The 144,179-nt window shown below is 46.3% G+C and overlaps 1 protein-coding gene across 1 annotated transcript; it reads right to left on the bottom strand.

Moving 5' to 3' along the window:
* Positions 1–28,590: 28,590 nt before the first annotated feature.
* TOX3 (TOX high mobility group box family member 3) lies at positions 28,591–131,829 on the bottom strand. Its single transcript, XM_036346906.1, has 7 exons — positions 131,459–131,829; positions 61,696–61,761; positions 56,379–56,630; positions 42,145–42,414; positions 37,574–37,801; positions 34,975–35,055; positions 28,591–30,551 (listed from the first exon to the last, which is right to left on the bottom strand). The coding sequence occupies exons 1-7, from the start codon at positions 131,543–131,545 to the stop codon at positions 29,817–29,819; spliced, it is 1,719 nt and encodes a 572-aa protein (XP_036202799.1). The 5' UTR covers positions 131,546–131,829; the 3' UTR covers positions 28,591–29,816.
* Positions 131,830–144,179: the final 12,350 nt, after the last annotated feature.

The following is a 144,179-nucleotide window of genomic DNA, read 5'->3' as shown; positions in this document are numbered from 1 at the left end:
TTATTAGATAGGATATTTATTTCTTTATTTATTATTTCAGAGAGGAAGGAGAGGGAGAGAGAGATAGAAATATCAGTGATAAGAGAGAACCATTGATTGGCTGCCTCCTGCACGCCCCCTACTGGGGTTCGAGCCACCACCCAGGCATGGGCCCTTGACCAGAATCAAACCCAGAACCCTTCAGTCCACAGGCAGGCACTCTATCCACTGAGCCAAACCGCCCAGGGCCATAGCACCTTTCAAAAAAAAAAAAAAAACAGCTGAGCAGGAGAACTCTCCTAGTCACCAGCTAAATGCAGCCATCACAGCCATGCCTCTCAGTCAGAAGGCTCAGGCAGGCAGTGTGACCACTGCGATTCTTTCTTCTTTATCAAACCAACTTATTGCTTCCTTTAAGTCTCTGTTGCGAGAGGTTAATGGGAAATCCTTCCTCGGTCTTTGTTGCACTGAAACTCAGAATGCAGAGCACACACAGGGGCGACCCCTTGATCCCAGCCCACCATGTTTTCTACTAATAACCTTTGTCTGTTTTTCTGAGTCTTTCAGAGCCACACGGTTACATGTTCTTGTGCCATGACAGGCCTACAAAAGCTGTGCAGCGCCTGAGAATGCCTTCCTTCTAGTCAGACCACGGGCATCTACCCTCCGAGGCATGGCCATCCCCTGAGGTTGCCGGCCCCAAGCAATGCTTGGGTCAAACACCTTGGTATGTCCACAGGTCTTGCCTCTTGTTCAAAACCGGGGGAATCTCCACTTCTCTCCTCCTATGTCCCCATAGCTTTCGACTTCATTCCTAAACGCCTCTTCCTTTCGTCCTTTTCATGATAGACTTTGTTAGTCTATTAAACCTAAAGACCAAAACATTCAAAACACAAAATTGTATTGCCCTGTTCCTGAGGGCGGGGAGGGGTTGAGGGGTGGGGATGTAATCTTTACATGCCACCCCAAACTCTGAGAAATTAGGGAATACAGTATGATCAAGATGAAAAGGCTAGGGGGTGGCTGACGTGAAATGGGGAGGATGCAAATACATTTTTTTAAAAAAGGATAAATGCCAAGTGGAAAATAATGAGTTCATCCTGGGCATGTTGACTTGGAAATCCTTGGGGGAGATCCAGGTGGAGACTTGCAGTAAACATTGGACATATGGGTCCAGGAAACACACGGGCATAAAGCTAGGAAAATAGGTCCAGTCTGGAACCAGGGACTCAGCAGCCCTGATGGGTGAGAGCCCTCCTCCTCACCCCAACCCCCAAGTGGGTAGACTATTGACTGGCTATTTCCTATTCACTTTTACGTCCATTCTCTCCCCTTTCTCTGCTGGTTATAGTTCATTTCCCAGGTGTCACGGACCCCTGGCTTCACCCAGGGGCAGACCCTGGAAGAGACAGGAAGGCAGGGGAGGCGGAAGTCAAGCTATGTTTTGCCCCTACCCATGCTTACGGTCACTTCCCCCACAGTAGTCGCAGTTCCCTTGGTGGCCCCAGCTTCCACGGGCAGCCCTGGCTGGGGCTTTGGAACTGCCTCCTGCTCCCTAGGGGTGATACCGCTTTTTCTGTTATTGTTACTCTCTGCATCGCCTCAGCTGCCCCCGTTGAGCTCTGCAGGGCTCCCAACCCCTGAATACAGAGCCGTCCTTATGAACTCCTTCTGTTGGGAGGAGGGAGTCAATGACACCTGGAACGTGAACTACAACCAGCAGGTCAAGGGTAGAGAATGGACCTACGAGTGAACAGGAACTAGCCAGCCAATGGCCTACCCATGCGGGGGGCGCTCACCCACTCACCCCTGTGGGCAGCTGAGTCTGGTTCCAGACTGGACCTCTTCTCTGAGCTGACGTCCACAGGTGCACTGGGCCCATTTGCCCGATGTCTGCTGGGCGTCTCCACTTGGACCTCCCCCAGGATGCCCAGGTCCACATGCCCACGATGAGCTCATTCCTTTCCACTGGGCAGTTCTTCTTTCGTGTCTTTCTATCCTCCCATTCCGGCATTGGTTCTATTTCCTGAGTGGAGCTTTTGAGGGTCCACTTCTCACTGCTGAGCAAGAGGGGAAGAATTAAGGATGCCAATTGGGGAGCCCCAAGATTCCAGGGGGAGCCAGAACAGGGATACGGGAAGGAAGTGGAAAATGAACCACCTGTGATTCTTCCTCTTCCCCCCATAATAAATGTAGACTTGCGCTGGTGTCGCCAAGAAACATCATGTTGAGAGCAAAACGGGTACAGGGCGGGGCAAGAGCCTGGGGAGGGTTCTCAAAGTCCCTCCGGGGAACGCTCCCGTGTGCCAGCACTCGGGGCACTGGCTGTCACTTGCAAAAGGGACCCTCAGCCAGATGTAATATTCAACTCAGCGGCTGGGCTGGGCAGTGTTTATCGTCTTAATAACACACCAGCTTAATCAAGTCAGCCCTGCCACCTCGGCTATCATTTCATTGCCTGTGGTTTATATCTTGCATATTCAGTGGTGCTGTGATTGAAAACTTAATGATTGAGCCACTTAAACGAGAAAAAAAAAAAGATAAATATTAACACGCATTGCATGAGAAACTCAGATTAAATAATTTTACTCATTTCATCAGACTTTTTTTTTTTTCTAAACTATGGAATAAAGCTTGAGACACACGCCAGGGGAGAAATCTCTGCAGTCTGAGCTTAACTGTGCATTTCCCCCCCATGGATAGAGCTGCATTGCAGTGTTTATAAGATCACCCAACTAAACGTGCCTCGGTACCCTATAGCTCCCTGTGTGGAGTACCTGTGGGCCCCCCGATGTTTCTGGAAGTGATTGTCTCTTTCTAGGTGAGTCTCAAAGAACCCTGGCCTGAGGAGACTTTAATGGTCACATGTCCAAAGGATTTTAAGTTCCGGTTCCTCTTCCCTGACCACTCATCCTGGCCATTTTCCTTGTTCCTGTGGGAGCTTTGAATCACCCTTTCTTTGCCCCAAGCAGCCGCTGTGGCCTATCAGGGAACACTGACCTCCCGGAGCTTCCCGTCGAAGTGGGATGGTGGCCTCAATGGCAGACGACACTCACGGCAGTCAGGGCGTGAGGAAGAATGCATAGTGCTCTCAGGAGCTGTGCCATGTGGTCCCTGAAGGATGGGGCGCAGGCCCCATAGATGTCAGAGCCCATGGGACCCCCACCGGCTCCGGTCACAGCTGCCCACACTCCCTGGGCAGCACCCACAGCTGGTTTCGCAGGTGCCCATGAGTTAGGGGCCCACTCTGCTGTCCTGCTCCCAGCCCTGGGCCCATAGCAAGTGCTCAATCATTCCACATGTAAGAACGATGACTGCGTGTGTGACGTAGCTTCTCTGAGACTCAGTTTTCTCGTCTGTGAAATGGGGATAACGGTGATAGGTACGCTATAGGGTTGTTGCAGGAGTTAAGTGATATAATACGTGTTATCTACTAAGAAAAGTGGCCAGCCCTCAGTATATGCTATGGTATTTCCCTGGACTTGCTAAGATTAGGAAATAACATACTCTTTAGAACTCGAGGGGAATACAATGGGTTAAATAAATGATGAGAAAAGCGTATCTCAAACAAAAGGAACTGCACATGCAAAGACTTTGGGCAAAGCGCAAATATGAAGCATACCTGAATCAACCATTCTTGGCATTTAATTTCTCCCTTTTTTAGGTCCTGTGGTAGGTCGCCAAGGAGGATGCAAAGACTCTGCTCCCTTGGGTGGTACCCTACTAGATGGGCTCTGGACCAGGCCATGTGACTTGCTTTAGCCAATGGGATGATTACAAATGTTTACGCAAGCAGAGACTCTTACGAATGTTGTACACCAGCGCTTTCTTTCTCTTGCTGCTCTTAGAACCCTGGGGCCAGCGTGTGAACACGCTCAGGCAAGCCTGCTGGAGGCTGACAGACCACATGGAGAGAGAACAGCTGTCCCAGCTCACCATCCGTCCTGCCAACCTCCAGGCAGGTGGGGGACGGGAGGGGGAGCATCCTAGACCATCCAGCTGCAAGCCACAGCGCCCGCTGACCTCGGATACCACGAGAGAGCCAAACAGGGGCCAGGCAAGTCCACCGAGACCAGAAAAACGACCCAGGCAACTCAGAATCCTGAGCTAAATGAAATGGTTACTGTTTGAGGCCACCGCGTGTTGGAGTAATTGTCAGGCAACAAGATCTAACTGATGCCGGGTGGCTGGCTGCCGTGTTTGGTCTTAGAGGCAGCACCTTCAGAAATGCCTTTGCGTGTACGGCTTGGGGCATCCGGGACACAGCGTGTCTCTAATAAACGGTACCATGGTTATGGTTAAGATACCTGGAAAGTTGCACAGATGAGGAAACTGAGATGCAGCTAAATTACGCTGAAATACCACACTCACCCGGGGGCGAGGAGATATTTGGGATGAGCAGCCAGGTCTTCACATCTCAATGCGGCATTCATTCCGATGCACCACGGTCTGATCATGCTAGTGGAGAAAGATCAATACATTTTTAAAGCCAAAAATCAACAAAAGTTCAAATCCCATTTGCTGGGTTACAACCCACCTACATTTTTTTTTAAAAAAAACCTGTCCCTTTCATCCTGACAGCAAACTTGAGCTTGTCAGGCCATTAGGAGGAGGGTTGCAACAAGAAAGACCCGGGAAGGTTGGCTCCAATTTCAATAGAGAAACACGGTGTCTCCTGGGAAGGTAACAGTGGACAGGCATTTTCTTTGGCCTGATGGGTCCAAGGGTTAAACAAAGACCAGGAACTCTCTTCAGGGGGGGATGGCCAAGTTTGTTTGTATTTTTGTTGTTGTTTTTTGTTTGTTCGTTTTTTGGTTGTTTTTTTTGTTTTTGTTTTTGCCCCGTCTAGAGAATTACAAAATATTATTTTCTTGGAACTTGGAAGGAGAATTCAGCAGACAATATGAATTTCAGGAAAATATTTTTGCCATTAATTATGTCATAAGCAAAAGAGTAAAGTAAACTGTTTATTATCACATATAAAGTGCTTTTGATCAGTCAACTGAAAAACTAATTTCATTTTCTCATTACACTGCCTCGGGCATCCTTTAACGTCAATTTTTATTATAGCCAAAGCAAGGAAATTAAAATGATCAGTTATGGCACAGAGAGAAACATTTGCTTCAGAATTTTTAAAAGTAAAAATAATAAAGCACAGAACCCCTTTATCATTCGTAATGATCACAAGCCCTCAGGTGAAGGAGACATACTGTTCCCCGGGTCTAAAGTACCATCCCACCACCAGGCTCCTTGAGGCCTGGGGGACCCCAGGGTCGGGGGACCTCAGCGTCGGTCAGTGGGGCCAGAGATGCGAGGGGTCCCGTTCTTGTGTCTATAGGAGATTGGGTTGAATTTTCCAGCCCAACTGGCTCCAAGTTGCATGATGGGACGGGGTGTGCGGCGCTCTATTTCTACGCAGAGAAGCTAAAGAAGAAAGCGAGTCAGAGAGACTAAGCAAGTCCCGAATGGACCCGGCCCTCCGGGAGTCAAAACTTGGACATGAAATAACCTCAGGAACAAACAGAAAACTCGCGTGTGTGTGTGAGTGTGTGTGTGTGTGTGAGTGTGTGTGTGTGTGAGTGTGTGTGTGTGAGTGTGTGTGTGTGTGTGTGAGTGTGTGTGTGTGTGTGAGTGTGTGTGTGAGTGAGTGTGTGTGTGTGTGTGAGTGTGTGTGTGAGTGAGTGTGTGTGTGTGTGTGAGTGTGTGTGTGAGTGTGTGTGTGTGTGTGAGTGTGTGTGTGTGTGAGTGTGTGTGTGTGTGAGTGTGTGTGTGTGTGTGAGTGTGTGTGTGTGTGAGTGAGTGTGTGTGTGTGTGTGTGTGAGTGTGTGTGTGTGAGTGTGTGTGTGTGTGTGAGTGTGTGTGTGTGTGAGTGAGTGAGTGTGTGTGTGTGTGTGTGAGTGTGTGTGTGTGTGAGTGTGTGTGTGAGTGTGTGTGTGTGTGTGAGTGTGTGTGTGTGAGTGTGTGTGTGTGAGTGTGTGTGTGTGTTGTGAGTGTGTGTGTGAGTGAGTGTGTGTGTGAGTGTGAGTGTGTGTGTGTGTGTGTGAGTGTGTGTGTGTGTGTGTGTGTGTTTCCAATTTTAAAAGGTGGACAGTGTGTGGGGGAAGAGCAGGAGAGGGCTGTCTTTTCAGAGGTTTAGCTCAAAGAAGGACAAAGCACGCTCTCGCTAGTACACAAGCCCTTGGTGTTGATCACAGCCTCCTTTATTGTACTTCTGTCCCATGCGCCTCCGAGAAAGGAATGTTGGCCGGACAAGCACCCTGAACGCCAAGGAAGGACTTGCCGACGGGCCCACATGCGCTGCTGCCACAGCAGGTCCTGGCATCCCAACTCTGCTTCCCTGGACACGGCACCCGCTTCATTCTCAGGCGACCTGGTGTCCCCGTCTCCCCAGTGATTGGCAACCAGGCGTCCCCATCTCCCCCAGTGATTGGGGACCAGGCATCCCCATCTCCCCAGTGATGGGGACCAGGTGTCCCCGTCTCCCCAGTGATTGGGGACCAGGCGTCCCTGTCTCCCCAATGATTGGCAACCAGGCGTTCCCATCTCCCCAGTGATTGGGGACCATGGGTTCCCATCTTGCATGCTTCTAGCACCCAGAGAAAGCGGCTTCTTTTCTCTGGCAATTCCAATGCCAGCTCTAGCGCGCAGTCTCATTGGCCCTGGATGGCCAGGCGTGGCCACAGGACCTGCGGCTGAGAGAGGTGGGTTCTCAGGAAGATCCACACGCCTTTCCTGCACAGCCGGCGGCCCCGAGGCCCAGACCAGCAGATGGCTCCCTGAGTTCCAGCACCCGGGCGTCGCCTCTTCCAGGATTTCATCGGGGTGTGATTTGGAAGGAGGGGGGCGACCGGAGGGCAGATCCAGGTGTCTTCATGCCCGTAGCATTCGACGGGCACACGCAGGTCCAGGGCGAGTCCAGGCCAACCCCGTGTGCCTCCCCCGAGATCGCCCCGCCCGATGAAAAGCACGATTAATCCGGTCGCCTCGCAGGACACTGCCAGCCCATTTGGTCACCATCTGCACCCCCGCCCCCGCTCCGCAGGGCAGCCCCGATGAAAGAGGCCTGTGTTTGTTTTTTTGGAAAATGTTATGATTTAGCAAGTAAACAGTAGAAACTTTATAAAGCCATGAGACTTAATGCAACTGCCAACGCGTCTGGACTTGATCACACGGGTGGGTGCCGGTTTCAGTGCGTGCTCCGTCCTCCCCATTTTCATTACCATAAACAACAGTTTTTATTTATTTACATGGGGCCCGGAGTGTCTCTTTATGTTTCTCCCTTATGATTGTGTTTGATCCCCACCACGTCCATGTGTGGAACAAAAGTACGTGCTATCCTCAGGCCTGCGTTAGGGATGGGGACGCGGGCACCCTCGGGGATTAAGGGTTTCCAGAACACAACGCGGTGCCAGAACTGTGGGGCTGGGAGCCCGGCTCCTAGCTGAAAACCGTGTTCATTCCGGTGAGGCCTGTGGCGCCTCGATTCTGCTTACAAACGGAGCACCACTCGCCTGCCCTCCAGCCTCATTCATCCTAGAGCCAATATTTAAAAGAAGGAATACGTGAAAGCAGCATTTTTGCCCATTACTCACCCTTGGGAGCTGTGCCATTGCCGACCTGGATTATATTATATCCCATTATCATCACCCAGCAGACTCATGGCTTCTGTAGAAAACAACGCCGTCCCGAATTAGATGAACATGGAATATCCCTCATCCTCAGCAAGGTTGGGTCTAGCTGTGGACAACGTGGAGAAATAACTTACTAGTATAGCTGCTTTAGGAAATTTTATGAACATTTAGATCCATCAGTAGAGAGATGTCAGATTGAGAAGCTTGAGCAAAAAATACATGGAAGACTGGCCCTATGCGACCTGTGACAAAATTCCACACAAATTGTACAGAGGACAAGTGGAGACAGGGTTCAGAGGAAAGATGTAGTGCCAGGCCAGTGTGGCTCAGTGGTTGAGCATCGACCTATGAACCAGGAGGCCACGGTTCAATTCCCGGTCGGGACACAGGCCCAGGTTGTGGGCTCCATACCTAGTGTGGGGCATGCAGGAGGCAGCTGGTCAATGATTCTCTCTCATCATTGATGTTTCTCTCTCTCTCTCTCTCTCTCTCTCTCTCTCTCTCTCTCTCTCTCTCTCTCTCTCCCTCCCTCCCTCCCTCCCTCTTTCTTCATCCCTAAATTCAATAAAAATGGTAGAAATATAAAAAGGGTGAGATGAGTAGGTTGGTTGACTTGAAGCTTCCTCTACATCAAGCACGTCAAACTCATGGCCCACAGGCTGCATGCCTCATTTATTTGGCCCATGTCCGCCTTGGAGTTTGACATGCTTGCTGTACACCCTTATGATAGAGGACCTTCAGTAGACCTTAGTACAGGGGTGGGCAAACTTTTTGACTCGAGGGCCACAATGGGTTCTTAAACTGGACCGGAGGGCCGGAACAAAAGCATGGAGTATTTGTGTGAACTAATATAAATTCAAAGTAAACATCATTACATAAAAGGGTACGGTCTTTTTTTTTTTAGTTTTATTCATTTCAAACGGGCCGGATCCGGCCCGCGGGCCGTAGTTTGCCCACGGCTGCCTTAGTAGCACCTAGTTGACCCTCAGCCACCTTTCCTTCATGGTCATTTGAACCAAGAAGGGACCCCTTTCCCACGGATGGACAATTCAAAACAGAACTGAACCCCAAGAACTGTTGGAAGATGCAGCTGAATGGATATTAGCCTACAGGATAAAGAAGATAATTAGAATCTTCTTATTGAATGCAAGCTCCCCAAACTTTAGCTTTTCCTCCTCCTCTACCCTGTTAAAGGCGTCCACTTGAGCTTGTAGGATCTGTGCTAAAACTGCCTTCATAAATTATTTCTGTTCCGAGCAATGCGTGGATCCAGTCTGGTGTTGGTGCATCTGTTATAACACATCACAGCCCCCCATAATGACTCTTTTATTTAATTCCACGCACCCTGATGGGCTGTGTGGGCTCCCAGCGAGCACTAGAAGTGCGGTAAGTGCCCTTCATTCAAAAGGAGTTCTTCAGAACAGTGTGAAGTGAAATTAGAGTAATTATTAAGTCATAGAAACGAAATGCAATTTCACATTCGGCAGAAGGGCTGGCGAATCGCTAGCACGCCACAGGAAGATGTGTTCGGAGTGCCTTTCCGAAATAGTTCCTCGTATCTGGTTCTTGGTGATGAGAGTAAAGAGGCAAGAACACAGAGCCGAGGACTATTTCAAGATTTAAAATCAACAAAATGAATTGACCTACAAAATAAGACCTGAAGCAGGGAGGCCTGGAACATATTGACATACCTCGATGTGGGATTTGGGGGGATGAGAAGAGATAAACCAAACATCTTATAAACTTACTAGAGGCCCGATGCATGAAATTCGTGTAAGAGTAGACCTTCCTTCCCCCGACTGCCGGCACCGGCTTCCCTCTGGCACCGGGGACCCGGGCTTCCCTTGTAGCCCCGGCTTCGTCCGGGAGATCATCCAGTCTAATTAGCATATTATGCTTTTATTACTATAGATATGCATAGCCCATGGGCACGGGCAATAGAGTGATGAAGACCTGGGTGAGGGTGTGGGTAAGGGCTGGGAGGAGGGAGGGAAATGGGAAATATCTGTAATACTATCAACAATAAAAATATATTAAAGAAATAAAAGCAGCCTTCTCCCAAACCCCATGGAAGCTAGAGAAGCAGGCGTCTCTCCGAGCAGAGGTGATGTGCGTGAGGCTGTGGCTGGAGAGATAGCCGTCCCTGGCTCGTCTCTTTAGCTCTCATGAATGTTCCGTGGGCTGAGGAGCTTTTAGTAGAGAAGAGACAATTAAATTCAAGCGTTTCCCCATCGACGCTCTTGCACGGGAGTGAGTGATAGGGCAGAGGGCAATAGACTGAAATTAGATTGTAGCGGAACATGTGTACTGACCTTTTCCAAGAGCAGATCTATTTACTCTAAGCGGCCGTTCCACTTGTAGGCATGGATGTACTCCTCGCTGGAGGAAAGGTTAAGAAATGTGTGCATCTTAATTCATCTGGGTTTCAGCTCCGCTCTGGCCTTCCGCTTCCTGTAAAGACCCAGAGGGATGGGCATCAACAAAACCGAGAAGGCGGGATGGTTTTGAAGTTGCTGATACAAGGGGCCGGCTACCACGGCGGGCCGTGATTCTCCAAGTAGGCGACCGTGTTGGTGTTGCCTGGGCTCTGGTTGGAAATACGCGTTTTGAGGATCTATGCCAAACCTGCTGGCTCAGAAATAAGCACTGCTGGTGATTCTCCTACACAGGAGTGTTTGAGAACCGTGTATGTGACTGTGTGTGTAAGAGTATGTGTGAGTGTGTGTATGTGAGTGCGTGTGTTAGTCTGTGTATGTCTAAGAGTGTGTGTGTGTGTGTGTGAGTGCATGTGAGTGTGTGTATGTGAGTGTGTGTGAGTGTGTGTATGTATAAGAGTATGTGTGAGTGTGTGTATGAGAGTGTGTGTGTGTTAGTCTGTGTATGTCTAAGAGTATGTGTGTGTGAGTGCATGTGAGACTGTGTGTATGTGTGTGTGTGTATGTATAAGAGTATGTGTGAGTGCGTGTAAGTATGTGTGTGAGAATACGAGTGTGTGTGCATATGTGTGAGTGTGTCTGGGTATTTGTTTTGTTTTTTTAAAATATTTTATTGATTTTTTACAGAGAGGAAGGGAAAGGGATAGAGAGTTAGAAACATCAATGAGAGAGAAACATCAATCAGCTGCCTCCTGCACACCTCCTACTGGGGATGTACCAGCAACCAAGGTACATGCCCTTGACCGGAATGGAACCTGGGACCCTTCAGTCCGCAGGCTGATGCCCTATCCACTGAGCCAAACCGGTTAGGGCGTGTCTGGGTGTTCTTAATGCACAACCACTCCTGCACTTCATTGTTTCCTAAAAGGTAGAATGCAGCAGAGACCATGTATCCCGTGGGAGGTAAGTCACTTTGGGTGGTCTAGAGGCTGTGATTTTAAATGGCACTGGGCTACAATTTTAAATAATATTGAAATCCCTAGCCAGAAAGTTAATCCTTTTCAACTCAAGAAGAATTCAGTTTAGAACTAATAGGCCCTCTGACATCTCTCTAACAGCCGATAATCTCCCTTTTAAATAAGGACAGATGAGGACCGGGCTCAGAACCCTCCGTATCAAGATAGGGTGTGATTCACATCATTCCACTTGATTTGGGTTATCCTTATAGGTTGCTACTTATCTCACACGATAGGACAAGTTTTCATTATATGATAGTGATATAGATTTTTCTTTCCATTCGCTTCTTCTGAAAAGGGAAGAGACCAATTTAAAAAAGGAAATACTAAGTAAGTTGTTTAAACATTAGAGCACACGTGACTCTCAGGGACTCCCTCACGGGACAGGGAGGAAAGGCAAGCGCCAGGGTAGCCGTTCCTCTGTACAGATTAAGCCTAATTTCCAACACCAGCTCAGCCTGTCGGATTCTACACGAACTGAAGAAACAAAGAAGAAAAGAAACAAGCCCAAAACACCACTCGTATTAAGTTCATAGAGACCAAGGTGGGAGACCCACCGGGAACGGCAGTCACGTGAGTTTACTCATCCTCATGCCCACGTGGGGAAGAGTTAAGTGTCTAGCCCTACCCGGTTTGGCTCAGTGGATAGAGCGTCAGCCTTCGGACTCAAGGGTCCCAGGTTCAATTCCGGTCAAGGGCAGGTACCTTGGTGGCGGGCACATCCCCAGTGGGCGGTGTGCAGGAGGCAGCTGATCGATGTTTCTCTCTCATCGATGTTTCTAGCTCTCTATCCCTCTCCCTTCCTCTCTGTAAAATATCAACAAAATATATCTTAAAAAAAAGAGTTAAGTGTCTAGTCTTATCAGCACTGGACAAGCTTCCCCACAGGGGAAGGAGAAGCAGAGAAATTAAGCTCCCTGTGGACAGGGATAAATTCAGACCAGAGCCTACTATACCCTGTAATTCCCCTCATATTTACAGTCAGTGGGGCCCTCCCCCGCCCCCCAGGCATGGGTGAAGAGGGGAAGACCAGAGTGCCACATCGGAGGAGTGCCCTCCACCTTGAAGGGAACAGCAGGGACAGGGAGGAAACGGTCCCGTCCCTCATTAGGTCTCCTAGCCACTTACCTCAGTCACCCAAGGGGCACATGACGGACGGCTGGTCCTCCATGCTCTCCCCCTTCCATTCCCAGGGACGGAAAAGATTTGGTGGACGCGGGCTGAGGCGAGAGGCAGACCCAGTGTGACTGTATATGGAAATGTCCTCTTCTTCCATTATTTCAGCCCCGGCTCTTTCTCCTTCAGAGTTGGCTTTCTAAGTCTCCTTTTCTCCGTGTTTCTGGGACGAGGCTGAAGTGGAATTTTACGCTCCAAGAAGACCGTGGATGACTCACGGGAAGCATAATTGACAACGAATTGGCACGTGTTTCACTATTTTTTTTTTCCGCATCAACTGAGTAAGATGAGTGTCTTACATGGATTAGTTTTTCAATAATAGGGAAGGCTCTGTTGGCAACAAAAACTGCAAAACAGCAACATCCTAAGCCGGCCTCACCACCCAGTGGAAGAGACGTTCAACTTGAAAACACCCTGGGCCCAGCAAACCAAGGACCTGAGTAACAATTACTACGGAAACCCTTAAGCACTCACTCTCTTTCCCTCCTACCGAGAACCTGGAGCCTCTGGGACCCTTAGGGGGAGAAGCAGAACCAGGAGGGGAAGACCTGACCCAAGAGCCTTTCTGTACAGCGTGGACGGCGCAGACGATTCTGTGAGACAGTCGAGTCACATGTCATTAATCAGAAGTGACAGTCTTTATTCACATGGATTTGACTGAAGCTGCATAATTTTAGACTCCACTAGGTCTAGATAAATGACCGTAAGTATTGTACTTTTTCAAATTGACAGTGATGGATGATGGAGGAAAAACCCGAATGCTGGAAAGGGACCCTGAAGTAAACTGAAAATCAGCCACGATGCTTTAGGGGAGAAAAAAACAATTGGGGGATTTTTTTTTTCAAGACTTTTCTTTTTAGCATGCCTCTCTCCCCCCTTTACCCTCTCCTACCTCCACCTCCCCCCTTTCCCTTTGGTAATCACCGTACTGTTGTCTGTGTCTATGAGGGTTTTTTTTTTAAATGCCTTCATCTTTTTCACCCAGCCCCCTACCCCTTCCCCTCCGACAGCTGTCAGTCTGTTCTCTGTACCTATGAGTCTGTTTCTATTTTGTTAGTTTATTTTGTTCATTAGCTTCCACATATGAGTGAGATCATATGGTGCTTGTCTTTCTCTGACTGGCTCATTTCACTCAGCATGGCCCTCTCCAGGTCCCTCCCTTGCTATCAGGAAAAGTAAGATTTCCGTCTTTTGTACAGCCATGTCGTATTCCATTGTGTCAATGATCTGCAGAGCTTTCGGTTTAATCCTTTGGGCATCGCCAAAATCTCCATATTACAACTCAAATTTCCGCGGAAAACTGAGACCAACTTACCTTATGTTTGTTCAAATTGTCACAAAGGCCTCAATTTTACCAAATGCGTATCAATAGTGGAGAGTGGGAGAATTCATGAAGTCTATATCAAATGTAATGTGCATTTTTTGTTTGTTTGTTTTTGCTTGATAATTGCTGGGAGCTACTTCTGACGAATCCTCCCTGGGGAATACCTTGCTGGCTGACCCGGAAGAAGGCCCTGATGGGCAGGTGCTATCACACAGCTGTGCACTCATTCACTCACTCGACAATGGACTGAGTGGCCACCATGGTTGTAAATACTTGGGAAACAACAGTAAACAAAACCACAAGGATCCCTCTCCTTAGGGAGCTTAGACTCCAGGGAGGCATGTCCCTGGGTCCTAATAACACCAGTTACTTCCCCATGAAAGCTTTCCACCGTGCTTTTGGTCCTCCCTTGTTACCATGTCTTGGGGGGCGGGGGAGATATATGTGCTAAATATCCCATTCATCACCATCATCATCATCATCATCATGAAAGTTTTATGAACCACAAGTAAATTAAGATAAAACACGATACCCCAAATCCTTACCTGGTAAAAGCCGAATAGAATACATAGCAAGAATGATCTGTCAATTTCCCCACATCAATTATAAATTAACATTTTTAAAAGCACAGATTATGGTCAAAAGCACTAGAAGAAAAGCTGCAAAACATGAATAACAGAGAGGACCGGTCCTCTAGGAGCTTACAAAGCAACCAAGGTTTGGGAAGAAAGAACCAAAGCTGAGAAGTAAAAGATCAAGGTCTCAAGTAGTTTTTCTGTATCCGGTCTCATAAGTTTTACGTACGTGCAGCGTAGTATTTAGCTATAGACTCAAGGGAACCCCTATGCAAAGTTTGGGAGCTTTCTCTAAGCAGACTCCGTCTTCTCCTGTATTCTGCCCAACAGATTCCAGCTAAGTAGGCCTCCCCAATCTCCACTCTCTTTCTCCTCAACTCTGTGAGGGTACTTTGCTTTCACTGGCTGCCTCGCTGTGTGCTGTAAACCATAAAAGACCCGAGGCAGGAAGTTTGGTTGTCTCACTTCCTTTGTCTCCCCTCTCGCAGAGATCTTGTGCTCTCTGTGATCCAATACCTGGGACCACGGTGAAGGGGAAGTTAGGTGGCAATTACTGTCGTGGTCAGAAGTGGAAGTCAGCACCGTTGATAGGAGAGAATGGTTTGGAACACGAGGCAGATACGTTTTGACAGAGGAAAAGAAGAGTGCATAAGAGGTTCTCTCATGGGAAGCAGCGTACGCTTCTGGTTGGGAAAACGATCTTTGACGTCTGATAGATCTTGGTTCAAACGCTAGATCTGCATTGTAATGGCCTTGGAGGGAATTATTTATTATTAATCTTCCCTCCTTAATGAGGTTAAAGCAAAGATGAAATGTGATCATACATGCTAAGCCCATGGTATAACACTAGCATAGGAACAGGACTCAGTGAACGTTTGTGAAAAATAATCATGCAAATAATAACCAGGTAATAACCGGGTCATGTGAGATGTTTCCAAGAGTGAGAAAATAAAGAAGCCTGCGTGCACACAAAAGAAGAGACTGATATAGCACTCGGTGAGGGAGGGCATTACAAATTTGAAAACTCCATCAGCTTTCCCATTGTTACCTCTGACTCTTTTACTGGTACCAGTTAGATATTACTCACATGCTATTTCAATGACAGGAAATTAAGGAAACAACTCGCTAAAGAACAAATAACTGGGGAGCAGGAACCGTATCTGGCTCATTTGGCACAACATCTTCCTCTAGAATGGGGATCCTGTAAATCACACAGACTGGAAGAAGTGCACATCAAAAACTACCATGCATTCATCCACTCAATACATGTTTAATGAGCATTACTTTTGCTCACACTACAGGTTGCCTTTCAACAGGCATCATCAACGCCCTTAGCCATTCCCTTGGCAGATGCTACAAATGATCCCTCTCCTCCCAGGTTCCCTAGAGTTGGGCATGGTCCTATGATCCAGATCTGATGTGAGACACATTGATTTTTTTCCTCTTTCCTTGGATTTTCTCCCGTGAGGATTTGATATTTAGGGTATAACACTCATCTTGAGAATCTGAGGTGACAAGTCTGAAAACCAAGAAACTGTAGTTGGTGGGATGGGTGAAGAGAAAGAGCTAGAGGTGTTGTTAAGCCACTAAGCTAACCATGGAACCACTGGCCTCCAGTCCTCTTACTATGTGAGAGAAGTCAACGTCTTCATTTTTTAAATCCAGGAAGAGTACAATTTTCTCTGCATTTCAGGCAGGAAGAATCCAAGACACTGAGCCTCACAGTCACAAAACCAACATCTGGGACATCACTTATGCTATGGAGGGCCAACCCCTCTCCCCAATGCTCAGGCTTATACCTTGACGTGTCTCCAAATTGGAACCCTCTAGGTAAAGCATCAAGTCCATGTCCAAGCTGGGGGAAACCCTGGCACCTCGCTCTCCGCTGGATTTGGAGGGTCGTCTCCTGCTCTCCCCCACAGAGGCCCTATAATGACTGATTTTGCCAAATGATGGCAGCTCTACAGTCTTCTTTGTCCACAAGGTCTGAGTCACAGTGAAATTCAATGGATGGTTTCGCTGCAGGCATACTTCCCAATGCCAGAAAAGCATCTGACAGCGTTGGCTGTTTGGAAGGCCTTTGTTAGGAAGATTAAGTGCTGTCCCATAGTCAATCATTTATTCAACAGCCACACAGGGAACCTAAAAAGAGGGGGCAAGTGAGGTCTGTGTGTTTGGGTGGGTGTCGTAGGGAAGAATTTCTCTTTCTGTTATATACATCAAACCAAGGGCAGGCAATCGGAACAATAGGCAGGTCACCTGGCTTTGCTTGGAGGGACAGACATGGAGTTGACTATAGGCAATGCCCTTGCTTAAAAGGCAAGCAGAGAGCAAGAGAGAACACATTCCCAAAGCCACAAAACGAATGATGCTGGCACACATCAAAGGCAAGTTTGCCCTTTTCCAGACTCCTGCGAGATGCTTTATAGCAGCCAACTGTTTGAAAGTTTCCTTTGCAGAAAGTATTTTACGTGCACTGCTAATGCCACCCAGCTTCCACTCGCTCTTCTTCTGGCAATGGTACCCGGTTTTCCACGAGGGAACCATATCTCCCCACTCTTGGTCCATGTACTTCTAGTGGAGATGGATCCATCCTCTCCAGGTGATTGGAGCCTAGCCAATCCGAGCAGGACACTGCGCTGCTCCACAGTGATTGGCTTATGCTTGCTCACAAGACTCCATCAGAACCAACTTAACACAGTGAGATTTTCTGGGGTGGGGAGAGGAGTACATTCTTTTTTTCTCTGCTGGGAAGGCCAGCAGTAAACGTAGTTTGAGCTGGTAGTTCCAAGAGTCAGTGAGTAGAACCTGTGGATGCACATAACACAGTAGAGGGTAGAGCAAAGACAGAGAAAATGAGCCTTGATGACTTGTTTGTGCTCTTGGCAGCAGCTGTGCTGGAAGGCAGTCCTGTCCCTGGACTTTTCAGTTGCATGAGCAAATAAATTCCCTTATCTTCCCTAAGCCAATTTGATTTGGGTTTTTATCTCCTGCAACTGAGAGTTCTAATTAAAACAGAAATCAACAGAACAATGCATTTGGTTAATTCTATTTCTTTATGAACTATTTTTTTGAGCACCTGCTGTGGGCTTCTACCGAAGCAGAAGGCACGGTCCTTCCACCAAGCGTCACTTAGTCATGAAAGGAGGCGACAAGACGGCGTTCATACATGTACATGGCACAGAATCATGTCTACTTAAAGCAATAAAATGCTTGAGTTTTGCCTATTAAATGATATCCAAAAGGGTTGAGGTGATGTAAAGAGAAAACTCAAAGTGGAAGGCAGAGGTAGGGCTTTCTTGGAGGTGAGGCCAGCTGGGTCAGTGTTAGAGCTGGCATGCCTCCCCCTTAGCATGACGGGCCTGGGCCAGAGGGTTGAAGCTTAAAAGAGCACTAAAGATCTTGGCCAACTTGGAGATCCCCTTCGGTGCCCTGAGAAATCGAACCAATCCCAGCTTCCCTTCTCATGGGCTCTTTGGTGAGTTGGATTTGGGGGGCTCTCCCAGTGCTCTGGGGGTCAGATCAGCTGGGCACATGGCCAGCCTCCTGCAATAATTTAGAAAATGCACTTACACTCCATGTCTTGTCAATTTCACATGAAAATGACCTAGAAAGCCGTCAACCAACATCTTTAAGCATCCTAGAACTTGAATGTTCACGTATAAAGTGTGGACCCTGTATTTCATGAGCTTTAAAATCCACAGCGACTTACACAACAAATTAGATAATCCCTCAGTACTCCTTTGTGTATCAACTACAGTGCAATAGGGGCTGGAAGAAGAGCGGGTGGTCAGAATGGAAGGCCATGCTAAAGACAAGGTTTGCATTTTGGCCAGTTTGTTCCCACCAAGTCCCATCCAGCCCCTTACGGAGAGGCACACGCAATGTATAGTAGTGGATTAGACACGGCTTACTGAAGCAAGTGTCTGGGAGTGATACTTGGAAGATATAGGCCAGGACGATGGGGGGTGTTCTGCTTCTACTTGTAAGATCCCACCGAATGGGACAACATGCCAGCCGTGTCATTGAAAAATGGGTTCGATAGGTTTGGGGGGACTTGCAAACCCTGGTGGACATTCACAAGTGGGTGGGAGACGGCTTAAGGGATGCAAAGTTTCTGCATGTTGGGCCCTGAATGCATTGCTTCTCTGTAACCTTCTTGGCTTGCCCTGCTCATGAAAAATCAGAAATCAGATTGGACAAGTGACTGCAATGTAATTGTTCCAGGTAAAGGAAGTCAACAGTCTTAAAGGGCAAGTGACTTTCTCTTGCTGTGGGATTTATACTGGGTCATCCTACTCTCTCACATTCTATCTTCCGTCTAAGACTTCAAACAGCATTACCTTCCACAGTCCACCATCGTCACACGTTGTGAGATGTCCCTCTGCCCAGAGTGAGACTATATATGCTCAGTCTACTTTTCTATGTGCCCCACAGTCTGTCACAGACCTCACCGAACTGTTTGTCATTACCTTTGTCTACAATGCTTGGATCTCCTTGTTTCTGCCCTAGAGTTTATTCTCAACCCAGAAACCAGAATGATGTGTTTCAAATAGAAGTCTGATTGTGTCATCCTCTGCCCAACATTCTTACTCCCTCTCTCACTCAAAGCAAAAACCCAAATCCTAGTAAGGGCCTAGAAGACCCTATCCAGTGGTCGGCAAACTCATGAGTCAACAGAGCCAAATATCAACAGCACTTCTTCAAGATAGACTCGCCCAGGCCGAAAACCGACTTCTGCGCATGGGCCACGAAGTTTCAATAGCACTGTACCTGCGCGCCCGCATGTGGTATTTTGTGGAAGAGCCACACTCAAGGGGCCAAAGAGCCGCACGTGGCTCACGAGCCGCAGTTTGCCGACCACGGCCCTATATCAATGGCTCTCACATGAAGAGGAAATCAACACAATCTAGGGAGGCTTAAAACAAACAGGAAACAGTGTCTCTGCTACACCCCAAACCACAGCCCAATCGCTGGAACTGTTCTTTATTTTTTAAAGGTTCCCCAGGTGGTTCTTTTAATAACACATTGACCTCCGTGTACCCATAACCCACCCCCCACATCTCTCAACCCACGGCCAGCACTGCTCCCTCCGCAGCCCCATCCACTGTCCGCATCATGCACTGCTATGCAGCAAATCCCCAACAGCATCTCATTCCAGCCACAGATAGTTCAGTATGTAGCTGGAAAAGTTAAGGAATTTAAAAAAAGAAACATAACCACAATAGTATCAACCTAAGGAAAGAAATTAACAGCTATTGTGATCCACTGTGATGATGAAGAACCACCACCCGACACAGCCTGCCTCCCTACTTTCCACTTGGACCTCACCTGCTCTTTCCCACGCTCGTTCCCCCAACAGTCACACTGGCTTCCCACAGTGTCCCCAGCACACTGGCTTCCTGGAGCCTTTGCACACACCGTTCTCTCCGGCTGGCTGCTCCCATGGACACACAGCTCCTTTTCTCGCCCACTGTCATCCCCAGTGACGTCTTCTTGGCTACTGTGCTCAAACCTGTAGCTCAACACTGTCCCTACCCCCCTTTCCTGCTTCTTTTTATCCAATTCACTTAAGTAGGTGCCCAGATACTCACTGAGCGAATAAAACCATATCCCCATCAGAATATAACTCTATGAAAGAGAAGGTGCCACATAAATATTTGCTGAATGAATGCATAAGTGATTGACTCAACATGATTATTATTAATATTATCCCTACATGTGAGCCAGTGAGATAAGATAAAGCATAGGAGGTCAAATAGATACTCTATTTCATAAAGCTCAGAGAAAAATCAAAAAATTTATAAACATAAAAAAGTGGGAATGATTAATAAGTAATACATTCACAGTGAGCTCTTAATAAAAGCTAGGGTGTAGGAAATAAAACCCTAAGCTCTTCCCAGCAGAAAGAACAACTGTTCTCTTTTACTAACAGTTCCTTGGGTTGCTTGTACCATAGCATAAGCCAGGTTGGTCAAAAGGGGTATCATCATTCATTCTTAAAGAAAGAGGTGTGTCCAGCTGGTGTGGTTCAGTGGTTGAGCATCAACATATGAACCACAAGGTCATGGTTTGATTCCCAGTCAGGGCACATGCCCAGGGTTGTGGGCTTGATCCCCAGTGTGGGGTGTGCAGGAGGCAGCCGATCGATGATTCTCTCTCATGTATGATGTTTCTATTTCTCTCTCCCTCTCCCTTCCTCTCTCTGAAATCCATAAAAAACATATATATATTTTTAAAAGAAACAGTTGCAATATACTGGTCAAAGTGTGTGTATACATTTTTTGGGAAACCCTCTATAATGATAGATGTCTATAGATTGACTCATCCCACCCAAAAACATTAAATTAAAATAAGCATTGTTTCCATGTGCCAATTGCCACAAGTTGACCCAACAGAACTTTCCTTTGCTGGCTTGGAGAAAGTTGAAAAAAAGTGGGTCCTCTCCCTCTCTCTTAGATTAACTGCTAAAACATTGTTATCCATGTCCAGCTGCTCATTTGCATGGCTTTGTGCCGTTGGCTCTTGAAACCTGCTGGGTGAGTAGAAGGTGTGCTTGCCAGTGGAGCCAAGCAAGGACAACTGGTCTACCTAAGCATGCAAGAAGCAGAACCTGGCCTTGTATGCTTGCAACATCGCCAAAACCTCCAGTAAGTTTGTAAACACCATAAACCATGTTACGATGTTCGCAGCATATGTCTCTTATTGTTGAGAACTCTTGTGCGAGTAGGAGTGGAGTCTACTCCTTCAAATATTTTTTTATACAATAGTTATGGCATCCAATTACACAATAGTAATTATGAATAATTATACCAAACCCCATTCTGTTTTATGACGACTTCGCACGCTGAGCTCATAGACTCTATATAAACACCATCTGCATCAGACATAAAACTCTGGGTTGTTCTCAGAACATAGGCTCTGACAGAATGGAGCCTATTTGTTCTGGGGCCGAGCTGTTTCATGGCTGATGCTGGGCCCCCAAACGGCACGATCCAGGGATCTCCTCCTTCACAGGCTGCGTTCTGGCTTCTTGGACCTGAGGCCTAGCCGCCTGTGGGCTCAGGAGCATTGCAGGAATCAGGGACCATGTGCCCAGACCTCGGAAACGCTTCTGCAGAGATTTGGTTTAGGGCTGAGCAGGTGCAATGGCCCTGCCTCATTCTGTTCATTTGCTCCATGTGCAGCGATGACTTCAGCACCTGAACTTGGCCAAGAGTGGAGCTTCCTGAATTTCCTTTGGCCAGGATGCATGCCTGGGTTGCAGGCTTGATCCCCAGTAGGGGGCGTGCAGGGGGCAGTCGATCAATGATTCTTTCTCATCATTGATGTTTCTATGTCTCTCTCTCTCTCTCTCTCTCTCTCTCCCTTTTTCTCTGAAATCAATAAAAACATTTTTTTTTAAAAAAAGAGAAGAACAACTTAAAAAAAGATCACCTATCTCTGAAGTTTAGAGTTCAAGAATTTAAACCTCTATACACAATTATCTAAACTATTCAAGAATCTGACCTTCCCGATATGAACACAGTACATATTTTGTCCCCAACAGACAAATAAATTGTTCTTCGGCAAGAAACACACTTGCCTCTACAAATAAATAGTAATTTCCTCAGAGGAATGAAGCCAACCCAAGAAAGAGAATCGGTGTCCATTCTAAAAGGGCATCCGTTTTGACTGGTTGCTTGTGTCTAGCAGCTGGTTGAGCCCAAGAAGCACATTTTGGGGATTTTGAAGATCTAGAGGCACTTATTATAGCCACCTTTTCAGTATATTTAAATCTTGAAGATTTCCCCTGACAATAGCCCCGATCTCCTGGCTAACCAAGATTTTAAGATATAAACTATGAGAACACACTCTTTTTTTTTTTGGTAAGAAATCCCTACCTCCAAATAACATAGGCAACGATGAGTTGTTTTCTACATGCAAAAGGATTATGCATCTCCTCCATGGAATTATATTCTACTTCCCAAAGAACTATAGCTGGACTCGCATTTGTTGGGCCAAAGTATTCTAATCATTATAAAGTCACACACTAGGAATGCCAGCATTTGGGCACAATTTATAAAAATGTTTTTATGGAGAAAATGGTGCCATTCTTCCCAGGTAACTGTCCAAACAGCCAAATGGATGTCTTAATTTGGCATCCCGAAAAAGCCCACCAGAGGCCAGACTCTATGGAGGTCATTTCCTCCCATGCTATTATTTGTCCCCTGGGAGTCCACATACTCAATACCAATGATAGAGGAGAGGACTGCGCATGGGCAGAAAGGGCGAGGGTGGACCAGCAGGCCCGAATGATCCGGACTAAGATCTTGCATCAACTTCGCAAATGACCGATGAAGACAGGTTTCGAACAAGGCATCACTTTCCCTCATTGTGTCAAACTGAAAATTCAGGCCCTCTCTACATGTCACAGGGATGACATATGAGGAGGAATGGTACCAAAAGAATCCTAATTGGTAATATATCCTTGGATGCAAGGCAAACTGGCCAGAAACCAAAAGTAGGCCCCACGAGTCTGAAAATAAACCTGAGACCTGGATCGCAAAATGACCACGACTCTGTTGACTCTGGATAAGTCACTCAAGCACCTTGTCAAGGAAAACTTCCTCTGAGGATTCGTTCACTAGAATGCTCATGCCTGGTGCGCCGGGTGAATATGGTAGAATTGCTATTCCTTTCTATTCAGTCTTAGCAAGTGACTCTTTGCAAGGGAGCTTCAGTGGTCTGTTCATTTAACGTCAAGACAGCCCGACCGGCATGGCTCAGTGGTTGAGTTTCAACCTATGAACCAGGAGGTCATGGTTTGATTCCCGGTCAGGGCACGTGCCCAGGTTGTGGGCTTGACCCCCAGTGGGGGGCATGCAGGAGGCAGCTAATCAATGATTCTCTCTCATCATTGATGTTTCTGTCTCCCTCTTCCTTCCTCCCTCTGAAATTAATAAAAATATATTCTAAAAATAATAATAAAGTCAAGACAATAATAAAATCTTGTGGACAGAAGAGGAAGGATTAGAGGTCCTCACCGCTGTATTTCTGTTGACAAGTGGCGGCCTGTGGAAGCACACAGCCCCCTTAGCAAGGAGTGTGGCCTTGGAGATGGAGTGGGACCTCGGGAAGCAGTACCAGGGTGACTCCTGCGTCATCACTCAGGGCAGTGGTCGGCAAACTCGTTAGTCCACAGAGCCAAATATCAACACTACAACGATTGAAATTTCCTTTGAGAGCCACATTTTTTAAACTTAAACTCTATAGGTAGGTGCATTGTTAATTTAATTAGGGTCCTCCTAAGGCTTAGGAAGAGCCACACTCAAGGGGCCAAAGAGCCACATGTGGCTCGCGAGCCGCAGTTTGCCGACCACGGGACTAGGGAGACGCATCCCCCGTCCTGTCATTGAGCCCCCGTCCTGTCATTGAGCCCCCGCCCCCCATGTGGATTCACCGGACTCCTTAAATCATGCAAAGGAGACGCACCTGGCGCTCACCCATCTCGATCTCCCTGCAAACCTGCTTTTTCTTAAAAACAAACAAACAAACAAACAAACAAACATGTGAGCACTATTACACGTTGGCACGTTTGCGGCACCTCCCGTCCCACGCGTTGAACACAAGTCAAAGCTGTTCGCCCGAATACAACATCATTACAGAGAGGCCGTGTCGGAGGAGCCACAGCTGGAGGTGCTCACGCCGACAGGAAGCGCCATGTGGATTCCGCCCACTGACGGCGCGGCGAGGGGCCTGCGCGGGGTTCAGCGCCTGGCCGGCCACGAGGACAACGTGGATTAACGACGGTCTTCGCCATTGCGATGGACTGCTGCCATCTACGCCTGTGTGTCACCCACTTCTCTCACACACGTATTGATTGATCCATCCTATATGCGAACACAGGACAGATGTCACGCTTTCAAATGTATAGGGATGTCATACATGTGCCAATTTGAGGTCCATGACATCCCAGGAGACCTAGAATGGGAAGACTTCCCTTCCAGTTCCGACGGCGCCTCTCCTCCACGGAGAGATGCTGGAACCAGTCCCCACTGGCTCCCTGTGCCTCAGTTTCCCCATGTGTCACAGGAGGTGATCTCCTGCCCGCTCTCGCGCGGGAACCGAGTGAGGTTATCGGCAGAAAACGGCTTGGGAAGAGGACAGAGCGCCGCACAGACGCGAGGGATAACGAGGCGTTTTACAAAAGAGCATTATTCCTTTGCTAAGACGAGTGCATCGCGCCCACCTTCCTGCCTGTGAAGGTTCTGCTTTGAAATTAAATTGAGACCATAGCCGACACCCACCCAGGGCCACCTGAGGTTCACTCCGCAGCAAAGCCAGGGCTGCTTTTCATCATCCATCGCATCGAGCTCAATCACCCAGAGGTACCTTTCACCAGCGGTGAGCAGAGCTGCCCTCGCAGCGCGGAAACACAGAACACCATCTCCCTCGCCATGCTAATGGAGGATGAGGCTGGCTCTACAGTTGGCACCCAAAAGGGCCTTGATCTGGCTTTGTCGGTGGCCTGTTCTTGCACCAGGACAATGGGAGCGGTGAGAGAGAGAGAGAGAGAGAGAGAGAGAGAGAGAGAGAGAGAGAGAGAGAGAGAGAGAGAGAGAGAATGAGAAGCCAAAGCTTTAGTTATGCCTGTGAATCATGAAAATCAGTATTTTCTTTTTTTTTCTTAACCTTAAAAAAAAATAATCTTCACCTGAGGATTTTTTCCCTATGATTTTTAGAGAGAGAATAGAAAGGAGAGAGACAGAGAAAAAGAGAGAGAGAGACATCGATGGGTTCCCTTTGAGTCTGCAACCCAGGCGCATGCCCTTGACCGGAGTCAAATCCCGGACCCTTCCGTCCGCAGTCTGAGGCTCTTTCCCCTGAGCCAAACCAGTGAGGGCAAAAAGGTCCATTTTCAAATGAGAATCCTGTTCCATTTTTTCTTTCAGCCTGTAGTGCCCAGGGGAGCCTCCCTTGTTGGAAGTAAGTTAAAATCCTCTCTGCATTCGCTCACCCCTGGTCCATTCGCTATGTTCTCTACGGTGGTGGGATGGTGCCCCTACTTTCAACGTGAATATTTTCTCTCCTGCTCTGCTCTGTCTGGAGTTAGTTCCTAGCTCTACCGAGACAGGACCTCCTCTCCTACTGAAATCCCACCCACCCCTCCGGGCACAGCTTAAAGGCCAGGAATCCCATGCAACTTCCCCCAACACTCCTACCCAACTGCAGTCTCTTCCCTTTCCAAATACATTTCAATTTTCTCAAATTATATTACACACACACACACACACACACACACACACACACACAAAACACAACCACCCCCCATTTGTTTTCCGTCTTTTGTTGGCACATGAATCATTTTGTCTGGTGGGTACATGTCTCCATTGCAATAAAGAAAAATCAAGGCTCCTTAAGGTCACTGAGCAACACACACACAAACACCTGTAGGACCACGATCAACAAGAGTCGAACCCATTCACCAGCTTCGAGATTCAGGGCTAGCATCTGTCCTCGGGGCTACCACTTCAGCTAGTCGGCAACACTCGCTACAGTTCAAGGAATGAGGAGAAAAAGGCAGCGTTACTATTTTCTAAGAAGACTCTAATCTGGTGTGTGTATGTGTGTGGTGTCCCCAGTAAGGCACGTTTCTTATAAATGTGCATTATTGGATGGATAAACTCTACAAAGATGAGGCTACATCTCAGAATTCGTTTTTCTTTACCTTCTATTATTAGCTGATACGAATATCATGGAGATGTCCTTACCTTCCTAACACCTCAGCCTTAGACTCTTAAAGTCTATCATCTTAGACTTTTTAAAATGTATTTTTTATTGACTCGATTGGGGTGACACTGGTTAATAAACTTGACTTGGGGTGGTGAATGCACAATACAACATACAGATGATGTAGTATCGAATGACGCCCCTGAAACATACATCATTTTATATTAGTCACTGCCTACTTAGCCTAGTAACTTTCGCTATTGTGTGTGTGTGTGTGTCTACTTTGGAGAGAAATGAAATCCTTAAAGCAAACCAGGAATTCTAGAGTGAGAGACTGCACGCCCAAGCTGCGTCATATCCAATTAACTCAGATTGCCTGGGTTATTCGGTTAGCGCATGGAAGATCAATAAATATGGGGGAAACCACCCCACTCTCCCATCCGACGCTGGTGGGTCTGCGGCGGATCAGGCTCCTGTGATGTGTGAGCCGAGGCCCAGGCAGGCAGGTGGTGCACAGACACCATTCAAACTTGGCCTATTCAATCCCAAGCCCTCTAACTCCCCATTCATGCATAGCAAAACACCATCTGGTCCTATTTTGCCTCCAGCAATCACAGCTGACCAAAAAAACGATAATAACAGCTGTTGCAAAACAAAAGCCAAACAAAGGCTGTGGGGGCGGGGAGAGGGGGGGGGGGGGCGGGGAGGGAAGGTTAGATTGAAGTCCAGTGCTGAGAAGAAGAAGAAGAAAAAAAGAGCTCCATGAAGTGAGAAAGGGGAGAGAGACCTGAAGCCCACTGAATGCACATGGCAGAGGACTTCTGCTCACCCTTGAGCTAGGAATCCATTTGTCTCGAAGGCCTTCCACCTCCCGTCAGGTGGGAGCCTACCGCAGAAATTATGCCGCAACAAAGGCATTTAAGCTTTTGTTCTTGGGAGCCAGGAACTAATGACCCCGTGTCAGCTACAAAGGAAATCTCCGTAGGTTATTTCATCCTACGGCATCGAGGTTAATGCAAGAGAGAGAACATGTTTAGCCAGAGTAATAAAATTATGTGCCCACGGCAGGGGGGGACAGAGGTGTGTGATGGAGGTGGAAGGGGCGGGAGGGCCTTGTTCATGATTGTGGACACTTAAGCGGGGAGGCTTGAAGGCCACTGAGGCGCCCCACTAATCAGCTTCCACATTTCTTAGGCCTACTTCTCAGCACCCCGATTTCTTTCCGACCTGTAACAACAACAAACAGTCCACCGCCTTCTTACTTTCAAAGCACCAGAAACACATGTACAGATAGAAATCCAAGTTGATGCACCATATTCCTAGTGAGTCCTGAGAAGAAGAATTCGGTCCCAAGTCTGGGGAAATTCTTTTCATGATTCAAGCCTTTGGGTGTTTTATAACATTTAGTTTTGCCTGATGGTTAATTTTTGAAACTGGAGGGGACGGAACTATGTTTTCCCTCCTTGACATGGGCCATCAGTGGCTTTGCAGCATTTAATCAAATGTGATAAAACCCAAGATTTAGAAAGTCATTTAATAGATGTTACAGCACCTGCTTCTAACTGCAAACAGTCGAACACAGACTTCACTTGCAATTAAGCCTTATCACTAGTGACATTTTTTCCCCCCCAGCAATACTTCATGGGTTTTCAAAATGACAATTACAGAACTAATACACAATTACTGTCACATGGAGTCCGCCAATTAATTCTGAAGACATTTGTCTAAAGGTTTCACAACAGAATATAAAATGGCTCTTATTGTTCAGTAACGTTCGTCTCGATCCTCAGAGAACCTTCCACCCGTCGGTTCTGCTTCTGATGGATCTGACTCGAGCAGATCCCTTCTGTGTGGGGTGCACTGCCCCCTCCTAGTTGGGATGAGGCGTCGTCCGAAACCCGCACACTGATACCTGTCGACTCATGCATCTTAGGAAAAGCTTCCATTTAGACATACATTTCTCTACAGCAAGAAATCTATAAATTTATAATTAGAATCGCTTGCTGTTCAATATTTGTACATTCTACAGAGGAGAGGATTATGAAATATTAAAAGCCGGATTCATTATTCATTGCCCACAACATACAGTAAATATTCTTTGAGAGGCAACAACTTGAAGGCATCCAGAGTCCATTATTTTCTGAGTGCTTCGCACCCGGTAACTATGGACCCGGCTCCTCACACCCTCGTTTGTGTGTGTGTTTGGTTTTTTTTCCCTCCAGATGAGGGTCTGGTCAGGCTTGACACTTGCTGTTTTTTAATTTTCATTTTATCATAAGCAGTGGAAGACTGTTGCCAGCGGTAATTTGCAATTTTTATCAAGACCTCTTCATTATAGCTTCTGACACGACAGATGCTGTAATTAATCATGCAAGACAACTGGGGATCGTGGTCACAGTGTTCTCCAAGAGGAGCCATCAGGAGCGAGGCGAGGGGGGACGACGTGGGCACTGAAATCATTATTTTGGCTGAAGAATTAGCATGGGTTTTAAGAGCAATCACCACACCCGGCCAGCCCGCTCTCGCCCCCTCAGAGAAGACGCGTGCTTTTTCCTCTCTACTTACCTTCCACCCTTGCCCCTGAACAAAAACATCGTCACAAAACCATTTCCAAAGTATGTTTTGTTGCTTTGTGTGTTTTTTTCAAGGGCCCTCGTTTGGGGCCAGGCCATCCACACCCTTTGCTCTGATATCCCATTTCCGGTTGAACATGGGAGCCGATCTTGAGCTCCAATAGAAGCTGGTCCGTGGCCTGCTTCCCCCGGAGACACGTATTCAAGGAACCAAAAGGGAAACGTGACAGATCATTTTATTTGAAAAGTGAACAGTTTCCGGGTTGTTGCATCAAAATACAGCCCACGGTCTTTACTGAAATGTGTTTATTCTATAGCAAGATAAAAGCATTTTTTTTTTTGTTTTAGTTAAGCAAAATACAAACAACTCAATTGCTGCTATCGTAACTCATAAAAAAGTATAAAACAGCGTAAAAACACAATAAGCAACGTAGCAATGAATGGTTTGTGTCACCAGTGTTTACGTTAAAGCCTCATTTATGAAAACTTTACAACACATGATAGGAAAACGTACAACTTGGAAAGAAAATATTTACACTGATTATTCAGATGCGGTGCGCCTGTTAAATATTCTACCGGTATTACATCATAATAAAAACTCTCGCTTTTTTTTTTTTAAATCTTAACTTTTGTAATAACTGCTTTCATTTAAGTTCATTTCCCTTTTAAAAATACAGTGTTTTTATTTTTCGAAACTTGTCACTCAAAACACAGAATATAATATTCACATTCTTTCCCTCTAATTGGAATGGATACAATGGGCTAACAGTGGTCATAGATATTGTTCGATTTGGAGAAGTCGTGGGTAAAAAGTGGAAACGAGTCAATACTTGAATCTAATCACTTGCTTTTTTTTCTTTTTCTGGAGATATTTAGGAAAAAAAATAAGACCTTTGGCAAAAGTCTGTGATTTACATTATTACTTTTTTTATGACAAAAAAAATGCCATCGACGATTCATGTCATACCAATGTTTGTATGACACGGGAATATCTTCCTATTCAGGTAGTTACAACTGTGCTTTTAATTTTTGGGGGGAGGGTTTCATGAGTTCCCGTCGCCTGGAAGTGCGGTCCAGTCACTTAAATGGAGACATAAGGCCATGTCCTGTGACTCAGAGAGGCCCCTGTGTTGTCCTTGGTAGGTCCCAGGATTCATGAAACGGTTTGATTCACATATCGTAGGTACAGCCTGAATAAATTAAAAAAAGGCATCACATAACAGAGCACAGCTTTTCTTGTGAAAACCCAAGTGGCTTTTCGAGTCAGCTAGAGGAGGATGCTCAGCTACGCTGTAGTTTTATTGCCTATCTAATAGACACTTCAGAGGACCATGGGATCTGCGATGCGCGTCTGCAGGGCCGACACCGCCTGCCCAGTCTCCGCCGCGGACAGCGGACCCTCCGCCGGCCTCCGCGCGCCCGTCCGTCCGCCTGCCGCTGCCTGCCTGCGCGTCTTCAGAAAATACTGACCTGCGGGAGCGCCGGAGTCTGTGTCTGGGACTGTATCTGCGACTGGTGCTGCGGCTGGGAGGCCGGCTGGGGGCTCCCGATGGCGGGGACGGGGGAGGTCATCTGCGGGGCGCCGCCGGGCGAGTGCTGGCGCGGCGAGGGCTGCGACGGGTGCTGCATGTGCTGCAGCTGCTGCAGCTGGAGCTGCTGCTGGAGCTGCTGCTGGAGCTGCTGCTGGCTGAGCTGCTGCTGGAGCTGCTGCTGGCTGAGCTGCTGCTGCAGGTGCTGCTGGAAGTGCTGCTGCTGCATCTGCTGCTGGAGCTGCTGGTGCATCTGCTGCAGCTGCAGCTGCTGCTGCTGGGTCTGCTGCTGCTGGAGCTGCTGCAGCTGCTGCTGCTGCTGCGGGGTCTGCACGGACGGGCTCACCTGCGTGGCGGACGCCGAGCCCACCAGGCTCGCGCCCAGGGAGCTGATCAGCGGCGCCCCAAGGTTCGACGGCATGCTGGCCGCAATGGTGACCGACGTGACGATCTGGTTCATGGGCAGTCTCATGGGTAAGGGCTTGGGAGCGATGGAGCGGGGGAGCGACTGTTGCTGCAGGGTCTGGGGCGCGGCCGCCGCCGACACCGCCCCGTGCGGAGGCAGCGGAGGGTTGAGGAGGAGGGAGGATGTCAGATTGGTGGACGCCAGGGTCTGCTGAACGGAACGAATGGTCTGGGCTTCCGCCGACTCAGCGGCCGCCTGCATTCCGGGAGGGAAAAGTCCCAAGTATGAAAATGCACGCAGAGTTAAGCATTCTTTTCAGGATGGCCACCACGATGCATGCTCCCCCGTCCCTAAGCCCTTTGCATGTGGCTTTTTAGCTCGTCCCAGGGATGGAATCACATTTCCCCCCTCTTGCCTGGGGCCGGCCTTGTGCCTCTGCTCTGCTGGACGGAATGTGGTGGAAGAGAGGTCTCAAGGGGCCTTGTACCCGTCCACACACACTACCTCTCAGAACTACCACTGCCAAGTGCAATGACACGAGCATGGCCCAGTAAGTTACCCCACTCAAGAGCCCGCCAACTGCCTGCCACCTATGGGAATGAGTCCCTTCCCCCCTCACCCTGACCCTGCACCTCCACAGGCATTGGCAAGAGATGAGCAGAGCTAGCTGATGCTGCCCACCATGCCCTCAATCTGAAGAACCAACCAGCTAACTGGCACTCTCTGAGATCAACCCTTATCTTCTGAAGTCCCTGGCTTTGTAGCTGCTTGTTACGCAGCTATGCTGTAGGGATAGATGACTGATACACAGATTGAAGAGCAACGATTCTTCAGCATGTAAGTCGGCACTAACCTCTCCACCAAATACTGACACGGAGTACAGACTGCCCGAGTACCAATCTACCTCTATGACTTCAGATCTCTGCGATTTGGGGCAAATTAATTCATCCAGCTGTTCCTCCGTGTCCTTGTCTATAAAATGGTATCTGCCTTGTGTAGAGGTCGTGAGAATGAAATCATATGCGTGAGGCATTTTTTGAACAGTGCCTGGCCCACGGGAAGCGTTGAGTAAATGTTAGCAGCTTTTATTAACAACCACAGCTACCAGAAAACACCAAAGCCATGTGTGTGTGTGATTATTGTAGAACAGGGCTCACTTGGATATAAGACCAACATAACTGAATTCCTTGGAGGTACTCCATTGAAGTACTTTACAGTGTGAGAAGTGGTTTAGTTTACCAAGTATTTGCAAAGAGCTCCGGAATTTACCAAAGCAGCCACGGGTGCGGGAAGGGTGTTTGAAACTCCTGTGACTGAGTAACCTGTTATAAACGACCCAGCTGGGGCTCAGCCTAGAGAGAAACTACCGATTATATTTGCACCGAAAACACAGAATTACCGCCTCAAAAATATATATTTTACTGATGCAACAGGGATTGCAGTGATTCCTCTTAAAGACTGTATTTCCTCCTTATCCTTCACAGAACTAGCAGATTTGGGAGACAGGGTAGTGGCGTCACCATGGAGCCATTGAGCTGATACCCACTCTCTTTAAATGATTTTGAATGTTTACGTCGGCATTTTTATCGCTCGGATTTATAAAATCTACTCTTAGAAGGAACCTGACAAGTGACCTTAGAGGTACAGACTAGCGATTTCCAACCTTTTTCATCTCCTGGCACACAAAAACTATTACTAAAAGTCGCAGCACACCAAAAACTATAGTTTTTGCTGATCTGAAAAAAAAAAAGGTATAATTTTGATTCATTCACACTGGATGGCTATTGTGTTGGCTATCATTTTTTTTCTTTTTCTTTTTTTTGTTAATCCTCACCTGAGGATATTTTTTCCAAGGATTTTTCTTTCTTTCTTTCTTTCTTTTTTTTTTTTTTAGAAAGAGTGGAAGGGAGGCGGAGGGACAAAGAGAGAGAAACATCGATGTGAGAGAGACACATCGATAGGTTGCCTCTTGCACATGCCCCTGCTGGGGCCGGGGATTGAGCCTGCAACTGAGGTACGTGCTCTTAACCAGAATCGAATCTACGACCCTTCAGTCTGCAGGCTGATGCTCTAACCACTTAGCAACCCAACTAGGGCTGTTGTCATTTTTTTTTTATTTGACAGTCTAAGAGAAAAGAGGTTGGTGCCCCTGAATAAAAGCCAAGTAGTGCGTGTTTTAACAATTCTTGCGGCACCCCGGTGTGCCACGGCACACTGGTTGGAAATTGCTGGTACAGACAGTCACTCAGTGTAGGAAAAGCCATCGCTGAGGCTTCTGTTTGAATGCGTGGTATCACTGAACAGTAAGCCTCCATTAACGTCCTGGCTGCTATGGAAACTGAAAGTGACAGCAGTCACATCATAAGAGAGTGAGTCCTGGGCTCCGAAGGCGGAGACACAAGTTACACGCACATATGGCGCCACCCTCCTTGTCGTGGCTCACGGGGAGGCTGAACGCATGCTCCCCAGAACCTCACTCCTTGGACGAGCTCTGTGTCAGACTCAGAGGTGAAACTCCGGCCTCCGTCACATGACGGCCTTCACATCTGAAGACTACCATCATCTGCTTCCCTGTGTCTTTCGATGACTTGGTTTTCAGTCCTCATCATCAACGTTTGAGGCCACCCTCTGGGGGGGCCTTCAACTGATCGCCATTCCTCTTTAAATTGTGGGGTCCCCAAAACAGAACCAGTTCTTCAGGGGCGGGCTGATCACTACGCTGTACAATGAGATGCTGCTCCCTACTATGTGAGATCAGCATGTTAGCCCCTGTTTCACACGTGCTGCCCAGGTTGAAGTTATTCTGAACTTACACCTCGAGGACTATGGTAGCCGCCCGCCAGGTCTCTGAAAGTAAATTTAGGAACCCCTTAAACCGCACCAACAAACAATATTCTAGATTGATTCTTTTAACATCCCATCTGATTGACTGTTCAGAGTCACTGAGTCCCGTTAAATATGTATTTCTGAAGCTAGTTTCTAGCATCCAATGTGTCACATTGAACGCTTCCCTTCTAAGCCAGCCGCAGAGTTGATGAGTGCAAGCATGGCCGCGATTTCCTCAGTGCCTTCCAGTGAGTCACTGGCTCTGGGCTGATAGCCACCTGCGGTCAGTGACTCACGCTCTGAAGCACAAAGATCACCTCTCCCTGCTTCGGGGTGAGTGCGTGCACAAATGCCCCCTTGAGCAAGTGGGTGCACATCCTTACTCACTTCCCTCCCCCTAATGGCCGTGGACCGCACTCAATTCTGAATAGCGACGGCCCACGTTCAGTTGTTTTCGGCAAATGACAAATCTGAGGCCAGAACAGGTACCCTAGCTTTCTTTCTTTTTTAAATAATGATTTATTGTTAAAAGTATTACATATGTCCCCTTTTCCCCCCATTGATCTCCTCCAGCCCGCCCCCACCCCCCACCCCAGGCCTTCACCACCCTATTGTCTGTGTCCATGGGTGATGCATAGATGCATATAAGGTCTTTGGTTGCTCTCTTCCCACTCCCCCACCCTCTACCGCCTTCCCTACGAAATTCTGCACTCTGTTCCATGCTTCTGTGTCTCTGGATCCACTCCGTTCATCAGTGCATTTTGTTGCTTAGATTCCGCACAGGAGTGAGATCACGTGGGTGTCCTATCTTTTAATGTGTATCTTCCAGGAAAAAAGGTTTGGCTATTGACCTAGACTGCTTTTCCTCCTTCTAACGAAGTGGCAAGTATCCCACCAGCTGTCCCAGGCAGGAGGACCGCTCTTGCTCTGATTCTGAGCAGCTGAGCATGGTAGATTTTAACATAAAAGGAGAGACAACTCGAAGAGAAAAAACAGGGTACACCCTTTCAAACAGCCTTGCAACCTACCACGCCCTGAGGCCCCGAGTGGGACTGTAGGCAAAACCAGTGACAAGAAGTGGAATCCCTGCTTGCCAGGGGACATACATCAAGATAAAAACCCTTAGTTCAATTTAATCTCCCCAAAGCCTCTCTAAATTCTAGGGAGGCTGAAGACAAAGTTAATTAAATGTTAAAATCATATAATGTAATAGCTCAGGCTCCTTTTGGATCAAGGTAATAATAATCTAGAGTGACATTTGCTTTGGGATGTTGGGGGACTTTATAATACATCAGGGTCCATTGTATACTCGGCGTATAATACATACACATGTCTTTATTTTTCAGTGCCGGGAGCGTAGTTTTACTTTAAATAACCATGAGGTTTATTTATTTATATGATATGGAACAGTTTGGTCAAAAAATGCAACCTCCCCTCTTGCAATAATGAAATCACTGGCGGACTTATGACATGATGTCCAACAATGCAAGACAGACGAGCCTCCCAGCTTAAACAGAGGACAATGACACACAGCCCCGTCTCTGACTTCAACGAAAGAATAAGAGGCCATTTTAAATTTGTCTAAACGGCTTCGCCACACATCTAGAGACCAGTGAATCCTTTGGCAACAATTTTGATTCAGCAGCTGAAATTACTTGAATTTACCGTATTTTTCATGCCACCATGCCAGGACTCCTTAATGGAAACAAATAAATGCGTGAGTTGTTCAAGAGGCCTTTTCGGTCAGATCTGAGGCGAGTTGTATTTATGTGTTCAATGCTGGCGGGGGGGGTGGGGGGTGCTGTTTTCAACCTTGTACCTCTCAGAGACCGGCCCCCCGGCACAGGCTTACCTTAGACACGAGGCTGGCCCTGTATGCGGCCAGGGCCTTCAGGTACTCCTTTTTGGCAGCTTCCGTCTTCCTTTTATACACCTGCCGAAAGGCCACAATTAGCACCACCCGTTCTGAACCACGAAATAACTGTTGTGCAATGTAGGTCACAATGTGACCTAATCACATTAACTCACATAAAAAGCTGGTCTCCCTGGCTTTGATCAGTGCAAACACACACACACACACACACACACACACACACACACACCTCAACACAAAAGCCAGCCACCCTCATGGAACACAATTTTGATGTTTACTGTGGCAAATGAGAAAAAGATTTCAGGGTGTAGCGTAGACTCTTTGAGAGTAACAGAGGAGGGTCTCATGCGAAGGCAGTAACTAAGGAAGTAAGAATAACATTTGCTGCAAATGGTTGAAATTATAAAAAGTAACATGTTTTCCCAGCCAGTGTGGCTCAGTGGTTGATAGTTGACCTATGAACCAGTAGGTCACGGTTCGATTCCTGGTCACATGCCCAGGTTGTGGGGTTTGATCCCCAGTAGGGGGCATGCAGGAGACAGCCAATCAATGATTCTTTCTCATCATTGATGTTTCTATCTCTCTCCTTCTACCTTCCTCTCTGAAATCAATCAATATATACATTTTTTTTTAAAGTAACAAGTTTCTCCATCACTGTCTTCTTTCCCTCACACACATTTATAAATCCGAGAATTAAAACAACAATAACCGGCCCTGGCTGGTTTGGCTCAGTGGATAGAGCATTGGCCTGTGGACTGCAGGGTCCTGGTTCGATTCCGGTCAAGGGCACATGCCTGGGTTGCAGGCTCATTCCCCAGTAGTGGGTGTGCAGGAGGCAGCCGATCAATGATTCTCTCTCATCATTAATGTTTCTATTTCTCTCTCCCTCTCCTTTCCTCTCTGAAATCAATAAAAGTATATTTAAAAAAAACCAAAAACACAAAACACCAACAATAGGTAGCGTGTGTGAAGACAGAAAGGATAGAGACCTTTGGACCTTGGTTTTCTTTTGCAGAGAAGAAAAGCCGTACATAGTAAAAGTTGGGAGATTTCCATTAGTGAGATGCATGAGTTGCATAAACACTTCCCAGCATATTCCATATGATTTGGACTTCTTTTCCTAACAATGACCTGATGGCTACGTATTAGACCAAAGCCTATCTTTCTCCCCAGAGTTGAAAAGTTGGGTGAAGCCATTAGCCAGACCCTTCAGGTTACATGTCTGGGGTAGAAAATCAGACTGCTACACACTGCAAATGCACAGGCAACTTCTGCAGTCGCACCCTCCCAACAAAACCAGCTGGTAAAAATGATATCATGATTTGTCAAGAAAGGAAAAAATCAAGGCTTTCCCACTCTCCAACCCTGAAACAATTATTCTATGTTTTTACGAATAGGGGTCTATTCTCCCAGTTAACTCCTATTAATGGTCACTGGAGTTTCATCGCAAGGAGCCAGGGGAGGACTGACCCCCAGGGAAGCCTTTCTTTTCTGGGCTGGGTGGAGGAGTTGCAGGGAGAAGGAGGAGGGACCAGGCCCAAAGGAAGTAGCTCCCACCAGCCTGGCTAATCTCCCAATACCTCTCCCACTGCCAAGCTTTCAAATGAACCTGGCATAAAATTTCAAATGCCTGGGGAAAATAATGAGACACGCAGGGACGGCTTCAAAGTTAGGAAACCCACTAGGATAGCATGTGAGTTCAGAAAGATGATCACAGAACAGGCAAGTGGGCTGGACCTTGTGGCTTTGTGGTACCCTTTTTGAACAAAGGGGGAAAACAGTCCACATTATTTAAAATGAAGAGATTAAAATCAAAAGTGTATGCTTGGAGGGTACTGCCTAGATTTCCTCCAACTCTCCTCTGAATGGGTTCAGATCACACATTCTTACTTAGAGGAACTGAGAAATCCATATAACTGGAGCATGGGTTGTGTTCATATATTCATATATATGTGTGTGTGTGTGTGTGTGTTTTCCATTCCATAGTTTAGAAAGGATTTTGTGGGAAGTGATCAGATTAAATGAACATATTCACTTAGAAAAGATACTGCCCTGGGGGTGCAGCTCAGTTGGTTGGAGCATCATCGTCCGATGCACCAAAAGGTCCCTGGTTTGATTCCCGGTCAGGCCACATGCAAAGGTTACGGGCTTGGTCTCTGGTAGGGGGCGTGCAGGAGGCAGGCAGTTGATGTTATGCAATCACAACAATGTTTCTCTCTCTCCCACTCCCTTCCTCTTTCTCTAAAAAATCCATAAAAAGTATTATTTAAAAAAAAAAAGATGTAAGGAGCCCTGGCTAGGTGGCTCAGTTGGTTGGAGCATCGTCCTGTACGCCAATAGGTTGCAGGTTTGATTCCCTCAGGGCACATACCCAGGTTGCGGGTTCGATCTCTGCTCAGGGCATGTACAGGAGGCAACTAGTTGATGTTTGCTCTCTCTCTCTCACCCGCCCTCTCTAAAATCAATAAAAATTAAAAATAAAAACATCCTCAGGTGAGGATTTTTCTTTAAAATTAAAGATGTAAGGAACACCCCGGCCAGATTTTGGCCCTGTGGCCACCACGGAGCTCTGGCTTACCTGCTTTTGTTCCTCTCCAAGGCTGTCCCACATGGATGCCACGATTTTTGAGACCTCTCCAAAGGTGGCGTTGGGGTTCTGGCCTTTGATGGCAGCCTGTGTGTCCCTGAAAAACAGGGCATATGCGGACACTGGCTTCTGGGGCTCGTTGGGATCTTTCTTTTTCTTTTTCTTTGGAGTCTTGGGCTTCTTGCCAGAATCCGGAGCCGCTCTTTTCTCCCCGATGGCCTGCAAAGCACGAAGAAAATTCACTGCCTGGCATGTCTTTGCAGCAAGACCTACTACTCGGGTCCGCAGTTGTTCTTTTAAGGTGTTGGGAAGCGTCGCCCACAGATGAGCCACCAGGCAGAGCGGGGGAGGGGCAGATTTGCTTAGCGTTCACTGGACAGCAGGGATTAGCATTTAGAACTTTGATTAATGAGATCCAGAGGTATCTCCAATCTAGTTACAACATATGCTCTAAATAGCAGTTATGAGTAATGAAAAATAACCCTCCATACCAGGCAATGCGCGCACTCTCTCTCTCCCTCCCTCCCTCCCTGTGCGCGCGCGCGCGCACACACACACACACACACACACACACACACACACTAAGGCTACACATATATACATAAACAAAATATCTCACTTTTTCAGGGGTTTTAAAAGTAAACCTAAGTAACATTCAGGATGTCAATCCTATTCAGATATTTTACATGAGGTCCCTTGCCATAGTCACATGCCATATGTAGGATGGGTCTGAATTGATTTTTTTTTTTTTTGGAGGCTGATTTTTTATTTTGTCAGAGTGTTACTTTATTAACAGGTCTCTGGAAACTCAACTAGAAATTAGCTACAACCCCTAAGATTGTACAATAAGGATAAGGTCATCTTTATTTTCTAAAACATTAACTTTCTAAAGAAGAGGAGAATGAGAAATGCATGTCAAAACTCCTTTAATGGGAGATAGAAAGGAAACTGATACCCTTCTCAGAATTAAAAAACTGTGATAGAGCAATAGTGGATCTTAAACTGACCAAGGCTAAAAAGAAGATCAAGAAGATTTTTATTATATACTAGAGGCCCAGTGCATGGATTCGTGCACCAGTGGGGTCCTTCGGCCTGGCTTGCACCCTCTCGCAATCCGGGACCCCTCGGGGGATGTCAGATAGCCAGTTTCAGCCCCATCCCCACAGGCCCCATCCAGACAGGAGAGAGCCCGATCCTATGCACTGAGCGTCTGTCCCCTGGTGGTCAGTGCACGTCATAGCAACTGGTCAACCGGTCATTCGGTTGCTTAGGCTTTTATATATATAGATGGTAAATAAGCTTGCCCAGAATAATACTGCCACACAGGTGCTCACACAGATTCCCAATATGAGCTCCTAGAAATGAAATGGATACAGCCCGGCAACCATATAAACCACGGACTTCCAGATTCCTCTGCTACCACCACCTGATTCCAAATATTCTATACTCATCAGAGAAGCAGGCGAAATGATGGATCAACCTTGTTTCATCCCTTTAGATTATCATGTGACTACACTGGGAATCATTTTGCAGCTACTTCATCAAGAATGTGGACATGGTTGACCAAAAGCTGTCTTAAAAGCCAGCCTGGGGCAAGATCAGCAGAGATAGGTTCAAGCTACAAACAGGTTGGCTTTTCATGGCCTTGGGTCTTAAACCTTCATTCAGATTTTCCAAGAGTATCATTACTTTCTGGATGAGGGGCATTTGGAACTTAACCCAACTACTAAAATTCTTCGGGAGGAAACGGGGTGCGTAGCGTGTCTGTGAGAGCGTGGAATCCCCAAACTGTTGGGAAATCGCTAGTCTACTTCCAGGTGAACTTACTGTTGGCACTATTTGAGAGGTAACAACGTCCACCCTTTACGCAAGCACCGCACATACTTCAGATGGCGGTAAGCCATATTTCACCTTTCCCCCAAAAGGCCAGCTTGGATAACTCACACAATTAACCCAGCAAAAGTTTATAGGCCATACAGTCTTTTTTTTTTTTAAATTCTCAGAGTAAGTGAGAATTGTTTAGCTCTAGTTAATGAATCTGAACTTGCAGAGGAGTCAGATGCCTTTTAGACAGAACTTCAATTAAAGCCAAGTTTTCCTTCAATGAGAAAATATTACTTTAGTGTATATATATATATATATATATATATATATATATTTCTAATTGAGTCAGGCTTCTGTATTCTTTTCCTAGGGAGGAGGAGGGAGCATGTAGCACTGTTTGTGCCAACAATAATACTCTGACCAATGGCAAGATTTAATTAATTTCCAGGGCAGCTTTTTCCAAATAAGAGGCATCCAATTTCATTCTTTGAAAAACAACATTCAAATGTTGACAATTTTTAGCATCTTTCTTGGATAAACTTGACTTGCCCTGATCGCCAATCCCTTTTAAGAACAAACGAGAAATGAAGAATCTCACCCATTTAAATAAAAGCTCAGAAATGAACTCTCCTAAAGAAACTTTTCTGAAGTTGATCAAAAGGGTTGGGAAAGGTGAAGAAATAGCTTTACCCCAAAGGCATAATCAATGATAAAATTAATCTTCCTTTCCCAGTTAAATTGCTTAAAATGGAAACTGGATTTTTTCCTGGTCTTTACATAAAACACAGACGGTCGCTTAAAATGGAGCAAGCTTAGGAGTCACAGAAAAACTTCCCTGTAGACAAGACAATTTCAGCCTGGCACGGAGGTAAGTGTTAACATCAGCAGAGACAGGAGTGAAGTGAAAGGTGTCCATTGGGCTTGTGTAATGACCATCTATCACTGAGCTGTACCTTGACACCCCTTGGTTTCTTTCATCGCTATTTCTGACTTCACCTCACTGAAGTCCTTGTGTGAGCAGAGACTGTTAGAGCATTTGCCTGCCCTGTGTCCAATGGGCGCTAACAGGATGCCATCGACCAAACCCTCCTTCTTGAAATCCCTACAATAGGACTCTCCCTGCACCTTGTTCTCATCCTCTCCGTCTTCTCTAACTTCTCTTCTTCCATTTGCTACTTAAAAATAAATGAGGCTCTGGGTTCTGGCCTTGACTTGCTCCTTGGACACTTGTAGGAATTCTTGATTACTCCCATGTCTTCAAGTTTATGTGCTGAGGGTCCCAAGTCTGTAGCTGCACTTCCAATGAGCTGAGTTCTAGACTCAACGATACGCGTCTCAAGTTCAACCCATCACATGCCAAACTTTCACCTTCCCCATCAGGCGGGAAAAAAATAACACGCCTGAGTTTCTGGGGTGACCCTCCCATTTACTGACATGCATGGTGGCTCTTAAACTAAAACCCATTTTTCTCCTTCTTCCTTCAAACTCCTGTGGGTCACCAAACCCGATGACTCTCCCTCTGCAGGGTCTCACTGGTCTGGCACCTCCAGTCCACTCCTTCCTGTGCTAACATGACACACTGCATAGAAAGCGTCTTCTCATTGGTTTCCTTTTCTCAAGTCCCGCCCTCTGTGACGCATTCTATAGATAGCCAGAGTTATCTTTCCAAAGCCTAGATTTGCTTTTACCATCCCACTATGCAAATAATTAATCAGCCCTCAAATACCCACAAGAGAAAGGCTACCACATTTGAACCGTGTCTTTCTCCAACTCCTATCTTTCCTCCTTCATATCACACTGTTCATGATGGCCATAAATTCCAATGTGCTTCCATTACTCCGTCTACCGGGGGCTGGCCTCTCTCCTCTGCCTCACCAACTTTTATGTATCCTCTTAGACCTAATTCAAATATCAGCTCCCCAATAAAGTGATCCTCAGGCCAAGCAGAATGGATTACAATGTCAGGGCACCAGGTACATCCATTACAACGCTAATCACATTGCAGCTCCTTTTCAACGTGGCTCTTCCTCCCCAGTGGGGAGTCCCGTGGGCAGTAGCTCTTACAGATCTTTATCTCACCAGAACCAGGTAAAATGCCAAGCACACAGTAGGTGTACAACCTCTAACTCATGAATAAGGGAGGAGTAATTGTGGGCCTAGAATAAGTCAATTTAAGGAAACGGAACACTCTTCTAGGCATTCAGAAAAACCACGCCTGCAACTAAGCTTTTACTTCAAACTATGTATATTTAAATAATACATACGTCCCAGGAGAAACGCAAAGGTGTAAGACAATTAGAACGTCATGAATGATAAACACCACCCAAGGTGTAAGGTTATCAGATGGGGTGGCAGCTCAGCCAACTAACTGGATGAAACTCCCCCACGTGAACATTACATTAGAACCAAAGCATGTTTAGCATACAAGTGGACTGCGAGCCCTCCCTTTAGCATACGCAGAACCTCAGGCCTACCAGAGTTAAATGAACCTGCTCAATGCCCAGCCACTAGTAGGAGAAGCCAGAGCTCCCAACTTCTGGTCGAATACATGTTACACAGGAAATAAGTGAAAGAGTGAAAAAGTAATCATCATTCATTTAAATGCCAACACGAATCCATGAAGAGAAAGAAGGTGACACCATGAATGAAGTTGAAAGACATGAGGAAGCGGGGGGGGGGGGTGTGGGGGGGGGAGTCTCAAATTCCCTGGGTGGTCCTGTACTTAGCAGTGAACTTACCCGGCTGGAGTCATCCCCGTCCTCTTCATTGATGGAGCTGGAAGGGGAGGGGGTGGCCGATTTGCTCGCTGGAGGTGAAGGAGACGTGTGGGGCAAACTGGCTCCTCCCAAGTTCAACCCCAACTGGGCACTGAGCTGAGACTGGTTGATGGTGGTGAGTTGGGCGGGAGGCATGATCCCAGAGCGGGCGGCATCCGTCATGTGGACGATGGACCTCATGATCAAGGTTGGATCCTGGCGGTACTGGGACACCTGGGTGTGGCTCTGGTCCTGAAAAGGCAACAGCAACGGAGGAAACTCTTTTAGTTTCCCCAAATGTCAGTGCACTTCTGGGGAGCAGAAGGTGGGCGAACTGGGTGAAGGGGGGCAAAGGGTACCGATTCCAGTAATAAAGCAAGTAAGGCATCAGGATGGGATGAACAGCATGTGGGGATTCTAGTTAATAATACTGCATTGCACCTAATGACATATGTCAATTATACCTTGAATGTGTAATGTGTGCAATTCCCTAGACAGATTTAACCAGTTGTAATTTTGATGGGTCTGACTTATCCCAGGATGATGGTCTCTATTAATATATTAACTATAAGGACTCATGCTAAAAAAGTTGAAAAGTCAAAAGCACAAAGCCCAAATTATCTAGCCGAATCTATGTCACTATAGAGGTGTCACTGGATGACTTAAAAGAATAATTTAAAATAGACTATTAGCACAGGAGTAATAAACTTCCAACTCGTGCTTCTTTTTTTATGTACACTTTTTATTGTTGATAGTATACAGGTATCTCCAATTTACCCTCATTGACCCCCTACCCACCCACCCCCCAGGTCTTCACCACCCTATTGCCCGTGTCCGTGGGCTGTGCACGTCAGTATATAAGTTCTTTGGTTTATCTCTTCTCGTCCCCCCGACCCCACATGGAGGTATGTCAGTCTGCTCCATGCCTCCCTGCTTCGGGTCTTCTTTTGTGGGTCAATTCATTTTGTTCATTAGATTCCACAAATCAGTGAGATCATGGGAAAATTGTCTTTCTCAGATTGGCTTAGACCTCTTGCTTCTTGCTGAGGAAACGGATGACACGGAAAGGGGTGAAGCCGAGGTCCCCCCACTTCGGCTCACCAGTGGGCTGGCCACCCTCCTCACACACGTGGCTCTGGTTCCATTGCACGTGACCCAGTTCCGAGAGGAGAATTCCTTCTCTGTCCAGTCCTCCCAGGAACGCAGCAGGCATGTGGAGAGCGCGGGCTGGACAAGCACCCAGCGAACATCTGTTTGCCTGAGGGCACCCGTTCTGCAAAAACCCCTGTGGTTGGCCAGAGGGTCACTCCCACTTGGCGTTACAATGCCCCCGGCATCTGGGAGTCATTCCACGCCTTCCGGATTGGATATCCCTTTTTCTTTTCTTTCTTCAACCTGCTTTGTTTTCTCTTGTTCCACCCGCCATGATTTCATGTACTAACGGGTGTTTAGAAGCATGTATAACAAGGAGGCACAGATCTTCAGAGTCCGCTTCTCAGAAAGTCACTGCAGTCCCTTCACAGCCAGCCTTCTGTGTTCGGCAGCCATACGGGAGGCTGTAAGAGTGGTTGCTTTCTTTCTTTTTTTCTTTTTTTTTTAATTCCAAAGAGTCAAAAAACGAAGACATGCTTTTCAAATGACTTACTTGAAAACCTGCCATTTAAAGTGGGCCTGTGATTTTATTGAAACCGAATTCTCTAGAGGCACAGTGACCAGAATCTAATTGTACACCCCAGCCTGGGAATGCTGAGCTGTGCCTCTTTGGAATCGTTTCTGCAGAAGGCTAGCTTTGTGCTCTATACAGAAACAGATGATTGTAAATAACTAAACGGGAACACTGGGTTTTGGAATATTAAGTCTATGAAAGGCCACTAAATAAGAAGCCATAGCTATCAACAAGAAACTAGTAGAAGAAATGAGATTTGCATGTATAGGCCTGGAGCAGAGCTCCTCAATCTTGACCCTTAACATGTTGGACCAGAGACGTCTTTGTTGAGGGGGCTGTCTTTTGCATTATCGGATGTTTATAGCCACGCTGGCCTCTACCTCCCTGATGCCAGCAGCAACCTCCCTCCCTCTCCCCACCAGTCATGACAGTCAAAAACGTCTCTAGCCCGGCCATTGCTCAGTGGTTCAGCATCGACCTATGAACCGGGAGGTCACAGTTTGATTCCCTGGGCACATGCCCAGGTTCTGGGCTCGATCCCCAGTGTGGGGCATGCAGGAGGCAGCCGATCCATGATTCTGTCTCATCATTGATGTTTCTCTCTCTCTCCCTCTTCCTTCCTCTCTGAAATCAATTAAAAAAAACCCCACACAGATATTTTTAAATGTCTCTAAATAGTGCCCACCCAGTGTGGAGCAAAACTGCTCTTAGTCAAAACCACTGACCTAGACTGGTGTCTCAGAGATAGCCAGTGAAAAAGCAAGTTGCAAAATAATTATAGAGGACAGACCCCTTTTTTGTTTAAAAAGGGGGGAAAAGTGTACATCCAAACGTTTAACAATGGTTACATTACAAGGACTAGGACCGGGGGAAGGAGGGGAGCAGTTTAACCTTTTCCATTTACAAAAACACGAAACAAAATAAATAAACTAAAATACTTTAGTGTGAAAGATCTGAAACAAACCAAAAAAAAAGAAATAGAAGCTCTACAAGTAGTTAAAATAGTCTGTAGCTCATTGCTAAGGTTGAATAGTAAAATATACAATTTTTCCTTTTCTTAATAATTTGAGTTATCAAGTTCCTGTGGAATCCCAGAGAAATGAGTCATACGTATCAGGACAACCCCACGCTCCTCGGCCTCACTGACGATATTCCCTCCCCCTGCTCTTAAAATGCTGCCTCCTATTGGCGTGCGCCCCTCTGCAGACTGTCTCACAGAGTGATTCCACATCACCAATTTGTCCTCATTTTTTCTTAGCATTCTCCTACACATCGAGCTATTTCTCTTGGAAATCATGAGCTGTCTGTCCACTCTTCCACATTCTGTTAAAGTTCTACCTTTGCTTGCTTACGCCACTTCCGTGCCCCAACTGCTGGGAATGAAGGTATCTCATTCTTAATTTTACTCTCCATGTTCACCTCTTAGAACGCTTTTGAAAAGTCCTTTCCGACGGATTGCCATCTAAATGTTTTCAGATACCTACAAACAATGTCCAGAGTACATTTACGCTAAGTAATTCAATTCTGATGGTATAATAATAAAGTAGTTTAACAGGCCTGGCATTAAACTGGACAGTATGATGTGCACGCTCTCTCATTAAGAGAGGAGTTATTCTGCTCTCTAACCCCAATGCCTATGAAAATCAGCACGTACTGATACCTGATGGACTCATCCCACACCTAGAGCACTTCGGATGGATCTCAAGGCCAAACAGAAGGCCAAGCAGTCAGCTTTCTGGGCTTCCCCAGCCAGCACTCCCTGAGGTTCACCTGCTACGTATGCCTTTCCTGTGGGCCTGACTGCTTGGCAGCTGCTGTTGACCCATGGCCAGGGTGCACTGAACCAAAAAGGTGCACTGACTGGATGTTACGATGTGCCAGGGTTTGTGCCAAGCCTCACATGCATGCTCCGAGTCAAGCCTCTAAAAAGCCTCCAGAATTAGGCGCTATTATACCCATTCTTAGATCATTGTGATTCTCCGGGCAACACAGCTCCCCACGGACACCCACGGAGAAACTGCTCCAAGCAGTATGGTGCCTCGATGGTGGAGGCAAAGAGAGATGAATGGATCTGTGGGCTCTCCATGGCCACAACCTCCCTTTAACAAAAGGAACTCCATTGTCATTTGTTTTATACATTGAGATTGTCATAACATTTCACTACAAAAAAATGGGGTTCCTCTACAGCGGAGACAGAGTGAAAAATCACCCCTGAAAAATACTGGTGATGAGGCCAAGGCCTTGCGAAAACATAGAGATATCCATGTAGCTTTCAAATGCAAAAGAACAAAAAACAGAAACAAACAAAAATATACGCTGGCCCTATCTTTCTTATTGCCCACAGGACATCTAAAATATTTCCTAGTAACCTCTCAACCACATAATCGATGCATCACAATCTGCTAGTGTTTCGCATGGCCCACCATTATCGGATAATAACTTCCCATGTGTGAAGATTACAGTCTAAGACAGTGGTTCTCAACCTTCCTAATGCCACGACCCTTTAATACAGTTCCTCATGTGGTGGTGACCCCCAATTTCATTGTTACAAATTGAACATCATTAAAGCATAGTGATTCATCACAAAAACAATATGTAATTAAGTATGTGTTTTCCGATGGTCTTAGGCGAACCCTGTGAAAGGGTCGTTGGACCCCTAAAGGGGTCGCAACCCACAGGTTGAGAACCGCTGGTCTAAGAAGATTCATGGTGAAAATGCCTCTTCAGAGACCCAAGTTCCTTTAGGGCCACGGATTATTAACAGCAGCCTTGGGGAACTTGGCAATCCTTCAGAGCGCCAATCGTTTTCCTTAAAAAAGTAACCTTGGAGAGACGTTCCCTTTGATGTTAGGACTTCCAGTTAAAACGAGAAAGATGTCAGCTCGGTTTAAAGATATTTATTAAGCACCTACTATGCGCCAGGCCACAGAACCCAATATATCAATCCTCCTGTCTTTGAAAATGACCTTGTCATTCGTTTCAACATGACTCTAATTAAACGTCATTTAGAACGGACTAATAAATTTACTATGACAATGTGTAGACAAGAATAATTCATTCATACTCCTTCAAAATAGCTCACCATTTTTCCTACTAGTAATGACACGATAAGGACATGGATAACCATGGATACACATTTCTTACTCATTCTTAGGATAAAACCTAAGACACGTAATGCCTTTTTGTAAATCATTACCTCTCAGTTATTAAAATTCAACCCTGAAAAAAATGACCAATGATCACGGAAAGGCAAAGCAAGTAGTGAATTATAAGAGGACACCCCTCTCCTACCCAACAACAAGGGTTGAACCCTCACAGCCTTTTTCTACTCCTTTTCACAATTAGATTTTATATGCCAGGTTCATCGCATCGTTTTCTAAATTGTTCATCATTTGGGAAAACCTCATTCTCTCTTCATGGTCTCACTCCATCCTCTGTCCCGTGATCCTATATAATAAAAGGGTAATATGCAAATTGACCCTAATGGCATTATGACTGAAACGACTGATCGCTATGATGCACACTGACCACCAAGGGGCAGACGCTCAACGCAGGAGCTGCCCCTGGTGGCCAATGCACTCCCACAGGGGAAGCTCTGCTCAGCCACAAGCCAGACTGACTGCTCCTCAGCAGCACTAAGGATGCCCGACTGATGGCTTAGGCCCGCTCCCCACAGAAAGTGGGCCTAAGCCATCAGTCGGACATCCCCCGAGGGCTCCTGGGCTGCCAGAGGGAGGTCTGACTGCCAGGTTAGGCCTGATCCCCCGGGGAGCAGGCCTAAGCTGACAGGTGGACATCCCCTGAGGAGTCCCGGACTGCAAGAGGGTGCAGGCCAGGCTGAGGGACCCCCCGAGTGCACAAATAATCATGCACCAGGCCTCTAGTATTAGGTAAGAGTCTCTCAAGCGCCACAATATTTTGACATTTTCATGTTGTCCATTGTCATTCTTTGGGAAGCGGCTTTGTTAGTACTTCTCCCCTCCCCCACCAGGCTGTGACAAAAACAAACTGTCCAGACATTTGGCAAATGTCTCCTGGGGGGTAAACTCCCCCTGGTTTGCAAACAACTTTCCTAGACAAAGGCAAGATATAAGCTTTCAGTTTGATTTTTAAACATTTAAATATTCCCCATTATTATTCTATTCTTTTTTTTTTACTCATTACAATGGTGCTTACTTCCATCTGGGTTGATTTTATCATTAAAAATGTGTAAAATCTAATAGACAACTGTGTTTAATGTACGTTCCATCTCCTTTTACAAATAATGATCCAATGATAGGTTTTCATAATGGAAGATAATATCTAATTAAGAAGCAAATAACCCAAACATATTAGAGAGTGTGACTAAATACATGTTCACTGTGCTAGATTTTTAATCAATACTTGGTGAAAAATGAAGTAATTAAACAATGATCAGTAAAAAAACCATAAACAAACCTTGCATTATATTAACTAATACCAGAGAACTACAAATATGAAATTCAGGCTAGTAATTTTGTGCTCAATTACTTAGTTCTGTCTGACAGCAATTGTTAAAACTTTATTTCCAAATTAACAATCAATAGTTATGCAAAAATACTGTATTTTCTAACCCAAATAGACCTTGGGACAAATACAGTTATGCCAAAAGCACACCAATGATAATTACAGACCCTACATACCACAGAGTGTAACTTCGTCAAAATCTCTGCTCCGAAATAGATAATTTTTACTTAATAACTACTCCCAGGGTTATAATCAAACATACTGACACAGTCTTCCTAAAAGTTAATTAATAGTTTCTTAGCAAAATGGAGATTTCAAGAGTTTATCATAAAACACTTAGTGGTATTTTGCTCCTATACTCCTGTAACTCCTTTGTTTTACCAAGAAGTCAGCTCCTAAATTATTTTATTCAGTCCTAAATTAAAATTTTAAAGAGGATTTCCATTATTACAGCTGTTTCTACCTGAAACCCCTGCCCCTCCAGTTTAATTTAGTAGTCAAGGTAGGCTCCTGAAACAAATGAAATATTCTCTCATCACCCCTTCACTCATTCATATATTCAACAAATAGAATATTTATTGTGAGCCCGACAATAGTGTATTCCGACTCAGGCAATCTTCCAGGCCTGAGGATGGACAGCAGCAAATGAGACAGGTAAGGGACGGGACAGGCAAGAGAGACCATTTCAAAGGGTGGCAAGTGCTGTGAACAAAAGAAAATGGGGCAAAGGTATGGAAAATAACCCTCATCCCTGAAGAACTGTCGGAGCCACCAGGCCAGGTTCACTCGGGAATCTGCGTGACGGAAAGCAGTGCGTCTACTGTCCCTGAACCAGCAGGGAGTACTGGCGATATTATAGTACTAGAGGCCCCGTGCACGAACTTCATGCATGGATAGGTCCCTAGGCCTGGTCAGCAATCAGGGCCGATCAGGTTCCCTGCCTTCCCGCCTCCCCTTCTCCCTGTCTCCTCCTTCCCTCGCCACCAGTCTGCTGCCACTGGATGGTTCACAGTTCCCCTCGCCTCCCCACCTCCTTCTTCCCTCGCTCCCTCAGCACCCCGCCGCTGCTGGTCACCATGTTCTGTGCTACCCCCTGGTGGTCAGCGCACATCATAGCAAGCAATCAAACTCCTGTTCTCCTGGTTGAATTCCTGAGGGGACACTTTGCGTATTATATTAGCCTTTTATATAGACAGAGAGTAGATAACTATAGATTATCTATGTTACGAACAAGGTCCAGGGAAATGAATCACTTCCCAATAACACTTTTCCTTGCATGTTATACACCGAGCACAAATAATCACACTTCACAGCATCTAATTGGGTTTAGAAGTTCAGAGCACACTCCTCTTTTAATAGATGGACCTAATGTAACTCAACTTAAAGACAACACTTGTATGTTCAGGGTCAGTAAGTATTTATAGGCTGAGAATACAGAATATCATATTTCTCCATGTATAGATGCTATTTTTTTCTAAAATCATTAGACTGAACATTGAGGGGCCTCTTATACACAGAAATCAGCCAAGGAGGGAGCGTAGCTACCCATACCTGGTCAAACAGGCTTCCTCCAATCACAAGCCTTATTGTTACTGATGTCAGCTGATGCCATAATTGGAGGTGGAGAGAGCACAGATGCAACAGAGATCGTAGCATTTTGAGCCCATAAAGATGTCAAAAAGTAAAAAGATAAATACTGGTAAGCGATGGTCTTACTCTGCAAAATTCAAACTGAATGCAATCAGCTCTGCAAAAGAGCATCCACGTAGAGCTGTAGAGAGACCATTTGGACCTCCTCCCACTGAGTGTATGAGCAGACCGTGGAGAAAACAGGAAGAACAACTCCTTAAGGGGCCAAAAAAGAAGAAGGCCTTCAGAGGACAACCAGCAAAATAAAAAAAAAGAGGAAAACCAGCAAAATGCTTAAAATATTGATTTCTTAATTTTGGATTAGAAAAGTGGGGGGCGTCTTATACATGGGGCGTCTTATACACGGAAAAAACACGGTATTTCTTTTAAGCTATGTGTGGTAGGAGGTTATTTGCTCTACAAAGAAAGGAGAAAGGCCCTGGTCGGTGTGGCTCAGTTGGTTGAGTATTGTCCTGTACACCGAAAGGTCTGTGCTCCAAAAGGTCTCGAGTTGGATTCCCGGTCGGGACACATATCCAGGTTGCGGGTTCAGTCCCCAATAGGGGTGCGTATGGGAGGCAACCGATGGGTGTTTCTTTCTTTTTTTTAAATTTTTTTCTTTTTATTTTTTATATTTTATTGATTTATTACAGAGAGGAAGGGAGAGAGATAGAGAGTTAGAAACATCGATGAGAGAGAAACATCGATCAGCTGCCTCCTGCACACCCCCTACTGGGGATGTGCCCGCAACCCAGGTACATGCCCTTGACCGGAATCGAACCTGGGACCTTTCAGTCCGCAGGCCGACGCTCTATCCACTGAGCCAAACCGGTTTCGGCGGATGTTTCTTTCTTACATCGATGTTTCTCTCTCTCTTTCCCTCGCCCTTCCTCTCTCTCTAAAATCAATAAAAACATACTTTTTTTAAAAAAAATAAAAAGGAAGAACAAAGGTAGCTTGTAAAAATGTCTGTGGCCTTGTCAAGGTACAGTAACAGTTGCATTCAAGTTGACTTTTGATGATAAGCATCTTTAAATCAGGAAACAGACTGTGAATTTTTGTAGTACATGGAAGAGACACTGGTGGGTGATCAAGGAAACAATTTTTTTAAAATTTATTTTATTCATTTTTTACAGAGAGGAAGGGAGAAAGAGAGAGAGTTAGAAACATCAATGAGAGAGAAACATCGATCAGCTGACTCCTGCACACCTCCCACTGGGGATGTGCCCGCAACCAAGGTACATGCCCTTGACTGGAGTCGAACCTGGGACCTTTCAGTCCGCAGGCCGACGCTCTATCCACTGAGCCAAACCAGTTAGGGCAAGGAAACACTTTTATAAATGGTATAATCAGTCTCCAATTATTACAAACAATGGATAGCACTTAGTAGGTGCTCAGAAAATATTTTCTGGAAGTTGATACAGTTTTTCAATTTTATAATTTAGACTTTGAACAGATGGGTCCTAGTCCATTCAAACTGTGTTGCTTACGTAACTCATGCGTTTGCTACTGGTAACTTACAGTAAAAATATTTCGACCATGACTTGACCAAAAATAAACATTACTGAAATGATCATTCCATTTGTTTGAGAAATTGTTGGTCGTCCCCCCACACCCCCATGGCTCAGTAATCACCCTGTGGAATTTTGTTCTGCAGACTCTATTGACGATGGCAACGCACATGTTCATAACAATCATCAGGGCTTGTTTTAATAGAACGTTCCACGCATTAAACACATTAATGACCCATGAAATAACTGTGTTATCTGTAACACATTAAGCAACATTGCTAAAACAAGGTATTAATTGAAAGTCTGCTACTTCTCTTCAAGGGAGAGTTTTCAGAGTCTAGAAATGGCACGCCAGAAATGAAACAAAAAATAATTCGACCTCAAAATCAGAGCCTTATACCAAACGACTGTCTGAAACGTAAAAATATCTAACATAAGCCTGATCATTTCAGATGTCTTACTTTGGTGTATTTCCATTTTCTTCTGGTCGTCAAAACTGACATCTGTTTAGATTATGACTTAAGTGTCTTATGAATATTTTAAAAGCTTATCATTTTCTTCTCTGCATGCTCATCTCCTACAGGACTTTTCTCTCTCTTTCTTTCCTTAACAGACACAAAGCGACCATACTCAAATATACCCCCCCTTCACTTCCATCTTTTTCAATTTTCTAATACTATGTTTGATATTACAAGGGCACCCGCGTGGCATTTTTCTATAAACATGTGCTACCACAATTAAATCCAGGGCCCATGCCCAGCAGAAAATGTCAGTCCTCCGAACAGGAACTATAATGCATGAAGAAAACGCCCGGGAATTATCAGTGTGTTTTATAAATTCTCTTTGGGGGCGGGGCCTACAAAACATCAGACAAGAGACAATTATTTTACTGTCTGTTCCTTGGCTATCAAAGGGAATTTTGAAATTCATCAAAGCTAACCTTCTGTTATGTACAACAGGCTAAGCTGAAAAGAATGTTAACAAGTTCAATTTTCATTCAATCAGCACTCCTGCTCTCTGAAATGTTTCATTGCAGGAAAGAAATAAAAATAATCTATATGGTAATTATGAGGATGAATCCCCCAGTAACTTTCAGCTACATGAAAGGTCAGTTCTATTCAAGATATTTTATCAGTTCCCTGCACATACTCCTGTCCTGTCATTTTAAATCTGAACAGCATTTTATTTTCCCATTTACAGCTACCTGCAGAATTAAGTACTTAAGCCAAATAAGGGAAAGGGGAGAAAAAAAAAGAATGTTGAATGCTGGCAAAGGCTATAATAGCATAGAGATAAATCGTTCGGCGGCTCTCTCTCAAGCCTCTAGGGCTGTAGATTTTTCTTCTCCTGGTGCACTGTGGGTATTCAAAACTTGTTCAACATGATTTCATTTCATTTCAGGCACTGCCTGAGAAAACTAAATTACAGAATCAATCATACAGAAGGTCAGAGTGAGACTTCATTACAAGTATTGCATGCTTGCATGAATATCTTTCATTTATGACTGACCCAATATGTCACAATAGCTGTCTAGTAAAAATAATCCACTTTCTGAAATTGATGTACTACTGATGTCGATGCTACTCGGCAGGCCGGCAGATTATAGAGAGGTGTTAAAAAAAAAACCCACAAAAGCCCTTTGGCGTGCTGCTTGTAGATTTTGCAGATTGCAATCTTTTGCAGATTAAAATAATTTCCAGATGATCATCTGAACTGGCAATAATGCATAGAGGTAAGGAATTTTTTTTTTTTTTAACCAAAATGTACTGTTGATTTCTACTCGTCAACTGCACGCTGCTTTGGAATACACGTATCCACCACAAGCAAATTGAGGTTTTTCTTTGAAGTCACACATGCACCGACTTTCCATTTTTTCCACAATTTGCTTTAGAATACCGGAGCATCATTTGCATATTCCGAAATGCGAATGCTGATTATTAGACTCATGGTTTGTTTGTTTTTAAGTTTTGTCCTTTTTTATTTATTTTGAATTTGTATTGAATTTATTGGGGTGACATTGGTGAATATAATTACATAGGTTTCAGGTGACAATTCTATAATGCATCCTCTGCAAATTGTACTGTGTGTTCATCACCCCAAGTCAAGTCTCCTGCCATGACCATTTATCCCCCCTGTACCTCTTCTACCTCCTTCGCCCCCCCCACCCCCGTCCCTGCTGGTAATCCCCAAACTGTTGTCTGGTCTATGAGTTTTGTTGTGTATGTTGTGTTTGATTTTTGTGGGGTCTTGTTTTTTTTGCTTAATGCCCTCACCTTTTCCACCCAGCCTCCAAGCCCTCTCCTCTCTGCCAGCTGTCCGCCTGTCCTCTGTATCTCTGAGTCTGCTTCCTTGGAGTCATTCTCCTCGCCCCCTCTTGCTCCTGCTCTCTGATTGAAAATGTAACGGCAGACATTCCAGGAAGACAAACCTGTTGTGTTTGTTGCCAACAAAAGCACAGCCGATCAGTCATGTGACAAAACGTCACTCTCTTGAAAGGAAAACCAATGGTTTCCTGAAGGAAAGCTGGTGCCATGCAACGTCAAGAAGCGGGCTTTGCCTCCTGCAGGGTGGTCTTCCCTCACCCGCCATCCTCAACAGACAGCCCCTTCATGGGGATACTGACACGTCTGCGTGCACCACGTATGAACTATCCATGCACCCAGGGACGCCGCATGCGTGATGGAGACGGTATGACGTGCCATTTTCCCGGTGACCTTCCGGGGGGAAATCTCGCAGGAGCTGCCGCAGACCATGATGGTGTCACCGGCCCACTGGGTGCCTGGAGGGAGACGGGCGAACCTTGACACAACCTATTCTTCGCCATGCCTCCGGCGATTCCAGACCCGAGTTTATAGGTGAGCACGCCAAGTCATACATAGCACAAAGCCAACGACACCTTGTATTCATCATCATTTTGTCTGGGTACATTTTTTTTCCACCACCACCACCCCCTCCCCCAAGATTTGTGATTTAAAACGCCATGACATTTCTTCAAGGTGAAATTCTACTCGACTTTTCAACAAGATGAGTTTGTTTCCAGCCCAAATAAACATCACCGGGCTGCAGCAAAAACTTCAGGCAGGCGCCGGCGAACGGGATGAGGTCCGTGTGAACGCCACGACAGCAGCCCGCCCTCAGCTAATGTACCTATCCTTTTCAAAATCAATGGCATAATTCAGCTGCGTCAGTGATTAGCAATACATCACGAAAGCAGCATTAAAAATTGAGTCCCCTCTCCTGACGCCAGCCCGCGAAAGCACCGCACTCGAAGTGGATGCGAGTATCATAATTATTTCATGATTCCATCTTTAGTTCTTCCCCATACGGTAAATGCGATTGACCATGAAATGAAATTTCATAGTCAAAATGCCTCCTTTACACTTTTTTTAATAGCAGCAATAACAGCCTTGTGGCTTTAAGGGAAGGTAATTCATCAGATGTTTCACGTAAAGGCAGATTCTTCGATTATTAACAATCAATATTTACCAATTTCATAGAGTACACATGGTAGCACGCACCGTAGGGTCTTTTAACTATTTCCGGGGTTTGACTGAGCCTCGCTGAGCATCTGTGAATAATGGGGAGCCCTGGCTAACTCCCTTGGGGACCTAACACCCTCTTTATTACTTCCCAGGCTCAGCATGGCAAGCCTGACTGTGGAGGAAGAGATGTCCGGGACCCTCTTCCTGGGTCAAAGGGCCAGAAATGTCAGGAAGTCCACAGGAAACAATTCTTTGCGATGGCGGGGAACACTTATGAATAGTTAATGACCCTTTCCAGACTGTTGGCTACGTTCTTTTCCAACAACAACAAAAAAAAGTAAAAATTAAAAAAAAAAAAAACACACCCTGATGTTCAGCTCCAGCACAAAAGATCACAGGCAAAGAAAATTATTCGGCAGCAATGCTATTTGGGAAAGTAATCTTATATTTCCGAGAGCACGCTGATTCTCCGCACCCTAATCCACTCCGTATTTTGCAATTGTCTGTTGTTATCTGGGGAATTAACCAGGAACCCGGTAAACATCACCGGCCAGGGTCCTGGCGTGCAGAGAAATATGTCAACAGGCACGAGGATCTGTGTCTTTGTTATACCAACACATCTGTTTCATTTTATCAGGGTTTTTAAAAAGGCCTTCTAAACGATTCATCTTGTTTGAAAACGCCTGCTTAGTACCTCACCTAGACAGACACAAATGCTTTATGTCCTATGGTGAAGAAAAAAAAAAAAAATTTAAATCCCAGCAGAAGTGTTTAAAATACTTAAGGAGATTTTCCTCTGGCGATTGCCGACTATAATTGCTCACTAAGAAAAATAGAACCAAAGCGATTGCATTAGCAATCTCGGCTCTCTGGAGTGCCTTATGCCATGTTTATGACAATAAATAACACAATTAGGTATATTTCCCGCAATAACCGAATCTATAATTTCCTCTGCTGGTTAGAAGCGATGATTCTTTTCCCCTTTCTCTGTATCTTGGTTGGATATTTCGTTTGAGGTAGGAGCAGATCGTGTATCATAAACGTGGTGTGATAAACCCACCGAACGCAAAAGACCTGGGCACTTGGTAAGGGCGACCATTTCTCAACTCTCGCCTGGGCAACCTTGCAACTCAAGTCCATCTCTCTGCTAAACCCAAGGCCGGGGAAGATGGCCTGCTTCCAAATCCATGAACCTGACTTTTAAAACATCCTTTCAAATCAGAAAGATCTTGCGGGAACGCCCGCTTTCCTCTGTGATGATCAACCAACCCCGAGCCCTCTTGCCAATACCAGAGATTGATCTGGTTTCGGTGTTCACACGGCCGAAGGAGAAACAATCGACGCGTCCCCCCAGAAGACAGAACATGGACCTCAGAGCTTCGCCAGGAGGAGCACCACAGAGGATTAAAAAAAAAACGTCCAAGCAATCAGCTTGCTGCCTACCATGTGCGACCCACTGCTGTGGAGCACGCCGTCTTGTTCCACGAGATTTCTTGAGATGGTGATGGACGGAAGATCCAGGCTCTGAGGGGGGAACTGGGGTGTGAATTCGCTGCCCTGGGAGGGCAAGGCGTCGCTGAGGCCTTGAAAGGGCAGGAGCACATCGGGGATGCCCAGGGCGGGGTCCGACTCCGGGGGAGGCGTGATTGGGGGGATCTCAAACTCCTCATCCCCGAGACTTGGTGTGTGGAATGTCTGCAAAACAAAAGGAAACAAGACACAGATATTTTCACACTCTGTTCTTATATCTTTATTTCTCCCTGGAGAGAAGCAGCAAGGTTTTTGCATGAAAACAACTCCACAGCGAGGCCAAATATTTATTTCTCCAATGGAAACATCTTAAGCACAGATTTCCACATAGAAAGTTTTGCTGATCATTCTGATTAAAGATTTAAGTCTCATTATCATATGGTTTTAATGGAGTATCCGTATTAACAGTTTTTTAATGCGTACTTAATTAGCAGCATCTGTCTTTGTTGTTAGTTGGAGCAGCAGCGACATTAGGTTTGGCTATATAACAAATTGCCACTTTATTGATATGTTAGTGAAACAGCTCAAACCGCTCCCATTACACACATGCTTCGTAAAACGCTGACGATTTTGTGGTGCACACACACACACACACACACACACACCCCACACGAATCCAGCAGCGAACATTACACATACTTACTCCCTGTCACAACATATAAAACAAGTCATATTAAATTTGTGGTTTGCTTTTTCAACTTCCTTATTGATATATTCCCAAGGCAAAAAAAAAAAAAAAAAAAAAACACCACACACACAAGAAAATGCTTCTATGGGAATTGTTACTGTTTTGTCCTACAACGTTTTACATTAAGGACTTTCTTCAGATCATCTCTTAAAATGTTCCAGTGCTTTCATTTAAACAATATGAAGAGTTACTTCCTTTGCTCTGAAGACTTCGATAGGTATTTATCAGAACATTTTCTGCCAGCCTTCTACTTTTAAAAACCATCTATAGAAGGAACATAGCGATATATGGATTAGAGATATACTATTTCCATTGGGGTTGCTCACTGAGGTGAGTGTTAGTTCTCAAGACCTAAGAGTAAATACTGCACTGCTTTCTTCCATGCTACTTAGATTCTTAAAGGTGGTGTTATAAACTACGGCCTTTTGATGTAATTCAGGACGAACCACCTTTCTTAAACTTGACCTTGGATTGGGGGTAAGGAGGGCGGTCCAGGTTAGAAGGTTATTTTGGCTGGAGTGTGAAGAGGTTGTGTGGCCACTCAGATTTTTTTTAATCCTCAGCTCAGAGGGTCCAATTTACAGTCTATTTATTATTAATAACATTTTTGAAGAGTGAACTGATGCAAGATCGTTTGAATCTGCCCTAATTGGTTAAGAGAACTCATTTCGAGCTGAAAATCACCATTATTCAAACTAGGGATTGATAATATAATTTAACAGCCACTTGAGAGAAAATAGAAACAAAATGAAGGGGGTGGGCGGGGGGAGCACCACGTTCCTTGCATACAGAACCGGTCAACTGTGGTTTTTAATCTCACCAGAAACAAATAGGTCACAAGACAAGGGAGTTGCATGGCAGACCATCGCACATCTCGAGGTCCTTTGTAGATTCAATAGACGAAAAACTTTATTGCACAGTAACACATTTGAAAGCTAGGATGAGACGATTAGATTTTCTGACATATTTGTTCGAATAATGACCCCGCAAAGAGGTTGATTGCTTACGCTGGTACCCTGAGTTCTCAAACACAAAGGGATGCGTTGGCCGCGAACGTGGTTGGCTGATGAATGCCGCCCTATGGCTGCCTTTGCTGTTATTTTGGCACTAATGTGGTGCAGTAACAGATGCAACTGTAATTTGTGACTCATTTGCTACCCCATTACTGCTTAATGAAATCTAACATATCACATTAACAATACGGATAAACACTCATTCTTGATATGTGGCATTTGGCTGTTTTCATTACCACTGTAATTAACACTTGAAATATTATTTCAATAAATATTTGAAGTGCTTTAAACATGGTCAGGGTAATCATGACACAGACCGAAAACGCGCAGCCAATGTGTGAATTTCACACTCAGGGTGTCCTGGTCCCCACGGGGTTAGCTCTGGGGGGTTCGTGGGGGGCACAGTTTGGACTTGACTGCACCAAACCTAAAGGCTTCCTGAATTAGTCTGCGCTCACTAAAATGTAAAACACAACAACAACAAATACATTTACTTTTAACGTCGTGATGGGGAGATGAGGCACAGTCTATAATGTAGTGCATTAATATTTACTCAGGCTTTATTTTTTGGTTCCAAAAAAAAAAGAAAGATGCTCTGGGAAATCGTTACATACGATTGCCTCCTAAACTCGAACATAAGCACATCTTACGCCAGGCAGTCAAAATTAAGGAGGTTTTCATTTTTATTTTTGCTAAGGAATACGAGATGTCATATATACTAGTATATATATAACGTCGTCACAGTATAATTTTACAAAAGACAAGATAATCTTTAGGTAGAATGGAGTATACTACTGACTATATCATAAACCTAATAAAACCATACAATGAAATTATATTACAGTGCACAACCAAGAAAATGCTAGAATCTTCCACCACTTTTAAAGAGAAGTAATACATTAGATACAGTGGTGAGCATTCCTTGGAGAAAAACATAACAAAAGCTGGTTATCTGAGATTATAAAAGTAACCATGTACCACACACACACACACACACACACACACACACACACACAAAGTTACTGACTTTTAGACACTCTGCCTTCTGCCCGAGATCAGATTAATCATATCGGAGTTTCGATGATGACTTCTTAGAGATATTGACTTTTCAGTGTTTACCTTGAACATGTTTAAGGAGTGCGTACATGGTTAAATACCATCTGTACTGAAATGCTCAAAACATTTGTTCCTTTTGATAAAAATGCAAATCTAGAGAACTGTTGTATCAACACATAACAGCCGATGTCTGACACGGTGAATTATCACAGCTGGAATTAAATTGTCTCCGCGCAGCTGCTGCCAGTGGCGCTTTCATCAATGTTTGATTCAAATGGACGGAAAAAAAATCCTGCAGAATGAAGCTTCGTGTTGTCCGTACAGATGGGGCTTGTGTTCATTATCACAAACAACCCGGCAGCCAGTGCCAAACGCTGTTCCCTCATCGGGGCTGTCTTCTGGGCGAGAGAGAGGATGGTCACCCTAAAAAGGGACTCGTCTACAATCACCCTTAAATCTGGGTTCCCCGTTTTTTTCCCTCATCATTTCTCCAGGTTCACTTCTTTCATGCCAGGTGCTTCCCTGGACCAAGATTCCTGGCGAAGCCATTATGCTTTGCATCCTCCGGGGGGAAGCGGTGAAGCTCGTTCCGTTTCCTATATTTGAATATATTTGGAAGATGAAGATTTTTTATTGCAGGAACTGCCAAGTGGCTCCATTTGGACCAATTTCACTGTTTTAGCTCGTTTACATGAGCTAAGATCTGGAAATCGCCCACGTGCCCATCAGTAGACGAGTGGATAAAAGGCTGTGGTACATTTACGCCGTGGAATACTATGCAGCAGTAAAAAAGAAGGATCTCTCACCCTTTGAGGCAGCATGGAGGGACCTGGAGAATATGATGCTAAGGGAAATAAGCCAGTCAGAGAAAGACAAGTATCACATGATCCCACTTACATGTGGAATCTAATGAAGAAAATAAACTGATACACAAAATAGATCCAGAGACATAGAAGCAGGGAACAGGCTGTGGAATCTCAGAGGGAAGGGGGGCGGGGGGGACTGGCTGACTGGGTGGGAAGAGATCAACCAAAGAACTTGTGTGCATATATGCATCACCCATGGACTCACACAATGGGGTGGTAAGGCCTGAGCTGGGGGGGGGGGGGAGGGGGCAGGCTAGAAGGGATCAATGGGGGGGGGGGAAGGGGGGCATACATAATACTTTCAACGATAAAGATATAGCTAAAACAAATAAAATAAAACCTTAAATCTCACTGCCTACCATTTTTAGGAAACTATTTCCTTGACCTAATCAAGATAGAAGTTTTTCCGGAGGGCACACCAATGGGACTAGACAGCAGCCCTAAGTCAGTAAGACAGCGATTCGATAACAACAGCAACAAGAAGGTGTGTGTTCCAATTGCACTAGTAAACCCTACGCAAACCCACAGTCCGTGTGCTGCTGCCTGTACATTCCATCCTTCAGCTTTCCCGGCTTTGGCCAAGTCTGGAGCTTGCCCATCCACTCATTCATTCATACCATCAATATTTATTGAGCGCCTACTATGCGCCAGGCACTGTGCTAGGCGGTGGGGATCTGGCAAAAAAACCAACACACTCATTTCACATCCCTCCCACCGAAGACCTAAGAAACAACCATACTGTCTGCCACATCCTTTCCCAGAACGTGGCAACTTCATGAAGTCATCCTCAGAGCTGTGTGAAGTTGAAATACTTTCATTTTAAACATGTTTTTCATTGATTTTTAGAGAAAGAGGAAGGGAGAGGGATAGAGAGGGAGAAACATCATGAGAGAGAAACATTGATCAGCTGCCTCCTGCACGCCCCCTACTGGAGATGGAGCCCTCAACCCCAGGCATGTGGCCTGACCGGGAATCGAACCAGCAACCTCTTGGCTCATAGGTCGACGTTCAACCACTGAACAACACCGGCCAGGTAAACATATTGTCTATTAAAAGTCACTTCCATCCTAGTTTCCAAAATAACCACTTGTCTGCTTAGGTATCAACACAGGGTGCACAGCTAGCTTTCATATCCTTCCTCACATATCTCCTTTAGTCTGCCTCTGTATTTCTTTTCAGTGGATAGAGCGTCGGCCTGCGGACGGAAGGGTCCCGGGTTCGATTCCGGTCAAGGGCATGTACCTGGGTTGTGGGCACTTCCCCAGTGGGGGATGTTGCAGGGGGCAGCTGATCGGTGTTTCTCTCTCATCGATGTTTCTCTCTATCTCTCTCTCTCTTCCTCTCTGTAGAAAATCAATAAAATATATTTTTTTAAAAAAAGAGAGATGTGTTTGCGTGGCGCACGTTCTCAACAGCCTTGGACGAGTGAGACACACCTGTCAGGTATTTTCTTCTCCGGTAGGGGTTTTCTCATTTCTCCTCCTACGCCACTGCCTCGTGCCACATGAGAGAGATAAATTCACTACTTCCCTTTCCCCTTCCAGCCTCGTAAATGACCCAAATGGCGCACACACACCGTGGACAGACACACGAAGGCAGACACCTACCTCGCTGGCCGCAAAGAAAGCGTTGCTTGCCTCGGCCATGTTCATGTAGTTACTGTTATTCCCAAACTGGAAGAGAGCAGATTGTCTGAGGTTAGTGCGCAGCCTGGCAGCGGACGCTGGTGGTGCCCTAATGCTGGGCGGGATTTGGGAAGAATGCGATGCCAGGGTTCGGAGAGGACAGAGGGGGTTTCCTCGGGGCGAAGGGGAACCGGGTGGTACCCTGGCAGCTGGCTCCCGCAGGAAAATAAAGCACAGAGTTCCGCGAACTTGACCATCCCCAGAAAAGAGCGTTGTTTCTCATCGAGACTCATCGCGAAGGGAGGCCATCACACACCTTCCCTCACCGGCCAGGGCCTTTGTCAGAGGTTAGAGCAGCCGTGGGCAAACTACGGCCCGCGGGCCGCATCCAGCCCATTTGAAATGAATAAAACTAAAATTAAAAAAAAGTCCATACCCTTTTATGTAATGATGTTTACTTTGAATTTATATGAGTTCACACAAACACTCCATCCATGCTTTTGTTCCGGCCCTCCGGTCCAGTTTAAGAACCCATTGTGGCCCTCGAGTCAAAAAGTTGGCCCACCCCTGGGTTAGAAGGCAAAGAGTGTTTCCCCCCTCAAAAAAACACCTTGACACATGTTTAAAACACATGGGGATTTCACAGCTTTACTTTCCTAGAACAGATGTCACAAGTGTGGGTAGGCTTAGATGTGAATTAAAAGAATCCAATTCCCAGGACTCAAAATTCTATTTTCTAGCGAATGGGGTGTGGTGTGAATATCAATAAATAATCAGACCAAAGACTTTTTTATTTTTTTTAAATCTCCAGGGTTTCAAGCCCTATCTCCAGCCATCGGAGCTGTTGAAAAGGGTGATATTTAATCTCTCAATGTAACATTAAGTGCAAAGAGGTTTAAAAAACAAGCGGGATCCCATGAACACAGCAATTTTTCTTTAATTCCCTCACACAATGGCCCATTCAGACCATCACAAATAAGATGGTATCCGCATTTCAGACGTAAGCTCTTTACTTCTCCAGACCTGTTATCAAAATGTAAAAAAGTTGGATTTGGGCAGAAATGGGTTTTCGGGTCTGGATGGTGGAAGCGGGGCGTCTGGTGGCCTTAAACATCCTGTGACCGGCCTGGGGGGGTGGAAAGAGCCTGTGGGCATGATTCGCCGCCGTTATATTATTTTCGTGATTTTTAAATGGTGAAAGGATGCCCGCCTTTTTACAAGGTGTATGATTTCCTTCCTTTCATGCATTAAATAACACAGAGGTTTGCTCTCCAAAGGGTGAGATGTGTATATCCCTTCCATTCTCTGAAGCAGCGGTTCTCCACCTCCCTCACGCCGCACCCCTTTCATATAGCTCCTCATGGTGTGGGGACCCCCAGCCATAAAATTATTTTCGTGGCTACTTCATCACTGTCATGTTGCTCCTGTTACGAATCGTCATGTACATATCTGATAGGCAGGATGTATTTTCATGGTTACAAATTGAACATAAGTAAAGCATAGTGATTAATCACCAAAACAATATGTAATTATATATGTGTTTTCCGATGGTCTTAGGCGACCCCTGTGAAAGGGTCGTTCGACCCCCAAAGGGGTCGCGACCCACAGGTTGAGAACCACTGCTCTAATGTAAACAGAGCTAGTAATGATTTAAAGCAGAAGGCACAATTTTCCCAAGGAGAGGGAAGGGAGAGGGAGGGAGGGGAAAGGGAGGGAGGGAGGGAATAAATAGAACACAGAAATGGAAGACCCACATAAATCCTCTCCATACACCCATAACACTTTTCTCCAGGGGGGCTCTCAGCCCCTGACTCTGAGCCTGTGACTCCTGCTCAGAAGGGACTGGCAGGCTGCACTTTATCACGTCAGGGATCCACGAACTAAGCAGGACGTACACCAAAGACCCTCATGGTTCCGGAGCGCTGCTAGGGTCCCCGGATGCACAAGGCACCCGGCGAAGGGACACCTCCATACACCCTCACACAAGGAGCCCTCACGTCCATTTGGACAAATACCTTTACAAGGATTTTCCCGCAAGATGTATGCGTTCGCGCTTCAGAGAGGCCTTTATCCGGCCTCTCGGAAGGCTGGGGACACCAGAAATAAAGGCAGACCGGCCGTCCAACAACCAAGGTGTGTACGTTCAGTAGGCAGGGGATTTTTGGTACGTCCATCATACCTCAATAAAACGGCTTCCAATAATTTAAAAGTTCTGGGGTAGAAAAGCATGTGAGTGGGTGCACACACACACACACACACACACACACACACACACTTTGCCCATGTTTCTAGGATGTTAAAAACATGCAAGAAAAGGTATAGTTTCTGCACTGGAATTCTTGATGAGTCAATGATCTCAGAATTAAAATCTTGGGTCCCCATTCCGCATGTTCTTTATATAAATATTTACGAGAGCTTGGGTCACGATGGGTGTATTCCACGCACCAATCCTGGCTCCCCAAACAGCCTACAGAACCCACTTTCACGTTATTTAAATGAAGGTTTTGTGGGGGCATTAGAAATCCATTTACAGCAAACAGCTCATTATCGCAGAGGATTTTTTTAAAGATTAAACTCACTTATTATCTAATAGCACCTAAAACAACACAGAAAAAAATAAAATGGCTATTAAACAAAGGGCCCAAACAACTCAAAAAACAAATTAAGCTCCGAGTGAAATAAGAACTGGGTTAGAAATCCTCCCCTGAACAGTTAGCAAGCGAATGTAATTACTGCAGGAACTACAGCTAATCAGCTGTGAATTGTCTCCATTAATTAGCATCTGCCCCTGAGAAAGGAGGAAGCCCAGCAGCCAGGCCAGCACCTCCAGGAGGATGAGGCAGGGGCTCCTGGAGTCGAGCAGGTGGCTCCGTGGCCCAGGTAACTGGCAAAGCTGGCACCTGAAGCACCGCCTACCACAGGGCACGCCCCGCGTAGCTTCTGCGCCTATGCAAGGCCTCCACCAGTGGCTTTTAACTTGGCAGCACTTGCCCATCCGGCAGGAACACTCATCAGTCATTTCATACCGAAGCAAAGGTCTCTACGCTGTTTGGGGTAACGTATCTCCTCCACAAAGATGGCTTCAAAGGCTGACAGGTGGCAGGCAACGGTCTTCCTCCTGCCCAGGTGGCCAGGCCGCTGGTGCAGGGCGGGAGGGTCGTCAGACAAAACAGAGGACACCCAGCCTGGCCGGCGTGGCTCAGTGGGTGAGCGTCGACCTATTAAACCAGGAGGTCCGGGTTCGATTCCCGGTCAGGGCACAGGTCCAGGTTGTGAGCTTGATCCCCAGTGTGGGGTGTGTGGGAGGAAGCCGATCCATGATTCTCTCTCATCACTGATGTTTCTCTCTCTCTCCCTCTCCCTTCCTCTCTGAAATCAATAAAAATATATTTAAAAAATAATTTTTTAAAAAAAAATAGTACAGTTTGGCTCAGTGGCTAGAGCGTCGGCCTGTGGATTGAAGGGTCCCAGGTTCAATCCAGGTCAAGGGCACATGCTGGGGTTGTGGGCTCGATCCCCAAGAGGGGGCGTGCAGGAGACAGCCAGTCAATGGTTCTCTCATCATTGATGTTTCTATCTCTCTGTCCCTGTCCCTTCCTCTCGGAAATAAAAAAATATTTAAAAATCTTTTTCTTAAAAAATGAAAAGAAAAACAAAACAAAACAGGAAACCCCGTTAAACTTGACTTTCAAATTAACAACCTTTTAAAAAAAAATAAAGTATAATTATGTCCCATTCACTATTTGGGATATATTTATTTATACTAAAAATTTGATTCTCTCTTTGTAGTATCAGACTTAGCTGGGTATTGTGTATTTTTATTTGTGAAATCTGACCACCCTACTGTGGGATGGGGGTGACCTGCTGAGGCAGGAAGGGCTGTCACTCCCCGTGTGACCTACCTGACCTAGTGATGCTAGTGTAGTCTTATTTATTTTATTTTTAAAATACGACCTATGGATCCTACTTGCCTTGTTTGTGTAAGAACAGATCTGATGCTTCAAGAAAAAGCGCCTCTGGGGGCCAGGCCTTTAATATAATGACCTCAGGAAAATTAACTTCAACTAAATTGTGTGCAATTAGATTTATGATCTAAGAGACAGTGACATTGGTAAACACATTATATCACAAAGAATCCAGGGCCCCTGAGGGAGGACGGGCCCCTTACTGCGCTCACCACTGACTCCCCCAGAACAACAATGCCTGGCATATTCAACACACCCCACGATGTACTGGAGGGAGGGAGGGAGGGAGAGAGAAACCCTACTTTCACTTCAGTGCCTCATAATGAGAGTGATGATCATGATGATGATGACCATCATCACCATCATGATGTGTTTGCCCAGTAAAGCCTTTTCTCACACGTTACTGAACTTTCCTAAGTGCAACGAAATGTAATTTATTTCCCCCAACAACCAGTCAGATGCACATCATTCCTCTCCCCATTTTATCGATGAACAAACTGAGGTTTCTGAGGGTCAGCCTACGGGCCCCAAATGGGAGACAAGCACCGAAGCGGGACGTCCATCCTGCCTCACAATCTGTCTCGCTGCGAGTCCAATATCCATAGCAACATGAGTATTCCACTCCCCGATCAAGCCCATTCTGAAACCTACCCATCTCGTCGCACCCAAAGCTAGAATTTCCCAGCGGGTATTGCAAGTACCCAAGTGCAGTAAAATGCTCGTGAAGACAGTTCCCCTGTCCTGTGCGTGTGTGCAAGGCTGCAGACCCCTGCCCTCTCCGATGACTCCCAAGACCAGCTACGACGTTAAAGGCCCTGAGAAGTCCTGCAGCTAATTCCTCCAGGCACCGCCAGGTACTGCGCTCGGCACGGGAGGCAACCTGGGGAAGATGATGAGGCTCCCACTTGGACGGAGCTTGCATGTTTCTTAAGGGTGAGACGGTAACGCCCTCCCCACCCAAAGCATTTCCCCTGTGGAACGCTTCCGCCTTTTGTTTCCCCCACAGCACCCCGTGGGAACACGCTTTGGGAAGCCTTGTTCCAAACGCTTTCCTGGCGACATGCTTTTCTTTTCCCCGAAGCCTTATGAAAGCGAGGAGTTTCATTTTGCCCAACGGTAAAAAGGTGATGCATTTTGCAAAGCAACTAAACAAGAACTTCTAGATTAAGCGCTGTGAGTCACCTTAATTTCACCTTATTTCCAGCCTTTGTAGATGGTAACTCCCACTGTTGTTCCTTCAGACGTCTCCTGCTCAACCATGTAAGGTTCCTCTAGGAGACGTGAAGAGTCAAGACAAAATACCTCAAATAAACTAAACGACCGTCAGGTGAAACGGAGAGTTAACTACTCCAAAGAGTATATGAAAACATGATGATGCCCTGGACGGTGTTGCTCAATGGTTAGAGAATCAGCCCACAGGTCGTAGGGTCATGGGTTCAATTCCCAGTCAAGGGCACATACCTGGGCTGCAGGTTTGATCCCTGGGCCCAAGTCAGGGCATGTGCAGGAGGTAACCAATGAATGTGTCCCTCTCACACTGATGTTTCTCTCTCTCATTCTCCTCTTCCCTCTCTCCCTTCTACTCTCTCTTAAAAAAACACATTATGAAAGCAATGGGCATATATAGATAACACATATATATATGTGGGCAATGGTCACGGAGAGGCAGGGGCGTTGCTGGGGTCCTTTCCACTCTGATAGGCTCTGAGGATGCGATCCCCGCAGACACAGTCCCTGCCGATACATCCACGGCGGAGCTAAAGTGCTCGGCCTACTTCTGTATCTTCATACTTGCACAAAAGAGCATCTTCCTTGTACTTGAAGGCAGGTTTCCTTTCTCTGCCTGACGAGTACCTACAGCTTCAGCAAATACCATGGATGAAGGGCATGAATGAAAAGGAAGTGCTGCAGGATTTTCTAACGAATGCACTGAACATCCCTGTGCTCTTGGGCCGGCTAACCGTGCGAAGGGCCACAGCACATGCGTGGCTTCGGCGAAGTCTAGCCGGGCCAGCACCAGGCGTGGGAGAGCGTGGAGCGGCACAGGCAATAACCCATCTGTAACCCCTGATGGACACTGCAGCCCGAGGAGTCCACGCAGCATCATTCTCGCTGGAATGGTTTTGACAGCCACGTGACGAAGCGCACAGGCTTCTAAGAAAGCAGCATTAACCACAGGGCATCACAGCTAAATGGCATACATTTAATCCTCAAAAATAAAAAAAGATAATCCTTCGAACTCTCTCTTCCTTCCCCCACTAGACTTGTAAGCAGACACCCTCCAATGGGACGCCTCGGCGGGGACATCTGTCAGGCTGCGCACACAAATGAACGGTGCCACCGTGGGTCAAGTGTGCCAGGCGTGGTCCCGTGGCGGGGAAGGCGGTGCTGCGAAGTGCACACGCTCTCCCGGGCCCTGTGAGCGACCCCGTGGGAAAGAACTTCCCGCAGGTGGTCAGGTGTGGACCACTGTCAGCAGGGATGGAATCCGTTCCAAGATCTAGATCCCCAAAGTGAGCACAAGCCCGGGGTGGCCGATGAGAACACGGAACACCGAGGGTTATGAGGAGGGGACCGAGAACCCCCCATCAGGAAACAAAGAATGACTTCAGCGCATAAAGACCAAAGGGCAGGGGTTCCCAGTAATATCTAGAAACAAAGACACGCAAGCAGTGAACACTGAGAACACACACACACACAATTCTGCTGGTTACGTACATACAATTACACAGAGAGAATGATACACACATATATAATTACTAGAGGCCCGATGCACGAAATTCATGCAAGAGTAGGCCTGCCTTCCCCCAGCTGCCGGTACCCGCTTCCCTCTGGCACCAGGGAACCAGGCTTCCCTTGCAGCCCCGGCTTTGTCCGGAAGGTCGTCCAGAAGGACGTCTGGTCTAATTAGCATATTACGCTTTTATTATTACAGATATACATTCATATGCACACGTACATTAACAGGTACAGTAAAGGAAATAAATTTTCAAAACTATCATTTGCCTTTCCCACATGCTAAAAGCTCCGAGATATTTATCTGCTGAGCACCGGGGTCCCGTGTAATGGCTGCAGCACTTCCCCTTGGGGGTCAGTAGGCATTTCGATCACATGAGCAGAATCGAACTCATCTCCTCCACGTCTGCCCACCCACAGCCTTCCCCACCGCCTTTATGGGGAACTGGCGCAATGCCAATGACTCGGGCCGAAGATCATGCTTGAATCCACACTTTCTCCCATCAGAAGCTTCTGTTGGTTTCTCTTCCCAATTACACCCAAAGCTGACCGCTCCTCCCCTCCTCCATGGGACTCACTCAGGCCCAGGCCATGCATGCCGTCCCGCTGCAGCCGCCCTGTAGGCCACAGCCCGGCCACGCCACCCCCCCTCCCATCTCCCCCCTCCCCGCCCAGTGCATGCTCGGTACACAGCCAAAAGCATCCTCTGAAAATCTAAGCCTGATCCCATCACTCGTCTCAAAGCTTCCCAGTGCCTTTCTATCCACTCAGGGAAGAAGCCCAAAGCCTCCACGGGCCTTGGTGTCTTCTCTGGCCCTTGGCCAATGTTCTCCCTCCTGCTTATGCTGCTCTGGCCTGTGGGCCTCCTTGCTCTTCCTTCAAGACCCCGGACACCCCCACCACACACACACACACACACCTCAGGGCCTTTCCACCGGCTCTTTCCTCTGCCCAGAATGTCATTCCTCCAAGTGTCCCCATGGTTTTCTCACTCCCCTCCTTTTGCGTCCTTCCTCACAAGCCACCTTCTGACGCCCCTATACAATCCCTTTGCGGTCCTCCACCTCCAGCACTTTCTATCCCTCTCCCCCTCGTCGATTTGTTTCCATAACACTTTTCAATGTGTTTACTGTCCTTCTCCCTGCGCCACTAGACTGCAAACCTAATGATATGAACGTCTTGTCCATTGTTTGCACAGATGTCCCAGTGCTAAGAAGGAATGTTTGACAGACAGCAGGCATTCAATACATCTCCATCGACTTAATTTCTAGATGTGAACGGATGCTACGTAGAATTGTTCTCCAGGCCAAGCAGGGCACAGTAGAAGCATCTGGAATCCACGTGAAAAGGGGAAACCCCAAGCACCCATCACCCCGGGCCCCTCCACCAACCACACCCATGGGGGGGTGGGGAAGGGGTGATAGGAACGGTTACATCTCCTAATAAAATTAACATCGTAAAGGCTAGAGATACTTAAGCTTGAAAAAAAATATGCTTTGTTCTAGAAAATGAACGAACCCTTTTATAGAAAAGATATGGAGGCCAAGGCGGGTGGGGCTGGAGTGTCCAGGCTGGGTGGGGCCTTAGGTGGTTGAAAACAAGCTCTGATGAACAACACGGGTCTGGCCTGCAAGCAAGGAACTGAGAGGAGACAAGGCCACCCACCTAACATCAAGGGGCAAGAATTTGAGTATTAAATTTGATGACTTATTATTATTTTTTTTTATTTAAAATATTCTGTGTGTGTGTGTGTGTGTGTGTGTGTGTGTGTGTGTGTGTGTGTGGCTTGATAGGCTATGTCAGAGTTCCTCAAAGTGTGGGGCTAGGAAGCACAGGGCCAGCACTGCCTGCAGGAAATGCAGATTCCCCGGCCCCGCCTTGGATTGTCTGTAGCAGAATCTCTACGCGGTAGGGCCCTAAAAATCTGTTATTTCGAACCAGCTCCTCCGGAACTCTAAAACACACTCCTACTTGAAAAGTACTAGCCTCATTCGCTTCGGACGATGCGGCGGAGGTTTCTTTCTGTAAATAAACCTCTCCAGCTAGCTGAGGAGGCAGACGCTGCTGCAGGAACACGTATCCACTTGGGGGGCAACCATCGGCACCCTCGGCACCCTCGTGGCCAGGAGGGAAGACGGGAGCACCCTAGGCTGGACCACGGAGGGAAGGCGCGCTCCACCGTCAGATTTTTCAGCAAGTCCTGTGGGCCCACAGAAGGAGCAGCAAGGCCTAAACATACGGGCTCTCCCCGCACAGGGAGGCCTCTGGATGGCCACGGTCTGGACACACTGGAGTCTGTGAACTGCAGGACCATCTGGACTCGTTAGAAGTGGCAAGGAGAAATTTAAAAAAAAAACAAAAACTGCACTTGTTTAATATCAGAAACAAATGTAAGTAGAGGAGAGGATTCTAAGCTTCCAAAATCACGTTTTCTTTTTAGCAAAAAAAAATAAAAATAAAAAAAAAAATGGAGCAATCTTTGGGATGGGCCCAGCAACCAAGCCTTAAAACAAAATAGAAATGGAAAGTCATAGAAGACGAAACCTGAGCTATTTTCCTGGTCCTGCCAGACTTTATAGCTCATGTTGCAACCAAATGACTAAGGACCTTAGAGACTTTGGGCTCTTCCTAAGTCTCCTGGGCCTTGCTTCCTGCACAGCCACATGACGTTTCAAATGTAAAAAGGGAACAAAATCTAAGAAAAATGTCCCTCAGTATTTTTAAATACAAACATCTTAACTCTTATAACATTTCTTTCGGTTCAGAAACCAAGCTCTACTAACCAATGGCAACACAAACACGTTCTCCAATTTCGACCCCTCTAATTATGATTTCATATGAATTCCATCACAACATTAATGAGTTCCTGTATTATCTTCCATTCTTTGATTGCTAAAGTTTAAAATTGTATGCTGTTAACCCACATCGTGTTCAGGTGCCTAAAACCAATAGGCTAATATATATATATGCACACAGAGTTATAGATACACAGATATAAATATACTAGAGGCCCAGTGCATGACATTCATGCACTTGGGGGCGGGGAAGAGGGGGCGCTATCTGCCCCTGGTGGTCAGTGCATGTCATTCTGCTATTCGGTCAATTTGCATATTAGCCTTTTATTATATAGGATAGGTGTATATATCAGGGATTCTCAACGAGGGGCAATTTTGCTGCCCCATGGGGACATTTGAAAATGTCTAGAGGGATTTCACTGTCATGACTAGTGGGTGCTTCTGGCACCCAATGACTCAAGGCCAGGGATATTGCTAAACACCCTACAAGGCACAGAATAGCTCCCACAACAAAGAATTACCCTGCCTAAAATATCAATAGTGCTGAGGCTGAGACACTCTAATAATAGATCAATCAATCCATACATTAAATAGAAACAAAAGATAAAATGTTTTAACCAAAACATTACAGGATTATCACTTCTACACGATCCAAACACAATTGGCATTCCTTCTTCAAGTGGGCATTCTGCTGACTTTGACTAGATCTATTGGTAAGATCATTGAGTGTAATCAAGAATTATGTTAAACTAGAGGCCCAGTGAACGAAATTCGTACACAGGTAGGGTCCCTAGCAGCTGTCAACTGCCAGCTGGGGCCTCCCCTCGCCCCCTCGCACCGCAGCTGCCAGCTGCCAGCCAGGGCCTTCCTTCGTTCCACGCCACCCCCTGGTGGTCAGCAGACGTCATAGCGAGCGATCTAACTCGGGGTTGGTTGAACTCCAGGGGAAACACTTTGCACATTAGGCTTTTATATATATAAATGAGTTTCCAACATGTATCAACTAGTTGGTGTCAGCTAGGAAGCTTCCCATTTCCATAAATAGTCAGTTGTACTTTTTTCCCCCTGCTGTGAATAACTCCAGAAATAGAAGTAGATGAACATGTTTTCCTCAGGCTAACATTTTTAAAAGATCAATAAACTGTAAATTCTCTCTGAAGGACTAAGTGACTTAATTTCAAGTGCTTATTTTCAAGCCTCAATTATTTTTATTTAGTTGCTTTTTTTTTCTTTTTCAATTACAGTTGACATTCAATATTATTTTATATTAGTTTCAGGTTTACAGCATGGCGGTTAGACATTTATAAAATTTACACAGTGCTCCCCCAATAAGTCTAGTACCTACCTGGCACCGTACAACGTTACTACAATATTATGAACTGTATTCCCTATCAGCCTCCATCATTTTGGGTAACCCAATACTGGAAACCTGCTTAACTCAAAAACCATCCACGGTAAGAAGCTCCTAAGCATACAGAATATGTAATCATTTCAATCAAACAGGATCGCATATGAGGTCTATTCATGTCTATTAAGCCATAGCTTTCAATTCCAAACGTTTATGAGCGAGTCTCTGATACTTGATAAGGAATTATGAGACTTAAGACATGAGAATACTGGCGCTGGTCTGGCCACTGAAACATGCCAGGGCCAGAGGGCTTTTGCTCACACTGCAAGAATATCTTGATTACAGACATTTTTCTGCGATTTTATGATGGCTTGAACTCTGTAGGGACAACTTTTCACCAGATGGGTGATTGCATAGCTTTCATTACTTCTCTGTCTCTTACCCGTTTTGTTCATTTGTTTATCTAAACTCTTTTGCTAGGAAAGGATCACAGGAGATGAAATCCCACTTTGGATAAGGTCTTGGGGCAAGAGGGAGAGAAATCACATTCCTCCCAACCCACTATTCCGAAATTTGTAACTTAAGAATTTATATCTTATATTTATTTAAAAAGAGGGTTTCCTCCCCCCACCCAGGCCTATATTTTAATTAGTTTGAGTATGAGGCTAATGTTTTCTTAATCGTAACCATAAAATAAAATCTCTTCAAAGTAAGGGCCCTTGGCTTTCATCCTAAAGGCAAATGGTAGCATTCAGTCAAGATGTCAATGCTAATCTGGTATACAACTCAAACGTATCATACCACTTTATATAAAAAAACCATGAATTTAAGTATCTATAATAATAAAAGGGTAACATGCTAATTAGACTAGACGTCATTCCGGCCATCCTTCTGGATGAAGCCAGGGCTGGAGGGAAGCCGGTGCCGGCAGCCGGGGGAAGGAAGGCCTACTCTTGCATGAATTTCGTGCATCGGGCCTCTAGTTCCTAAATAAGAGAGGCATTTTATTCTTAGAATCCCAAACAGCCATTGTATACTAATACACTCAAGATGACCTTAGCTTTCCCTGACGTGAATTTAAAAAGATGTGATTATAGACAGCCACTTGTAAGCAGCTACTCTTAAATCATGTATCGGCTTTCACGCACTCCAGCAAAAAACAAATTCTACTGCAGAAGAGCGACTCAACTACATGAAGGCAAATCGTATCGAGGTGTAAATGCGAAAGTGACCGAAAAGGCAGTAAAACAGACGCAAAAACCTTAAAAGAACCACAAAAGGACATCGGTGAGGCTGCATTTTAAGCTAAAGACAGTATGTGAATACAACCTAAAAACTCACTAACCTTCTCCACATGCCAGTTAAGGGGGGAGGCGGGGATTGGCTTAGAAACACACACACACACACACAAAAAAAAGGCAAACTACTTGCCTGGCTTTAAAGTAAAATGTTAGCACCTTATTTACAAGGACTCATATAAGGTGCACATATTACCAGCCTATACTGACTCCATCTTTTCCTAGAAAGAGCTTTTCTTTACTCATTGCTACCAGCGGAAGAATATATATGGCACGAAGGAAAAATTTCCCCGCATTCCGCAGTGCTGGTTAATAACGGAGGGGAAAGTAAGATCCATCAGAAAGCCTATCTATAAATTACTTTGGCCATAATAAAAATACGTTCGAGGTATGAATTTTTTTAAGAACTGCAGCTGCCTTCATATCAAGATTAATATTGAAAATAAACCGGGGATAACAGGGCCCCTGGGACAAGTAACAGATTCCGTGAGGGATGGCCATCTGGCACGGGCCGCAGGCCGCTCCCTTCCCCACTGTTCCCTCTGAACACCCCCTCCCCAAACTAGGCGCTCCCAGGAGACCGAGCCCTCCAACGCGACCATGTCACCCAACCTCTCTCTTTCGTGTTTAACGATGTTAATCTGATCAGAAAGAGGGAAACCTGAACGTCTTCAGGCTCCACTGGAAAAAGAAAACAACAAATACAGGTTCATATACAAGGAACACTCGCCGTATAAAAGATCAGATTCCTCCGTGAGAAAATAAATCCATGGGCGATAACAGGAGATATTTTGCCAAAGGTCTTGACCCTCAGCCACTGAACAGAAGAGAAGAGCTGAGAAATCAAGAGCTCACCTCGCCCCAGCACTGAGCAGGGACCCACTCCCCTTCTGAGCACGAGAGCTCGAAGGAACCCTCCCGTGCCTACCCACGCACCGCTGGGCGAAAATGCTGAAGGTTGACTCCCTGACCAGCCAGGGCAGTTTTTAATACAAAGTAAAGTAACTTTACCAACGAGAGGAGGTTCCACTTCTCAGGGCAGAGCCTGGAGTTGATGCCTGGTGTGGTCATGGGGAATATCAAGGGTCGCTGTGTGACAAATGCCGACCAAGGAATCCTCACCCTGCTCTTGGGAAATCTGAACGTGGGCAGGTCCAGGTGATCACATGGAATTTTACAAAGTAGCAGCACGAAGCAGAAGCCATCTCGGACACTAAGCACAGTGTAATACATTTTCAACAGATCCTAACCTTCATCAAACCTTGTGGACTCCCATAGTGTAGAGCAGTGGTTCCCAACCTTCCGAATGCCGCAACCCTTTAAATACAGTTCCTCATGTTGTGGTGACCCCCAACCATAAAATTATTTTCGTTGCTACTTCATAACTGTCATGTTGCTACTGTTATGAATCATCATGTGAATATCTGATCTGCAGGATGCATTTTCATTGTTACAAACTGAACATAATTAAAGCATAGTGATTAATCACAAAAAGAATATGTAATTATATATGTGTTTTCCGATGGTCTTAGGCGACCCCTGTGAAAGGGTCGTTTGACCCCCCAAAGGGGTCGAGACCCACAGGTTGAGAACCGCTGGTGTAGAGAAATGTCATTAACTAAACGAGGTCTCCCCAGGAGGCTCATCGCATCAGATACACACATTCCAGAAAGGCTGTGTGCTTCAGATTTGTCCGTTTTACTTATGAAAATTCTGAAGTGCTTTTATTGACACAGGAAAATGGTCATGGGATCATAGAAAAACCATGATTCAGAACCACGGACAGTAGGATAAATTTTTTTTTAATGTTTCTATGCTTTCTAAAATTAGCACCTACTAGTTCTGCAATCAGGCAAACCGATGTTTGCAATGGAACGTGTCTCAACAAGTATTTCCTTAATCTCTAACAGCAAATAAGTAAATAAAAATCCGAAAATGAACAAGACAGCAATAATCAATGTTACTGTTCATTCATTTACTCATTCTTACAACAATACATTCGATAGCATCTATGTTCCAGGCTATATGCTAAAATACTGAGAATACACCATGAGCCAAATATAATACATATATATGTGTGTGTATGTGTGTGTGTGTGTGTGTGTGTGTGTATGTGTATATATATATATATTTCCCTATCTTCATAGAGCATAGAGCCTAGGGCAGGGAAATCAGGGAGCAATCAAATGATTATAGCAACATGGTGAAACTTCACCTGCAAAGTATGCCGCAGAGAAGGGCGTAGGATAGAGAATGAATGAGAATAAGTGCTGGTAGACCAGAAGGAAAACACGCAGCAGAGCAGATGAGAGATGAATGACAGGAGCATGAACGAGGGTGGCGGTGGCAGGTGGGGAGAGAAGATGGGAAAGTTGAGAAGTGGGTGATTCCAGGGCGATGATGAGTTCAGAGAGGTGAGGGAGCGGGGGCTGCTGAGGAGGTCGGCGAGGTCTGGGGCTTGTGCAACCGAATGGGTGGCAATGCCTTCATGGGCACGGGGACGCTGAACAGAATCAGTCTTGGGGATGGGCGGTGGGCTGAACGTGGGGTGCATTTTAAACGTGCTGGGACTGAGGCACCAAGTGATGTCTATGGTTTATGTAAAAGGTCTGGACTAGGGAGACTCTTTTTGTCAGACGCATGGGTGCGGATGTTCAATAAAGCCATCAACGTGAAGGAGATGTGGGAAGGGAGAACCGGAAGGATGACCTAAAGTAGGATCTTGAGAAACTCCATTGTTTAATGAAAGGGACACTGATCCCATCACGTAGCCTGTGAATAGCTGGCAAGAGCTGTAGAAGGGCAGCCTGGAAAGAGTGACATTCCTGGCGTCAACAGGGGACCTCAATAAGAGAGAGGGATCAGGCACGGTACGTAGAGCAAAAACTTGGAAGCTGAAATACTGTCTTCGCTGGAGTTCCTGATGCCAAGACCCTCTGCCGTTCTCAAAGGCACAGCCTCCAGATACGAGGCAGGGAGGGTCCCAGCTGCCCTCAGGAGCTGTGAAGACAAGACAGACAGACAAGCCTCGACTCAGAACCACACCCAGAGAAACTCAAGTGCTCAGCTCCAGTTTAGGTGGGAGGAGAGAGACGTGGAGGAGGAAGAGAGAAGGCTGCGCTAAGGGAGAACTACACACAGAAAGAAAACAGGGTGAACACCCATCCTGTGATCTTGATTAACATGGGAGAAAAATAGTAAGCCCTCAATAGATATGCAGGGTCTGAAGATTTCCATAAAGCAGAATTCCTTAGAACACATCAAGGAAAGAGATTCTCTTATAATAAAGCATAAGATGCATTATTTGGAATCGGTAAGAAGGCCTCATTTGCCAATAACGGTAAGCACCGGATGCCCCACAAACTGTGGGTCTGGTGGTGATAAGCACAGGGCGAGTCCATGCCCATCACCATTAGCTCTAGAGCCAAGGAAGCAGCTGAGTCAAAAAAAAAATAGATGACAAAAAAGAAAAAAAGATATCGCCTTCATCATTCGTGTGATAAAGGGGGAAAAAGTGAGCTTTGCCAATGCCCTTTCCCTGCTAGGAAATGCCATATATTTAAAGGTGCTATAGACTGATTTCATCTCAAGACTTAATTTTAACATGGAAGGGGGGATAGTTCAAGATTAAATATACATGCATTGAGCAAGAAATACCTCCTGTCTCCAATTTTATTGACCCACACCCTGTAAGTGTGAGGAATTATCCAGATGTGTTCAGAAGAAAATGACCTCGACAGGAAGCAGTGATGAGCCTGAAAATAACCATGGCCACGTGTCCCTCAATACTATTTTTAAAAACAAGAGAATCCCAGTAGATTTTATACTTCAAGGTAATGCATGAAATATGAATGGGAAAATTCTAAGAAAATCGGAAACCATTTCTCGCGAAAGCAATTTGGTCTTCATAAATGTTAGGGTTGGGGCACTTTTCAATGGGCAGATTTGTCTACGGAGCCATGGGAATTCCTACGAGTCTGCAATGTGGGGAAACAAAAATCAAATGAATGACTGATCGGCTTTTGCAGGGTTAGCTGTGTGCAATGCTTTGTTCATGGAAGGAACACAGTAATCATTTGGGTTTAATTTTTCATTTTCACATGAACTATTTTTAAAATATTTTTGAAAATATTTTTTGCTTTCAGAGAGGAAGAGAGAGAAACATCAATGATGAGAGAGAATCATTGACTGGATGCCTCCTGCACAGCCCCCACTGGGGATCAAGCCCACAACCTGGGTATGTGCCCTGACTGGGAATCAAGCCATGACCTCCTGGTTCATACGCGTCGACACTCAAATACTGAACCAGGCCGGTTGGGCTCACCTGAACTTTATTTTTTGGTGGAAGAGGAAACATCCACCGAAGAGGGGGGAAAAGGTCTTACAAAAGTAAGTAAGACATAGGAAAAGGGATCCAAATCTTGACATTATATTACTTGCATCCCAGAAAATCAACGCCCCCCAAAAAACAATTGCCTGCAAAAATCTACAACTCATTTATTCAACAGATGTGCAGGAGCCTTCATTATGGAATACACATACACATGTACATATATGTAGACGCACACACACACACAAAGGATTAATAAACCTTGGATACATGAACACCAAAATATGTATATCCCAATATCCATGATTTTTTAAAATTAAAATACAACTGGCATACAACATCCTATTAATTTCAGGTGTACATCACAGTGATTGGATATTTACATTACAAACTGATCACCACAGTAAGTCTAGTTACCACCTGTCACCACACAACGTAATTATTATTGACGATATGCCCCAAGCTTAGGTATGTTGTAACTGGTAGTTTGTGCCTCTTAAGCCCCTTCCCCTATCTCACCCACCTTCCACCAATAGGCACGATGTCTTCATAATTAGGTTTCGGATCTCAGCAATCCCTTGTAACTCTTCCTATCCGTTTCCCACAGCAGTTCTGTGAACCCCTGCCCCTCTCGGCAGCTCTCTGCTCCAATCCTCACCCACCCCTCCACTAAAGGAATGTGTGCCTTACCAAGAAAAAGGACCACCAGGAAGGAATTCTTCAACTGTCACCCCAAAACCAGCACCGGAAGTCACCCCTTCCCACCCTCTAGTCGAAATTCTGTTCCCATCTAGACCTGGCTCCATCAATTCACCTCTCATGGGATCTCCAACTTTTCCCATTCCACCGCTTCCTGCCTCAACTTACGAAAATGTTCAAATCCCATTCACCCTTGGGGCGGGGGCGGGGGGAGGGGGGAGAGCCCAGACCACAGAGCCCCTCTCAAATTAATCTCACCCCTCATCCCACTAACCCAGCTCCCATCTCCACACCTTGATCTCTCATTCTCTCCTAACCCTCCTGCTAGCTGTCTCCCTCTATGTTATCATCTGCTGTCCCTATGCCTACCGTAGACGCGTCATTTCCAAATCCCACAGACGGTTGCCCGGAGTGTCTCTCCTCTGACAGGCTCAGCCAGTCCCTGTTCTGAAAGAGTATTTTCATTTGGAAATAGTCGCTTTCAGCCCCCGAAGACTTCTCAGTTTCTTAACATGAGAAGATCATTCCTCACGTGGGGTGCCTCAGCCACCACCAACGCTCTCCAGTCTAAACATCTGTCAGGTAGTGAGCTGCAAATTCCCAACTCCTGCTGCACGCGCAGGGGTGCCTCGCCAACCGCTCACATTCCGCACACCCAGCCGCAGGGCTTATCTCTACCGGCCTCCAATGTGATCCCTCCAGGAACCCGGGACCATCTGTTAGGTTTCCCACCCAAACACCCCTTTGATCCTCTCTCATCCCCCACGTGAGGTCATTCAGCTTTGCCAACTACACATACCTTTCCCATCACTTCTCAAGGCACCGCCCATCCTAGCCAACCCTCAGATTCCACTTTCTCCACTCTCCTCCATCCTCCACGCGGTGTCTGCAGTTATTCTTCCCAGTGATCTGCTAGATAACATTTTCGTACATTATTTTTTTAAGTATATACATTTAACACACTTTTTAAATGGAAAAAGATACTCCCCCGCCATTTTCCTCGCCATCACTTTCTAGGATGGGGTTTCTCATAGTTACATAGTCTGCCAAGGCGTGGAGAGCATGACTGACTTCCTCAGGCCTCAGTGGGGTCAGCTTTGCAAAATGGAAATCTGATGAAGCATGTTCCTGTCAGGCTTGAAGTCCTCCTGCGATGCCCACAGCTTAATGATCACCAAGTCCTTTCTTCAGCAGGGAAAACAGACACTAGTCCACACCCCGCATCCCTCCAGCCTCATCCCTTTCCCTTCCTCTTCCGCTGTCAACCTCGGGCCTCTGGCATCCCCCGCCTTTCGCGCCTTGGTTCTCCCTGCCCCGTGCTGCGGGGATGCCCAGGCCGTCTCACACACGCATGTGCCCGGTTCCTTCCTCCTCCTCCCTCAGTCCCCCGTGAGCCCCTCCGGGAGACACGCCACGTCGGTGCACATCGAAAGCCTCAGGATATTCCTCGGCCATAGAAAGTGAAGGACACCTTACTACTTGTGCAACATGGATGGACCTAGAGTGTCATCTGCTAAGTGGAACTAAGTCAGAAAAAGACAAATTCCATATGATTTCATTTCTATGTGGAATCCAAACAACAAAATAAATAAACCGAATCGAAAGAGACTGAGAGCAGACGGATGGTTGCAGACGGGAGGGGGGTTGGGGTACCGGGTGGAAAGGGTGAGGGGTTGAGAAGTACGCGTTGCTAGCTACAAAACAGGCGTGGGGATCTAAAACACGGCACAGGGAACACAGTCGCTAATACTGTGATAACTCTGTGTGGTGCCAGGTGGGTACTGAAAGAATCGAGGGGAACACTGTAAAGTGTACGACTGTCTGACCACTATGCTGTACACCTGAAGCTAATACAAATACTGAATGTCAACTGTAATGGAAAATACCATTTTTTTAAAAAGACCCAGAGCAGCCTTTCAAATCTGGGTCAAATAAATTAAAACTATGGTTTTTATGTGGATGCGTTGCCAGGTTAGGACTTACTGCATACTACTTGCAAACAAGAGCTCACATTAATTAAAGACTAAGTATGTGCCACGTCTGATGTTTGAGCTTCGGTTACAAGTTTCATGTATTTGGGGAATCATTTGATTGACGTGTTTGCCAGCCCCACGGACTGTAAACGTCACAATGGAATTGCATCTCTTCTTGCTCACTATTTCGTTCTGAGTACTGAACGCGCTATGTGGGACGGGGCAGGTGCTAAATAAGTCCCCCTGCGTAAATGAATAAATGACCCTGTGAGGTCAATGACAGTGTTAGCTCCGCCTTCTGAGAGTGGAGACTGGAGCACAAGCACTTTGGTTTGGGTTTCACATCAAAAATCAGAAGATCATGCCCTGGCTGGGTTGCTCAGTGGGTTGGAACACCATCCCATACACCAAAAGGTTGCGGTTCTATTCCCAGTCAGGGCACATGCCCAGGTTGCAGGTTTGATCCCTAGTCAGGGTGCACTGATAGATGTCTCTCTCTCTCCCTCTCCTTTTGTCTTTAAAAATATCAAAACATACCCTCAGGTAAGATTTAAAAAAGTAATCAGAAGATGACATTGTCTGTATTTTTCAATGCCCTGTAGTAAGTTTTATCAAGGTTTCTTGTCTTTCATGGGAAAAAAAAAAGGGCCATAGCCATATGTCACACCACGCTCAGGGCCATAGGCCACGCAGCCTGGGGCGGTAGGAACTTTGGCTTTTGAAGGACTCCAGCCCCAACAGCTCTGCTAGGCCCCCCTGACATGACAAAGGCTGACTTTGAAGTGTTAGTCCCTCACTCACTCCCAGCTTTGTAAATGAGATTTAGTTCTCAAAATGGACCTGTAGGATGAATTCAGGTATCAAATGACTTGGGCAATATTTCGAAAACTTTGGAATGGAACGCTTGCTGTCCATCACTTTTAAAACTATAAAAATCCTTCACATCAGGATGTGGAACATTCATGATCACTGAATTTCCATGTACTGTATCGGGGACCTGAGACAGACAGACAGCCAATCAAAACTAAGTCGCTTTCCCCCTTCCCACCCCAGTCAGGGCCCCGTGTGTTACCAGGTGCTGTCGGGTATGACAAGAAAAATGAAAGGCCTTATCTTTGCTTCGGATTTGCAAGATGATGAAAAGAATCTTTGCTTTCCCCTCCTCCCCCTCAAGTGTAGACTCTTTCAACTCCCAATTCTGTTTTCATGAGAGGCACAAGGTACATCAGACAACCCAACTGGAAAAAAAAAAAAAAACACCAAAAAAACAAAATAGTCCACGCTGGCTTTTGTTCTGAGATCAAAAGAATATTTCTGAAGGCAAAACAGGTGGGGTTTCTCCCTTTCTACTCACACGTGGAACAAACATGTACTTTGTGCTTCCACTGAGCACAGAGCCAGTGGACAGAACGGCGCTTCCCTCCACCTTCTCCATCCTCACCCCTGCTGAGGACTCCTGTCCTACAAAATAGGCATCTGAAACCAGTGACATAACTGGGGCAAAGGGAGCAGGACTCCAAAGGACTTGCGCAGCATCACGTGAGAGGGAGACGTCAATGGAAGGCAGCGTTAAGAAATATCTAACCTTGGACACATACTCACACGCCCAGCCAGCCACACTCATACGCCCACAAGTCCACCAACCCTCTTCCTCTCAGAACCCAGCTCGTTGGACACGTGGAGAGCAACACTCTTTATTGAAGTGCAGCGTAGCCATAAATTGGACCGTAAAATGAAAGTAGTAATGGTGAGTTCCTTGGACAGATTAAAAAAATAGATGTATAAGTAAACTCCAGGGTGATGAAAAGCCAGAAAGCACACTGTATACCAAATATCATCTGAAGAGAATTACCAGCAAGAATCAAGGCAGACAATCGGTTATAAATATTTGACAACCCTGACCACTCTCTTTTGTCCTTCCCAACCCCTCTCATGACAAGGAAATGTCTTCAACATCTTTATTTTCATCCCCATCCATTTCAGGATCTTAGACACGGTGCCTTGTTCAGAGCTTGTGATGTGACTTCTTCATTTAAACGCCCCAGGCCTTTGCTTCCCCCTCTCGAAACCCGTTTTCCTACAAAATCCTGCCCTTTGTTTGGAAGAATGGTGGTAATTATTTCCCAAACTTCTATCTGTTTAAGCGCATAATTACCCAGACGGCTCTTCAGTCGTTGGCACACGTCTCACCCTCAATGCCAACACTTCAGATGCCTTTCCAGTGTGTATACCTCTCCCTGCCGGCCTATGCTCCACAAACATTTATCTTCGCCCATATGGAGAGACTTGAGTTTTCTATCTTAGGAGAGCAGATATGTCCTGACTGAGGATCCAAGACGCCCTCTAACCCTTCCACCCAGAACTCTTTAAGAAGAATTTTATAATCTGTTCTTCCAACTCCCCAAAGAATCCTCGAATATTGGCAGACAGATCTGCTCTGTCTTTTGAGGCAGCGACAGCTAATTATGTTCTGAAAGTCACACTCCTCTTTCCAGGGGAGAGAGAGGCACTAGCTGTTTCTAACCCCCTTGCATCTTGGTCGGGCCATATGACTAGCTCTCACCAAGGCAACCTGAGCAGAAAAGATGTGTGTCGCTGTGGGGCCAAAGCAGAGACCCAAGTGTGGCTTCTCCACCTCCTATTCCCTGCACCCCACCTCCTAGTTGGCACGTAAAGATGGCTGTTGGCACCTCAAGATGACAACAGGGCCTCCATCAGCCTGGGTTCACCAACAAGACCAACCTGAAGCTGAACAGGTGAACAAGAAATACGCCTCTATTATGGTTACTCTATTCTCCATTTGGGGTCTATTTGTTACAGATGTTGGGCTATTCTGGCCAGGCCATCATCTACCATGTATTCATTTCTGCCTCTCAGAGCTTTGGGGGCCATCTCAATGGTTCTATATTACTTAGATCCTTCTTTGTCCTTTTGACCTCCAAACTTCTGGTCAAACCCATCTCTCCAATAAAAACTTCCATCAAAAATCGTCCTCTCAATACTTACATATCTTTTCTATCACACTCACTTGCATCTGGTAACATCACTCTTTGAATCCCTCCATCAATAAATATTCATTCAGTTCTCTTCCATCAAATGCAAGGCCAACCTGATGACATGATACTAGAGGAGAGGAGGTTTTTTAGTTTACTTACTTTCCTGTGACAAAAGCACCCACCTGTGTCATCTGTACACCAGTGGGCACAAGAGTTCATGTCCAATGGCCAACGGGGTTTCATTAGCTCACTAATGACAACCCCCTCCCCAGCACCACAAAGGGACTGGTGGTTAACAGCATTTCCATGAGAAGTTATTCTCCTAAAAATAGGAATTTTGCCTGCTGGGCAGGAAAGGACATGGGTTTGCCGTCTGGAGGTTATGGGTTCAAATCCCACCCACCAGCTGGGGTTATATAAGCTCATTATAAACTCCTTAAATCCATTAAGCTCCTGTTTTATGGAAGAGAATGAGCTGGAGCTGATACTCATACCGAGTTGAAGGATTATGATTATCGATCAGCTCATAAGAGACGTGAAGAAAACTCCATTGCCTTTCAGACATCATCATATGGTCTCCCAAGGAGTCCGGAGTTCAGAAAGTACATCTGAAAACAGAGAAGATCTCCCTTCCTCCCCAAAATGCAACTCCCAGATGCCTTATTTTCTCTTCAAAATCCCTTTCTTCCCCCAATCTGGAGAACAGCCATGGGACCTTCCGCTGATAATTACCAGATAATCTGCTGATGAGAGGAGAGCATGGATGAAAGCTACCACTCTGGACCAGTGTTTCCAAATCTCATTAGATCGAAAGCAGCTACCAGACAGACCATGTTAGTGCTAACATTCATGGATGTTTCGGGACCTTTTCCTTCTCAGAAGCTCTACGGGGAGTGTTCCTTTCTCCCCAAGCTGCAGCTGCAGAGGCGGATGCTCAGAGCAGTTTAGCATCTTGTTCAAAAGCCACACCGGACAGACACCTGTGGTGGACAGTGGATCTGCAGCTAGTCTGTCTGGTGCCGGCTGGTGCACCCTCAACGCCCACCACGGTGTCTGGATGCGCCCCTGACCTTCCAGGGCACAGCTGGCACACAGACCATCTCCAAGTTCTTGCAGTGAGGCACCTGATCCTCACATTTCCCCCCAAATTCATCTAGAAGTTCTCCAAGTTATCATGGGGGTAGGAGGGAGGGCAAAAGAGTATAAGTCTCTATTTCGGTCTAGTGAGACTTCAGTATCACATGGTCTCCCGTGGACTCTCACTAGAATGTAGGTCTGAGAAACGGTGCAAACGACCCCCAGCCCCCCATCAGCAGCGATCAGACATTCCCGTCCTGAATCCGGGGGCCAATGGGAAGAGGCTCTCTACCCAATTTTACTAGCTGCTGTACACACACACACACACACACACACACACACACACAGTATCAGATTCTACCTACGACTTTCTTTCATTCTCTTCCACTGAAGACTTAAAAGCCTACGTAAAATAGAAACTGGGAGCTTAAAAACACATGCAAAATACCATATAATCAAGATTGTTTAAATGTATAAAACTGTCAAGTAGAATCTCCCTCACGCAATGCAAATGAGCCTCGGGGAGGCAGCGTTCACCCAGGGCAAACACGAGCTGAACTTGCGAAGACAAAGAGCTGGCTTCGATCAAGCTGACGCTGCCAGATCAGGTACCGCGTTCTCCCAGGTTCCACTCGCGATGGTAATTTTTGATTGGCATATCATTCGCCACTAACTACCGCTGGGCTTCCCCCGAGCACACGCAGCACACGGTGAACTGTTATGAAAGGTGTCTTCGTATCGTTCAGTATTTACAGGGTGTGTTACTGTATAAGCGCGCGAGCTGGCGTAAGTGTATTTTTTTAAAAAGGCATTAAAACGTTTTAGATCAACGCGGTCCCCTTTGCCTCGCAAAACAAGTCATTTCTAAAGGCTGGTGACAACGCTGTTCAGAAACGTTCACACCGAGGCCAAGCCCGTGTCCAGGGGACAACAGGACGGCTTTGTTCAGCGGCACAAATAGATTCCACATCGCCTCGACGTGCGTATTCCTGAATATCCTCTTTGAGATCCCGCTTTTATGAAGAAGCAAAATCAATTTTCTTTTGGACTACCCACGCCCCCCCCCCCCTCAAAAAAAAGTGAGAACTGGTCTAAAGATGTTAATCTTTTAAATAAACATGAACTGAACTTGTGGAGCACACGCTTTCTTTCCCTGAAAAGATCTTTGTTGTTCAAAAAGATCTTCAACTACCAACAGTTCATGCCAGTGACAATCTAACCTGGGAAAAGAAATGAAAGCCACGTATTGATACCAATGTTCTTTTAAGAGAAATAGCGAATGTTTAAAAAAAAAACAAAAACATACACACACACACACACATACTCTCTCTTGCAACCCAATGATCCTGCCCCAAATGCAGACTGACGTTAGGTATAATTTTTGAAGCAAATTAGGTTCCCCGATTCAATTTTAAACAAATAGAAAATGAGAAACAGAAAACTATACCATAAAACTTTTATTGCTGCTTTGCTAAAAAAAAAAATATAAAAATCACACACCCAGGTTTATGAAATAGAGTCTCCCTTAGCTTCAAAAGGGGAATTATCTGAAATTCGGCAATGCTTTAGATCCCCACAAACACCGGCCCAGGGCAGCCTTTCCAGGCCTGTTTCAGCCCTGCTAATAGTTATTGTTTGTACAACTGTAACTAAGTACATTACCGACCAGTTGTTCAATCTATATAAATTTAAGAAACACACATTGCCAAGGAGTGACTCATATATCAGTCTATTATATGCTCCAGGGCTGACTGTATTAAACAAATCACTCTGCCTGCAGCTGAAGAATAGAAGCTATATCCCGAGCAGAGGTTATTGTCTAATTTAAATCTTGGCTCGCTTCCCAGGGCTGTACAAGATTCCAATTTGTGGAAACGTTGCTCTTTGCTACTGCCAGAGAGGCTGCAGAAAATGGCATTGGGAGCCTTCCAGAAATATGTCTGCAAAATGCCAATCAACAAGTCACTAAAGATTAACAGTATGACTGTACCGAATTAATTTAAATTATAGAAACATATGGCGAGGATGTTTGCTCTGCACTTAAGACAACACCTACCTCACCAAGAACTAGGTTTGCTCCGCAGCGTAAGAGTAACGTCCTGACGTTTCGATTCCTGCAAAATGTGAGCATCAGCTAATAAATCGGGAGCCGCATGTCTCTGCGGGGCCAATCTTTCTGCACGTGCAAGGGTCTTATCTTCAGTGCAGTCGCAATGCGGGGAAATGCTGTTTATAACAAGGCAGTTTTTTTTTCCTCCCACAAAGATATAAAGAAAAAAGTCAACATTATTCAGCGACTGAAAACAATCGGCTCTCTCACGTGAAAAAAAAAAAAAAAATCCTAGCTTTATGGAGATTCACCATAGAACCCAGAGGATGATTGCACATTATTCCCAACTCTAAAATATGATGTCGGGTGAAGAATTAAATATATAGCCGTGAGAAATTCGCCAATTATATGACCACATCATGAAAATCAAAGGACAACACAATTTATACCCCGCCAGCTGCTCTCAATATATAGCCTATTCATGCCGCCTCCCCATTATTTTCACGAGGATCTTTAATATATACAATCATGTCGTCAACCAAAAAGGGGGGGGGGATCAATGGCACTTCAGGCCGTGGTTCTACAATCGTGTGCGCTGTATTTCAACTTGAATAGGAAGGGAGCTGTTTTGTGTTTCTCTGCACTGCTTTTCTATTATTGCCTAGCTAATGGAAATACATCAAACAAATGTTCTACAAGAGCCATACATATTAAAGTTGACCTATCCATCTGGGAGAAATGAGAACAAGACTGCTCACTTTTAGCCCAAATATGACACTGATAAATGAAGCGATGAGATTCCATCACACTTTCCACAACCTGGGCCGGGAGCCCCCGCGCGATCCTGGTACCAACGATGTTCTTCATTCATCTTCATTAGGCCGTCGCTTGACCTGCGTCCCCACATCCCTGTCAAATCAGAACCTTGGGGGGGAGGGGGGGCGGGGGGCTTGCACTTTCTAACAATGTAGCCTCGGCGTGCTCTTTATGTACTTATTTTTTTTTTTTTTTCAGAAAAGCTAGAAGAAGGCCTTGATGAGCACGGAAGAGAGTTGCAAGCGATAGCTCTGGAAGCAGAGAGACACCCAATGCTGTCGGTGATTAAAAGGGAAACCGCGGTAGGGGGCTGGTCCAGGCGGCCTCCTGCTCCCCCAGGTCCCTGTGGCGGCAGGGGAGGCTTCTGAGAGGGCGCCACCCCCTGAGCCATAAAAAGACAATTGCGTATTCAGATGAAGGACAGGCCGGCCTTAGCACAGATGCGGAAATGCGCTTCCATCTCCTTCCTCCATCACGGCTCCCAGTGAGCTGGAACAGGAAAGGAGGGCATGCCTGCCCGCCCCGGTGAGCAGGCTGCATCCCGTTCACCGTTTGCACATCCCAGCCCCGTTATTTTCCGTTTCCACGGCATCCTCGGAGAGGGGCTGATTTGATTATCCCGTAATGGTGAAAACGAATACCGAGGCAATACCCAATGGCTATTCTAACGCAAAGCGCCGAATATGACTCACAAGGCCCTCCCCCCTGGAAACGAGGCTTTACGACTATGATCACAGGGGAACATGAGAAAGCCAGCGGGCAAGGCGCGAGGAGGAGGGGCTGCCACGCCAGCCTCGGCCACGCAGACAGCTGCTCCCACCCATGAAGCCGCAGCAGGCACCCCAGTCCTTGGGAAGGTTTCCCGAGTCGTTCCTTTGCTGTGCGAGGCGAGTATGAACCCATGGCTTTTTCCCTACACCTGATCTTAGCCAAAGGCCAAGAAGGGATCCCGCAAGGTCTTCTGGTTGGAAAGTAAAAGTGACACGGAAATGAGAGATGGTTCAGAGAGGCTGTTGGAGGGCACCAAAAGGCGGCCGTGCTTGGAGAACTGGGTGCCCTGGGAGCGCTCCCCAAAACCGAGAAGGCTGAGGTCCCCACGCCTGCTCCACACGTTGGGCGGGGCTCCCGACCCTCCAGCCACTGCCCTGCATGGAGCTTCCTCGCTTCCTCTACAGCATGAGGCCCTGCCCACATGTCTTAAGAATGACAGGTCATATTTATTGAGCACCTTCTGTATGCTGGGCATTCTGCAAATCCCTTCCTATTCACTAAGGCGTTCCTCACAGGTAGAAACTATCACATTTCATAAGCTCTAAGGCACCGCTGATTATAAGATACAATCCAACTACCTGTAAAAAGATGGGAAAATGTGTGCCTTAGGCAGTGAAACATGGTATTGTTATTATTTCTAGAGGCCCGGTGCACGGATTCGTGCACCAGTGGGGTCCCTCAGCCTGGCCTGCACCCTCTCGCAACCCGGAACCCCTCAGGGGATGCTGATAAGCTTGCTGAGCGGCACACCCGCTGTGGGAGCGCACTGACCACCAGGGGGCAGCTCCTGCATTGAGCATCTGTGCCCTAGTGGTCAATGTGCATCATAGCAACCAAACGGTTGACTGGTCACTTAGGGTTTTATATACATAGATTAGTAGTAGTAGTATTGCAATCACCATTTACTGCTAAGGCAACAGCTCAGAGAGGTTCAGTAACTTGTGCACAATCACACAGCCAGAATAGCGAGATTCAAACCAAGAACAGCTTGGTTCTGAAATCTTACATTCTAAGTAAGTAGGTTCCAATTATTTTCTATTCCGTGCCGCTAGTAAAGGTCATCGAAGTGAGAGCTGGTCAACACTTTCCTGTGACTCCCTGTGGTGGCAAGCAGCTCGAAACCCTCTCGCACGCTGACGCATTAATTCCTCACAACAACCTACGCGGCAGGTGCTCTCACTACCAAACTCTACCGAGGGCCTCGGCCCAGGATGCGGGGTGACGTAGAGAAGCGAGCTCCTGAGTCCACACTCCTGAGCCACTGCACTGTCTCTCCAAAAACACTCCCGTGGGGCCCTGGCTGGTCTGGCTCAGTGGATAGAGCGTCGGCCTGTGGACTGAAGGGTCCCAGGTTCGATTCCAGTCAAGGGCACATGCCTGGGCTGTGGGCTCGGTCCCCAGTAGGGGGCGTGCAGGAGGCAGCCGATCCATGATTCTCTCTCATCATTGATGATTCTATCTGTCTCTCTCTCTCCCTTCCTCTCTGAAATCAATAAAAAACATATTTTTAAAAAATTAAAAAATAAAAACACTTCCAGTGTGTGCAGGTTTATTTATGTATCTATTTATAAATTACATACAGTCACTTCCATTCTGATATTTCAAAAGCATATCAAAAGTTATAGTTTAAAAAGTATGATAGAAAATATAGGATTACTAATACTTTCTTCTCCAATCCTAAAGCCATGTGAACCATACTGGGGAAAACTCTTGCCCTAAGCCACTAATCTGAACAGATTCTTTTTTATTAAAAAAAAAATCTATATTGTGGAGAGTATTCCAGATGTCCCTTCCCCTCCTTTCCCCCTTTGCCCTCACTACCCGATTCCCACCCCTCCCCAGGCCTTCACCACCCTATGGTCTGTGTTCACGGGCAATGCATACATGCATGTAAGTCCTTTGGTTACCCTCTTCCCGCCCCCCCATCCCCGCTTCCCTCTGATTCCTTTGTCAACCAACCCTCCCATCTAGAAGAATCTATAAAAGACAACCGTGTCCCCAACCAGGACCCCTTGGCCTTCCTTCCTGGGGGGACAAGGACTCTTCTCGCCTTGTGAGAAGGAAGCAACAGAGAAGGGAAGGATATTATTGTTTCCTATAACCTGAACACCCACCCAATAGAACGTGGTGTGTCCACAGAGAGAAAGTGGCCACACCTACCCGGGCAGCTTACCGATGCACCGCTTTCTGGGACACTGAAACTCCCCTCTTTTCCTGAAAGTCCCTCCCACCCCTACAATCAGACCGCAGTTCCGCATTTCCTGAGCGCCTCCTGTTTGCCAGCCTGCGTGCAAGGCCAGGAGCCCAAACCGAAAAGCTACAGCCATCCAGGAGCAAGATTTCCAAGTAAAAAAATTTAGGGGGCAACCCACCCTGGGCGGACAAACACCACTCTTCCCGCTGCAGGTTTAATTCTCATTTCTAAAATGTCTTCCCTTACGTATGAGCCTGAAAGCCAGTTTCCGGCGAGATGAGCAGTAATAAACAGTATGCAAGTCCAACCTGGAATGTCTCCAAGCAAAGGGAACAACTTTCAGTCAAATGTAAAAGTCTACGCTTCACGAAAACCACAGATGGAGACAATAGTATTTCACCAGCAAAGAAGGAAAAAGACCATTGATCCAGGCGGCCATGTCCAATGAAGAGGAGGACGGCTTTGAAGAAAATCTTTAGTCTTGAAGTTCAACCAAATAATTACACTGTACGCAGAATGAAGAATTCCGGAAAGATCTCTCAAATATAACATGTTTACACAACTAAGAGCAGAGGAAGAATTTTACAATGACTACAAAAATTTTGAGAGACTAACATAAGAATTCCATGATATTCTGATGAAGACTGAACTCCATTAACTCCATTTCTGGAAATTTCCAATGGTCCAATAATATTGCTTCTTGCATTAAGTATAATGTAGCATTGGTTTGCTGGTAGTAGAATGCTAATACTAATAACAATAGCAATGCATTTTCTCATGTTACTTTAAATCAGGGGCCAGCAAACTCTTTCTTAAAGTTCCAGAGAGTCAATATTTTGGGCTCTGTGGGCCCGATGGTCTCTGTTGCCCACTCCTCAGCTCTGTCTGCTATAGCAAAAAGCAACCACAGAAGATAGCCAGTACATGAATGAGCATGGCTGTGTGCCAATAAAACTTTATTTATAAAAACAGGCAACTGACCCACAGACCATAGATTCTAACCCCCGACTTAAATTAATATTTGTATCTACTGTGTGTTTTTATGGTTAATGTTTATTGCAGTCTTTCCACCATAAAAAATTATGTGTGCTCATTAAAGAAATTTCATAAATTCAAAAATGCAGAATGAAGAGCCTTGAGCTATGAAATCCAGCAGGGCTGGGCTCTAGGACAGCTATGGAACTCTGGGCAAGTGACCTTCCACATCTAGGTGTCAGTTTTTCCATCTGTAAAATGGAGATAAAGACAGTCTTCACCTCCTGTGGCCATTCATTGTGGGGCCCAGACAAGTGAATGGACAGAAAGGACAACCTTACCACCCACCCTATGACAACTTCCTTCTGCCTGATCGCTAATGATATTACCAAAACACCCGGCACCGTGGCGATCTCGGTGGGTATTCAGGCAAAACTGTACATTCATTTCCAAATTCAAGTATAACCCGGATCTTCTAAGGTTTTACAAAAAAGAAAGGCAACAGAAAATAATAGTGAATATTAAAAGTATTAACTATGGTTTTCTCAACAAAATTCTACAGAATTTGTTTTTCTCTAATTCCCAAAGGACAAAGAATGAAAAGAGCTTTCCTTTTACATTACTGGAACCAAAGGATGTGTTTCTGGGAAGAACACACATTTTACATTAACCAGCTCCAACACGATGCAACAATACTCCAAAGAGCAAACGCGTCCGATAATTCCACCCTCGCTTCAAAGCCTGCTTTATTGCTGTTTTTAACACCCAGGAGTCATACGCTGGTATTTGTTCTCCAACAGAATCGCCACTTTCATATTCACGACAGCATGAGATGAGATATTTAATAAATAATAGGTCATGAAAATCCGGGGATTAAGGAGTGTCTTTCAGCCTCGCTGAGAATGAGGGCAGCATATGCCAGCCATGCCTCGTGGTGCAACGTCAGTGGCTGGGAAAGGACGCAAAGGCCCCGGGTAGAGAACTCAGACTCCAAAATGAAGAGCAATGAGGGACGTCTGTGCACGCAGGGCCCCACGTACACGCGCGGTGAAGACCACAGTCAGCTCTACGTTCTTGCCTGCTCACATGACATTTCAAAGCGCAGGTGAGGTTTCAAAGGGTGGAAGAGATGGGGTTTGTTTCACTGGCGGGAGGGATTAAAGGAGGCTCTTAAAGACCTACTGGGCTGGACAAAGACAGGATCCAAAAGGAGAGACAGAAAGGCGAGGCGTGGGACTGGATCTAGGGAAATGGAGAGTGGAGACGCCACAAGTCCCAGAGAACAGTAGCCCCTGGTGATGTATTAAAAGAAGAAACTTGCCCGGTCAGTATGGCTCAGTGGATGAGCACTGCCCCATGCACCAAGAGGCCTCTCTCTAATTGATGTTTCTCTCTCCCTCTCCCTCTCCCTCCCTTTCTGAACTCAACATGAGGAAGTACTGGGGTTTGCATAACTAGAACAATATGACTAATGCGTTTTGGGTTTGTTGCTGCCCATGTTTAGTATTTGATCAAAAATATTGAGCATTTCTAGCCGAAACCAGTTTGGCTCAGTGGATAGAGCATCGGCTTGCGGACTGAAGGGTCCCGGGTTCGATTCCGGTCAAGGGCATGTACCTGGGTTGTGGGCACTTCCCCAGTGGGGGATGTGCAGGAGGCAGCTGATCGATGTTTCTCTCTCATCGATGTTTCTAACTCTCTATCTCTCTCTCTTCCTCTCTGTGGAAAATCAATAAAATATATTTAAAAAAAATATATTGAGCACTTCTGATGAAGCACTGTATGCTAAGACATATTCTATCATAGCAGAACTGCTAAAAGTTTGAGAAAAGTTTCCCTCTGATTGAACTGGAGAACTAATTTATCAGACACAAAGCTGGAGACGTTATGATGACGGTTGATTTGGAGGCAACGTTCAACATGGAAACATGGGGGGTGGGAGTATAACTCAGTAGGACCATTCTGGAAAAACAGTTCACTATTACCTCGTCAAACACAAACCCGGCCCTACACCCCTCTGGGATGTTACACTGGGATACAGACACAAAGATGCCTGCAGGGACACTGCGGGTAACAGAAAAATGTTGTAACAAGTGTAAATGTCCACAACAGAAGTGGTACCTTCACACAATGGAACAGTCCACAGCTGTGAAAACCAAGGCACGGCCATATGCCGGGTCGGCGTGGCTCAGAAGTTGAGCATCGACCTATGAACCAGGAGGTCATGGTTCGATTCCCGGTCAGGGCACATGCCTGGGTTGCAGGCTTAATCCCCAGTAGGGGACGTGCAGGAGGCAGTCGATCAATGGTTCTCTCTCATCATTGATGTTTCTATCTCTCTCTTCCTCTCTGAAATAAAAAATAAACTTTTTTTTTTTAAAGTACAGCCCCATGCATCATCTGAGATGCCTGCTACAAAAATAACACTGAGAGGGGAAAGTAAGTCAGAAAGGAAAATGTACGATATCATTCCTTATCAGAGACCAGAAATATGCAAAATTGAACATTAGTATTGAGGGGGTAACTAGATGTATGTTCAAACTGTTGAAATAAACAAGGAAATGATCAATATAAAATTCAGAGATGTGACTGCTTCTGGGGGTGTGGCTGTAGGAAGTTGCAACTGAGAAGGAGATCACCTTCAATGAAGTTGGGAGTTGGGCAAACAGGTGATTGTTTTATCTTTAGTCTTTAAATGTGCTCCTCACTTGCACTCTTGCCTATAAAGTAGATTTCACAAATGAAATCCACATGCACAGATATCTGTACATGTATATTTACAGATATGACCAGTAAGAGGTTTAAAATGCAATAAAAGAGTGAACAGGCCCAAATCGCTGCCCTACTAACAGTCCAACGGAGATCGTTATTGATAAAGTAACTGAAATGGGAGCATTAGGGTATTTGCAGAATTCCTGCGTCTTGCGCTGTTCTTTCAAGCCAGGATAATGAAGTTGAGGGAAGATCCACTTTGTGTCTTTCTTCTAAGTGGCAAACATGAATAACGGTTTACTGCGAATTACCTCTATAACTATGCTTGCAGCTAATGTTGCAAGTAAAGCTATTTATATAGCGTCGTCATGGGGTTCGAATGCTTATCATTGCAGTTTTATTATAAAGAACATCTCAAAGATTTCTTTCCAAGCTAAGGGGGGGGAAAAACACCCCACACAGCACTATAATAAGGTATCTTAGAGGAGTGGGTAAAAATACTCCTTTTAGAGAACATAATATAATTAGTTTCTATTCCAAGCCTGTCAGTGTGCAGTTAACCTCTGACAGCGATGCATGAACCTTTTAATTAGTATGTTATCTTTGGTGCAATTAATAACATGTACCTCATGTTATAAGCAAATTAAAGCTTTCCCACTAAAATCAAATTCTCCAGCCTTGTTCTAAATGTGTTTTGCCATTTACATGAAATTTTAACATTCAGACCTCTTGCTCCCAGAACACACAAGTCATTTTTTCACCAAGCTAGACAGCTTTGCGCGATCTACGTTCTTGCAAATATTTTACCTAAGACAGAGAATCTCATATTAAATTCAATTTCACACTTGCCAATCACACCCACCCACTCGCAGTTCCTCCAGATCATGCAACGCGGCCTAATGTGTATGTGTGGGTACATGTGCACACACAACCACACAGCATGCCTAAGTGCATGCACGCACACGAACGCCTAGCTATTGTTTAAAACGGACTTTTCGCATACCATCGTATGGTATATCGAGCATAGTGGTTGACAGCAGCAGTCCTACTATCATTACCCGTTAAATTTGAATTGTTGTTATCTCATGGTCGCTGTGATTTGCATCTCTCAGGTGATTAGTGACTTTGAGCATGTTTTCATATGTCTCATGGTTCGCTGTATGCCCACTGTGGAGAAGTGCCCACTTAGGTCCTTTGCCCATGTTTTCATTGGATTGTTTGTCTTCCTTTTGTTAAGTTGTATGAGTTCCCTCTATATTTTGGAGATTAACCCATTATCGGGTGTGTCATTGGCAAATATGTCTTCCCATAAGTGGAATCTAATGAACCAAATAAACTGATGATCAAAAATAGACCCAGACCAGAGAAGCATGAATACAGTTGAACCTCAGAGGGAAGGCAGGGGAGGGGGGGTGGGAAGAGAGCCACCAGTGACTTTGTAAGCATATATGCATCACCCGTGGACACAGACAAGCTGACGCTATAATGATGGGGCCTGGTATTTGCTACATGAAACTTCCAAGGAACCAGAGATACTTGCTGCTGGTAATAATGAGGGCGGAGCTTCCAAGGACAACATCAGCTACCTTCCTCCCACCCCGTCCCCCTGCACCTCAAAACAGATCTGTTGCATTTCCGAGAGAGAGAGAAGCCTTACTAAACATGATGCCGCTTACAAGTTCAAATGCAAGGTCCTCTTTTACATCTTCCACTCTTCTCTTGTGACAAGCATGGACAATCTCAAAATATCTGTGTCCATCAAGTAATTACAGCAAAGTGATAGATGAGTGAATCCAACAAAAATTTTTTAAAAATTTAAATAGTAAAGAAGAGAAAGGAATGAAAGTAATTCTTAGGATGAGGGCCTTAAAAATTTACAGTTGAGCAGAAATCTATATAAAATTTTTATATTAGAAAATAAAAAATGGATTTAGTGAGGCTGGATTGACGTCGGAAATAGCTAGTTGAACCCGTGACCTTAGCAAAAAAATGGCCTTTCCAGCACTCCCCCTGGCATGACCTCACAGGGAGTCATTTCCTTCCTTCCAGAGGCACTTAAATGGAACCGCATCCAAAGCTGAGCCTTTCATGCTTTTCTCTCCTGTAGGAACCAGCTCCCTGGAGAAGAGCAGACTCCACGCGCTGGGCCAGGAGAGCATCAAGATGGACGGGGACCTCCTGTGGCTCCCGGAAAACCGAAGTGCCGTCAGGAATGTTGGCGGTGTCACCCAGAGGACTGACGAGGAAACAGGAGGCTCCCCCGGGTCACACTGTGACCATCCGAGCGTCCGTAGAATCTATGTATATAAAAGGCTAAGTGGCTGACCGACCATCCACCCATCCGTCTGACCGTCTGACCAACTGACCAGCCGGTACATATGACGCACACTGGCAATTTAAAATAAACATTGACTCACACATGCGCGATACATATAAAGCTCTCACTGGCGCCAATCACACGCATGGTTTAATTTTATAATACTATATTATATAGTAGTATACTACTTTAACATGCAATTTTTTGCAGTAATGTAATTACTGCAGGAATCTTTCTTCTAATTAATTTCCTTTCAATGTGCACAAATCCGTGCACTGGGCCACTAGTATGAATTATAATTCATTAGAACAAAGAGCTTCCTATAAAAAGCTCTGAATTTAGGACACTAAAATAGCAACATGAATGTCAAGTCCACCAAAAAAATAAGAAGGTTATCTGTAATACAAAAGAACTGGGAGTATAAGAAGATATTTTAAAGTAAACGTGTCCTGACCAGCATGGCTCTGTGGTTGAGAATCAACCTATGAACCGGGAGGTCACAATTCAATTCCCAGTCAGGGCACATTCCTGGGTTGTGGGCTTAATCCCCAGTGGGGGGCGTGCAGAAAGCAGCTGATCCATGATTCTCTCTCATCATTATGTTTCTATCTCTCTCTCCCTTGCCCTTCTTCTCTGAAATCAATACAAATATATATTTTTAAAAAGTAAATGTGAAGAGGTGGTGTCCATAGATTTGGATGCCGTTTCTCCTATCACACAATAAGAGCTGCATTTTTCAGCATGTGTGTTTGCAGGAAAGAATGAACACAAGCACTGAGAGTAACCCAAAGAGTTCCAGAAAAGTCAGGACTCTTCCGAGAAGACATGCAGGACCCCAGCAGCAGCTGAAAGAGGGAGTCTTAAGGTCTTAAGAATTTTGAAAGCTATCAGTCTGTTCTCTAATGAATAAAAAAAAAAAATTAACATACTTTAAAAAATTAGCATACTTAAAAAAATTCCAGTGTAAAATTGTATTTGACTTTATAATTTCAGAGAATACTGAAAACCAAAGAAGACAGCTAATGCCAAACATTTTTAAAATGTTAATGCCTCATACTTCCCTCCCTCCCAGAGTAAATGTGGGGATCAAATGTGAGAAACTGACCATCCTTCTTTGATTGTGTTTGGTGACTCATCTTTAAGATGGTTTTCACAGAAAAAGAATATTTTTTATTGCCATGCCCCAGAAATCAGGACACATTCTGGAAAAAGAAACAGAAATATTGGCTCAAAATGATTTTCTTTCAAGTGAATTAAAAGGACAAAAACGTGCCTCAGAAATAGTTGTCCAACTGCCAGGAAGGTTTTTTAAGGAAAAACTACACAACCAATGGGTTATGTTCAAAATGATTCCAGCCCCAAAATGGTCTATAACCCAGAACTTAACTCCTAAGATAGCCCAACCATCAGGAGCCTCTGTTTTCCTACATACCCAAGCATAGCAACAAAGGCCATCAGCATTTTTATTCTATGCCAGGCCCTGTGCTATGTGTGTAAGAGGGGGTTGGCAACAAAAGAGACCAAGGTCCCTGCCCCTGACAAACGGGGAGAGGCAAAGATAAGTGACAATAAATAAGAATTTCAGGGGAGTGGCCCTGGACGGGTGACTCAGCCGGATGGAGCATTGTCCCGTACACCAAAAGGCTGTGGTTTGATGCTCCGTCAGGGCACATGCCCGGCTGCAGGCTCGATCCCCAGAAGGGGGCGGCAGGAGGCAGCCGATTGATGATGTTTCTCTCTCATCGAGGTTTCTATTCTCTACCCCTCTCCCTTGCTCTCTCTCTAAAAATCAATAAAGAACATGTGTTTTTTTTAAAAAAAAAAAAAAAACTATCCTGGTGAGGATTTTTTTAAAAAAAGAATTTCAGAGGAAGAAAATAAAATAAGATTATGTTCCTTAAAATAACGGGGTGGGAAGGATGCTTTTGAGAGGGGAAGCAGGAAGGCTCCTCAGAGGAGGGGACATTTTTGAGCTGAGATGTAACCGATCCTGAGATGCTTCCCAGGAGCCGGGGAAAGCATTCCCTGCAGAAGAAGGAACAAGTGTCAAAGCCCCGAGCCAGGAAGGTGCCTGGCATGTAAGAGAAAAAAAGCAACAAGTGAAATCGAAGCTAGCTTCCGCACGTGAATGCCAGGGAGCAGGATGGCTTCAGCATGGACAGGAAGGGACTAGAGAACCCACTGCTGTGAGAAAGGTAAGCAAAAAGAATAATTAACCCCACCGTGGCCGGTTTAGCTCAGTGGTTAGAGCGTCAGCCCTGGAACTGAAGGGTCATGGGTTCGATTCCCGGTCAAGGGCATGTACCACAGTTGCAGGTTCCATCCCTGGCCCCAGTAGGGACGTGTGTGCGGGAGGCAATCAATTGATGTGTCTCTCTCACATCAATGTCAATGTCTCTCTCTCTCTCTCTCTCTCATCAATAAATAACCAAAAGAAATATTTTTGAAAAAAGAAAATACCATCTTACCTCTGTGTTCTAGAAACATTTTGTGTTCTATTCATCACAAAGACGACAAGTGAGCATTTCCTCTCTGTACAGTCCATGTATAGACATACCAGGCCCATACTTCCCAAACATTCATACACTAAAACCGTGGCAAGGGTAAAGACATGAGTGAAAACGACGGAAGTCCAGATGAGATAGAAATAACTGAATAGACACTGAAAACAAGCTCTCTTGTGGTTAAAATGGGGTAATATATGCAAAGTACCGAGGATCCTGTAAGAGCTCAGGAAACGTGAGTTCTTTTCCAAAATAAAAGCGACAGGATGTTTCTGTGTTGCTTCTATTCAGTTCTAGAACTAACTCTAGAACTGAGCAAAAGCAGAGTGACCTAGAATTGAGATGGAAAAGTCAACACTGCAAAAAATCTAAAAGGTAGAACTTTTAAAACAAGGAACTTCACTATTTTTTTTTTTACCTTTAGTTGAATATGTATTTCTGCTTTTAAAACATGTTTAATTAAATGTATTAGGGGTGACATTGGTTACTAAAATGAAAAATGTTTCAGGGGTACAGTTCTATAATACAGCATTTTTACATTGCATGGTGTGTTCGCCACACCAAGTCTCCTTCCATCTCCATTTATCCCCCTCTACCTTGATTCATTAAAAAATACTTAGAGAATTTACACCTACTTTTTCTAGATGCTTTACGTTCATTAAACCTTATATGGGCCTGAAGCAGGTATTAAACCTTATATGGACCTGAAGATAAATACTGGTAAGCGATGGTCTTACTCTGCAAAATTCAAACTGAATGCAATCAGCTCTGCAAGAGAGCATGGACGCAGAGCTGCAGAGAGACCATTTGGACGTCCTCCCACTGAGTGTATGATCAGACCGTGGAGAAAACAGGAAGAACAACTCCTTAAGGGGCCAAAAAAGAAGAAGGCCTTCAGAGGACAACCAGCAAAATGTTTAGAATATTGATTTCTTAATTTTGGATTAGAAAAGAGGGGGGACCTCTTATACAGGGGGGCATCTTATACACGGAAAAATACGGTAGCAGGTTGAGCATCTAAGAGGTATTGATGGAAGATACAATCGCTTTGGAGGAGGCAAGCCCTAGAAAGAGAGAAAGAACGTATAACTTTAGAAAAGAGCTAACTGTGTCAAAGAACCCTAGAGAAGACAAGTCCCCTAAGAGCCAAGTTCCGGTCTGTCTTGTTTTGTCCCATGGTACATGCTCAATAGGTAATTGTTGAATGAATGAGTGAAGCAAGTGGATAAATTAAAAGCACAGCTATGAAGCGTTGACACACGGAAAAGGTTTTCAGTGGGAGAGGCATGCCGGTGCCTCTGTCCTTGGTCCTGAATGATTGTGTTTGTCTAGTTATGACGGTTTCTTCATCCTAGGTCATTGGTGTCCAAATGCTCCTCGTTTTCCTTTGAATTTCCATCTTTGTGAAATAAAAAGAGTCTTTTTTTTCTGAGCTGCAGAACGAATCGTTCCGTGAGTCCTGCTCTGAGTTTGCATAGCTGGCTGCACGGACTTTCGACAGTTCCATCATGCTTGACACTATTTTTCCCTACTCCCTTGGGGGGAGTTGGGCTTTCAGAGTTTCTCATCCTCCCCTGATGTTATACTTTAGTTTAAAAATAACAGTCATTATCACTCCATTATTCAGTGATCGAGGGCAACACCAGGTGCAAACAAAAGTTCTGACAACACTAAAAAAATGTCCCTGTTACTGCACAGCATTTAAGAGCTTGGCATGTATGCAGCTAGTGGTTCATGTTACTCTATAAATTTGAAGGAGGTAAAACGGAAGAACAGACTATGCTGATTTTTTTTCCTTTTTTTTTTTTTTAGTATTTTTCTTGGTATTAAGGATCCCTGTAGCAAAAGTATGTTACTTAGCTTTCCACCTTCTTCACTGTTCCAACTGGCATAATCAACCTCTAGGATGTTATTTTAATTATCTTTACAATAAATATTCTGAAACAATAACTAAGATAGCAACAGCATAATCGCTTTGGATGTTTCATTTTCTTTCCCATTTATAATTCATGTGTGTGTGTGTGAATCTTTATATGCACACCTGCATACACACATAACCCACACACACACATCAGATACACACATGCATTTGTTAAAAAGAACTCAAACATTTATATATTTTAAATTGTAAAGGACATTTGAGCTCATCTGGTCCAAAGACTTAGTATTGCAAATGACCTTAAATGTAAAATAACTTTCAAATTGCACACAGATATCCAACAGGATCATGGATGTAATACTTTGAAAAACCAACTGAAGATGAACACATTGGGATTTTAAAATCATATCATTTAATATTTTTATCTATTTTCATCTTTCCAGAACTAGGTCTATAGTACACTGTGGATCAAACCAACACTATAAAAGGCAAGTTATAATATTTTGCCCGCATAAAAATAGACATGCAAATAAAAATTTTATTTGCAGGAGAAAGGGACCTGAATGCATTACTTAAAAGCTTTCAGAGTAACCTTTCTCATTCACAAGCAACAATGGCGGAGAAAAGTTGGCAATACAGCCAATTACACTTATTTCCTCAGTAACAAGTAGTTTGGGGCATAATCCTTTTCACTATAATTGATGTAAACTTTTTACTCAAATATCTGGCATTTCCTCTTTCTGATAATGACAGCACCAAAACTGGGAGAAAGATGGAAAACCTATAAAATATATATGTGAGTCTTAAAGGTTTACTTACAGTTATATATAAACATTTACATACTTATTAGTATAATTCAGTTGCCTTAAATATAAATGCATAAACTTCACGTGGACAGAGAGCAGTGGCTGGGGGTAAGCTGGGCACAAGGAAACTTCCCGAGGTGATGAAAATGCTTCATATCGTGGCAGAGTTGTCACAACTACGTATTTGTCAGAACTTAAAATTGGCAAACCTTACTATATGTAACAATATCTCAGTAAATCTGACAACACACACACACACGCGTGCGCGCCTGATTACCATGACACCTAAGAATTCTTATAGAGTGCCTACCTAGAGCCTCATGTACAAACACATGTTAATTATGACCCAACATAACACTACAACGAATGAATAAATAGTGATTCTCTTATAAAAACAGCACACGCACAAGAGAGCACACACATACACATGCTTACTATGTGTTAAGAAATAATAAATACAACCCCCTGGCCAGGTGGTTCAGTTGCCTGAAGTGTTGTCCCCTACACCATAAGGTGGCGGGTTTGATTCCCAGTCAGGGCACAGACCCAGGTTGTGGGTTCAATCCCCAGTTGGGAGGCAGCCAATCGACGTTTCTCTCCCACATTGGTGCTCCTCTTTCTCTCCCTCTCTCTCTCTCTCTCTCTCAAAAAAAAATCTATTAAAAAATGTTAAAGAAACAACAAGTACAAAAATTAAGTTACATATCCTACCACAAAGCAAAAAAAAAAAACCAGATTCCCTCCCTGCTGCCTTGACCACCCCTTTCCAATGCTCCGTTTGGTGGAGGGCAGCCTTGGGAAATCTCCAGGAATATCTTAACTCACTTCCTCTCGGTGCCACCGCTCAAAGCCTCCCTTGATTCCATCCTTCAGGCCAGTCTCACTTGACACTCAAAGATTCTGACCAGGAGAGAGGAACGGCCCACCTCCACCTGTACCCCTGCTTCTATACAAGAACTAGGCAGAGAAAGCAATGCAGATTCTGGGGGAGAAGGGAGTGGCAAAGTCTGGATCATTTGTTGGGGAACCCCCCCCCCACCTCACTGAGAACTCTCTTCTGCTTGGTGGTGGCCTGGCCAGCCCCCAGGAGTGCCTATAAATAGAGAGAAGACAAAAGCACTAATAATGACGAATGTAACATACTAAATAGTTTATGAAGGATAAAGCATTCAAACCACGGGGGCTCTGAAAGAACAGAAGGGCTATGTAATCTACCTTACCTACATGTTCAGTATTTAAAATCCTAACCCTCCTCCCCCCAACGATGCCATCACACCGAGAAAAATTGATAAGTTGGGGAAAAAGGCCATCTTTTCAATTAGATTCAAGACACCAAGACCGCTTTGAAGATAATGTAGGAAAACACAACATTCAGGACAAAACAGGATTTGAAAAACATAAACTACGACGAGTCTGGAAAAGGGGCTCTATTTAGTCCACCTGCAATCCTTCTCCCAAACCCCAAGCAAAGGAAACCCAAATGTCTGCTTCAAATAAAATAAAAAAAGGTTCTGCAAACTGTGTGATACGTGTGCTTTCCATTCTACTTAATAAAAAGAGAGGCAAAGTACAACACAGGTGCCTCCACAGATGGAGTGTGCTGCAACACATGTCACATTTCTGATCATGCTGAGTCCCCCCCGCCTCGGAATTTAAAACATCCCCCCCAAAACCTGCCTTTCGAAGATGGCTAAATATTTAGAGTCTAAAAGGATGGGGCTTGTTACTTTGCTCAGTCACACATCTTCAAATAATATTTCAGGCGCGTTTCTGAAGAACTGCAATTGATATCTTTTCCATATATACTTAACCGCCTACAGATTTATTTGAGCCTCAATAATTACTATTCTCTGGTAAAAGGCATATGTTATTACAGTACACTGCGCTCCCACAAGCTGGCCGCCCAGTGTCTTTTAATAAATCTCTGCCGGAGCTGTATAAATTTGATCCTGTTTAAATTTAATAAGGATCAGAAAATATCAAAGCGCACATACCCAGGGGAGAAATAGATATTTTGCATAGTTATTGAATGGCCTATTCGGGGATACAATATGTAAGACCCAGACCATCAACCTTGAATTAAAAAGAGAGATTAATGTGTTCAAAGCTGGCTGCTTGTTAAATAACATATGAAATTAGTATTTAATAAAACATCTTCTCTACCTCACTGCTAATGGTGTCAGTCCTAAGCCGCTTTCCTATCAATAGTCCCGTGCAGCAGTGGTTCTCAACCTTCTGGCCCTTTAAATACAGTTCCTCATGTTGTGACCCAACCATAACATTATTTTCATTGCTACTTCATAACTGTAATGTTGCTACTGTGATGAATCTGATATGCAGGATGGTCTTAGGCGACCCCTGTGAAAGGGTCGTTCGACCGCCAAAGGGGCCGCGACCCACAGGTTGAGAACTGCTGCCGTACAGCATTCTAATATTTACAAGAAATCGGCAGCAACATAGTTCTTAAATATCTACATTTACTGAGAACCAAGATGGCGGCATAGGTTAACGCCGGAGTTTGCTGCTTTGAACAACTACTTCAAAAGTGAAACCAAAAAACGGAAGGGACATCACCCAGAACCACAGGAACGCTGGCTGAGTGGAAGTCCTACAACTAGGAGGAAAGAGAAACGCATACGGACACTCAGAGGAGGCGCAGTGCTGAAGTCAAATTCTGAGGTGCGGAGTGCGCGGAGCGGGCTGGCGGCGGAGGGCGCGGTTGGCGTTTTCAATCGGGAGGGAGTCCCAGACTCTGAGCTCCAGATCCAGGCGAGTCTTTAGGGACCCAGACTCAAACGGGAGAAGCGGGACTGTCTGGCTTCGGTCAGAGCGAGTGCAGCTTTCTCTCTGAGCTTTGCAGCGGGTGCTGGGACTCAGAGAGGCAGAGCCCCTGGGGACAGGACTGAGAGCCGCCATAACTGCTCTCTCCTGCCCACCCTGTTGATCCTGTTCGACCCGCCCCGCCCAAGCCCTGCACAGAGGCTTTTGCCGGATAGCCTCAGGCAAAGGCTAGATTAGCACCTCCCTAGAGGACAGAAGTTCTCTCACTGCTGACACAGCTGATTCTCATAGCCACTTGGCCTGGAGGTCAAACCCTCCCTGGAATTAGCTACAACAATCAAGATTTAACTATAAGACTGCGAACAAAGACCACTAGGGGGTGCACCAAGGAAGCATAACAAAATGCGGAGACAAAGAAACAGGACAAAATTGTCAATGGAAGATATAGAGTTCAGAACCACACTTTTAAGGTCTCTCAAGAACTGTTTAGAAGCCGCCGATAAACTTAATGAGATCTACAAGAAAACTAATAAGACCCTCGATCTTATATTGGGGAACCAACTAGAAATTAAGCATACACGGACTGAAATAACGAATATTATACAGATTCCCGACAGCAGACCAGAGGAGCGCAAGAATCTAGTCAATGATTTGAAATGCGAGGAAGCAAAAAACACCCAACCGGAAAAGCAAAATGAAAAAAGAATCCAAAAATGCGAGCATAGTGTAAGGAGCCTCTGGGACAGCTTCAAGCGTACCAACATCAGAATTATAGGGGTGCCAGAAGATGAGAGAGAGCAAGATATTGAAAACCTATTTGAAGAAATAATGACAGAAAACTTCCCCCACCTGGTGAAAGAAATGGACTTACAGGTCCAAGAAGCGCGGAGAACCCCAAACAAAAGGAATCCAAAGAGGACCACACCAAGACACATCATAATTAAAATGCCAAGAGCAAAAGATAAAGAGAGAATCTTAAAAACAGCAAGAGAAAGAAACTCAGTTACCTACAAGGGAATACCCATACGACTGTCAGCTGATTTCTCAACAGAAACTTTGCAGGCCAGAAGGGAGTGGCAAGAAATATTCAAAGTGATGAATACCAAGAACCTACAACCAAGATTACTTTATCCAGCAAAGCTATCATTCAGAATTGAAGGTCAGATAAAGAGCTTCACAGATAAGGAAAAGCTAAAGGAGTTCATCACCACCAAACCAGGATTATATGAAATGCTGAAAGGTATCCTTTAAGAAGAGGAAGAGGAAGAAAAAGGTAAAGATACAAATTATGAACAACAAATATGCATCTATCAACAAGTGAATCTAAGAATCAAGTGAATAAATAATCTGATGAACAGAATGAACTGTTGATTATAATAGAATCAGGGACATAGAAAGGGAATGGACTGACTATTCCTGGGGGGGAAAGGGGTGTGGGAGATGCGGGAAGAGACTGGACAAAAATCGTGCACCTATGGATGAGGACAGTGGGTGGGGAGTGAGGGCGGAGGGTGGGGCAGGAACTGGGATGAGGGGAGTTATGGGGGGAAAGAAAAGAGGAACAAATGTAATAATCTGAACAATAAAGACTTAAATAAAATAAAAAAATAAAAAAAATAAAAAATAAAAAAATAAAAAAAAAAAAAATATCTACATTTACTTTGAAAAAAAACAACTATCCAATACGGCACAGAAGGGAAGAGCAGCTCACAGTAATTTAGAATTAGGGGCTTCGTGTCCCCAATTGTTTTTATATAAATAAAAAACAATCACTTTACTTCACAGATTCCTCAGTGTGAAGACCAAGGAACCGCTTTTCCAAACATTCTCCACTAGGATGGGATGTTTCCGACTTGAATCCTATTCCAATGATCATTTATATTCTGTGGTTGAATAAATCATTTCCTTTTTTTTCCTACCCAAATTTACACTTGAGTGTAAACACAAAGAACAATGACGAAGGAGCCTGGGTATAGATGCTGGAAGAAAACAGACAGGACAGTGTCCCCTATCAGGACATCCTCCCTCACCCTGCAGATGACTTTGGGGACAACTCTTGTCAAGAAGATCAAAGGGAAACAGTATCACTCAAAGCCCGGAAAGCCAAGCTTTCCCAGCACTAACTGTCCCAGACAGATGCATGGGCCAAACCATCTACACATATGTCGGAGGCTACAAACTGTTGCAAGCCCAGGACACCTTCATCAGCTCGTGCATGTGGTGTTGAAATCTACACCTCCTGCTTCCCAACCCCTTTCATCATATGCAAACGAGAAAGGTGAGAGCTAGTCCCTTCATCACACACACTGATAAAATGCAGGGTGAGTTGGGCCACCATGTGCAACCTCACCAGAAACTCAGGTCTGACTCCCAGGTCATCATCCAGGTGGCCGCTCCCTGAGCAGGGCTGGCCCCTCACTATACCTTCTGTGAGCAACTGAGTCTTTCTCCTCTGCCTCTTCTGGCTCTGCAGTCCCTCCGCTGGACGGGATTGGGGGAAAGAAGAGATTCCTACCTCAACAAGATAAGGAAGGGGTCTCAGAGTTGGGCAATCGGCCATTTTTCACACTGAGAAGACAGGCGTCACTAGTAACACCAGCCATGCCTACACATACCATGTCCCCACAGACGACAGAAACTGGAATGTAAATGCAGGCGTCGCATGTCAGATACGCCCGATTTTATGGGTGCCAGTCTATAAAACCCAAATATAGAAAGCAGATCTGTAAGAGTAATTAGTGTATGTTTTTAAAACCCTGAGATACTATCTCTAAATCCATTTAAAAACGGGCTCTTGGGCATGGAGACATGGAACAGACCGACAGCTGTCAGAGGGGAGAGAGGTCGGGGGACTGGATGAAAGAAGGTGAAAGAATTAGCAAAAAATGTTTATATTTGAGAAACGGGACAGTAGGAGACTTTGCTTGGGGAATGAACGCACGATGCAGTGTGCAGATGGTGCCTTATTGGGTTGTACACTTGAAACCCATTTGGTTTTGTGAACTAATGTCACCCCATAAATTCAATTAAAATAAGATTTGAAAAATCAAAACGAGCTCTTGATTGAATATCTTAAGTTTTCCAATCCAAGTGTGTCCTTTCTTACACTACCACTTTCCTGCAAAGCTTTTATTTTAAGAGATCAGACTTAGCAGCAGGACCAGCACCTTATGTTACACAAAATACAGTTATGACAGGGATGCAGCCACTGCAGTTGTCCATTAGATGCTACGTATGCTCCCTGCATGGCCACGTGCTCACCTCAAATGACAGCTCTCCACCCTGGGTTGCGCCTGCGACTTTCAGTGACTTGTGCGCCACCTTGCTGAAATCTGCCAGGGAAAGAAGGTCCACACTCTTCCTTAGCCAAGATCTTGGGACCAGGTGTGTTTTGCAGTTGAGTTTTTCAGATTTAGAGAAGTTATACGGTGCATGTCCCATCCCTTACATAACAGCTCCCGTGGCCCAGGGCAGCACCCCATAATCAAACACATACACATCTCCACAGGGAAAAGTCTGAATGTCCCACAAAGGGAGATACACAGAGGACAGAAAAAGCCTCACATTGTTCAGGACGTTCAGGTTTTGCTGCAAGTGGATTGCTATCGACTTATTTAACTTTGTTTTCTAGAACTTTTAGAATTTGGGAAGTATGGATAAGGTATCGTAAACTTTTCTCTTTAAGTTTGGTCATTGAAATAAGAAAAAAAAAAATTGTGCTTTATATTAACAAAACGAACCTTTACATCATAAGTGGAAAACGCAGGATTCCTTGACATACATAGAATATAATCACCAAAAGAAATACAATAATAGCAAAATAATCTAACTAATTCTAGCAAGCTACTAGCTATAGAAGAGTTTGACATTGAGTCCTGCATTCTCTCCCTCCCTGAATCCCTCCCTCTTCCTTTCCTCTCTCCCTCTCTCAATCCCTCTGTAGAAAAGAGATAAGCAAGCATTAAGTGTTAAAGACATATTGGCACCCAACTGAGATTTTTCTCACTGATGTGGGGAGACCTGAAAGGGAAGGAGACCTGAAATGCTTTCAAGGGACTCAATGTGGTTTAATGACCTATCTTTGTAGCTAACAATCCACACACATCCCAGAAGCCCCTCACCATTGACTTCCTCTAGTCCTACACCAACTCACCATCCTGTCTGCTCCTGCCCCTGGCCAGACCCAGTTTCTCTGTGGGTCACTTGGAAATACAGAGGTCTTCGGGATGCAACTGAAAAGACACTTAAGTTGTGTGGGACTACAGGGGTCCAGGAAGTGCTTCCTATTCCACAAAACCCATGTTATTGCTTATTAAAGCCATGCGTTTGTCTACGGCTGCCCAGGCAGAAGACACTGTCATCACCAGAGTAGGCAAGTCTGACATCAGAGATCACCTGCGTGGACACAGCTCCAAGGAGGGAGGTACGTTCTACCCACTGGTTCCCATCCCCTCCAGCGGCCTTGGGATGGTGAGACTCACGTTGAATCAGAAATTCTGGGTGTGGGGCCCCGCAACCTAGATTTTAACAAGTCCTCCGGGTGACTCGGATGCGCATTCACATCTGAGAGGCAGGCAGGCAAGGAGCACAGGCCCCAGAACCAGGCTGTTGGATTTAAATCCCAGACCTATCACCTCCTGGCCTGTGACCTTGAATGAGTCAGTTAATCTAATGCGTCTTTGGTACATTGGAACACCAGCAGTACTGACCTTACAGAGCTGCTGAGGATTAAATGTATTCATACACATAAAGTGTATTCAATGTATTCACACACTTAGAATCATTCCTGGCGATATTCCACAGATATCAATACCATCCCATGTAAGTTACATAAGACCTTGACCTACAGCTAACAATAATATTTCTTGCCTCCAAACATTAAAGACATCTAATGACTATCTTCTTCATTTAGGACTTAAAATTAATGTTCATAGGCCTTGTCTCCCTAAGAGGAGGAAGCCCAGGTCCACTTCAGCCAACATAGACAGCCTACAGGCCACACACAATCCTGAGATAGTTGTGAATAAGTCGCCAACATTTAAAAATTGAAAACATTACAAAACCAAAATGTCTGGTTCCCCTTGAAAATTCTGGAGCTCAGACAACACTGGTCTACAATTCCTGAGCTACAGTTGGCCCGTGAGAAATTGCAACCACCCTATAGAGAGGCCTAAGTTACATTCACCTTCCTGGTCTCTATGAACCTGGGTTTGTGAGCGTCTGTCCTCCTGCGAACTCCACAACCTTCAAGTACATTCTCTCTGCAGAGGGTGACCAATCATCCGAGTTTGTGGAGATGGAGGGGGTTCCCAGGACACGGGTCTTTCATGTTAAAACTAGAAGCTTCCCTCCTGGCCAGTGTGGCTCATTGGTTGAGCTTTGACCTATGTATGATCCAGGAGGTCATGGTTTAATTCCCGGTCAGGACACATTCCAGGGTTTCAGGCTCCATCCCCAGTGTGGGGCATGCAGGAGACAGCCCATCAATGATTCCCTCTCATCACTGATGTTTCTCTCTCTCTCTCTCTCTCCCTCTCTTCTTCTCTGAAATCAATAAAAACATACTTTAAAAAAAAAAACACTGGGAGAGTCCCAGGAAACACGGAATTAGTTGCTCGCACTATTCATGCAGGTGGCTCCCAAATCTACATTCTAGGTGTCTCTCCTGATATTCTGTTCCTCATTTCCAACTACCACGGGGAACATCTCCCTTGAAAACTTCACTTTTGTCTAAAAAAAACCAACCACAAAACACTTTCTTCTATTCATTTGTGCATTCCGGAAATACTTCTCAAACTAGCCAGCACAGTTCTGGTCAACAGGGATGAAACAATGAAGAACAGAGACAAAAATCTCTGCCCTCACCAGGTTCTGTTCGAGCAGAGACAGGCAATCTGTAAAACAGTGTATTTTAAGACCAAGCGCTGGGAGAAAAACACAGCAGGGAAGGGAATGAAGACTATCAGGGAAAGGGAAGATGGCTTTATTTTAGGTAGGATGGTCCTAAACACCTTCCTGAGAAAAAGAGACTATGGAGGAGAGATCTTAAGAAAATGAGGAAGTGAGACAGGAAAATATCTGAAGAAAAAGCTTGGGGTCGAGAAACCAAGGCCCTGTGGCGGGAGTATGCCTGGTGGTGACAAGGACACAGGCGTGTTGTGGGAGGAGACAAGATCAAGGAGATCATGGAGGCCTCCACGCTAAGGCTCTGTGTAGGACTTCATATGGCCTTGACTTTGACTATGAATGAATCAGAGCCGCTGGAGAACAGCGGACTCACGGCATGAATAGGCCCCAGCTCAATTACTTTTCTAGAATAGCTATCGACATACACTGGTTGTTTACTTCATATCCAAGTCAGTCAGTTCAACAAAACTGGATCCCACCCCTATCATTTTTTTAAAATATATTTTTGATTTCAGAGAAGAAGGGAGAAGGAGAGAGAGAGAGAAACATCAATGATGAGAGATCAGAACCATGGATCAGCTGCCTCCTGCACGCCCCACACTGGCGATCCAGCCCGCAACACGGGCCTGTGCCCTGACTGGGAATGGAACCCTGACCTCCTGGTTCATAGGTTGATCCTCAACCACTGAGCCACACCAATCAGGCTCCATTCCCATCATGTCAGCACCTTTCTCATTAAAGACAGGAAACACATTTCACTTCATGGGGTCCTCTGGCCACAGAGAATGACATAGAAGCTACCAGTGGAAAGAAAGACTAACTTCGGTCATCTGCTGGGATTTATGTACTGTAGGCTAATAGGCTATTTCCCCAGAATTATTTGTGTTTATGTAGACATTCTGATGAACAATACTGGTGTGTTGTTGGTTTTTTTTTTCAGTTCATGAAATTTTCAACCTAAAAGAACCCTGAATTCCTATTTTGAACTCCACTGTGCCATTTTTATTCTGCCTGTATTTTAATATAGCATCAATATTTAACTACTCATTAAATGAAGTGTGACTTTTATAGTGAAAATGTCAGTTTTTGCAGTTCATTAAATTCATTTAAAGTATAGCTGCTTGATTTTTTTTTTCCTGGAAGAATAAAAGGACTAGGAATTGAAGGCATAAGCACTAAATTGAAACATGTGTTTTCTTCAAAATTAACATGCAGGAGCTGAAACATTATTCATAGGAGTGAGGGACCGTTGGCATCTGCCCGCATTTCACTTGGTGGCTGTGTCGCCGCAGAGTACGGAGCTGTTTATCATGTTGGTTATGACCAGTGGAATGTCACTGTGGACATTAAGATGTCACAAGCTATTATGAATCTCTGGAATTCTGCATGTAGTATTAAAAAAACATTATCTTGAACTATGGAAAAAAAAAAACCAAAAAACCCCCTGAAAGATGGGAAATTTAATAATTCACTGAATCCAATAGGGCCTACACAGGTCTGTTTCCATTTTAAAAAATTACTCGGGTAAGACATTAGATGGCCTGAAAGAAAGGGATGTCTTAAAGATGGAACCTGAGAAATGAATTCCAATGAAGTTTTTAGATGTTTGCAATTCTTTCTTCCTAAAATTACTATGATTTACATGGAGGGAGCAGGAAATGCAAATGGTTTCAAATCACCCCGGAGACGTGGACATGATTACAAAGTCTCTTAATGAGATTTCAGAAGACTTCGCTGCACATGCCATAAAGGAAAAGAGCATCCCATGCTCTTCCAGCGACTCAACTCCCGCCCCAAGCACAGGGCCACCCTCCTCCCCGCCCAGGCAGCCCTCACACCAGTTCCAGCCACCTTCCCCACCAGCCATCCAAGCAAGACCTTTGGTGCAGGCTGAGCTTAAAAGCACCTAACAAGGTAAGGCCCAGAGCCTACAGCGGGACAAGCCAGGCCTTTTCCAGGCCGGCCTGAGTGCTCCTGTCTGAGACCCCGTTTTCTGCCTCTCTATGGCACCTCCACCCTGATGTTCTTCTGTTGAGGTAAACATTCCCAAACAAGCTTATTTTTGAAGAGAGAATTATTTTTTTTAATCTTCTCTGTTTTATTCTGGTTTCAAAACTCTAAAAGGCAAGACATTTGAGGGGAGATAAAGGTGTGAGGGTGGTTTTAAAAAGTAAATAAAAGTTGCAGAACCTGACCACTCCATGCTTTGTAGGTACTGACTGCATGGCCCCTGGTTGGACATAGTAAATAAGATAATGCGAGATCTTTCTGAAGAATGCAAAGGTGGTTGACTGGGGGAGGGCGCTATTCATGTATTTGTAATAATGAAAGGGTCCCTCCCCTTGAAGAAGTCTACGGGTTGTTCATCTTTTTTCTTTCATCCTTTTCCCTGAAGCCCGCCTACTGGGAAAGAAGTGGAAAGAAAACTTATGTGGAGTCCAGAGCCCCTCCCTAACTGACTAAGACAGTAGAGCACATACGAACTAAAAATGATAAATCAAGTCCTACTTCAGGCCCCGGGCCACTTGCTAAGAAGCATGCCTCCTGCCAGCGGCAACTTCACCAGCACCTACCTACAGACGCAAACTCTCATTTCAACTCAGTGGCTACCCTCAAGCATTTATGAAGGTATCTCACTGCTTCTGTGCCATCCGAGATGGCGGGGGCATGAAGCACAAAGGCAGTAACTAAAGAACGGCCCTTTCTCACGCCCCCCCCGTTTCCCCGCTCTGGGACATCCATCTGAGTCCCAAGAGGCAGGTACACACACACACACACACACACACACACACACACACACACACACACCCTTCCAGAACCCAAGAGAAACGGGAAAATTGCACAATGCATCCCATTGAAAGATACCCACAGTGGAACGACCGGTTCCTGTCTTTAAACAGTGAAAACATCGGTCTGGTCCGCTCACTTGCTGTCACTTAGATCTTCCAGAATTGGCTCTCTGAGAACTGCCCCTGTGGTCCAAGGGAGCGACTCTTTGCAAGCATTTCCCACCGCCTCTCAGACATCCCCCAACATTCCCATTGGCTTAAGCCGCCTCCCGCTTTCCTGCCTACATGCATCGTTCCTCGAGTTTAATCGCCCCCAGCACAACCCAGTCACCAACCACCAACGGGAAGAGTGTGGTATTCCCCCCCCCCCCCTCCAAATCTATTCATTGAGATTCCGCCGAGCCTGAAACGTCCAGGGAAAGATTCAATAAACAGGAGAGAAATGAGTTGCAGAGACTCACAGAGAACAGAATGGCCAAGGCAGGAGATTATGGAGCCTGGAGATGAGGGCTCCGTGAATTAAGCATTCTTGAGCAGACTTACATACATAATGAACCGGCCAATTCGGCCCCATGTTTCTGCAAGAGATTACCCTCCCGACAAGCCCAATGAGTGTTCAAGGATGCGAGTTCGGATGGATTCCCCAACAAAACAAGTGCTAATCACTTTATCTCCCCCCATCTGTGTGTGTGTGTGTGTGTGTGTGTGTGTGTGTGTGTGTGAAGAAGAGCAACTTTTCATTTCCATAAAGCCTTGAAATCCTTGGCTGGCAGGGGTTGGGGGGTGGGAGGGAGGGGGCAGGAGGACTGGTTAGAGGATGCAGACAATGAAGTCCCTGAAAAGAGGGATTTCCTGACAATAAAACCCGGATCAGAGCCCAGAGAGGGGACATTGTTGTCCCAGGCAGTGCCCCCTCCCCTTTGGGAAGTGCAGGCGTGGCAGCGAGGGGAGGGACGGGACTCCTGACAAGCGCTTTGGGAAAGACCCGCCAGGTAGGCTTTGAGATTTGCTGCTGGCCACCACAGTCCACTTTCTTGGAATTGCTCTTTCTAAACACGTTGCCACAGGCTTCCTTAGGATATCCTGCCAATCGTCCAAGAAAGTTGTCAAGTAATCAACCTATGTACCGTCGTTAAGCAAAGGACACTGAATATTGGCATAAAATGGTGCAACCAGTTATGCAGGGGCTGAGATGTTCCCACACGCCAGGCTCAGGGTTGGGGACTGACCGAGCCACAAACTAAACAGTCTGGAAAGCCAGAGCGATACCTTCCACTTCTACACGGCAGCCGCTGCATAGAGATGTGAGGAACGCATGAATGAAGAAAGGATTTCTGAGCTTGGGGTTCACGTGACCCCAAGACTTAAAAAATATAGTAATAACTAGCAGCTATACTGAGAACAACCAAGCCCATGAAAGCATCGTGAGCAGGCCCCACGACCTCAGAAGAAAGGGAAGAGGACACACAAACCCTAACTCCCAGGTCCCATCTATTCCTCTGACACCAATCACTGCCCGGCACCGGTGATGTTTCAACAATTCATCCCAAAAACCTTTGTGCCCGCCTTGGTCCCGGCACCGAGAGACACAGGTGGGCCCCTCGCTGAGCCAGTTCCCCGGTTCATGGACAATCCTTCCCTCTAGCGAGCACAGACCCCTTCTCCTCCACCCACCAAAGTCACACCGCTTTGTACATTCTAAAAATATTTTTATGAACCCAGAGAGACCGCCCAACAGAAAGAGAGAGAAGAAGAAAAGAGTTGGCAGGTGACAAGAAAGGCGCTTCTTTCTCTTGGTCCAGAAGCCTCCTTCCCGGCGACCACCTCCTCTGAAGCGATGCTGGCCTTCTTAGCTCTTCTGAGGAACGCGACGGAGGCTCCTTTTAGCTCTGCAGCCCCAGAGAGAGAGCTGCCCTATATTTAGGCAGGTGCCCTTTGTAACAAAGGAGGAACTCGTCCCCGCTAGCACTTTCTAAATGACACAACCGGAACGTTTTCCAAAATATTCCTCCAGCCATTGGCTCTCAACCAGGGGTGATCTGCCCCCTTCTCCCCGACCAGGGAACACTTGGAGATGTCTGCAGACATTTTGGGTTGTCGGAACTGGGGGGGCCACCGGCCTCCAGTGGGTTGAAGCCAGGGATGCCCCGAAGCATCCCATCGTGCACAGGGAAGCCCCACAACAGAGCATGAGCCGCCCCAAAACCTCGATCGCGCCGAGGCTGGAAACCCCGCTCGGGGTACAAGGCAAGAGCAGCGCCCCAAGCATCAGCGCTCCAGGTGTGAGGTCCTCCTGGCGGTTCTGCTAAAATATCAGGAAATCCCGAGGGAAGATTCTCCTCCCACAGTCTCCGTTCCGCAATCTGTCCACGTGTGAAGCGGTTCACCTGAGCTCAGGATGGAAATCCAATGGTGACAAGAGCCAACATGAACAAAGTGCCTCATGTAGCCAGAGCCACAGTCAATACTGACAACCGCCCTGTGCTGTAAATGCTATGACTATTCCCAGCTTCTTCGTTAGACACAACAATCCCACGCTGTGGTTGGGTTTGTAAGCTTTACCTGTGTCGCTCACCATGCCTACCCGGCACCCAGCAGAACAGAGTCCCCGCTGGAGAGATGGCGCACACAACACCCCAGGAAGTGGCGGAAAGGGGTTCGCACGGGGCTCTGCCTCCCAACTGCTGGCTACTTGGAGCCGCTGAAACCCCTGGGGCCTCTTGAGTCTACAGTCTACACCTTAGGTAAACAGAACCAACAACCGCCTGAGTTGGAAGGAGGCAGGCTGCTTTCCAAAGTTACCACAATCAAGTTTTCTGCCTTTCAGGGAGCCGGTGAAACAAATCAGGGTCCCCTCACCACCCCCCCAACAATGGTGAAGTACATCGGCACTGCCACGGGTCACCTCAAAGCGATCTAAAGGGGTGGCGGGCTGTGCAGGTGCTCACTGCCTCTCTCCATCAGGGCAGGGTTCGAGCCCGCACCAGACAGTGCTTTCTCAGAGGGCCACGTCCTGGGCGAGTGCAGACACTCTTCCAACCGCAGGGAGCCAACTTGCAGATCACGGGATGCACGTGGGGACCGGGTCACGGGATGCATGTGTGGACTGGGTCATGGGATGCACGTGGGGACCGAGTCATGGGATACACGTGTGAACCACTCAACACTGGACAACTGGTCCCATTCAAAGGACCCCCAACGCCCAGTGAATCTTAGGACAGTCGTCAGGTGACATTCAAACCACATCTTCGCTAGAATAAATGCTGACTACGGCATGATGTGAACTTTCACAAATTCCTACTATTTTAATAAACGAAGAGTTCAAACAGTATTTAAAGGCTCAGGGAGTATAGCAATTTCCCTATTTGCACTATTTCAATAGATTCCATAATTCCGGGGGAAATATCCTATAAGTGACAAATTGTAGCTAGTGCTTTAAATTGAGAATTATATTCATCCCTATAAAAAAGGGGGGGAGGGAGAGGTAAGAGTTTGTTTTTTAGCTTTATAATACTGACGCAACACATACACTTCAATGTGGAAATTTCTCTTGTAGAAAGATATGCAAAGTATCCTTGACACTATACAAACATATTCATTGCACTTGCAAGTACTTAAAGTATTTATTCATAAGCTGCTTTTCTCTACAGAAACTGAGGGTGACTGACTCTCTCTCGAAAGTAAATTTGACTCTAAGAAGAGGGTAAGAATTTATAAGAATCGAAGCAAAGAACATAGAATTAAGAATAGTATACTAAAGCCAATAGGACCAGCACATAGGAATTTATATCCTAACATCTTGGACAGTTACCAAATGGCTTTTTTTGTTTCTACTTTATTTTTCAATTCCAGTTGACATTCAATACTATTTTGTATTAGTTTCAGATGTACAGAATAGTGGTTAGACAATCATATACTTTACAGCATCCCCCCCCCCCGATATTTCCAGTACCTACCTGGTACCCTACAGAATTATTACAATATTATTATGGACTACATTCTCTATGCTGTATTTCATTGACCTAAGGGAATAAAAGAAGCCAAGTCATCAAAATTAATTTTTCTTCTGCATCTGGAATTGATGAAGGCACCGAGATAAATGGTAAAAATATGATGGGGAACTTTGAAGGTAGAAGCAATGCATGTTGCCATAAGGCTTATGTTGGGCTTGAACTGATGGCAGACAGCACAGTGGGGCTACGCTGTGGAGCGAGCTGCCGTAGAGGAGAGGAGAAACGCAGATCAAGCCGGAGACAAAAACTGGAGGCCGTGGGGTAGACTGCAAAAAGGGCCGCGATTCTCCCTAACTCCCTGCACCCAGGCCCCTTTGTAAGGTGATTTTGCAGCTCCTCTCCCTTCGAGAAACGGAACCCACTTCCTCTCCCCTTGAATCTGGGCTGTTCTTGTGACTTGCTCTGGGCAGCACAATGTGGTAGGAGGAACGGGTGACCCTTCTTAGACTGCGCTCAAGGGCTCTTGAGCACTGCTCAGCATGCTGCCACCACGAGAGCTCTTGCGCGCGCCTTGGCATACAGAGGTGAGGGAGGACACGCAGGAGAGAGGGGACCCAGCTGACAGCCAGCCAAGCTCCAGGAGCAAAGCCTCCTAGAGAGCTCACAACAGACTGGAAACACACAAGGAACTTGCAGAACCGGGTGCAAATATGTTCTTTTTTTGTTTTAAGCCACAGAGTTTAATTTGTTACACGGCGATAGATAACTGATACAAACCCATAGGGGGGACAGCTGAAGGCAGAAAACAAGATCCACATGTAAAGTTGGGGGGGGGGGTACGGGGGGGATACAGAGGCAAGAGCCAAGCTTTGGGAGGACATTCCCAATGGCTGGGACGAGGAAGGAAAGAGGCAGACACCATGACAGAGCGAAAGCCATCGAAGCATCCAAATACACAGTGTTAGGGGACCAGGGACATGGGAGGTGGGGAGGGGAGGTGGAGGTGAAAGGGTAGAGATAGGGGGTTTCCAGGAGTCATCAGAAAAGCATGACCGTGGTGCTTAGAGCAGTACCGGGCCTAAGGTAGCCATCCCAGATCCTAGGACGAATGAAGTCTCATCTGGCGAAACAGAGCTCTCTGGAGAGGAGGAATCATATGTTCAGTGACCTAACAGGGAATAGAAATAGACTGCAAGGTGCTAAGGAGGGCCAGGGTGGGGAAGAGGTGGAACTCCAGGCAAAGATTTCTTGTTTGAGAAGCTGTTCAGAAACATGTTAGAGAAGGTCCACAGAGTCAGACAAAGGTGCAAACGTATAAATGGTCTCTCCCTAAACTCAACACCTGCAAGTGTGGCCGGGAACCAGCAGTATCAGCACCACCTGGGACCGCATCAGCAACGCCAAGTCTCAGGCCCACCCCAGCCTGCTGAGCCGCCCTTCGTCCAGGCCCCCAGTTGACCTGGATGCATGCCCCATGCTGAGAAGCACTGCTCTGTGAGTTAACAGAGACTGGGAGAAAGTCATCCTGTTTTGAATCCCTTTCAAGCCCCCAGATAAAGTCAGACACAAAGTCGCAGTTTGGTGCTAACCCGTCTTCAACACTTTCCTAGGGCTGGCAAAGCCCCCTTTTCAACAAACAGAGAGCAGAGCTTGGGGAAGCAAGGTCTCCATAATACTGTTTACCCCCCTGGCGTTTATTCTAAGGCTTTTCTTCTATGTATGAAAAGTGGTAGAATTTTCCATTTGTGGTTGTCTTAATTTCACATTAATATATTTAAGGACTTGGAAGAGCGAGTCAAACAAAAATGTGAAGCATATTATTATGCGGATGGAATGAGGAGATGACAAAAGTCCGACAGGGAGGTGACATTCAACAAACCAAAGACTGGAAAAATCTGAGCACATTCAAAGGAGAGAGAAAACAAGCAGGAAAGATGGGTGTTGTCTGTAGAACTCAGGATGTTCCACAATCAGAAAGGGGTAAACATTGTTGGAAGGACTGATCCCCAAGAGTAGAAGGGCTCTCTCTACCTGGGTCTAGGAAAAGAGAGAATTGGACCCTAGGCAAGTGAGGATGACAAATGAGCGATTTATATCAGACTAGAGGCCTGGTGCACGAATTTGTGCATGGGTGGGTTCCAGCCAGCCCGCCCCGATGGGGGTTGGGGGGGGGGGTCCAGCTGGGGAGAGGGGCTGCAGGCAGTTGGTCAGCCGGCCCCGCCCCCTGGTCAAACTCCCAGTCAAGAGGACAATTTGCATATTAGCCTTTTATTATATAGGATAATATCAACATTCCTCATTAAGTGAGAGATCAGAGTTCGATTATAAGAATGAGGGTCGGGCTGGTTTGACCCAGACTTGGAAGCCTGGAGAAGACGTGGACTAGCCATTATGGGAAACGTCCGAGAGAATAAACAGATAAATACATGGATTGTGCAGCAAAGGGCCCAGGTATAATCCAGCAGCAATAATTGTTAGTAAGGAAAGTGGACACACTTTTCAGTTACCCTAAAGTTGAGCAATGAGACTGACTTGAAGGGTGGCACAAAACCCGCTTCTGAGGAGGCTGGGAGGCACGGGGGGGGGGGGGGGGGGGATGGCTTTGCAGCTGAGCCTGCATGAAGAGTCAAAGCTGAACCAAAGGGGCCTGTGGAGGAAATGAGGAGAAAGAACATAAAGGACTGCTGGTTCCTGCTGGTTCCTGGGGAAGAAGACTCGGTAGTTGCAGGGATATGACGAGTGAGAGGTAAGTGGGCTGAATCAATAAGGAAAAGCATCACTGTTAACAGAAAACCACTTTGGAAACTGTTGACAAGTGCTCAAAACTTTGACTTGAGAAATGGTAGCATAAAAATTCAAGAGGTATTCTGCAAAGAAGATAAATGTGGGCTTACAATACAGGTATAATCAGTTAAAATTAGGACAGGACTTCAGTTCCTACGAAGAATATAAGCCATTGGGTATTCTGAGATGCCCCAAATAAAACCCCCAAACTGAAGAAAGAACTGAAAAGATATCAGTGTATCACCAAAAGAGGACCCTCTAAGGAACAAATGAAGACTAAAATACTGAATGAAGTTTATCAAAATATAAGACTATAGTTCATACAGAAAAGATCAAACCCATCACTCACTCCCACACACCTGCCATAAATTACTTGTTGTCCCCATCTACCCACTCCCCCCTTCCTTCCACAGTAACTGAGTGTGTCACTGGGTACATGACCAGCCACAGTACAGACTACATTTCCTAGATAGCTTGTCGTCACAGATGTGGCCACGTGTCACAGTTTTAGCCATTGAAAAAGACGCCAATGTCATGTGAGAGCCACTGGAAACCTCCCTTTACCCTTGACGTGGATGATGGATGGTGATCTACCTTGAACCATGAGCACAAGGGTCATATGAAAGCTGGAGGTAGCTTGGCTCCCAGATGTCTACAAAGCCACCACACCAGCCCCCGACTAATTAACCTCTCCACTTCGTTAGGGGGAAGAGGGCTGAACATCCACCTCATTTAAGCCTCTGCTACTTATCAAAGTCACCACTTCCTTGACCATTTCTTCACCAGTCTGGACACTTGGAGTAAGAGCCGTCACTTCAATTATCTCCTTCACTTTTTTCCCTCCACGTCTGTTCTTCCCTCACTCCTGCCTGGGCAAGAACCACCATCGACTCATCCTTGCCTTCCGCTGCTCCATTCCCCGTCACCCATCGACACATGAAACATTGATGGAGGAAATTTAAAATAAAAATTTAAGCTTAAAAACTTCTAACCGGGATCATTACAGCTGTAGGCCAAGCTCCTTCAGAACAGGACAAGGGACTCTTCAACTCTACATTCCCACCGCATAGACGTGCCTGGCGCATAGTAGGTCCAACATATGTTTATCCAACGATTAAAGAACAACCAGACCTTCTCAACAATCATTTTATTCATCTCTAGGGCACTCCTCATCATATTTGCTTTTATGTGTCAAGCACCATTCCTGATGCTGGGCATACAGTACGTCATCAAAAGTCCCTACTCTCAAGGAGTTTGGATGGAAGGGGTTACTGCCATCCCCACACAACTGGGTCTAGAGAAGGTACTAGAACAAGTGGGAAGGAGAATCTCTCCCTCTTGGAGGGGCTGTGACTTGGAGCTGCTTTGGGACATCTGCCTGCCACCTGAGGAGAGCATGGGGGGGGGGGGGGGACGCCAAACAGATGAAAGCAAAGCGAATCCAGGCAAGTCTGGAGGGGAACCCTGGAAACTCTGGATCCAGCAACACCTGAACCAAAACCGACAATCCCTTCTCTACTTAACTCCATGCGAGGACTTTTCCCCACTTGCAATCGAAAGGATTTTCAGTAATAAACATACTTTTAACCACTTCCCCAGTAAATATTTTTATTAGAATTTTTAAAGTAAGCCAACCAGTAAGAGTTGAGTTTCTCATTTGAGACATAGGCATAAAGGAGCAGCAAAACAGAGTACCGGGAATGCTTTGTAAGTGCTCAATGTTCCTAGATTTGACTCATGTTGTTTTTGTTTTCAAGAAAAATCAACTTCCAACCAATTTTATATATAAATATATATATATATATATATATATATATATATATATATTTCATAAAAGTTTTCTAGGCAGGGCAGCATTTGGGACTTCTACTTTCTATATGTAGAAGCTTTTGAAAAGAACGTGTAAAATGTTGGTTATTCTACAGTACATCAAAATCCCTCGCTCATTACAAAGTAGCTGTAGAAATTGCTGAGAAAAATCTCTCAATATGGAACAGTGACTTCCACTGCATCCATTTAAAATATTAAAAAATTAATTCCCGTTACCACAGCTAATACAATTCTTCTAAATAAACCATCCAGTCAGTGTAGAAAAGGCCATATTCAACTTGCAACATTTGGAATAGAAAGGCCCAGCTTGAAATCTATCTCCTCCCCCCAAAAAATGAATTTATATCATTTAAATATGTATTTAGAGTGAAATCCAAATACTTCTTGATCCTGGCCAATTTGCTTAACTAATGGATTATCGAGACATTCAAATTATTCTTTTATAAACAAAGTCAAGATTAAAGTCAATAAAAAAAAGAAAAGATTAAAATCAGAATGTGAGACATGCAAAAAGGGCCATTTTTCAGTGGCCGGTATGTTTCACACAAGCATGGAACATGTTGAGGGAACAGCGCCTCCCTCAGGAAGGGATTAAGGCTACAAACCTAGGAAACAAAGAAAATAAAAGGATCCACTACCAAGGGAGAAGATAAAGTCTGTGAGAAGCTCATGCAGACCTTAAATAAAAGCTTCCAAATCATATTTTAATCAAGGGTGTGCGTGTGCGTGTGCGTGTGCGTGTGTGTGTGTGTGTGTGTGTGTTCTTGTTTTGGGAAAGAGCTGACTCCAACTTCAAACTTTTTTAAAAAATTTATAAGCATATTTAGCAAAAACTGCCCTTCCTTATTGACCACAAGCAAAACAGATTCTCCAAATACTTGACCTCATGAACATGGCACAAAATCCCATCAGAAACTGCACCCCTTACATAAACAGAAAACAACTCATAAAGTTTTAATTCATAAATGGCCGATAGGGTTTTTAATTATGTTATTGCAGATTATGCAACATTCCCACTGAATAGTGACCACTGAAGAATGTTTCTTTCCAGATAACTATTATGATAGAAAGGATATACTCTCATGCCAACACACACACACACACACACACACACACACACTCCTTTGTATATCATTCTTCTAATGGGACAGTAGGCTTTCCAATTTTTCTGAGTCCCACACGTTACTTCCTCTCAAACTAGAAAGTTGAACTCACAAACACCAACCAACCTGCAGGCCCGAGGAGAGGACCTTAGCAACCCGTCTCCTCCCCCTTGGAGGAGCCCCGCCATTCCCGTCTCTTTACCGCTGAGCTCCAGCGCACACACCGGTCCAAGTGCCTACTTGATATCTGGATGGGGACAGCTCAGCAAAATACCCCAAATCAGCACTTTCCTTCCTTCAAAACCAGCTGCTCCTCTGATCTCTCTGCTTCTGTTCAAGATCCTCCCATTGGTCCAGGGCCCACATGCAAACATGCAGAGTCATGTCTGCCTCCTCCTCCTCTCTTCCTATGATCCAGACATGCTCTGTTCAGTGACTTCTCTACTTCACATCCACATTCACATCTCCTCAGTTCCAATTCTTCCCACAGCTTTAGTTCAATGGGGTCATGGCAGCCTCCCCCCCCCCCTTCCCCCCCCCCCCATCACCTCCTGTCTGACTACAGTAATCTAGTCAAAAGGTCAGATCCATGTTCACAAAGTACAACTCCAACCACACCACCGGCCCACTCAACATTCTTCCAATGTGCTCAGTAGACGACACTGTTGGTTTTCTTCCCAGCTGTCTTCTTCCTTGCTGACAGAGCAGAACATCAATTATGCTCATGAGACACTGGGCCCAGCCCCAGGTGACATGGGATTGGTCTGAGGCCAGTGGTTCTCAACCTTCCTAATACCGCGACCATTTAATACAGCTCCTCATGTTGTGGTGACCCCCAATTTCATTGTTACAAATTGAACATAGTTAAAGCATAGTGATGAATCACAAAAACAGTATGTAATTATATATGTGTTTTCCGATGGTCTTAGGCGACCCCTGTGAAAGGGTCGTTCAACCGCCAAAAGGGTCGAGACCCAAGGTTGAGAACCGCTGGCAAAGCCAATCACTGCATCTCCTTCCTCTTTGTCAATGATTGGCCTAGGGCAGTGATGGCGAACCTTTTGAGCTTGGCGTATCAGCATTTTGAAAAACCCTAACTTAACTCTGGTACCATGTCACATACAGAAATTTTTTGATATTTGCAACCATAGTAAAACAAAGACTTATATTTTTGATATTTATTTTATATATTTAAATGCCATTTAACAAGGAAAAATCAACCAAAAAAATGAGTTCGCGTGTCACCTCTGACAAGCGTGTCATAGGTTCGCCATCACTGGCTAGGGTGAACATGTGATTCATTTCTGATCAATAAGATTTTCTTTAAAAAGTCTAGTGGAACTGTTTCCAAGAAACCTTGCCCTTCTTGGTAAGAGATGCACAGAAAGAGAAGTGCTCTTTTGCTGTCCTCCTCACCCCCACCCCCACACTCCCTTGGTCCCCAACTGGCATGCTATCACATAAGGATGTGATGTCTCAGCTACAATAGCCAACTGTGACGCTGAGGAGACTCCTGAAACCCCAAAAATGGCAGAACAGAAAGCAAAGGGGGTCCTTGAAAACATGACTGAACCATCCAAAACAGCCCGACACTGCCTCCCTCAAGACTTCCATGTCAGTCAACACATTTCCTTAGAGCTCATGCCACTGTTTGTTGAACGTTGTTACCTGCAGCCCAACGCATTCTAACTGAAAGACTTGCAAAGAGCAAACCCCTTGCCTACCCCTGAAGGCCCCCTGTGCCGTGCCACTCACAGCTCATCAGCGTGGCCTGGGAACCCCACCACACACCTACCTGCCGTCTCCTCCAGGCTAAGTCCATCACCTGTCACTGGAAGCTCTCCAGGTGATCCTTGTGCACGTTCAAGTTTGAGAAACAATGCTATATAACAGGATCACAAAGTACTGTTTTCCATGCCTCTACTCACTGGCATACCGTAAGGAACACATAACCTGTTTCTCCCATGACCCTGGCCTCATTTCACCACGTTGGAGCATCATTTGTCGTTCGTTTCATTCCATCTCTCCTTAATCAAAGTTTCCAAGCCAGAAGCCTCCAGGGACCCAAGAAGAACCCAGAATGAGAAACAAGGAGTGGAAAGGACCCCGGTGAAGGAGGAAGAGCATGGGCCCTGAGGGCACTGAGCAGATGGTGCCATGTGAGCGAACGGGTCCGATATTGCCAAACGTTAAGAGTTTTTCCTCAAGAGAAGCTGGAGGTACAGATCTCTATGCCAAGGTCTTTTTCATATACAGGCGACTAATTGAAATACCTACGCCCACTCTGAACGTTGTAGCCACATACATGCATTGGCTTCATGTAAAATGACTAAAATTAACCTGCGGTGGCTAACTGAAGGCCGGCCTCTACTGCGCACAGGATTTTTGTAAACATTCCACTGCCCCGGGTGGCAACATGGGGCGTCTGTGGGCCTCCGGTGTTAGTCACTATAAACAAGACACTTAGAACTGTGAGTTTCTCAAGGGCCTACATCAGCCGTGGGCAAACTACGGCCCGCGGGAATAAAACTATTGAAAAAAAAGACCGTACCCTTTTATGTAATGATGTTTACTTTGAATTTATATGAGTTCACACAAACACTCCATCCATGCTTTTGTTCCGGCCCTCCGGTCCAGTTTAAGAACCCATTGTGGCCCTCGAGTCAAAAAGTTTGCCCACCCCTGGCCTACATAAAACATTTAAAAGTGTAAGAAAGAATCAACTAATTGGCCACACAACACACACCCAAACTACAAAATGGAAATTAACAGATGCTTAATTAAATGTCCACAAAGTGCAGCTCATCAACTCAGACAGGGAATCCTATCACATCACAGGCAGGAGCGGGTGCATGTTAATGTCTGCGACGATGTAGGGGAGCCCCGAGCCCCAGTGCTTGGAGCCTGCCAAGGTCTGAGAAAGGCCCCGAGTGCCAACCGGGAGCCCACCTTCCTGCCAGGAGTCCTGTCCTCATCACAGCCATCAAACCCCTCGACCCGCTTCTCGGCTCCTGGAGGCTGACCACTTCCAAGCAGGACCCTCAGCCTCAATCAAGGCTCGGCAACCACGGCTGCCCATTGGAATCACCCGGGCAGCTTTCCAAACCACTGCCACCTGGGTCCCCAAGAATCTCCCTGAAGTGGTCCGGGGAAAGGCCACGTATAAGTCTTTTTAAGACGCTTTCTCCCACTCAGCCAGGGCTCAAGAACAGCCAGGGCTGGGAACCCACTGTTCTAGAAGCATGTTTGAGAAACATTCTCAGGGACGGCAATCTTTCCGGTTATTCCATCTTGTGAACTAGACCTTCTTTCTACCGCCTAGGCTGGGAACAAAGGCAGCTCATCAAGTGCTCTGATCAGCCAGAACAGGAGTCAGCAAACTCTTCCTGGAAAGGGGCGAATGGTAAATGTTTTGTTTTTGATTTCTGTATTGATTTCAGAGAGGGAGGGGGAGAGGGGGAGAGGGGGAGAGGGGGAGAGGGGGAGAGGGGGAGAGAAATATCAATGATGAGAGAGAATCATTGATCGGCTGCCTCCTGCACGCCCCTCACTGGGGACTGGGCCCAAAACCTGGGGAATGTGCCCTGACCTGGAATCCAACCGGTGACCTCCTGGTTCATGGGTCAACCACACCCGGGCAAACTGTAAATGTTCCAGGCTCTGTAGGCCATACAGCCTCCATCATGAGTCAACTCTGCCCCTGCATCATGAAAGCAACACGGAAACAAATGTGCGGGGCCCTGTCCCAATAAAACTTTATTTATGGACACAATTGTGAGTTTCATGTCATCTTCACAGTCCTACAATATCATGCTTCTTTTGACTTATTTCAACCATTTAAAGATGTAAAAGCCCTTCCTACCTCACAGACCACACAAGAAGGGGCAGCAGGCCACGGGCTGCAGTTTGCCAACCCTGATCTAGAACTAGTCCGTTGACTTGAGACCAGGAAATTAACCAATGATAGAATCCAAGTGATCAGACCAGGACTCCACTGGAAGTGGTTAGATTCTACTGCCTCCACTCACTTAGCTAAACTGTCCACAGAGCAGGACACGGGAGTGGAACTGTCCACAGAGTTGAACGTAAACCATAAATGACTCACGAAAAAGGATTTTGAATCCTTATCTGCCTATGAGTTTGTCTAAGACAAAGTGGCAAAGCAGCAGGACGCAAGCACGTTTTGAGGGGCCCGCATCACGGTTTTAATGATTTGTTCATTTCTTGCCAACCTTTAAAATTCAGAAGACTGCACATAAAAACCCAGCTTATCACTCTCTTGAAAAAATAATTACAAAATGTGGACGAGACTGGGCCCAAATGTTGGCATGGCAACGATCTACTAATGCTGGACAGGCTACCCCGGGAAACAGAGCGTGTCATCCCTAGACCCCTAACCCTGTCTTCATGGAGGGTAACTGGCTGTCCCCATAGACATTTGAGCTTATGGCCCCTGGTCTAAGGTCCTTAGAAATACCTTATTTCTCTTTCACAATGTGGCTTCAATCTCTTTTTGAAGACCTGACATGGGAAAATATTGAAATCTCTCTCTCATCTGCTCTCAAGATTCAACTCTCCCAATACTCCAGACCCTAGAAATGAAATCATTAGTTCTCATGTGTCAAGTTCGCCAGGTATCAACCTAAGAAGAGTTTCGATCTAATCCCCTTCTCAGTATGGTCTCAATTTGAACCACAGTCTCCAAGAAGGTAGACAAATGACAAATGACCCTTCAGGTCCTCTTACCCTTTGAGCTGGCCAAGACAGAGAGGCTCAGTGAGATAGAGCGAGAGCACTCACCTCAGAACGTCTTAATTAAGCAGAGTGATCAATAGCACACACCATAATGAGAAAACACGGTTTGGGACTGATGGGTAAAAACAACACTGGGCCAGTCTACAGAGGGCAAGAAGCTAATAGCCATATTTTGAAAAAAGAGGGGGGAACCCCAAGAATATGCAGAAAAAGCTAGTAACTAGAGTTTAGTCCAAGTTCATGATTAACCCACTGTGTAATTTCACCTTACACCCCGGTTAAATACAACAGTTTGTTTTGGGCTGGCAGACTTCCGACAATTACATGCCAACTGGTATGTTGTACATGACCTTACTGGTAAAAAAGACAGATTGAACCCAGGAAAAGAACAATTCTAGATATATGGATAATGGGTCACCAAGTCACTTGAGTAACATGAAGGCCTTCTTGTAAAATATATATATTGTGTGTGTGTGTGTCTGTGTGTGTCTGTGTGTGTGTGTGTGTGTGTTTAATTTGTTGGCTACATCAGAAAAAGAACTGTTCAAACAGATTTCTCCACTTGAAAATAAAATGGAAATTAGCCTTTAGAAAAAAGAGATGACTTTAAGTTTATACCTCAGTGGCTGGTTCATGAATTATTAACTGATTTTAATGATCCTGGCTATATTTTATTTGAAGTTATTCTGCTACTTGCTAGGACTTTTGAACCCTCAGCACTCTTTCATCCATTCTCCACAGACAGAGCACACTTTCATGGGCGCTGACATTTAAAAAGGACCCATATATACTCACAGGATGTAAAGATAATATACACGCAAATCATTTCTACACAGGAGTCTGGTCATGTGTTAAAGAGAGAGATGAATGAAACCCTATTATTCACGGTGTGTAAATAAAATTTCAAGATAAGCCCTAACTTTTCCCTCCTTCGGCCTGGAGCCCAGGAGGGTTCGGTATTGCTTTTAAAGTTTCCCAGATGATCATTAAAACAAGAAAGGGCAGAAACCTACTGTCTTTCCAATCCATCATTTCCCATCCAGGAAGATAATACATGTCACCGAGGTAAGTTCTCAAAGAGAGGAACGAGTAGAAGTACTTTCAAATAAAATAAATGTGTCTGGTATGCTGGCTTTCACATCTTCCACAGAAACCTATCCTCATCGCACCCCTTCAGACACCCACGTGAGCTGTGAAACAAATGCTATAAACCTTTCATTAGCACTTGGTGTTTTACACACATAACCTTAATACTTCCTCTTCTCCTCCATTCTCCCCATAAAGAAAAAAAAATTACAGGGAATAAAATTGGGTTTGTCACTCCTGAAATGAACCGTAGGCAAACAGAGTTTTGTGGCTCCATTTAGAGATTAGTGTGTGTGTGTGTGTGTGTGTGTGTGTGTGTGTGTGGTTTTTTTTAATTTGCAAGGAGTTAAGTGCAAACATCCCGTAAAATAAGCATACTTTGATTTCTACCAATACCAACCGCTGTGTCTAACTTTCACAAGTTGAGTACCCACAGCACTACTGAAGATGACCGGCTGCTGAATTACCAACAGCCCGAGTTATTTCAGGCCAACCGCTGCATTCAGAAAACGTGATAATCAACCAGCAGGCCCCCCCACTCCCCACGTGAAGCATGCACCTCAATAAATCATGTCTGTTTTCCAGCTCTCTCTAGACACCTCCCTGAAATAAACGTTCCGCGTTTAAATGGACTCAAAACAGCCTTCCTCAACAAAATAAATAAAAAAGGGGGACACACACACACACAAAACACCCAGAATGTCCTGCGGGTGCCTTGAAGTGCCCCTGGGTTCTGAGGGGGGAACAGAGAGATCTGCATTGCAGTGACTGGATGAATACAAAGGGTTTCTATTTTGGTGTCATTCGAGTGTTGCTGATCTTAAATCGGAAAAAAAGTAGTTACATTAGGCAACGTAATGGTTTCCAAAAATAAGCGCCTGCCCAGGCGCACAGGGCCCGCACACGCGCAGGCTGGGTTGCGCGGAGACAAGTAACACCCGCCAGGAACTATCAGGGGGAGCCTCAGAACGCTCCCCACTTCATTAGGCGGCCCCCCACTTCATTAGGCGGCCGAGTCGCCCCTGCGCGCGCATGGGGACTTTTTAAAGCACTTAATAACCCGAGTAAACCCAAGATCAGAGGACAGGCGCGGTGAAACCTTCACTCTGCCGCGGGGCCTGCTCTCTCCCCTTGTTTCTCTTTCTCTGCTTGAAGGTCTCACTCTGGAAATTTGGAGAGCGTGAACCCCCACCCTCAGGGAAGGGTTAAAACCCGCTTGAATAAGGTCCCGCCTTCTAGGGGCGCGGGGCCCCCCTGTGCCAGGCGCTGGGGACACGGGGGCCAGGAAGACAGACCCTGAAGCCCCGCAGGAACTTCAGCACCGGAGTTGGGCACGAGTATAAACAAACAGCCACGGGGGCGCAGCACAGCGCTCCTCGCTCTCCACACTCCCTCCTCCTGCCATTTATTCCTCAGGCTCGCAGCGCACCTTCCTGGGGCAGGCTCTCGCTTTCCCCCGACGATCCCAGCCATCGCAAACAAACTACGATTTGAAAGAAAAAGGGGGGAGGGGGGAGGCGCAGGGGCGGGGGAAGGAGAAAGAAAAAACCACATTGAAAAGGCACCAGCCATTCGGCGGGGCACAGCGCTGTCTCCGAATGTCGCTCTCGGGGGGATGTGTCCCCCAAGGCTCGGCCCTGCGGGCTTCGGGAAGGCTAGGGACCCCGAGTCCGCGTGCCCTGGCCGGGGGCTGGGGCTCCCGCACCCACTCGCCCTCGGAGCTGCGCCGGCCACCTCCCCGAGATCCACCTTCCGCCGCCAGAACCGACCAGCCCTCCAAGTCGCCCGGAGGGAGGGGGAGGAGGGGGAGGAGGTTGGGGGGGGGGGGTGGACGACCCAGGGCGTGGCGTGCAGGTCTCCCACCCTGCTCTCCCTAAAAGGCAAAACGGACCCTCCCCCCAAAATATTACAGGTGAGAAGTCCCTAGTGCTGGCGGAGGAGCGACCCAAAGCGCCCCACCGGAGGGGAGCAAAAGCCACCTGCAGGGGTCCCACCCCTGCCCCCTCCCCGCGCCGGGCTCGCTCAAAAGTTTGTTCCTTTCCTTCCCCAGCGGCCGGGGTCCGGCTGTCGGGGCCCAGGGGGAGGGATGATGGGCTGCGAGTGGGGCGGCGAGGTCCTCCGACCGCGAGCCCGGGAACCCCTGCGCCCTCCCCGCCGGGGGGCTGCGACCGCGCTCACTAATAACAACAACAAAGAATCCCACGCAAGTCCCGCCTTCAGGCTCGGGCTGCGCTCAGCTTCCTCGGGGCGGCGAGGGGCGCCGGCGGGCGGGGGGACAGGGGAAGGAGAGGTGGAGGGCAGAGGGGCAGGGAGAGGGGGTGCCGGCAGAGGCACAAAAAGGGGGCCAGGCGGAGGTGGGGCGGGAAGGGGCCAGAGGAGGAGAGGAGAGTTGGACAGGGACGGAGGCGCGTAGGGAAAGGAGTGGAGAGGGGAGGGGAGGGGAGGGGAGAGGGAAGAAAGTGCGGGGCGCGCCCGGGATGGGGAGGTGGCCCCCGCCCCCCGCCCGGCCCGGTCACCTTGCTGTAGCCGTAGTACCCCAGGCACTGCGCGAAGTCCAGGCCGGCGGGGTCCCCAGCCGCCGCGGGGTAGAACCTCAGATCCATGCCGGAGCCGGGCCCGGGCCGGGGCCGAAGCTGGGGCTCGCCGGCGGGTGCCCGCCTCCTCTACGCGGCGGGATCCACCGTCGAGGGCGCCGGGTCGGGGTGGTCCGGGCGGCGCGCGGGACTCCGGGCCGGAGGGGCGCCGCGGTCGGAGTCCGGGGACCCGGGAGCCGCGGCCGCCGCACACAAAGGCGCGGCCACGCGAGCCGCGGGAGAGCGGGAGGCGGCCCGGGGGACCAGCCCCGCCGGGCACCGAGGCGGCGCTGCGCGCGGGCCGGGCGCGGGGACGCGGGGCCGGGGGCGGCGCGGAGCTCAGGTGCGCCGGCGGGCGGGCGGGCGGGCGAGGCTGGGACGGCGGCGCGGCTGCCCGCTCCTCCTCCTCCTCCTCCTCCTCCTCCTCCTCCTCCTCCTCCTCCTCCCGGGCGGACTGAGCCGAGGAGCCGCGGAGACAAGGGGCCCGGCCCCTCCCCTCTCGCTCCCCCTCCTGCCGCCGCCGGTCCCCTCCCCGCGCCGCCGCCGCTCCGCCCCTCCCTCCGCGGGCAGCTGGCGCGCCGCCCGCCCCGCCGGTGCGCTCCTCCGCCCGGCCCGCCTCCGGGAGCCCGGCCCGCCCGCCCGCCCGCCCGGCCCGCGCCCCGCCGCTCCCCGCGCCCCGCGCCTCGGCCTCTCCCGCTCCGAGGCCCCGGTCCTCCCCCCCGCGCCCCCTTCCCGCTCCGGCCCCCTTTGTCCCCGAGGCCTCGGAGCGCTCCCGGCTCCCTCCGCCGCCCCGGCCGCGGCCAGCCCCTCGGCCCCCGGGGCCCTCCCCGCCGTGGCAGCCGCCGATTCGGGACGCCCGGCTCCGGCCGCTCGCACCCACGTGCCGGCCGCTCCCGTCCCACCCTCTTCCCATCGCCTCCTCTCCCCGGCTCGTGGGTGCGGGTCCCCGGTTTCCTCTCCCCGACCCCCCGCCTAACCCCACTCACGCCGCTGCTTGGAGGCTCCGAACCCCGCAGCCCGCACCCGCCCACGTGCACCTGTGGCGGGTGGCGGGCCTGACCTTTCCCGGGTGGGCAGCCTCGTGGCGGTTCCCTTCGTGTTTTCTTTGCTCTTGTTTGTCTTCGGGAGGCTTTGGAGTCTCTGGGTCTGGGCGGATCGCTCGCTGCTCCGAGGGAAAACGTCCCCATTTTCCTAAAAGGTTCTGGGTGGCTAACTTGCTCGCACTGCACTCACCCACCCCCTTGTTCATTTCTTTCTGTTGCTCTAAGCTACCTGCCCCCTCCTCCCCTCCCCTCCGGCCCCTCGGATTGTTTGCGCGGGTTCAGGAGAGTTTGGCCCCCAGCCGGGCAAAGGAAGGGACTTGGCTAAGAGTTGAGGAGTTGGGGAGAGGTGTTTTGAGGTTAGCCCTGGCTCTGGAATGTGCAGATTATTTTTAGCTGAAAACAATTAAACCCAACAAACCCAGGACGAGCGTTTTCACCTCCTTCCCCCTTACCTGCCTTATGGCATTGTGTGTGGTGATGGGGGCGGGGGCGGTGCAGGGACCGGCAAATGCTTCAGGAAGGGACCCGAAGAGTCACCCCACATATGAAATCCCTGCGGCCCCCTCACCGGGGGCACAAAATCTGGTCCGTGCCCCACTGTCTCTGGATGGCCCTGCAACAACTTGCCAAACGTTGGCCTGCCCCCTCACCCAATGTAACATCTCTCCCGCATTGCGCCTGGCTGTCTTGGGGTTCCCCTTGCTTGTGTGAGCTCCCCGTGTGCACGCACTAACATTGGATTCTTCTCCCGTGAATCTGTTGCCTGTCGTTTGAGTTGTGCGGCCAGTCAGCCTGCAGAACGAATGGGGTCCCGGGAAAGGGTCCCCTGCCAACAGCCCCTCCTCCATCTGGTGATTGAGGAGCTACTGGAGCAGGAAGGGTGACATTTACAGATTTTTTTTTATTTTAGCTCCCACGCCCTGACACTTGGCCCCAGGGTCACACTTTGCTGGCCCAGGGCCAGAACTTTGTCAGACAAGCATCCCACAGGGGGCGTCCTTTCTTCTGTCCTGCACAGGCACTTGGGCGTGGTGACACCTGTGTACGGTCCCTTCTCCCTTTGAACGCCGATGGTATCTTTCTGGGACCAGGCAGGGGAAAATAAACTTCAATTAGGTGACTGTTTGTGGATTGGCTCTGCTCGTAGCAGAAGCGTGTGCCTGGGGACTGCAGGGGAGAGCACTGTGTATCCAGGAAAGGGACAACTGCCCACATTGTCCCTGGGTTGACACGGACCCTCTCCACCCTACCCGCCCTTCCCCCCCCCCCAAAAAAAAGCTTTGGTCTCCCCTCCAGAGTCTCCATTGAACACTGACAACCCGGCGTGCTCCCTAATGGCCCAGCGGGTTGCACAAATTGGCAGCGAGCTGAGATATTATCAGGGCAACATCCTACTGAGCAGGCTCTTGAACCGCAGGCCTGGAGGGCCTTTCTCTGGGCCACTGGGCGCGCCTGTGGCCTCTCCGCCAATCGGAGCTGGAGGTCGCAGTGGCCACCTGTTGTCTGGCAAGAGAACAACCTTTAAGTTTCACTGTTAGCGTTTCAGCACGGTGTGGAGGGCAGCATCTGGCCGCAGCAGAGGAGCAGCCTCCTGGCCGCAGGTTCCCAAAGAGAAACGAGGCTGTGGTGGTTAGTTTTTTGGTTTTTGCCCCAATAGTTGTTCACAGGAGCCCAAAAGACTGGGAAGCGGGTGTTTTCCTGGCACGCTCGCATTCCTCAGGAATCCGAGCTTGATGACTCCAGAGGATGGAGGGAAGGGCCATCCAGGTTACAGAGAGACTACGCTTGACCTGTCATGGCCATCAGACCCCGAGGGCCAGGAATACACATGTTCGCAGTGGCAACCCCACTAGCTGCGAGATCGGGAATTGCCTGTGGGCTCATGTGTCGTTGCCTTGAGCCTTGTGCCCTGGAGCCCCGAAAGGGAAGCGGGACTCCCAGGAAGCTGGGGAGTTGAGGATACAGGGTCATGTCCGGGATGACCTCTGGGCCATTGTTTTAGGAACGCCGTCCCCTCAAAATCCCCCTCCCTGTTCAGAGGCAAATGCCTTTGGGAAGAAACTTTCCGTGAGTGACTATTGTATGATGACGGTGATTTAGGAGGAGGCACCTTAAGCAAAATGTCCGAGTGTGCGTCTTGAATGAGGAGAAGGGAAAAGGAAACTGCCCTTCGTCTGGAGAGATGTAAGTCAGGCCCTTAGGATGCAAAAATCACTAGAGCAGAGACAGGTCATCCGGGAAGGCTGCTGCCCTCCCAGGCACTCTGACCGCTATCTGGGGTGACTGCTCTGTGCCAGACACTGAGGCACTGGTGAGTGAGAAAGAGGATCCCCAATGACACGCATGGAAGTCCTCAATGAAGACTGTGAATTGCACACTCCACACACCTGTGCGCTCACATACACATACTAGTACATTCACATGCACACATGCCCTGTCCCATGCAGTCACCTGGAGACCCTGGCCTGACTCAGCTACTACTATTGAGAGGGACAGTCCTGATAAACACATTCACATACAGTATTCCACTATTAAAACATTGTTTCTTCCCTTTCCCTTTCTCCCCTCCCATTTTTCCTAAGTGAATATTTATTTATTGCAAACCCCCTACTGGTAAGTACCAAGCCTGGTCCAAGGTTCTTAGGAGACAGTCATGAGGGGGTGGGGGGGAGGTCTTGAACAGCCTGTCCTGCCCCCTCCCCTCCCTGGGGCTTCCTTTCAGAAATACCAGGGAGGCACAGAGCTTGGCATCCCTCACACTGAGAATCCAGGCAGTCCTCGGGTAACGTCGGACTTGACGTACGTCGTTTCGTGGTCACGTCGCCATCTCCCATTTATTTATAAATAAATAAAAAAGTTCCGTCATTTCGACGTATGTACATATGTGCTTTATGTTTTCCATTATTTATTTACCACAAGTAAAGGTCAGGAGTTGTTATCTTTCTTTTAAACTTTTTTTACTGTTTCATTTCATTACTGCTGTGTGTGTGCTCCATGTGAGTGACGTAGGTGCTTCTGTAGGTGGGTTCCGACTTACGGGGAAAATCGCGTTACGTCGCGCCGTGGGAACAGATCTCCGACGTAACCGAGGACCTACTGTATCTTTTCCAGGGAACCTGGTTAAAGTAAGATTTGAGGAGAGAGAGAGAACCCAGGACCTCTGATCAGATATTCACAGACAATCAGGGTGGGGAAGCGGGGAGGGGACCTCTTGCACTCCGCCCTTTCAGCTCCTTTGTATGCATTCAAAGCAGAATTCCTTTAGAACCGATCTGATGAAACTCTCCATTGCATTCAGAAGACCGAAACGTTACAAGGATGCTTTTTAAAAAGGTCAGGCAACTGTAAGTGTCATGCTATGTGTCATCATAAGGGTATCGCCTTTTTCAGCCTGTCAGCAATTTTGTCTCTGAAACACCATAGACCAGCCGTGGGCAAACTACGGCCCGCGGGCCGAATCCGGCCCGTTTGAAATGAATAAAACTATTGAAGAAAAAGACCGTCCCCTTTTATGTAATGATGTTTACTTTGAATTTATATTAGTTCACACAAACACTCCATCCATGCTTTTGTTCCGGCCCTCCGGTCCAGTTTAAGAACCCATTGTGGCCCTCGAGTCAAAAAGTTTGCCCACCCCTGCCATAGACAAAGGTTTCCTTTGTACTAGGTTAGCCCTGAATTTGAAGACACTTCTCCAAGAACATATCTGAAACACGCGTTGGATGTATGCTGAGCAGGGCGAACAGCCATTGGTTTAGGAGAGCAGCACGAGAATCAGTTATGCAGCCAAAATATAACTCCTGGGAATAAGAAAACTCCTGTTGGGTGTTTATATGATTTGGGTTAAAACTCTATCTTATTATCTTGATGTTTCTAACGGAATAGGCCGTATCATCCAAGAATCTCTAAAATATGAGAGAGAGAAATACACAAGCTGTAATGGGAAAGCTATTTTACCTCTTGACAGAACTCTGAAAACTTTATTTCTTTATTTTATCTGGCTCCAAATTAAACAAGAAATGCTGAGTCATAGAATCAAAGATCTTGCTGGGACCCCCGCGTTTAGGGACCTACGAGCAGTCATTGAACTCCCGTGTCCAGCTTTCCCAGATGCAATGAGGATACTACTGAGCATTAGATACGGTTTAATCTTCTTGAGTTTTTCGGTGATGAAAAGTCCTATCCAAATATTATGATCCCTGCTTGCAATTTGTAATGTAGCCAAATTAACAGCAACTCCAAATGGAGATTAACCAGGCCAGCGCTACTCAAGTTTCCTCTCATCTATTCCCATAGTAACAGCTAACGCACGATGTTGGGAAAATGTCTTATGCTTGGTTTTACATCTGAATTTGACTCCATGTCAGTAAGCCTCGAGTTTCTAGCCAGCACGGATTCTTAGCATCTGCACAACTCCTCCCTATGAAACTTAAGAGAGTTTCATGTGAGAGACTTACCCCTTCACATTCATAGTCTAAATCCCATGCAGATAAAATGAAGACCAAGGCTCTCACCCACCTGGCATGGCTCAGTAGTTGAGTGTTGACCTATGAACCAGAAAGTCATGGTTCTATTCCCAGTCAGAGCACATGCCCGGGTTTTGGGCTCAATCCCCGTGTGGGGGCGCGTGCAGGAGGCAGCCAATCAATGATTCTCTCATCATTGATGTTTCTCTCTCTCTCTCCCTCTCCCTTCCTCTCTGAAATCAATAAAAAGAAATATTAAAAAAAAAAAAAAGACCAAGGCTCTCATAATAGTGAACATCCATGTGGCCCTCATGGTAAGTCTCCAGCACAGGCTCGAAAAACAAATCGCCAGGAGAGAGTACCCCACAGGCGTTACCATGGGAGGAAAAATCCCCAAACATTGTCATTGTTAGTTTTCATTTCCAAATGGATGCCAACTTTTCTGGCTTGGAAATGTGGACTGTTTTGATATTTTTACTTAGGGGAGATCATGCAGACACATGAGCAAATGGGGGGCGGGTGGGGGATAAGAAAACTCTCCATACATGATAATAAATATCTATTTAGTTATGGGCATGAGGTTGAATCTCCTATTACTGCCACTCACTTGGGCCATGTTGGTCTCTGGGCTACCAGGCACGAGAAATGCTCTAGAAAACAAACCATTTTCCCAGCTGACTATTACGTTCACTCAGAATAGATACGCCCATCGGTTCTGACAGATATACAGTAATTATGGAATGGTAGCTCCCCAAAATCCTCGTCACATCCCTTCCCAGGAAAAGGAAGGGCAGCAAGCACCTGCCCCTGACCTGAGCGGCTCTCCAATAAAGCGTTTATGAAAACCAATACGCTCCACACTGTCGGGAGGTGTGCAATTTTCAATGTGTTTACGCTCTGCCTTAAAAACATATAGATCCTGTATTCAGAGACGTCCTGAGCTGTGGTCCTGCCCGTCTTCTGCAACACATTCTATTTCTCTTAAAGGGGGAGAATGACCTCTTTTGCAGGAACAATTTTCAGAGAGAGAGAGCATTTATCAAATGGTTTCTCCGCTTCCATAAAAACAATTTATTTTCACGGAACTCTCTTCGAGATAAGCATCAAAGCCAGGGGCCGCGTACAATGCCGTTTATAATTACACTCCAGAACACACAAATGCCGGGTAGTTCTTATTTTGCTCAAGTGGAAAAGATTTTTTTTTTCTTCTCCCGGAGGAGAAAAAGGTAGTGATGAGAGGGGAGGTTTATACCGCGTGAACATCAGGAAGCTCAGAGGGTTTCCAGAAAGAGGGGCCCTGCGGTGTTGCCCACAAGGTCCACGGGCTGTGCAATGAAAGCTGAGGGCCCATGGGCTCTCTTAGGGGTGGGGGAGGGGGGAGTTCATTTTTAAAAAATATATTTTTATTGATCTCAGAGAGGAAGGGAGAGGGAGAGAGAGACAGCAACATCAGTGATGGGAGAGAATCATGGACCGGCTGCCTCCTGCACGCTCTACACTGGGGATCAAGCCCGCCACCCGGGCCTGTACCCTCGACGGGGAATCGAACCGTGACCTCCTGGTTCATAAGTTGATGCTCAACCACTGAGCTACCCGGCTGGGCCACTTTTTATTTTTCACCAAGGGACAGCTATAGGGGCATGAAGGAGAGAGACCACCAGGCAGAACCTCATTTAACCCTTCTCTGACAGGTCTCTGTGCCTTGCACATAAATATCTCTCCCCGTTAGAGACTCTCTTTGATAAGCACTGTGCTCCCAGACTTCGTTTGCACAGCCTGTTATTTTTAATAACCGCAGGACAATTCACTTGCAACAATAATGGAGAAGAAGAACCGAGTCTCATAAAGACGGTGTTTCTTAAGAAATGGGAAACAATTGCATTTAATCACACCACCGCCGAGGATGAGCAGCTCCATAATCTCCCCTGATTTACATGGATCTGTGCTCGCCAAACAGATGAGTGTTTGCTTTGCGAGTCATCGGCCAGGTGCGCATCCCGCGGTGACGAAATCTCTCCCTCATCCAACTCTCTCGCAGGAGCGGGGCCTGGCCTGTTCCCTGGACCCGGTTCAAGCTCTCTCCCCAGCATCCCAGCCACCTGTTCACGGAGCTCATCCCCGGGAGGAGATGCGTGCAATTAGAAACACGAAAATGAAAATGAATGACCTTGTGCGTTATTTACAACAAAGCAACTCAGCAAAATTCATGTGGCGGGGCTTGACCTCTTGACCCGGGAGGAAGAGCCACCTCCTGGCTCTGTGGCCAGTGAGCACTGGTCCGGCGGTTCCCATTGTCCCCGCGGCCTGACTTTTTTGGAGGGTCCTGAAAGCCACATCCGAACTATTCAATGTGTGAGCAGTTCGGTGAGAGGATTTGTGGTTTTCTACAAAGAACGTGAGTTAGTTAGCCAAGAGCTTTGTTCTTTAAGGCCAGCAGGTAAAATCATCTCATTTTATTTATGCAGTATGTCCTGTGTCAACAACATGATAAAGGAAAGAATATTAAAAATTTCAGCCGGGTCGGTGTGGCTCAGTGGTTGAGCATCAACCTCTGAAACAGGAGTTCACAGTTTGATTCCCGGTCAGGGCACATGTCCGGGTTGCGGGCTTGATCCCCAGTGGGGGGCATGCAGGAGGCAGCCGATCAATGAGTCTTTCTCATCATTGATGTTTTTATCTCTCTCCCTTCCTCTCTGAAATCAATAAATATATATTTTTTTTAAAAAGAATATTAAAAATTTCAAACTAGGGCTCTGGGGGCATTGAAAAATCTATAATAATAAAAGCGTAATATGCTTATTAGACGGGACAGCCGAATGACCTTCTGGACGACCTTCCGGACGAAGCCGGAGGCTGCCAGCGAGTGGGGGCCACCTCAGTGCTTCCTGCCCTGGTACCTAGCCTGGCACATTTGGTTCCCTTCCTGTTCCTGGCTCCAGGCAGCCCTCCATCTCTCCGGAGAGTTCACCTAAGCACTGAGATCTTTGACTCATATCTGACTGAGCTATTTCAATGGGTTAAATCTGAAATTTTAATTGTAATGTAAGTGGGAGGGTGGCCGAGATGTGTGGCCTATTCTTTTTGACCGTCATTCATTCACTGCAGGCCAAAATGAGAGCTAGAAAGCAAGCTCTCTGAGGCTGGAGCCCCCTGCTCAATCCCTGGTTAATTTGCAGCTAGCCACTAAGCACTTGGCTTCCTTGCCCTCGTATGCACATGTGAGGGTGGTGCTGAGCCCCGCTAAGCTCTCCCCTTGCTCCCAGAGGCTGCCTGCACATGGCCCCCGGCCTCTGCACATGGCCCCCGACCTCCACACGCAGTCCCTGACCTCCACATGCAGACCCCCGATCTCTGCACACAGATGATCTTCTGGGCTTCGAGAGCCAAGCCCCCTGCACAAATTTCATGCATCAGGCCTCTAGTGGTAAATATATCACCGACATCCAATAGAAAGGTGGTCTTGAGTAGTTCAGGGAAAACCTGTTGCCTCTTGGTCAAGGCCACTGGTAGGAAAGGAGAACACAACTTCCTTCTATTAGGTAAACGCAGTGTGGACGGCGCCCCCTAGAGTTTTGAAACAGCACTGCCATTCTCTTCCTCCATAGACCCCCAACCCACACCCCCCAGAAACCCAGAGCAGGCGCAGCATGAAGACCACCATGGCAGGAGACCCTTCAGAGCCGGTGCCTCATTGAAACATCGTGAGGCAGAATCTAATGAAAAGTGACACCCTCCTAACTTGTGTCCCTGGCCCTTAGGCTCCAGCCTCTGCTACCAGCTACTGCCTTTCTTTCCCTGCTTCTGGAGCATATGAAAAAAAATACAAAAATAAACTCAGTGTTTGCATACACACAATTATAAACCTACTTTTGCCACACCTTGTACATATGCACACAGGATGTCCCCCAAAACTGTATACACACTTTGAATAATTATTAATTTCAATGGCTTAAATCTGAAAAGAAAGAAACATCAATTGAGCTATCAAAAAGTGTATGTGTAGACATTTTGGGGACACCCTATACATATATATATATATTTAAATTTTAATCCTCATGACATCTGTCTAAGGTAGATGCTATTTCTTTTTTGAAGTGGAAGCAGTGGGCTCTCAGAGGTTAAAGAACTTGCTTAAGAACACAGAAGTAGCACAGAGGAGAGCTGGGATGTAAATTGAGATCTCTTCTTTCTACTGCATCACTGCAGGGCAAAGAAATAAAAGTGTCACCTTTCTTTAGTATTGACTTGTTATTCTTTATCGCCTCCTTATACCCACCGTCTGAATGCAAGGTTAATATGATACTTTTTCTCCTCCAGCGGAAGCTGTCATTAAAATGATGCTTCTATAACCACTCCTCAAAGAGTAGAACTTTATAAGTGAATAAAGAAACAAATCTTTATCGGGGGTATTTATTATAAAATCCTGTGGCAGAGACAGTGACTGTGTATTAAATGTCCATGTGCTGTCCCACCCCCACCATGTCTTTCTTAACCTTTCTTGCCAGTAGGCAAAGGGGTCACGTGACACATGTCATGTCCATGGCACTGAGGCAATTGAGAGCTGGTATCCTCCATACACACACACACACTCACATTAGTGTCCCGGTGCACAGATTTGTGCACATTGAAAGGAAATTAATTAGAAGAAATATTTTAATATCACTATGCATCCTTTCTCTATAATAGAAGTGTCAACCAAATTCACGATGGACAATGACAGATCAAAATACACGCATACGACTGGTGCCAGCGAGAGCTTTATATGTATCGCACATGCGCAAGTCAACTTAGCCTTTTACATATATAGAATAAACTTGTTTAATTAGACCTGCTTTCTGATTTAGCTAAACTTTTTCCAACCCAACGGAGCACCCCAACTTCTCTTTCAGGAAATTGTCAGCAACACAGCGGTAAATATCAACACGAAGCAGATTATTATTGTAGATCACGCAGGGAGAACAAAGGGTAAAATATTTAACTGCAGCAGTGTTTGACGATATTTTGCGCAGGGAGAAAATCCGAAGTCATTTTCAAAGTTCACCATTTCTTACTTCTTTTCAGTCGGGTCAAGTTTCTAAACTTTCTAAATCTCCATTTTCTAGCTAATGAAAAGATAATAGGATTCTACCGAGTCTCCTATCTACCTACTCCAGGACTTCTGTGAGGATCAAATGAGATGAGGCATGTGAAAAGGCTTCACAAACATGTGTTTAAAGTGTAAAATGTTTGCACCCGACTATAAAGCAAGTCGTGTTACTGGGCTAAAGAAGCTCCAAGGAGGCTAGTCACTAGGGAGAGGAAGCTGAGCATTGCTACATGACGCCATTAACCGGCACCCACAGCGACCATTTCTGGGCTGGGCTGGGCTGTGCTGTGGGCCGCATTTTGCGCCATGGGGTCTTGGCAGCATTGGCTGTGATTTGGTGGGGTGTCGTTCTGGGGTGGTGCTGAGGCCTGTGTCCTACTTGCGGGGAGCTGAGTGCTGTTTTGTTGGCGCCAGGTCAGTGATGCCAGTATTGTTAAATGGCCAGTGCGCATCATGGCAGCTCCTGCATTGAGCATCTGCCCCCTGATGGTCAGTGCGTGTCATAGCTACCGAGCAGACAGACACTTAGACTTTTATATATATAGATATATATGATGCACTTAAAAGGAACTTTGGTTACTTATTCCAGGTTCATTCTCCCTTCTTTATGCCTAGCCCATCTCCATTTTATGTAAACCCCACCCTCTTCCATGGGGCCATAGTTCTCCAGGATAGATCCTCTCATAATGGCCCTATTTCCATGGCCAGAGATTAGTTTAGTTGTTGGCTATGATGCATTTCTGGCCAATGAGACATGTGCAAAAGAGTGCAGGAGGGCTCTCTTTTAAGTGTTTCCTCATTTGTTGGAAATAAACTCTCAGGCATAAATAATAATTTCGTCTTCTGGACAATGTCATGCCTGCAAAGGTTGCAACCATCTCGTCAGCATGCACGGATCTAGCCTGAAGCAGAGCTGACATGCAGAGATGAGAATGGTGGGGCAGAAACGCGGGAAGAATCGACCCTGGACCATGTCATGGGTCGCTGGATTTACCAGCCCTGGAGCTCTCTCCCTCCTGATTTCTAGTTATGTGAACAACATGCAGTCTTATCCTTTGATACAATGAAGTCTAAGTTCTGTTACCCGCCCTGAAAGCCACGGAACCACATACACTTGCTGGGCTAGTTCGCCTTGGCTGCCATACGAAATTCCAGGGCCTGCGCGGCTTGAACAACAGAAGCTTAATTTCTCCTCGTTCTGGAGGCTGGGAGCCCCAGGTCAAGGTGCCGGCAGGGCTGGTTCCCCCAGAGACCGCTCTCCTGGGCTTGCACATGGCCCCTTCTCACTGCCTCTCCTTGGGTCATCCCTCTGTGCCCGCACATTCTCAGGGTCCCTGTCTCTGTCCTAATATCCTCATAGGACACCAGTCAGATCGGGTCCGGGCCCATCCTCCCGGCCTCACCTGTACTTAATCAACTCGTTAAAGGCCCTATCTCCAAACACAGTCCAATTCTGAGGTCCCAAAGGTTCGGGTTTCAATCTATACAGTTTGGAGGAAACCTAGCTCAGCCCATTAGTTGCTCAAGCCAAAAAAAAAAAAGGAGTTTTATTTTAAAAACTACAAAAAATTCACAAAATCAAAGTGCAGGTTCTAAAGTTAGACCTCACGGGAAGTGAGAAGCCAACAGGTGGCGACTCCCTTCATTTTTTCCTCTCTCTCTGGTCTCAGCGTTCTGTTTCTCTCAGCATGTATATCTTGGTTCTTCCTTTCTCCCTACAGGCCAGCCCCCACTCGTCCGCTGTACAAGGTCCAACACAGGTGGGCTCAGCCTCTAAGTTTCATGACCCTTCTTTTTGGCTCCCTACAGCTAATAGACTCAGACTCCATACCTATTTTGTTTGGTTGGTTTTTTTTGTTTCTGGATTTAATCTCTCTCTCTCTCTCTCTCTCTCTCTCTCTATATATATATATATATATATATATAAAGCCAGCAATTGTAACACCATAATGACCAGAACAACTGATTGACCAGTCACTCTGAGGTGCATTGACCACCTCTCGGTCCCTCCCTCCCGCCTGCAGGTTCCCATCACTGGATGGCCAACAGGGAACCACGGGGAACTGGGG

The sequence above is a fragment of the Myotis myotis genome, unplaced genomic scaffold, assembly GCF_014108235.1.
Source record: "Myotis myotis isolate mMyoMyo1 unplaced genomic scaffold, mMyoMyo1.p scaffold_m19_p_19, whole genome shotgun sequence".
Taxonomy (NCBI): Eukaryota; Metazoa; Chordata; class Mammalia; order Chiroptera; family Vespertilionidae; genus Myotis; species Myotis myotis.
The sequence above is the reverse complement of the archived record's forward strand: the minus strand, read 5'-3'. Positions and strand labels throughout refer to the sequence as shown.

Bases quoted from the DNA above. Each gene is read 5' to 3' on its own strand.
- TOX3 (XM_036346906.1), bottom strand. From the start codon at position 131,545: ATGGATCTGAGGTTCTACCCCGCGGCGGCTGGGGACCCCGCCGGCCTG. The intron at 56,631-61,695 runs GTAGGTGTCTGC...TTTGTTTTGCAG, and splicing joins CTTTCTTTGCGGCCAGCGAG to ACATTCCACACACCAAGTCT. The intron at 37,802-42,144 runs GTAAGTTCACTG...CGTGCTTTGCAG, and splicing joins ACGGGGATGACTCCAGCCGG to GCCATCGGGGAGAAAAGAGC.